The sequence below is a fragment of the Danio aesculapii genome, chromosome 5, assembly GCF_903798145.1.
Source record: "Danio aesculapii chromosome 5, fDanAes4.1, whole genome shotgun sequence".
NCBI classification, from domain to species: Eukaryota; Metazoa; Chordata; class Actinopteri; order Cypriniformes; family Danionidae; genus Danio; species Danio aesculapii.
The window spans coordinates 42,882,506-43,005,396 of record NC_079439.1 but is presented as its reverse complement, the minus strand read 5'-3'; the positions used below and the strand labels follow the sequence as shown (position 1 = coordinate 43,005,396).

The window sequence follows — 122,891 nt, the reverse complement described above, 5'->3', positions numbered from 1 at the left end:
GTGCTTTTAGTTGTCTTCATGCTGGAGCAGAATCTTTGATTATAACCAGAGTATGTTGCTACCACCACCATCAAGTCTGGTGGAGTGGATGTTTACCAGAATCTTTGCTTTTCTGGTTTTTGCATACAGTACGCTTTGGTTTCAGATTCATCTTTATTCCTATTGATTAGACCACAATTTTTAATCAAAACCTTTTTCTGTTTTGTGTGTGTGCGTGTGTGTGTGTGGGTGGGATGTCATATGCTTTCTAACTCCACACTTAAATGGAAGGTTGTCAAGCATGTTTCAAAGAGTCATCAAAAAAGAAGCAAATTCTCTTATTTTTTTACTCATCCATAATTCAAATGAATGTGTTTCTTTCTTCTAATGAACAAAAACCAGTGACTGCCACTCTATTTGTTTTCATATAACTGTCTGGTTACCAGCATTCATCAAGTATCTTCTTCAATAGAAAAAAAGAGAAACTAATAGAACTATCCCTTTAACCAAAATGTTTTTTTAACAAAATATCAGTGACTTGTTTTATGTTTTTATTTATTGCATGCTTGTATTATTGTAAATATTAATGCTCTGTATTATAAAAGCTTCAGTTTCAGTCATACAAAAAAAATTTTAGTGTTATGGTCCCAAAATATTCATTTTAATCACATTTAGAGGAATTTTCTGAGTTATGAACCAAGTCAGTGATATTTATTGTGCAATCAAGCAGATGCAATGTCTCCAGAAGAGCTTTGCCAAAGTGGAAAGACATATTTATACGTTTCCCTTGTACTGCTAAGTTACAACAGATAAGGATTTATGGTGCATCCATTTCTCAAAACATGTTTCACAACATTGACTAGAGTCTTATTTGTGGATCCAGTACCACATTTGCGGCTGACTAGATTATGAGCAATTCGGGTCAATAAATTATATCAGCCAGACTCTGATGAAGTTTTAGAATTAATATTCATGTCAACTAACACTGTATTTTTGTTGTTGTTGTTGTTGCTGCTGCACTTTACAAAATGCTAGGTTCCACACAATTCCTTCATGTTGTCCCAACATAAATCGATTAAGTTAACTTAATTGTTTGTACAAATTTAAGTGGATTGAACATAAATCAAGTTGTTCCCAAAATACCTCAAGAATTGTGTTGATTCAGCTTATTTTAAATTAGTAATTTCATCAAGCAGCAAAAATTCTTTTTTTATTGAGTGTGGGCAACATAATCACACTCTGACAAACCTCAATGCATCAAGCACGTTCCCCTTTAAGGAAAAGACGGAATTTTACATAACTATGAGTCATCACTGACCATGCCAAAGCAACATGTTTCAACCATATTGAAGGATGAAGGTGTAATGCTCGCTTCTGACCCTTTTGGCTGAGCAATTTCTAACAGAGTTCAGAGATGAGCTCAGCTGAAATGTTAATGCAGTGAGGCTATTGCACAGACAGACACTTAGCTGCCCTCATCACCACTGGCCAGATGTAGAAACCAGACGGCGCACCAGGCCAGACACAACAATAGACCAGACTCAACATTATATAGTGTTTGTAAACAAACATCCACTGCTGTAGGAAAAAATGCACCACTAAAAAATGACAGAAAAAGTAGAGTGTGTAAATTCAAGGACCTTGAGGTAAAGGAAACCTTGTTCATTATTTAATGTGGAATAAATCGATGTTTACTCTCAACAGGGTAAACGCACATTTGTTGTAAATGAGCATTTCAGGTCTGGGTTTTTCCTCTAGGATTATGCCAATGCTTTTTATACAAATGATATGGAGGAAAACATTGTTAACAATCTATTCTAAACTATTTAAATGAACAGATCTTGATTTGAATAGCTGAAAGGCTCATTAGTGGTCGTATAGACTGTAAAAATTCCTTCATGTTGTCCCAACACAAATCGATTAAGTTAACTTAATCCTTTTTACAAATTTAAGTGGATTGAACATAAAACAATTAAGTTGTCCCCAAAAAAGAATTGTGTTGTTTCAACTTATTTTAAATAAGTAGTCTGAACAAGCAGACTAACAAAAGTCATTTTTTGAGTGTACAGTTGTTCTTTTGGGATTTTATTGTTAGCTGACCATCACCAAATGCTCTGACCTTATGGATGAAGCTGAGCTCCATCTTTCAATATGATTTCTTTATTTATTTGTTTATATTTAGTGAAATTAATGATTTTATTATGGAAGGATGCATAAACTTTTCCACACAATAAATTTGTGTTGGGAGACATGAAGGAATTAAGTTAACCTATTTGTTTTTACATATTTCAGTGATTGAACATAAAACAATTAAGTTGTCCCAAAAAACCCTCAAGAATTGTGTAGTTTCTGCTTATTGTCTATAGGTCGTTTGAACAAACAGCAAACATCATTTTTTTAAGAGAAAAAGCCCAAATTGCATCACATTTTTTCACACAAATATTATCAGCACAACGTTTTTCAGCATTGGTAATGATGCTTCTCGAGGACCAAATATATGAAGTACTGATACTAAACAGTTTTGTCATCACAGAAATAAATTACATTAAAAAACATTAAAATAGGCAATAATGAATCTGGGCCCATATAGATTTATTATTATTATTATTATTTTTAAAATCATATTATTAAATGAACAAAACTTTCAAATACATCAGACCCTCAATGCTCATTTTTTGTACAGATATTTTTGAGGAGACATCATTCCTTTTAAAGAGACACAACTTAAAAATTATATATATATATATATATATATATATATATATATATATATATATATATATATATATATATATATATATATATAACTTTAAAGAAAAGTGAAAGAAGTGAAAGGTTTGCAGTTAAAATGAATTTCTTTAGTTTGACTTCTTAAGAGCAACATTTATGTTGATTTAGTGAAAAATAGATTTATAGTTTCATAAATTATGACCATTACTAAGCTATCATGAGTTGTAAATTCAAAGATCTCAACTCAAATATAAATTATATTAACTCCAGTAAGGTTAAAAATTGTATTTTTCATGTAAAATTACATCAGTAATTTTTTTTACATAATTCCATTTAGTTTAATGCTCTTTTATAATAACCTTTTTCATTCATTTTTCTTTTTTTATTTATATTTTTGTTTATTTTCTTTTTTTCCCATTTTCTTATTCATAATACCTGGTCTGTTTTAATCATGTGATCTGGCTAATTATCATTTGACTTCTTAAATTAAGATAGCTCTCAGGTCCAACATCTTTAGTTTAGCAATGACAACGGTCAACATGCTACCGAAATGTTTGACTTGGTTTTTTTTCAGTAAACAGAGTTCCTTTACAATTACTTTGTACTGCATTAAAACATTAACAAACACCCCCAAACCTTTGACCTGTAGCATGTCATTAGGTCAGAATATACTAAATTAATTTACCTGAAACTGTAAAAAGACCAAATATTTTAGTACTAAAACAAAAACCTACAAATTCATTTATTTCAAGAGCTCACACTTAGCTGATGATCAGTTATAAAGCTTGTTTGGCATGCTGTCCCAGGAGAAAGGCCTGAGCTCATATCCTCGAGCCTGGGGGTCCCACTTGTTTGCAGGGCAAGAGGGGAGTTTGAGCTCAGGTAGATCTCGAGAACACCCCTGCTGTTTGTACCTCATGACCAATTAGGGATTGTTATGAAGAGATAACTACTTACTAGGAGCACGTCTATGGTGCCGATTTGGATTAGTCAATTACCTTAAGTCACATGGTTTTTAGACGGTGTTAGGAAACTGGGGGACTAGGGAGAAACCCACACGAGAACATCTAAACTCCACACAGAAACATCAACTGGCTTGGTAAGGACTAGAACCAGTGACGTTGTTGCTATGAGGCAACATTGCTAACCTCTGGGCCGCCCGGCCACCCATCTAGAAATGGAGGAGAAGTAGGGGTTGAAGGGGAGATTCTTCAAAACAAAGATGACTGTGATACTTAAGATTATTTATAATCATCTAATTGGTGAATTATGATGTGCTCGATCTGTGATCGATCATAAGCACGGAATCCTCTCAAAATTAGTTTACAAATAAACTTCACTTTTTGAATGGCAATGTGTAAAAACAGTGTACAGAATTTCTCCAATATGTGAGAAATCAAAGTTAGATGCATCAAAATCAACACGTTCTTCTTCACAAAATAAATAACAGATGATGTTTGAGGCACTTTCAAGACCATAGTTTATTTCATGGTAATAAGAAAGTATATACATTGGGGTCCCTTTATAGTGAGTGCTAAAGCTACACACATGATTTTCATTCTCTTTTACTGTTCTGACACTTAAAAAAAAAAAAAAAAAAAATCCCCCATGTCTCAAGTCGACTCTTCAAAACAATTGGTGGATTTCCCAGACCATCGCTACATACAATTAACTATTGTGAAGCCAGCATTTACCACCATGGCGAAGAACAAAGAGCAAAACAAAAAAGCATGTGGATTATTGCTATAAAACTCAATAATAAAAAATAAGAAAATCAACATAACGAACAAACATGATTGAACGAAGGCATTTTTCTCCAAAAGATCGTCGCTGTGTAAAAACAAAATTAAGACATGCTTGTGCTAACTGTAACATGCCAGGCAAAATGAAGAAGATTGATACAGCTTGTATGGTAAGCAGCATGAACACACAAGAAATCAAACTAGATTGTGACAATGCATCGTCAATCCATCTTACGTAACTATCGCCAAACTGCTAATGGTAATAAAATACTATCAAAAATATACTGACTCGATAAAATGGCGGAATCTGCTCTTACATATAAAAGTCACATTTCAAAGTCTCTATATATATACACATTTATTCTTTTTTAAATCCTAGTCTTGTTTAGAGGTGAGAGTAGATGAAATGAAAACCATTAGACATTCAGAACCCCACCGTAAAACATCTCTTAAAACCAAGAGGATTTGTGCAAACCTCTAGATAAGTCAATGGAGAAATATTGAAGGAAAACGAGTCTGTTTGCACTGCAGTTGTGTTTATTTTCAGGGAGGACACAGATTTTGTTAAAGTAAACTCTTGTGGTCCTGAAATTTATTTTGGGTAGGCATATACAAATGTAGACTGCGGAGCGAGTGACTAACAAATGTTTTCTGAATGGAGCTCCATTAATGCCACAAAGAGCTACAGTCCATACGGCACCTCATTCTGCAACCAATCTCAGGCACATGAAAGTATTGTAAATCAACCTTGAAGTAATGCGAGAGAGGAATCACGACAGTAAATGTGTGAAGAGGTAGAGTTTGAAGCATTTCTGGGATGTATATGGATTTGAGATTCGTAACTTTTTGATTTAGTGGCTAATTCGTATGAAGTTGTGTGATCTAATTCGTACAATTTAGTAGGATTTGCTCATCCCCCAATGATGGTTGGGTTTAGGGGTGGGGTTGGGTGCCACGCCTCCTTTTTAAAATCGTACAATTTCGTACGACTGAACTCGTATGAATTAGCCACCAAACTGACAAAACGTAAAATACTTACGTTTTCTCATGAGATCAGGCTGGATGGTGCTGTAGTCAAAAATAAAAACTAAATAAAAATAACTGCTCATAACCCAACCAATAAATAACAGACAGACAATCTCAGAACAACCGTTTGTTTTCCTTATCTACATTGTTTACCAACTAGTCAACAAAATGCTGCATTTTGGCCCTGTTCACACCTCGTATAGTCCACCTGAAAATGACCTCATTATTTACTCTCCCTCATGTGGTTTTAAACTTGAGTTTCTTTCTTCAGCTGAACACAAAAGAAGATACTTGCTGGTTGCTGCCACCCATTGACTTTCCTAAGTATTTTTTCCTCTACTATGGAAGCTGACTGGTGCCAGCAACCAGCATTTTTCAAATATCTTCTTTTGTCTTTAACAGAAGAAATCATACCTGTCAACATTCCCGCTTTTCCTGGATTCACCCGTATTTTACCATTCTATCCCTCTATCATCCCTTTTAAGTATTTTCCTGTATTTCTCCCTATCTTCCTTCCTCCCCATTTTTAATCTTTCTATGAAGTAAAAGTAGCCTTAAAGAGCCGATCTCAAATGTGATATAATTGCAAGAGCTTTTCAAGAGAATTATGCTTTCACTTTATATTGGCTTGTAAGCAATTAAAACGGCAGCATTCACTTCATTCCCATTAAAGCCATGCGTTGCTCGTTGTCCGTACACTATGTGACAAAAGTCTTGTCATCGATTCCAGTTGTAAGAGCAACAAATAATAACTTGACTTCTAGTTGATCATTTGGAAAAGTGACAGAAGGTAGATTTTTCCAATGAATCATCTGTTGAACATTTGTTGAGCATTTCTGGGGTAAAATGGAGGCGGCATCGAAGATGAATCTAAAGAATCTTAATTTCTTTGCTATTCCAGATTACTTTATTAATAAGTTATTTGAGTCATTGCAGAGATGTATAGATGCAGTTCTCCAAGCTGATGGGAGTCACACACAATATTAATTCTTTTCTCACTGCACCATGACTTTATATTCTATACTGTACATTATTTCTGTGACAAGTGACAGGACTTTTGTCTAAGCAAAGTCAGACCTTACTGTCCTAATGAAATAATTAAAAATAAAGACATGATCATATTTTATTTTGGTAAAATAAGCGTAATTTAGAGGCCTTTGCCTTTCATATGAGCCACTTCTGATACCAAATAATCAACTAGAAGTCAAATTATTATTTGTTGTTCCGCAAACTTGGATAGGCGACAAGACTTTTGTCAGGTAGTATATGCAGCCTCTGAATCAATCAAGTAAATGAGCCTTAACGATGCTGACTGATGGACGTGCTCCATATAAAGACACTATTCCCAGATCAGCTTCGGTACACTCGAATTAAAGAGAAGTGAAACTTATGGATTTGGGTGTATTATTGAACAGAAAAATACACTTAATAATATGTAAACAAATCCATCCTGGCGTTATTTTTTTTTTAAAAACAAATAATTATATCTTAAATGAGCATAAACAGTTACGAAAGTAATCGAATGCTTTCATTATCTGTGGATTCTTAAATTCTTCTAACCTCTGTTATAAAAAAACAAACAAACTAAAAAGTGGATCAAAATGAGAGATTCGTTGATCTTCAGTAAATAAGTCTAGTAACTTTAATCAATATTTACAGTGAATAAAAAGTGAAGGAGATTTTACGACGATTTAATTTCTGGGGGTATGCCCTATTTTTACATCTCAATGTTGACAAGTATGAGAAACTCAAATAAGTTTTAAACAAGTGAATGGTGAGTAAACAACTTTTCATTTTTGCGTGATCCATCCATTTAAGAGACATTTTCATCAATCTGTGAACGTTTGTTTAACTTCAAATATAGGTGAAAACGCATTTGACTCTTAAAGTGTAAACGCTTATGTGGTGGAATGCGTTTCAACTATTCTCCTAAACCTCATGTAAAATAATTGAAGAAATGTTCTGCATAGTTTTGTGTCTATCAGAACAAAGTCGACAGCTCACAGCATCATTTTTCATCATTTCCCTTCACACTTGTCTGTAAACTGTGCAAAAAGCTCATACATCCTATTATACTTTCTATCCTAACATAATATTAGAGCCGTGGAAAAAAACTAATTCAAGACATTGATTTTGCATCAATTCTGAAATTTTCTAAATGCAGTGCTGTTCAATAGAGTCTGAACTTACAGCTGCTTTTAACAGCAGGTGGTGCTCTAGGCTCATTTTCAATCATACACTCAAATGCTCACAAGAAAGAGTGCCTATGCATTTTTTGTTTTTGCCTGTGAATTTTTCGCCCAGTGCCTGGGCAAGTTTATCTTTTGGTCAGTTTACGATGATCAATTTTGTAATTCTCTAAAACTATTCCTAACTTTAATTATTTTAAGTTCAAGCGGTTTTTGTAAGGAACTGAATGCAAGGAGAGTAAATCAAACAGCGCCATCTGCTGTTAAAATTAAGCACAGAATCTATTCCGGAGAAAACGATGCATTTTGAAAATCCGAGAATCGATTTCTCAAATAAATTTTTCACCACGGCTCTACTTCTTACAGACACAAAGTAGTCAAAAGTTTACAAAGGAGATGGATTTAAACACCCAAACTGATTGACCAAAACACTTCTTAACAACAGGTATAAACAGGGCTTTTTTTTCAGCAGCGCGAATGTTAGCTGTTAGCATTAGCACCCTTTCCACAAACTTATCTATCATTCCAACAGGACTAACCCTGATGACCTTTTTTTGGTTACTCTTCAGCCTTCCTTATTAGACAAACTGACAACAAATCGACTTAAAAAATAAACACTTTAGTGTATTTATTTTCAGATTAGCATCGGTTGCGCCGTACCACTGTGGAATATACACAGCTTCTGTAACAAATGGATCCCAATTAGATGACAAAACAGAAATCAAATTCTTGAATATTTTCTAGTCGGTCAAGCACCCGACAGATATCCCAAGCATGAAAACATTGAAAAACAAAAACAAGCCATCTTGTGCAACGATGCTAAAAACGTAACGTGAGAAGGTACTCATCGGCACTCAAAATAAACTGGTCCCCTTTTCCAACAAGAGAGAGAAACCCAATGATAGATCTTGCAGGGAGAAAAGTGAGGAAGGGAGATTTATCTACAAGGAAGGAAAAAAAAAAAAAAAACGAGACTCCACTTTCATCCACCACTTCTCAAACCTGATTTTACCAGTCCAAGCGTTGTATTTGTCAGAAGTGCTGCTTCATTTGGTGAAGGCGGCCACCACCGCCCACAGCAGCTCATTGGCGTTGTTCTTCATGCTCTCGCCCTCAGGCTCCAGGTCCAGCAGCTGTCGTACTCTCTTCATGGCCAGATCGTACTGGTCGTCCAGCAGCGGGGCGAACGCGTTCTCCAGGACGTCAGACGAATGGGCCAGGAATATTAGAGCCAAAAGGCGCTTGTCCATTCGGTGTGGGTCATTCACCCACTTTTCCAGCACGGACTCCTGCACTTTCTTTATAAGGCGCTGCTTTATATTATTATTGGTGAGGGGGTGTGTGGTCATGTCGAAAAGAAGAAAGTTTTGTTTCTCTGTGGTGAGGACACCTTTCTCCACTAGGTTTTTGGCCAGGCGCTCTCGGACATTACGCAGCTGATAATGAAGCTTTAATGGGTTCCATGTTTCACCTGTAAAAGACAAAACACTTTCAGTATCAAACAGTTACACAACAGATATTGTGTAACAGATATTTGGTTCATTTGACAGAGACGGAGATGAATCTAGCATGCTCTTTACACTACAAATATTTTATTTTTAACTTTATTTGTAGTCATCTTTCATAATGATGTTACGTATTTTTTCACAAATTGCTCTGCGGCTGTAACCTAAATGTTAAAGAGTATCAAATGGTATTTGCAGGAATCCTAAAAGTGATTTCAATACCTTTTTAAGACTTTTTAAAGACCTTCTCAGAATATTTTAAGACCTCATCGCCACTTCAAGTTCCAATCAGTAGCAAACCTTTAACTTAATAAACAGTTGTAGTTAAATAAATGAATGGAGCACAACCATACAACAAAACTCAGATAAGAAGAAACAGAAGAAACTAAGCTTGAAAGAATAAACTGTGGTTGTTTTCCGCGACAGGCTTCAGCTACTGTTTAAACTCGTCTTTCTCCAACCAGGAGTACGCAAACTTACATTTTCCCATTAATGCCGTCGGTTTCGCTCTATGGTTTCGCTATAAGTGAAGAACGTCACATCACCTTTCCTCATTTATCGCAAATTACGTGACATCACCCAGACAGAAAAGCTTGGCCGGATGCGCGCCAGCCCGAACCAATCGCATGGATAGCACAACCTTGTTAATATTAGGAGGAAAATAAATATATTTATGCTTTTTTGGAGTCAGACACTTTGGACAACGCTTGAACAAAATTTAAGACCTCGTAAAAACGCAACGAAGACTTTAATACCTTTTAAGGGCCTTCATTTTCTCATAATTGGTTTATCAACTTTTATTACTTTTTAAGACCCCGCGGACACCCTGTATCAGGAAAATCCTAAAAAAAATGACAGAATAAACACCAATACAGCTGTTGTAAAGTATGTTTAAGAGGCGCAGCTCCCATAAGGGCCATATATTTGTGAAGAACAGAGACTAAATTGGGGAAATCAGGTCTAATTGCAGATTCCAGATTGAGCAGTTGTTGCCAAATATATTAAATTAGAAACGGGCCACGCTATTCTCAAAATTGACATTCTCTGTTGCGTTTAACGGCTTCATATAAATCACTACTAGTCAATATAAATAAGCTTTGCAGTGAATTTTGTTCTGAAGGTCTATTTAAATCAGGGGTGCCCAAACGTTATCATTTGAAGGGCCAAAAACCAAATATCATTGAGAGCCATGGGCCGAAGATAAATAAACAAAACTATATTACATTTAGGTTGTCCTGAGTAATTTTCTATTTTTTCATAATATTTTAAAATAAACAGAAAACATCACTTTAAACGGTATTAAACAATGCAGTATAACTTTTTAAATGATCACATATTGCAATAAAAACATAAACAATCACCTTTATAACACAGTGGAGTTTAATGCTGAATACACTAGTCAAGCAAAATCTGCCTTTGACTTGACTTGCTCACCAAAGTCTCTGCATTGTCAGATGACAATATGTACATTTAAACAAAATTGGATTCATTTACAGCATTTAATTGAAACATTTAATTTCAGTGAGATTTTAACAATAAAACAAACAAAGAGTTGCATTAAATTTGAATTGACAATCTGGAAACCATCCCCATCATTCTACCTCTCTTCTCAGATGGGATGGTGAGCCAAATCAAAAGGTTACCATGGGCCAACTTTGGCCCGCGGGCCCTAGTTTGGGCATATCTGATTTAAATGAATCCTTCAATACTCAATACCTCAGTGACAGTTATCTGTAGCCTCTAACTAGTGTGTCTGATACATTTATTTGAAGCTAGTAGACATCAGGGTTGTAATTATATTTGTAAAACGCTTAACAGACTTATGCAAATGTATGTTTTTAATCAGGATTGAGATGAATAACTGCAAAAATGATCTGTCCCAGAAATATTAAGTAAAATGAGGGACAATATAAATGAATTGATACATTATAATTATAGTACTAATACATTTGTAGGATTTTGAAAATAACAATTAACACTCATTTTTCTATGGCTTAGTTCAATGGTCTCAAACTCATTTCCTGAAGGGCTGTAGCTCTGCATAGTTTAGCTCCAAACACCTTTAACTCACGGCTGCTTAATAGTCTCTAGGAGTCTTGAACACCTTGATTAGTTGGATCAGTTGTGTTTTATTAGGATTGGAGCAAAACTGTGCAGAGCTGCGGCCCTCCAGAAATCCAGTTTGAGACCTTTAGCTTAGTCCCTTATTTATCAGGGGTTGTCACTGCAGAATGAATCGGCAATTACTCTAGCATATGTTTAACTGGCGTATGCCCTTCCCAGCAATAGGAGTACAATCCCAGTGCTGGAAAACACCCACACTCTATCCCATTCACACAGTACAGCCAATTTAGTTTATCCAATTCGGGGAGAGCATGCAAACTTGGAAACCAGCGACTTCCATGCTCTTCTTGCAACCATGCTAACCACTTAGGTCCTGTGCACATGAACACAGGTATTTTCAAAACCGTAGTTTTTTTCTATGCAAAATCTATTGGGTGACTGAAACCAAAACTTTCTGAAAACTCCAGCCAGGGTTAAGATTTTCAGAAACTCGGGTGTAAACTCAGTGTGGTTGTGTGGACACTGCAACTGGAGTTTCTCCCTCATGGCATCACGGTTTTCTCCTTACTGATTGGCCAACACAGCTGAGTTCACACCAAACAAAAAAGACACGATTGAGGAAAATTCTGCATGTTTGCGGCAAATGAATCACTTATTCCAGGTCGCTTGTATCGCGGAATGGTACCACCCATTCTTACATTTGTATTAATTTGTACGAAATTGCAAAAATACTAAATTCTGCGTTTAGTGTGAACACAGAATAAAATGCTTTTATCACCACCTGGGTTTTATGTGGACAGGTTTTTTTTTTAAAAAGGAGGGGAATACTTTTATAAAATACCCATGTACATGTGGAAATGGTCTTAGCCAGTGTCATTAAATTATAATCGTTTTGATTAAGTTAGATGATGGCTCAGATTGTCTAAACATAAAAATGAGAATGTACTATTAAATATGTGAAAATCAACCACCCGCTAAAAAAATCTAATATTAAAAAAAAGAGGTAAAAATATAAATGTAGTGCATCTTTGCGCAAGCTTCCAAGCAAACAGTTTTTCCAAGTCTAGACACTGATAGAGGTCATTACATCATTCATAGTTTTGAAAGGTTTCGAGATTGCAGCAGCTGTACATCTTTCATAAGTTGCTGGCATTCATTTTGAATGCTTCAGTCTCTTGAGTGAGAGCAGCAGCTCAGCCGGTCAGCTCCTGTGCTGAAGCTGAGGAGCACAGACATCTCAGGATCAAAAAGCAGGCGGTGCTGGAGCATTTGCTAGTCATCGGCCTGCCTAATTTATGGCTCTGATATAATTCTGAGCACATTTTATCCACTCTCTGAACGAGGACGGCAGCTTTTTTTCTCAGGCGCTTTGATCTCACCCTTTGGCTCTCCAAACGGAGACATTTCCAGCTGAGCTCAGAGCCGCAGCAGGTACCAGAAATCACACTTACCCAATTTAGAGGAAATTGACCCTGGATCCAGCTTTTTGATCTGCACCGGCCACTGTATATTTAGATGGTAGCAATGACTAAATTAAATAGAACTTTGTGTGATCTAATCATATTGTTCAGACGTTATAGATGTTACAGTTTTTTCAGACTGTTATTAAGTTCATCCAAACATGAAAATTCTGTTATCAATAACCTTTATGTCATTCCAACTAGGGATGCTTAATATAATTGATTTATGCCTACTTAGAATTGTTGTCTTGTTTCTAGTGCAAATATCTACATTTCATTAGCAAAGATTATTTCACTTACCCCACAGGCAGATAAAACAAGCAAAATCTCTTAATTTTCACTTATTTCTTCTGGCGGTGAAAACTACTCGGTCTAAGATTTTTTTTGTTGATATTTGGACTAGAAACAAGACAAAAAATTAAGAAAAGCATTTTTTTTTTGCATAATAATTATTCAACTTGTGTACCTGAATACTGTTAGACTCCCCAGAAAACCATCAAATAGTGTTATTCAAACCATCCTTCAATTCATATCGCAATTTTTTTAAATCGCAGAAAAAGAAAATATCACAATATCAGATGTTTTCCAATATCGTGCAGCCTTAATTCCAAAGCACTGAAACCTTTGTTCATCTTTTCAGAAATGAAGATATTTAGATTTAAATCAGAGCGCTCTTTCTGAACTTCGTAATATAAGTCACATGGAATGTTTTGACTGTTTCTGGTTCCTTTTTTGGCTTTTGAATGTCTCTGGACCTTCAAAATCAAATATGAATGAAGGTCTCAGGGGCTTTTTTTATTTATAAATTTTTTTTTACATTTTTGGTGCAATAACCCTTTAATGCATTCACATAAGGAATAAATGGACACACTTTTCAATTAGGTTTCATCAGATAATGTTAGTTAATGTTTTTACTAACATGAACTAAGTATGAACAATCCTAGTTCAACATTTACTAATGACATATTAAATCCAAATCCAAATTCATGCTTGTTAACATTAGTTAATGCACAGTTAACATGAACCAACAACGGACAAAAGTATTTTCTGTATGTACAGTTCCTTGTTTGTTCATGTTAGTAAATGCATAAACAAATTACAATCTTATTGTAAAGTGCTACCGAATAAATTATACAGATCAAAGACAAAAGAATATATAATACATTACAATGATTTTTAGAAAGAATCCTGAAAATGTATCCATAAAAACAAATCCAAAACGATTTTAGATGTTTCTTGAGCACTAAATCAGCATCTTATAATAGTTTCTAAAGGGTCACGTCACACTAGTTTCTATCCAAAGATGTGAATTACATTTATGCGCATAACTGAAATATCGCATATAGGACATGCGAATAAAAGCAGCGTTTCCATTGAAGTAGTCAAAGAGAACAAAATCGTCACGTCCTGATTAACTGGCGACAAACATCAAGAGTAAAAATGGAATTTGCTGCTGTAGGAGAAGCTGTGTGAATCTTTTCTTTATTTAATAAATGACTTGTGGCTCAGAAGACCGTATGTCAACACGTATGGTGGCGTTTGAAGACGTCAGATGCGGAGCACAGATGCTCTTGACAGTGCTGGAGGTAATTAATTATATAATAACACTAATACCGAAATGGTTAAGGCGCTTTAGAATGACCAAAGCAACATTTCAGATGTTTTACAATGTGCTCAGCCAGCTGGTTTGTCCATTCACTCACATTTTTATCATCACATGATCTCTTACAACAAAATCACATGACCTTTTTAAGGTATAAAGGTTATCAAAGACTTAACTAGGCAGGTTAGGGTAATTAGGCAAGTTATTGTATAATGATGGTTTGTTCTGTAGACTATCAAAAAATATATAGCTTAAAGGGGCTAATAATTTTGACCTTAAAATGTTTTTTTTAAATGAAAAACTGCTTTTATTCTAGCCGAAATAAAAAAATAAGACTTTTTCCAGAAGAAAAACATATTTTTAGACATACTGTGAAAATTTCCTTGCTCTGTTAAACATCATTTGGGAAATATAAAAAAATGCAAAGGGGGCTAATAATTCTGACTTCAGTTGTACGTATTATAAAACTTTTTAATGTTGATAAAAGACTGAATTTATTACATCAAAGTTACAGTAAAAATGCAATCAAGTTAAAAATAACTCCAAAGATCTGCTCGAAACTCACCACTGAGTAACTCTATCCAGCTCTGCACGGTTTCAGGCGGTTGGGTGTCTTTTATATGTTTCAGAGCCTCGTCCAGCAGCACATCCCCTGTTGGAGCATCAGACTTGCATATAACCTAAGATAAAAAGAAAAGAACTGAGAGTCACTGAACACATTAAAACTGCCTATTGCATGAAAGTGCAGCTGAAATCAAAGCAATGAACTCATGAGGGTAAAATTAAGTGAAGGAGATGATTTACTTCAACTGAAGACCAAAGCATTTTAGCCCCTACATTAAATGTAATGCATTTTCCAGGCATACATCAGAGCCCGGTTTAATAATAAAAGTTCTCACTTACAGCAGCCAACACCAACCGCAAAAAAGACTGGCCTTCTGACACACAATTCATATCAAAGAGCTCCCTCTTGTGGTACAAAGTGTCCTGCACAACTGTAAATTTATTGACATCAGAGCGCTAAATTCTACACGCACACACAAAAAAATGGTTTATTAAATCTGTGGCTGTATAGCATCAGTAGAGGTTGTAGTCATGAGTAGTTTGAAATATATTCCATGTTTTATATATTCTACATATTCTGAAGGACACTACAAAACCTTGACTGAAATACATTAAGTATTTGAAGTGAAGTGATAAAGTGATTAGCAATTGCTTGCAGTTCATTAAAAGATTTTAATTATTGATCTAATTCTGCAATGTGTCAGTAAGCTCTTTTTTGTTTTAGAATTTGGTCTCTGGGGTGGCACAGTGGGTTGCACAATCGCCTCACAGCAAGGTTGCGGGTTTGAGCCCCGGCTGGGTGAGCTGGCATTTCTGTGTGGAGCTTGGGTTTGCTCCGGGTGCTCTAGTTTCCCTCAAAGCTAAAGACATGCGGTAAAAGTGAATTGGGTTGGCTAAATTGTCCGTAGTGTGTGTTTGTGAATAAGTGTGTACGGATGTTTCCTAGTGATGGGTTGCAGCTGTAAGGGCATCCGATGCGTAAAACATAAGATGGATAAGTTGGTGGTTCATTCCACTGTGGCTACCCCAGATTAATAAAGGGACTACGCCAAAAAAAAAAAATGAATGAATGAATGAATGAGGTCTCTGGGAAAATGACTAGGAATAATAAATGGAAGCAAATGGTCAAACTACTTGCTATACAAAGATAAAATAAATAAAAAAAAAAAATACAAGTTTGCAAAAATCAAGCAGCATAATGAGCTGTTTTTAGTGAATGAGACCAGAAGACTCAAGCCAATAAGGCTCCAATATTTTTGAGTATACTTTTTGATCCCAATCAGCTCTGTAGTGAAACACACATCAGTGTCCCTGAGATTACACAAGAGTAAGGTTTATCTCTGATGCAGAAAGAAGGCTCCAGCTACTGTCACCAATTTAGCCTAAAACCAAAATCTCGATCAATTGAACATTTTAACTCGATTACTATTTATAAACGATTATTTTATTTGTTTTTTTATTTTGCCCTCTTAATTCACTGACAGATTTTGTACTGTAAATATTCTCACATAATACAAGTGAGGGATTTTTGAATGAAGTGTGCATTACTTGATTTTAAAATAATTAAAGGAAACACACTATCTACTATTAACGTAGAACAACTGAAATTATAACACATTGCCTAAAACCAACAGTGACTTAAAAAAAAAAAAAAAAAAAAAAAAAAAAAAAAGTTAAAATAAATAACTTGAAGTTTTGGAAACAATAATTATTTTCAATGTTTTTCAAAATAAAAGTCAAAAATAAGCAGCATCTCTTCTAAATGTAGTGCAAAGTAAGGTTCAAGAACCGGTTGACCGTCCTACTTGACCAGAGATCAGATGTGGCTGCAAAGTGGCCACAGAAGTAGAAATCAGCCCTAAAGCAACTTCACGTGACTCCTCACACGGTAGGGAAAGTAATTGAAAAGATTGTCCAGGAAAAATTAGATCGATTATAGGTTCTGAATGTCAATTTCGATTACTTTTTGATTAATTGCCCAGCCCCACACCAAGTGACTGTGTTCAGCTCTGAACAGGGCAAAAATCTGTCTCTCTGAATCAAGCATTTCAAAGTTTTAGAGAATTCGAACTGAAAGCCACTCAGAGCAACTAAACTAATCTAAAACTATAAAACTAGTCTAACCTTTGATGAGGAGCAAGTTGAGTGAACAGAGAACTGGTTTAAAGTTCACTGTAGTAATGAAAGTGAGTTTATTTTTTTAGGTTCAATAGAAAACAATGTATATCATCAAACTAGGCAAAGACTGAATCAAAAATGTGTATTGAAGTAAGTGAATGATAAAGGAGAAAGTGTTGTGGTGTTGTTTTCTGCAGCAGGTGTTGAGCCTCCATTCACTGGGGAGATTCTAGGTCTGATTTTGAGCCGAACTGAGACTCTTGAGAGTCTTATTTGAATCGGGATGAATTTCAGTCACGCATTGTTTGACGTTTTGTGTTCGTGCATTGTATACAGAGAACCGCGCCCGGTCGACAATCAGATGATTTTCTGACAGGTCCAAAATTGATCACCCTCGTGAGAAAAAAAAAAAATCATAAAAATAAAATAAATAAAAATAAATAAATAAATCACACACTTGTACTTAGGCTACTCTAAACGTAAAACGTTTAATGGCCCATCTGATTTATAGTGAGAACACAGAACAAAAAGCAGCTCAGTTTGTCTAAAAATCTGGTCAACAAATGAAAAAGAATTAAAGAATTTGCATGTTCTCCCTGTGTCCGTGTGGGTTTCCTCCGGGTGCTCCGGTTTCCCCCACAGTCCAAAGGCATGCAGTATATGTGAACTGAATAGGTTTAATTGGCCGTAGTGTATGTGAGTGTGTGCAATAGTGTATGGGTGCTTCCCAGTGTTGGGTTGCAGCTGCAAGGGCATCCGCTGCGTAAAACATATGCTGGATAAGTTGGCGGTTCATTCCGCTGTAGCAACCCCAGATTAATAAAGGGACTAAGCCGAAAAGAAAATGAATGAATGAATGAATGAATAATAGCCTATAAGACGAGTATAGCCTACAATGCACAAAAAAATTATTTATTGCTCTAAATCTCCAAATAATCTCTGCTTAGAGAAATTCATTACAAATGCTGCAGCAAGTTGAGAAAATACAGCATAAAATAAGTCACTTGAGATAGCAAAAAAAAAAGGGTTTGAGGTAGCAAAAAGAACCTCATAGAAGTTTGTATCGACATGAGGGTGAGTAAATGACAACATACTGTTTATTTTTGGATGAATTATGCCTTGAATGGCTTGTAGTACATAAACACTGCCAAGGGAGGGATGCAAAACAGGAAACCTCTCCCAATCATGTGATCATTTCCAGAGCTCTGAACAGTCTGTCTTACCTTCCGGGCAAGCAGGCTTTTCCTCCTCATGCCACAGGCCTCCAGCTGCAGTCTCCCTCGTAATGCCAGCTCAATGAGCATGCAGCCTCTCAGGCCTGACGAAATGCAGTCGTTCCAGAAAGAGGTGTAACCCTTACAAAAAAACAATACCAATGGATTAAGTATACATGCAGTTGAGGGCTATGCACTTTAGAGCTTCAGTGTAGCTGAAATGAAGACTGTTCCAGTTACAATGTTACACAAGTATCTAGTGACTGTGTGAGAAGCTGCATTTCTTAGAAAGTGTGTCCTAACTACACTGTTAAAATATATATGTTAATGAACAGTGTTTTCTGTTTATTTATGGTTGTCAAATGCTTTGAGACCTTGATCTCTGCTCTGTCAACTTTTGATGTTGAAAATTCATCTCTATAGTTTAACAAAGTAACTTTTATTGACATTTTAGAAGTAATAATATAATGTATAAGAAATAATATAGAGAAATAAGTGTGTAAAATAACAGAAAACGTACTGGCAGTTGATTACTGGCAGTTGAAGGTTTTTGTAGCGTTATTTAGAACACCAACACAGACAATAAATCACATTAAACTATTAAAAATTTCAATAAAAATCCCTTTTTCTAGCTTTTCAATGTTAGAAGCTGTTGGAAGAAAGATCAAGGTTCCATAATGTAATCTAAAACCATAAATACACAGGCGAAAAAAAAAAAAAAAGAATGATAAAATAAAAAAAACTGCTTATATACAGATATTGTTTTATAGCTTACATGTGGCATGATGCCACGACACACGTTAAATGGTCTCTTTTCCATGTTAAAATTAGTTTTTGTCCTAATCATCCATGAAGCAGACACAAGTAATTTCTATTTTAGAAATAGTTTCTATTTCTGCAATGTCAAAACAACAGCATAAACTACTATGACAATGAACACCTCAGGTACTGATTATGTGCTTTATTTAGTGTTAAATGCTACCAATCTGAGTCTGGATACAATTTTGTGTGACATTTATTGCCATACTAGCCTATCAAGAAAGCCTACAGGAGCAGCAGATAGTTCACCTCAGCTCTTTAAATTACAGTCAAAACTGTGACTCAGTGCAAACCAATATCAGACACTCAGCCTTTAATAAGGTTTAATATGTACTAATTAAATGATAAACCTTACCATACCACACCAAATAGGCGGGTACTTAAATATTTCTCTCCTGTTGCGTTTGGTGCAGACAATCAAACTGCTTGCCTCTGGAATCTTGTCGGGTCACGTTAAGTTAGGACACGATGACATTCATTACATTTCTCTCTGGCCATTCCAGTTTAGCTTCATGTAATCTGCTATTTGAATTTCAGTCAGAGCCTAATTTGAATTCATGAATTGAAAAAGTGAATTTTGCCCAACACCACGGGATAGAAATGCCTTCAGTCTGCGGTGTCGTACTTTGCAGTGGATGAAGTGAGCGATGGATTTCTTCAGCATTAACAAGGCCTGCTTTGTGCATATAAAGTCTCCGTCCCAGTGGCCACTGCTAAGAAACAACAGGCCTCTTTCAAGGTACTGGCAACACAGGCAATGCTCTGCACGAGGTGGAGCACATGCGCAAACAGCCATTGATAGTAGCACTAGGTTATATCATTCAGTGTTTTTTAAAGAACTGTTTACATTGCACTGCTTTCAAATAGATCTCATTCAATGAAGATAGGTCTAGAGGTCTGTGTGCTCTTGATGGAGACACAACCGAAATGCTAAATAATCAAATAAGTCAAGCATTTGAATAAGTCATCTTCGCTGAAATGCAAAGGGCTCAAATTTAGCATGAATTTTCAATGCAACTTCATACAAAATGCCCCCAAAATAACTATCTTTTACTACTTTATTCAAATTAGTGAATAATATAGTTATTAATTTAGATTTTTTTAAAAGAAAAGCTATGTAACTTTGGCACACTTTCACCAAATACTCTTTAACATTAACATGCATCATCTACCCCCCACCCCCACCCCCAAAAATTAACACCACAAATACATTTTCATTGATAATTATACTAATTATTATAATATATTATTATATAAATGACAATTATAGAGACCCCCTCACATGATTGTAAAGCGCTTATGGTCATACACAATAGTTCTGCTACAGTATATAAATGCACATTACATGACATTGAATATACAGATTAATCAAGTGGAAATTCTATCAAATGTCCAAGCTGCATTTTCGTAAAACAAATGTGCATGATGAAGTGATGTTTTGAAAGATCTGTATTTATTTTAAAAAGTAAAATGTGGTTTACTAAAAAAATATATTCACTTCAAAATGTATTTTATTTTTTAAAGGTCTACGTCACCTATGGAAGTCTTTTTCTACCACAGAATAACAAAAAAGTAATCATATTGCTCACAATTCTGAATCCATTTGACTTTTTCCTTTACATTTTAAGAACTGATAGACATTTTTTGTTTAGATTGTAACTATTAATTGTATATTCTAGTTTGTATATTTTGGCAATTCAGAGTTTACAGCTGACAAAAAAAAAAAGTTTGAGGTTAGTAAGAATTCTAAGGGAAAAAAAGATCAGGGAAAAAAGACTCCATGAACACATTAAAGAGATTGTTCACTCAAAAATGAAAATTTTACTCAATATTTACCCTCCATCAAGTGGTTACAAAACTTTATGAGTTTCTTTATTTTGTTGAACACACAAAAAAATATTTGAAGAAAGTTGGAAACCTGTAACCATTGACTCCCATAGTAAAAATAATCAAGTCAGTGGTTCCAGGTTTCTAACATTCTTCGAAATATTGAATGCATGTTCAACAGAAAGAAAAAAAAAATAAAACTGGCTTGGGCAAGGTTAAGGAAAATGATTGCAGAATGTTCTTTTTTGGGTGGACTATTCCTTTAAACCAAAAATAAACATTTAAATTTTTTAAAATCTTCTTCACAATGTTACTGTTTATACTGATTCTGTTTTTCACTGTAGCCTTTCACAGAGCAAAAAGTCTCCATCAAAATAATCTCACTACAATAGTAGTACAGAAGTTTTATGATGACTGTTTAATATTCTTGGTTTATTCCCTTGCCTAAAATGACAAGATATGAAGTTATTGTACTACTACACTGAAGTGATATGACAATACTGCTCCATTAAACAACAGTGTTCAAGCTCACAAATGTTTCGTCATGGTTTTTCTTGTATACACTGTGCTGTCATGGGAGTGAACCAGACACTTAAGCTCTGACAGCAACATAAGAGAGCTCTCACTAAAAGCTGACATAAGCAGACACTAACTAGGCAAAGACAGCTGTGATTAAAGACAGAACTATTGGAGAAGACCAACCACATGCAAAAACAGTGGCCTTTATTGTACTTTATTTAATGTGTACTTGATAGAGTGAGGTCACAATCAAATATTCATCAAATAAAATAGACGAGTTCACTATGATCTACAACGACGCTTAAAATTTGATACACTGAACAAATTGTACAACATACAACTTTCAGGATCAGCCCAAGATGCTGAATGAATTGTAAACACTTAAACATACCTGTGAAAGAAACTAAACCAATCTAATCCAAGTCAAACTATTGTGTCAAAAAAAAAGCAATTCGATGGTTTGAGAGGCCAAGCGTAAGCAGTAATGTTTTAAATGCATTTTAGAAATTCATCGAAAAGCAGTGCTTAAAACCAACCATGCAAAGATACTTCGACCTATCAAACTTCAACCCTTGATATTTGCATGTAAAACATGACCAGGAACACTGCTTGACTTGAAAGGACAAGGCAAAAAAAAAAAAACAAGACATTGGCTCTTTAAAACACAATTTTTCTGAAAGGTATTAATCATTTTGTACCCAAAAGCCAATGTTGCTGAGAGGACAAATGCAGCAGACAGTAATTCAACATGAATGGGCTGCAAAGAGATGCGTCTTCAGTAACAGTGCCCAGTCTAATGCCTGCCTGCTCAACCAAAATGCCAGACAATGAGGTAGGTGCAATATACTGCCTATTATAGCTCTAAATTAGGGTTGGTCAAAACACCAAACTGGCTCATTTTAAGTAGTTAACACACTACTAAATATTTTTGTGTTGCACCACTGAACCCCTCGCCACCCCCCATGTATAACACGGTAGAAAATAGATGTCGGCGAGATAAGTTTACATTGAAGAGCTTGCAATAATGAAAAATAATCTCTTTCTACCCACAGCCTTTTCCCTCCCAAATCTAGCATTTATTTTTTGGTTTGTGAAAGAGGAGTTTGTTTATCTTTCAATGAGTCTTTTAGTTTGTTGTGTTAATTGTACTTATCAACTAAATTAAGAATAAGAAAATGTGTATTTTGCATGCATTCATGGCTCGTTGTCTGTTATTAGTGACTATGTAATATGTAAATGTAATTTGTCATTTGATTTTCATAGGACAGTTATATCCTATAAATGCAAATATAAATATAAATATATATATATATATATATATATATATATATATATATATATATATATATATATATATATATATATACACACACACACAGTTTGTTTAATGATGCAGTTTATTGATTTGAATGCTTCGTATTTACAACCTACTAACTACGTTTTGCCTTAAGAACATGTGGTGCAACCGAAGTAAGAACAAATTTTGTCACAAACTAGCTAGTAGTTACGAAGCCTCTAGTGTGGAGTTTACATTCTAGTTTAAGAATAATGTACATGGCTCCAATAGTTAGCTAACATTAATTAATTTAACTAAACGATTAAAACTACAAAAGCTTTCATTAATCTTAGGTAATGTTAATGTCTTAGTTAATGCCTAATAATACACTAAAATCATTCATAGTCTCTAAGTCGTAATCGTTTTATTCAATTACGTTGACAACTAATAAAAATTCGGTTGTACTTTTTACCAATAATTTCATGGGAGAAAAACATTTCATAGTTGCACATAATTTAATTTATATATTACACACAATTACATATTACGATTACATATAGATGTATTGCTGCAACAGCAAGAGTTCTGTGTTATACTAAATGCAGCCAATGAACTGATGGAGCTTAAAGCAGTGGTCCTTAGTCCTGGTTATCATAATATTCTGGATGTCTTCCTTATTTTAATAAATTGATGCATGTTATCAGCTCATTATTTGAAGTTTTAAAGTGTGTACTTCAGAGAAGGCTTTCAAAAAACTGTGCAGTGCTGAACTCCTCAAGGACTCCTTTAGAAAAAAAATGCAAGTGATTTGATCCGAAACTGTGCTTCTTCATGTTTCATAAAATGCAAATCAACTGTTCCCAGAATAGTTTGAGTCCTAAACCCTTCATCACAGTCTGGAGCTTAAGTTTCCTTTCGAATAACGAATGTGTGTGGCTGCAAACTCAGAAGAGACCCGACTGGGATAGTGTGCTCTGTATTGCTAATTAAATTAGTACTTCAGCTTTTCCTGAAGTTTGTGTCCATTAAATACATCAGCCAGTGTCAGGACACTTAAACTTCAGACATTAACAAGGTCAGAACCATTTGCAAATGTTGTGGATTAAAAATAATAAATAAATATTTAGTGTCTTGCAAAACTTTATTCATCTTCTGAAAACAAGCTTCTTCATCTTCCATAGACAGCAATGGTGCGGAGATGTTCCAAGTCCAGAAAAGGAACGAAAAACATTGTCAAACCTTCCACCTGTCCTTTATCTGTAATCATACTAAGCTCCAATAACACTTTTGTCTGAAAAAACACAACAACAACTATAAATGTGACTGCTTGCCTATGTCTTCTCTTTCACATCAGGTCAAGGTAAGTTTACTATGTACAGTGTGATGTATTGCCATAAGTCTGTAGCACAACACGCAGGGGCTGTCTAACCCATAGTAAAAGCACACCCTTATTAGATGCAGAAGAGATTGGAGAACAAAGTTGTTCCAGGGACCTGTACCATGAAGCCTGATTAATAGGGCTGTACGATACCAAAGAGCATAGAATCACCAAGAGGCGACACTCTGTTGCCATTTGGGAAACAGCCACTAGATGCCGCTAGTGTCACGTGGTGGCCATTTTGAAATTAAAATTAAAATAGGAAAACAGCACGGATAACTAATATTAGACAAAATGAATTCAAATATTGAATTAAATAGGAGTTAAAATGAGTACAACCCCTTCGAAAAGTAACATTTTAAAACAATATCCCAATGAAAACAGACAATTTCCAAAATGTTGACAAGACTAAGTTTAATACATCTGATATCTAAAATATCTGTTTCACATATAACATAAAAATAAGGCTTACAAAACAACATAATTACTATTTTTTTTCTTACTCAATTTGGGTGAAGCAAAAATGAGTATAAACAACAAAAACTACATTATCTGGTAGTTTGTATGGCCTCCATGATTTTTAATTACAGCATTAAAAATCATGAATAAAAATATATATAAAAATAAATAAAAATTAATTTGGAGAAAGTAGCTTTTTAAATAAACTTAATTAGTCTTTTTTTAACAGACAACACTGGAAAAATACTATGTACTATTATAATATAATAATCCAACAAAAAGTACTGTTAATCTGTTATTAACATTCCATTTTGAAAGTGATGTTAATTTAATTTAACATATTAGTATGAATATGTTTTATGCCAGTGCGTAAACTATTAAAGTAATTTCACCTAAAAGTGACAGTTTCAAGAAAACAAGTATAGTCAATATATTAAACATTAAATCTGTAAAATAAACTATTAAAAGTGCTGATAATCACCAGTCTATGATAGTAAGTGTTGTATTGATATCTTTCAGGTTTTATTTCAGCTTTGATGCTCTTTTTAAATGAATAAATAAAAAACAAAGCAGCTGCTTGCTATCGCAACCGCAATAAGATCCAATGGACGGCTGATCGCTTTCACTCCAATATGGCGGAATCGCTGGGCGCTGCTGTTGCAATGGAACGTTCTATTGAGTGTCACCTCTTGGTGATTCTAAGCTCTTTGACGATACCAAAGAGCATAGAATCACCAAGAGGCGACACTGAAGTGTGCTTTGGGAAACAGCCACTAGATGATGCGGTGGCTATTTTGGAATGAAAATTCCAATAGAACAACAGCATATTAGAAGTCTGTAAAATAAACTGTTAAAAGTGCTGATGATTGTGATATTAAGTGTTGTATTGTCGTCTTTCAGGTTGTATCTCAGCTTTAATGTGCTTTTTAAATAAATAAATAAAAAACAAAGCAGCTGCTTGCCATCGTGACAGCAATAAGATCCAATGGACAGCCAACCGGTTTTACTCCAAAATGGCGGAATCCGGGGTTGTTGCTGGGCGCTGCTGTTGCAATGGAACGTTCTATTGAGTGTCGCCTCTTGGTGATTCTAAGCTCTTTGACGATACCAGAGACTATAGAATACACAAGACCTGTAAATTGTACACTTTTGAATGGGGAAAAGTGTAACTGTCAATATGGTGATTGAAACCCTTCTAGTACAGGAGCCAATCATTGATCGCTATATGGCGGATAAAGCCCGCCTTCTAGTACAGGAGCCAATCAGCGATTGCTATAGAATGATGGGGGAGGGGCTCAGACCAGACGTGAGTTTCTGCAGATTTTGTGTGATATGAAAATTTAGAAATGAAACTAAATGGAAAGATTTTATTTTTATTGGTTATTCATAATTAGAAATGTAATTGTAAGCTTGGCACGTAGTTTTGGAGAATTTGAAGTTTCCGGATTCAAACAGAATGCCCGAACATACTGCCCGAGAGGCATTTCAAATATGGCCGCCGAGTGAAAAGACTTGCCTTAAAGGGACTTTGACGATACTGGAAAAATCTGACATTGCAATATTTAGTTATTCTGCGATACATATTGAGAGATATAAATATAATCTCACCAGATGACTTGAACAGCTCAATTTGGAAAGATTTCATTCACTTATATTAGATTGGAATGATCAAGTCGTTTTCTATACAGTACCTCAGCTTTAATTTGAATAAATTTCAAGCAAAAATAAATGAATAAACAGTGCTTTATGGTGTTCTGCGGAGTCTAATGGTATTCAAGTCCAGACACTGAACGATCAAATTTTAAATAACACCATCATCCTTGTATAAATAATTTTAAAAAAATTAAAATATCTTTATCCTTAATCAATAATCTATTCCGGCGCTGTGACTATTGCAGATACACACATTGTGTTATCGATTCTCAAACGATATATTGTTCAGCCCTACTAGCCGGTTAAGTTCAGTTCAGTTTGCATCAATACAGGCTTTTAGGTACCATGAAGGCAGCTCAGTTCAACTCCTGCATCATACCATGGCAAACAAAGAGTGATTAAAGCTGCCTGCGCATTACCTAAAACCCATGATTGGTGCAAAATAAACAAACTTAACTGGCTAGCCAGCTAATACAGCTCTATGGTACAGGCCCCCAGGAGCTTTGTACGATTACAGTTGAACCACTGAAGTCACCTGCAATGTTTTCACAATGTTTTGTTTCCTTTTCTGGACTTTGACCATCTCTTGTCCATTGCTGTCTATGCAGGCTCAGTGAATACCTCCTAATCTGTGTTCAGAAGATGTACAAATGTCTCAGGGAAATGAAATGGACACAAGGGCGTGTAATTAATAACAGAACTTTCATTTCTGGGTGACCTAATCTTTTAAAATCTCAATGTGTCACCAGAAGCCTCTGGTATTAATTTTGTTTACATGCATTTTACAAATCCCTAATGCCAATGGTTTTCAGTAAAATTCTATTTTATGATATACAGAAGAAACAAAGTCACCTACGTCTTGGATGGCTTGAGGTTTTACTTTTACATTAGTTCTGGATGACCTGTCCCTTAATACTGCACATTATAATAAAGATCAACCTTGGATTTGTTCCAAAACAAATATTGCTTTGACTATACAGGCTGTATCTGGATCTACATGCTTCATACGAATGTGAACGTGGGTGTAAGAATAATGGCCTACACCATGCATCCTGAAACAATATTATATCTACCAAAATGCAATACACAAACGGCTTCAAACCCATTGTACAGACAGACGAAAATTAGCTTCATGTAACTCAGATATGCCAATATAAGTGTATGTCAATCTGGTTACCATATGCTACATGAAACAGACAATAGATGTAATATTAACCAATTTAAAGGCATTATTCTGTTTTTAAAAACTCTTCACTGAACTACGTTTTGTTTTGAGAGTCTTGAGGTTCAAAGCGAGAACTTGGAGCTGCAGTGCAAGTCAAGCTAAATGCTATCGCATCACTGCAATCATGTCGCTTGATTTAATCTCAAAACGTCACCAATTTATAAACAAAATACAATAACAATCAGAGTTTGAGAATTCAGCTTCTTCTATTTTTGAAAGAGCTAATTTATCAGCATCGAGCGACCATTGTGGGTGATGGTGAGAGATAATATGCTAACGTTAAGCATCGACTACAGGAACAACAACTGAGAAAACAAAGCAAAACCACAATAACCTCTCGGTCTTTTAAGCCCAACAGCAGCACTTCCTCCATCAGTGTGAGTCTGGTTTCTTTGGAGTCGCCGCTGTCATCGTCTTCCGGCTCTTCTCCGCGGCGGGGCTCGTAGTCCTCGTCGCCGGATCCGCGCTCTCTGTCGGCGGCAGCAGCGCTGCGCGAAGCCTCGGTGCGTCTTTGCACCAGGCCGGAGCTCCGCTGGGTCAAAGTACTCATCTCTCCCTCTCAAACACACTAAAACAAAACCTCCGTCCCAGACAACACCTGTCTGAGAACACACTGCCTTATTCAGTCCGATGCATAAATGATTTCCGGGGCGAAAAAGGGAAATGAAGGTGTATATCGGGATTTGTTTTGGAAAGGGCCCCCTCGCGATCCCTACCGCGGACCGTCGCCGATTCCGTCAGGTTTAATATGGCGACCAGTCCAGACGTGACGGGAACAGCAGTGGATGTGGCATCCCAGTACTCAGGTTGTGTCCCAAAACCTGCCGAACTGCATACCGAGACCACATTTTTCATCATCTTTTGGTAGCACCGATTTAATTTGATTAACTAGCCCATTTTGTTAATTAACTAACAACAACAGTAAGCATTTTACTAACTTGAAGTGAAATATGAAACGTTAATATTCATATATATATATATATATATATATATATATATATATATATATATATATATATATATATATATATATATATATATATATAATAAAAAATGGTATGTTATTTAAATGTCTTATACGATGAATACACACACACACACCAAACATGCAATGTTTTGAAATTAGCAGATGTCAGTACATTTATTTACATTTAATTTACTCAAATAGTCTTTTCATTCAAGCCTATTAATATTTTTGCAGGTGAATGTCTGTAACCTGTACAGAAGCCTGTAAGGGAATGTTTTATTTGTTAATATGAACATTAAAGAAGTAGAATACCAATAAAATAAACAAAATAACAAAAATTTAACTATTGTTACTTTTTTCAATAACTGATCATGATTGCAAAGTACTGATCTATTTTTTTATTTCAATCATATTTTGTGGACAAAGTGAAAGTTACATATTTCTCAAGTGCGTATAAAAGGTATTTGCTACTTTTACATAAAAACAATCATCTCAAAAGTAATGTGCCAAAATAAAGCAATATGACATATTTCATATACTTCCAAGGTCAAACTCTGATAATGTGAACTTTAAAGTTAGTTATAGAAAAATATTTTTAAAAAATGATACAGTAATATGTTTCTTATCTAGTTCACCTTGTCAAACACAAGAGCAGTGATGAACTGAAGTGAACAGAACCAGACTCACATCTGACCGTTCAAGTAACAGTGACTGACTGGCAAAGAGCAGCAGTGCAAAACGAATAAGAAAAATGCAAACAAAAACACAAAAATGGTCAGGAAACTCCACACTTCTGCCAGCTCGGCTTTCAGGAGCTTACATCAGTTTCAGTACATTACAAATGCAGAAAAACACAAAAAGTGATGGACAACAGACACTGAACACAATCTGTGACGGAAGTGCCTGTTGATTTGGGGCAGTAGTTTTGTAGGCACCGCAGAAAAACAAATAAGAAACAAACGCAGATACAGTATGACAATAGCTTATGTTTCAATAGTTACAAAGATTTGCCGTTTATGATAATTTTTTATCTTATTTTATAAAATTATTTTTAATTTATTTTGTTTTATACACATACATTTGTTGTTGTTAGATATAGATATATATATATATATATATATATATATATATATATATATATATATATATATATATATATATATATATATATATATATATATACACACATACACATATATGCATATACATATATAGATATAAATATATATACACACACACACACACACCAATGTTGTATCTTGCAGTGTAAGCACTGACTAAAAATACCCGCAGTGATGCTGATGCTTGGTTGATCCATATCATTACAAAAAAAATAATGGTTTTCATCACCAATATCCTGTTCTTATGATTACAATTTCATTATTAGTAATTTCAAAATAGTAATAATATTTGTGTGTGCTCCTTTGTTTTAAAAGTGTGAAATGATCACATAATGTTCTAGAAATTATAGCAGCTAAGGCTGAAAGAAATAACAGGCAGCCTATTTATGGACAGATAAGACTCACACAAAACAATGTGTGTTTTACAATAGAGCACTGAAACTGATGTGTGTCGTTCTATACATCCCGTTTCCTTATATTGGTCTTAAAAAAAATAAAGTTCTCCTTCACACATTCAACTTTTATATACCTGAAAGTTGATAACATTTCAGAGTTCTCACTGCCAGAAAAAGCTGAAAACAGGCTGGATTGAGCTTTTCTACTATTCAAAATAAGCTCATTCTGATCACTTTACTGCAATACTGTATGGAATGTTACTTGGTATAGATTTTTAATTTAAATGACCCTCAAGCCATCCAAAATGTACAACAGGTGACTTTTTTTTCTTCAGTAAAACAATGAAGATTTTTAGCTGATCCTATGGTACTTACTGATTCATAAAATGCAAGTCAACAGCTACTGGCACTTTAAGTCTAAATATATATATATATATATATATATATATATATATATATATATATATATATATATATATATATATATATATATATATATATATATATATATATATATATATATATATATATATATATATATATATATATATATATATATATATATATATATAATATATATACATATACATACAGGCAAAACATTTAATACCTGTGGCTCCTTATGTTGTGAAACAAAACTGGATGAAAAACAAACCGAACATTATTTCCACATCCTTGAAAAACCAACCTGAGTGCCTCTGGAGCAGAAATTCCTGTTCTTAACAAATGATCAATAATAAATTTATAAATTTACATTTTCCCGTATGTTTTTTTTAACATCTCAAAGTACAGGAAGCTGTTGACTTGCACTTTAGGAGTCACCAAGGACCACATTATTACCAGGTAAAAATGCTCTTATTTAGCTCTATCAAAGAAGAAAGAAAAAGCGTCCATCTTGAATGATCTGAGGGAGAGTAAACTGACAACAGCTATTCCGATATCCCTTTTAAGTAACACTTTGCACAATGGAAAGCCTGGAAGTTCAAGCCTGTATCCTGTTCCTGTTTTGTGATGAGCAAGAGGAAAATACTAGGTACTGTTCTTAAAAAAACTTCCACAAAAAAAGAAAAGTTTACATCCTGTGTGAATTCTCATAATATGTTTTCAATACAGTAGGGCACATTTAGTTCAACAAAAGCCTGTTTTACTTCCAAAAAAGACCCGCTTTAGCACTGAAGGCACTTTATGCGCCATCAAGGCCACTTTAATCCTCTATCTACCTATTAATATATTTATTAAATAATATAATCATTAAATGCTTAACATATGGTGTGGATGGAAACAGATTCCCTATTAAACCAAACTCTCAGCCTAACTGGCCTCGTCCTCCTGATTGGCCAGATTATCGGCCACCATAAGGCTTTGCATCAGACCTGTGGGAATGATTGGTTTGAAGGATCGGTTGTTGCTGTAAGTGAAGGGGAAAGAGGATGAAAGTCTTCCAGAGGAGCCGAATGAGGGCAGCCGTTGCTGAAGGGGTGGAGGGTGATCGGGTTGAGTGGCCAGCGATGGGTCTCTCTGCTGCAGCACATGCTTCAGATCCTCCACTTGACTCAGCAGCTCCATCAGCTTGGTCATGATGGCCACCGAGCCTCCGCCCATGATGTGCACTTCAGGGATCCAGCGCAGGTAGCGCTGCATCCAGATGCGGACAGACGGTCCGTCCAGAGAGGGCAGCAGGAGCCCATGATAGTCCAGGGGACGCTGCTGCCAGGACTCGTAAAACTCTCTGCTGGCGACAACGGGAGAGTCTGGAGAACCCATCCAGCGACTGATACGCTTTACTCTGAGCATCTTCTTAAGGCTGTCGGTCTCATCCTTGAAGAAGCCTTTCTTGGGTGGGGTTTTGAAAGCTGTGCTGGGCAAGGATAACTGCCTTTGGTGCTATAGGTTTAAAAAAAAAAATTATGAAATATGAATCTGCAAAAACACAGAGCATGAATTATACAAACAGAAAAGCACAGTCAAATTCAAACAAATTAAAAGGAAACAAGATGGTGTAAGATGTCACTTGTAATTTCCTTCTTGACTGTAGATGTCACCAAATCACTGAAAAACACTTGCAGCGCAATTATTACGCCTGACCTTTTATCTGAACATACAGATATTAGAGATTTATAAGACATACTAAAAAAATGTGGTAAAAATGTATTTGTTTTCATTTTGAACCAAAAGATTAAAGTGAAATGAGACCTTTGTGTTTTTTTCAAGTCAGCATGAAATAGATGTTTTTTCCTTGCCTATTGTGACATTTATTCAAGTGCAATTGGTTACTGAACAATGTGTTTTGTGGTTTATTAAAGTAATGATGTGCATAAATGCTAATACATCCTGCAGTACTTCACAGTGACTTTACTAATTATAACAATTCAATATTATTCATGATAAACTGTAGGCTTGACTATATTAAATGTTATTCGCAGCAGAGTTATTTTAGTATCATTGAGAATCCATTATAGTTAGTTTCCACTTTTATGTTTTCGTTATAATTCTTGTTCATTTTAGCAATTGTTTTTGTGCGTTTCATTTTGATTAGTTTGTTTCTTAGTTTATTTTTTAACATCAAATAAAATGAAACTGAAATGCAAAAATACTTGTCAACTAGCTGACCTAAACTGTAATTAGCTTTACGTTTTTTTTTGAAATTGAACTAAACTTGATTCACATTTTTTTTGCTATTGTGTTGATTTTAACAATTATAAATGTGGGTCTCTGAATAGTTTTGCTATAAAACTTGTGAAAACATTTGCACTTATATCATTTAAAAAAATAATACACACTCATATATTGTATGATGTGAACACAGACCTTAAGGAGGCCATTTGCCCATATTCATCTACATTATTAAACTGTAAAATGTAAGAGATGGTTTAGTAGCTTTCATCCTCTCACCTTGGGTTTGTGAAGTCTACGTACAGTTCTCTCATGTTTCACCTTCTCTGAATACAGAGGGTTAAAGAAGAAATTCTGGGCCTTGCTGTCAAACTGCACCGACCAGTCCCACACTGTAGGGCAGCTCAATGGCCTGCTTTGTGCAATCGGTGACTCTGCCTGCCAAGACAATCAAGTACAGGCAGTTACAGAGAGGCGTACAACTGTACATGTAGACTAATGACTGCTTTACAGAAGGCTGACTGTTTTCTTTTTAGCCACAGTACTTCTAAAGAGACATCTAGCAGTACTCAACATCCAAAAACTGGATAGTAAACTAACTTTAACAGGATAGTTCACCCAAATTGTTATCCCCATTTAAGCATCCATCCATTCTCCTTTAGCTTAGTCCCTTTATTTATCAGGCGTCTCCACAGTGGAATGAACTGCCAACTTATCCAGCATATGTTTTACACAGCAGATGCCCTTCCAGCTGAAACCCAGAACTGGGAAACACCCATACACACTCATTCACACACATGCACTACGGCCAATTTTTAACTTATTCAATTCACCATTGTCGCATGTCTTTGGATTTGAGGGGGAAACCTGAGCATCCCGGAGGAAACCCACAGGGAGAACATGCAAACTCCACACAGAAATGCCAACTGACCCAGCCGGGACTTGAACCAGTGAACTTCTTGCGGTGAGGCGACAGTGCTAACCACTGAGCCAGTTACCCATTTACACACCCTAAAATGATTTCATACTTTAAGGAGCTTATTTTTTCTGTTGAGCACAGATTTGAAGCACATATTTTGAAAAATGCTGAAAACCAGTAACCACTAAATACGTTGCTCACAAAGGACGTTAATGACTACCGGTCTTCAACATTCTTCAAAATATCTTCTTTTGACTTTAACAGAAGAAAGAAACTCTAACAGCCTTGGAACTAGTGGAGAGGAAGTAAATGATGACAGGATTTTTGTCTTGGGTGAACTGTTCCTTTAAGCAGTAATCAGATTATCAGAAATCTCAACCTAATACATAAAATCAAGTACAGAAGTTCTACCTTCATTACACTTTCTCTGTGATGAGCAGAGTTGAAGAGAAAGGTGCTGAAGATTGGCACATGAACACTGTCAGATAGCACAGTCAGGTAGGTTTCGGAAAACTGGAAAGCCGGGCTGTGCTGCTGAACAAGCTGCCACACGCACTCCAGGAACAGGAGGAAGACTGGAGAATGACACTACATGATGACAAACTACAATTAAACAAGTCATTGTGAACTCATAACAGACAACCCTGTTTTAATATAGAATACTGAAGTATCTCAAATAAATTAGTTATCAGTGCAAATCATTCATTCATTCGTTGATTTTCTTTTCGGTTTAGTCCCTTTATTAATCCGGGGTCGCCACAGCGGAATGAACCGCCAACTTATCCAGCACCTTTTTATGCAGCGGACGCCCTTCCAGCCGCAACCCATCTCTGGGAAATGCAAATCATATCTCCTTTTAAATTCATTCTCTCTCACAATCTTAGTCAAGATAACTTCTGTTTCCTCTTGCCAAGACATGTCTTGTCTTTTATACTGGCACATGGGAGAACAACCAGCTACTCGAATGAGATCAACCAATAAGAAACCACAGCCATCCAATCAATTTCTGTCATAATAATGTGCTAATAATGTTCATTATAATGGGCTAATAATGTACATCAACAGTAAATGCACAAGTTCAGATCTAAAAGTGCCATATGATTTTTTTTCAGGCTATTATATTCAGTTATTTAACATTAAAGGCAATAAAATGAACATATTCCTCATCTTTAAAGTGAAGTAACTGAACCCACACACATGTGGAGCCTGAGAACAATCCTAATTAAAAATAAAAGATCTCAGATGGCTATTGTATCTGAACTCTTCTTCATATTTAGGTATTTTGCGATCATAGAATTACGAGAACGGGTTATGGTTATGGGTCACAGTGCTTCATAGTAGTGGGTGGGGCTGAACATCTATTTTGGGCACGTTGCTGAACATGACTCTGTAATTGTTGCTAATTTTCTCCACAACATTATAAGAAATGTTATGTTATGTTATGCATAGATTATGTTATCAAACAATGGGTTTAAAAACAAGTTTAATTCACACTTAAGAGTTCAACAAAGAAATAACAAAAGGTTAGTCTATGACTTAAGATAATAATTTTAATTATTAAAAATTCAAATAATTTTTCCTGTGGTTCAAAAAAAGAAAAAAGTGACTGCTGCAACCTAGCTAATGCCTTTGAGGCAATTTATGCTTCATTATTCCAGACAAACACGTCATGATTACACATGACATAATTTTCTAACCTGATTAAAGATTGTATTTCTGGCTGCAGAACAGCTTGCAGATCTCAAAGGTTAACAACAACAACAAAAAAAGAAGGTATAAAACAGTAACCTTTCCTCTAAGCCTCTGAAGAAACAACAGGCTATAACAAGCATGCAATAATTACCTCCTTGTCTTTCTGATGGAGGTGATTGCATCGATCCAGGAAGGCATGGCAACCAGCCACCCACTCCTTCTGCACCAGACTCTGGAAACCCATCAGTGTTCTGTAATACGGGTCCAGCATTATCTGAGCCAGACTGGAGATCACACAGCACAGATCTGTCCCCTCTTCCTCTGTGAACAATCAATAACACCACAAAACATTAGCTGATACAATCTCAAAGTCACAGGGACAGATCTTGCCAGATTTAAAAGTAGTTCTTTTTAAAGTGGAAAAAGGGACCTGATTTATTTGCCGCATTTTTTTTTTGTCGATAAGATTATATACTGTTAAAAAAATCCAGACATTGCACAATGTGATAAGAGATGTAAAATGTTTAGGTTTGCAAAATATGTGACAGACTTTCTTTTCAATATCAAATTAAAAACAACAAAAAAAAATGACAATGATGTGATAATAGTAGTTATTTCAATTCAATTCAATTAAATTCACCTTTATTTGTATAGCGCTTTTACAATGTAGATTGTGTCAAAGCAGCTTCACATAAAAGGTCATAGTAAATTGGAACAGTGTAGTTCAGTTTTCAGTATTTCAGTTCAGTTTAGCTCAGTTCAGTGTGGTTTAATAATCACTACTGACAGTCCAAACACTGAAGAGCAAATCCAACGATGTGCAGCTCTACAGATCCCGAACCATGCAAGCCAGAGGCGACAGCGAAGAGGGAATTAAAAAAAAAAACTTCACTAATCGGCGAAAGTGAAGAAAAAAAAACCTTGAGAGAAACCAGACTCAGCTGGCCACGACCGTTTTAATTTCTCCGCTGGCCAAACGTCTTGTGCAGTGCTGCAGTCTCAGCGGATATTTATTTAAATTAAAAATCAATTTACCTAGTATAAAAAGATTTATTTAGGGTCTTTTTGCCTTAATTCTGACGGGGCAGTAGCTAAATATGAAGAAAAGTTGGAGATGCAGATGGAGGTAGAGAGGGGTGGTCAGGAAAGGTCTGCCGCACTGCCGCACATTAGCTCTACTAATAGGTACTTTAATTAAGCCATGCCATGTTTATTTATATAACAAATTGCTTTCTGCATATTTTAATCTATAAAACATCGTTTTTAAAAGTAAGTTTAATTCATTTAAATGGTTCAACAAACAAATGACAACAGGTCAGTCTTTAAAAGGCCATGAAACCCCCCCTTTTTCGGTTCAAGTCTACCTCAGAATTTTTTCAAAAAATGCTCCGAGATGGGCGTGGAGCTCTGTGAGCAGAGGCAGGAGTGGCCGGCAGAACAGGGGAAATAGAGGGAAACGAACAACTGTTGTCAGTTGGCTCACAAAATGCGACACACCATGAGGAGACGCATAATTTTACAATTTACAAAGTTAAAATGCAAAGAAATAAACAGTAAGTAATTTAATGTCCTGCTACATTTTAAACATAGGAGAACACAGCAGCACGGATATAGGCGATGTGTCTGAATGGTAACGAACTCAACTGATAAAAGACAAAGTCCGCCACTCTCCATTTCTAGTACAGCTCTCCCGACAAAAATGCTTACTGCAAACCAATAGCTTTGCTGTATCGGCCTTGACAGCATCGCGATCATGGAAACAAACCCATACGACCTGTGCCGTGCACGGACGCGGTCTTACCCAATCATTGGATCTCACAGCTTGGCAGGTCTGCCTTGCCTTCGGAAAGCACGTGCTCTCATGAATAATTAAGAAGTAGCTATAAATAATAATGAAAAACTGACGCTTCATCACTTCACTAGAAGGTTCGCAATACGTCGCCGTTTTTTTAAAATAATTTTACGCCTGCCCAAAAATTCTTTTAAACCAGGAAGATGAAATTAGCCGACAAAAGCTCAAAATTATCCAGTTTTCCCAACAATTAAAGCTAACAGGTGCTAACGTTATCTTAACTAATGCTCAACACAAACAAATCTGTTAAAATCCTTGAACCTTTAAAGGTTTAACTGTAATTGTCAAAAATCTATTTCACTGTGGATAACCCAAACTGACATGACTGGCTAACCCAGAAGATGACACGTAGGACCAATAAAGTCAATTTACTTTAAGCACGCTTGTCCTACCTGTTATAAGAACATTTGTGTTGTCTTTTTCAAGACATTCCACCACCTCTACTGCTTTTTGGAGACATTGTCTGTTGAGGACATTAAACACAGGTTGTGAATAGTTTCATGGAGTAAATCACACAAGTTAAGGCTTTCTTCAAGTAAACTGACCTAATAATGTCCAGCCATCCTGAGCTCTCAAGTGAAGAGAACCATTTAACATCTGATAGCCAAAAATCTGTTGCATTATCTAAGAAACAAATAGAAAAGTCTTTACACAGTGATAAAAAAACCAATATATCTGTTCATTATGGAAATACGTCAGATTATGTCTGCCTTTTTTCCAGTGGCTCACCGATGAGAAAGAATTGTTTGAACTTGTTATATGACTGCTGGATGTCTTGGAGAGTAGGAAGTGATTCAGAGAGGTCTTCTGTTTTTACTGAATAAAGGTAGTTACGTGCGACTGCAGTAATCATTCTGCAACAAAAAACAGTAGACATAATACTATTTAGTTTTGGTCCTTGAGTTCATCAGAGAGTAGCACAACACAGAAATGCTCTACTGGTTCATGATGGAGTCTAGAGCACTATTAGATAAAGTTACAACATGTTTTTCTTTGATGCCCTGGAGTGTCAACACTTTAAAGCACAACCCCTCATGGCACCATGATGAAATCGCAGCTGTCCTTCTGAATTCAGACATAAATGGCAGACAAAAACTGTATTTTCTCACGTGTCCAAGTGGCTTTGAAAATCCCCATCTTCCTGTGTCATTGATGGAAAAGATGCTTTGAAGAGAGCACAACCGCTGTGATGAGACCAGCACCAGATCTAAAGAAGACAATAACATTTGGCTTCAGTTATCTTTATAACTGAACTATACAAATGACAATTTACATACAGATACTAACATAACAACAAATATTTTAATAAAGTTTATAAAAATAGCTTCAAGGCTTATATTTTGTTAAATGAATATCCTTAACTCACTGGCAATCCCTTCCCTTGATAGCTGAATAAATCACCCAGTGCTGATGGGATGACAAAGTACTGTGGCAACCTAAAGACAATGTCAAAGCAATGCTATTTTTAAATGCAATTAACATTTGCAATGTGTAACATCACAGATCACATAAAATTATTATTTACAAAAAGTTTTTTTTTATTTGTCATTTAAAAAATTTACATTTCAATGAATTTTGGATGAACTTCACAAAAGTGAACTTTGTCAACTTGATCTAGGTCAGTAGTACACAAAGCCTACAATAGATCACTACTTTAACCTTGTAATTTAAACAGTAGCAACAGCTTATCAGATACTTTACACCCAACAAAAACAGCATGAATTACCTTTGAGAGAGTTCAAAGTTCTCATTTTCAGTGACTAATCTACATTGTGCTTTGGTCCGTTTCATTTCCTGGGTCCAATCCTCTGGTGAGTCGAACATAATTGCCTCTCGTTTTCTCAGCATTTCTGCAAATACAAATGGCATCTGATGTACTTTCAAAAAGTTGACTAAATTACATTATTTGAATAGTATATAAAATGATTGTTTTAAAAATAATAATAAAAGGATGCTAAAATGAGTTTAGGGGAGCTGATGGGACACTCCAACACTATGTTGTCACAAAATCATATAGCTACTAAATTACAAAAATAAGGTTTTTCAACAAAATTCCTTACCAGATTTGCTATCTAGCCGTGTAAGGAACTTTCTGGAAGATTTGCCATGGTCTAGGAAGCATCAGTTAAAAAATGTAATTATGATTTATATAATATGTCATTATTTTCCATCAAAACTACACATCAGATAATTCTAACATAACCAGATCATTTTAACAGTACATTTCATATATTATATTATTATAATATATATTATTATATAGTGTTATATAGTGTTTACCCAAAATATAAACCCAAGTGATCGACTAAATAAGCTGTACTGAAAACTGGACAAACACAAATATGATCCGTACAGTATTTAATGTTGAAAATATCAAGAAATCATGAAAAAAATGAAAAGAACAAAGCTTAAGGTTTTCTGTGTAGTGCTGCTGTCAGCTATACTTGAGTGTAAAAGCAAGTAAGGATCATCATGTCTTCGGATCTGATCTCTGTCAAATAAACTGACTTTGTACAGTAGTATAAAGTTCTTAATGTTTTACTACAGTTTTTATACAAATTTGGATCAGCCATACTGAAACCAAAGAAATGAACAAAAATCATCCAAATATGTTTTTATTATCAGTCAATCGGTGCCTCCCTATTTATTTGTATAGTGCTTTTCACAATGATTATTGTTACAAAATAAAGGAGCATGCTATTACATTGCAATCAAAATCAGAAAATGTTAAGCTGCAAGTAGGGTGGACAGTACAGCTGTCAAGTGTATACATAACTATTCTGCAGTTATAAAAAGTGATATTTATACTATTTATTTATTTACATTTGATATCTTATAGAGTCAATTTAACATGAAGTATTAATAGGAAAGTATCTGGTGCATATGGAAAGGAAAGAGTATGTTTCCTACAGGTAATATATAAGTGATACTACAGAAAAAAAGAAATAGAATAAAAGCAGGATGCAGCACTAATCTATTAAATATATACATAAAGACAACCCAGAAAGAAGATCTGGAATTTACCCGCAAAGAGAGACTGACTTGTTCTTTCAACTATTCATTGAGCTCCAGTTGTAGAGACAATAATCAGAATATAGCAGTTGGTGAAACAAGACTGACTTTTAGACTTGATCAAAATTCATGTACTACATAAGTGTGACTTAATACAATTTTCAATATCGATGTTTTCCCTTGCGTCGCATTGCAGTTTACATGTGTTTGCTGGATTATCAGAATAGCTGTACTCAGGCCTGGTATTACACCTGAAATGAAGATGGTTTTTTTTCTTAATTCGATCACAAGTCAACTGTGGTAAGTGCAGACATCTAATGCTCATGTGGTTGAACGCCACAAAGTGTGGTTGAACAGCCCAAAAAACTTGGTTAGAGATATATCTGAATGCATCTAGGTCAACCGCTGTAAAATAGTAATAATAATGCTGTTGAAATAAAAGCATATACAAGTGCTAAAATATATACCTGGGTTCAGTGCCCTTGAATAAGAAAAGGCAAAAACACACTTCAGAGATTTTTCCTCCAAACAATGGTGAGTAATTCCCTGAAAGATCTGACAAAACAACACGCAAACAGATGCAAAAGGAGATTTATAACTCTACTTAAAATAACATACATGTAAAAACACATTCAGCCCTCACTTCATCCCTTGTGTTTACATTACCCTTTTGGCATCTTCCTCCTTGGTGAATGTTAAACAGAACTGAAAGACTCGAAGATCTTTACAGTGAATGATCATTTTGGATGGATATTTGTTCTTCACAAGGCCTCCTGTTATCAGTTTCCTCTTTTCATCATAAACTTTAAAAGAAAAGAAACATTGTTCAAAAGTCAAACATTGAAACCAATAAGCGTTCCAAATTTTTGAGCAGATCTGAAATATGAAGGGATCAGTGGCCATTAATAAAGATGACAAGTAAAAAAACAATTATTACCACCATAGATGTGATCCACACACATTAATGGAATGTCATTTTCACCATAGAGTTTGTTCTTGAAGGTCTTGGACTGAAAACAAATGTGAGCAATACAGCTGTCACAATCTAGACAATGCCAGGTAAACAATGATTATGCAAGACGAGAGAGATGTGTCTTTATACAGTGAGTGTACAGTAACAGGAAAGGCAGGCACGATAGCCTTGTTCAATGTGCTATATCAATCTCTCTCTTGTTTTTTTTTGTGTGTGAAATCAACTGTGAAACACACTTTAGTTCCTGTTTATCCAGCCTCAAACATAAGCCTGAAAGTGTCTGATGAAACCTCTTGATACCAACTAACACTCTCTGACCAAATTTAACTTTTCAGCATTTTTTACATTTCTGATCAGTGATTAGCAACATCTACATTCACATTTCAGTCAACATGCAAAATAATAAACTAAAATAAAAACAAAAATCCAACCTGAAATCAAAGTACCAGGCACTTGATGTATACCTGATCATTTAATTCTGCTCTAAGTGACTGCTTTCCCACCAGAATTTCACTGCCAGTGTGTCAGACACTCAAGTTCCTGAAACGGCAGCTAAAGTGAGAGCACTCGCGGCCCAGTTCCTCATACATGGTCACAGAGCATGCATTTTGCAAACTCAAGTCTATTAAACCATGGCTGTATTCACACTTATTTCTATTTACACATTTAGCAGAAGCTTTTATTGACGCCTGACTTATATGAAAAAAAAACTATGTTAGCAGATCTTGCTTTGTCTATAAATCTTTTGAAGCCAGAAAATCTTCTCATTAGGGCTGCAAACTATATATCATTTCAGCATCTATATCGCAATGTGTTCATCCGCAATAGTCACAAAGATATGCAATGTTGAGTTGACTTTGCAGAGTAATTTTTACATTTACATATACAAAACCACAATGCATGCACTGTTTATTTCACTTATATCTTTGCTTTGTTGCAATTATCTATGCTTGTAGTTTGTTTATTACATGTAATGCATGATTCACACCCCTACAGAATCATCCCAGTCAATCTAAATAAACACATTCGGTAACACATAAGGGACCAATTCTTATTATTAACTAGTTGCTTATTAGCATGCATGTTATTAAGACATTCTCTGCTTATTAGTACTTATTAAGCACATGTTCTGTATGATCTTATTCTACATGCCTAATCCTACCCAACACCAAAACTACCTTAGTAACTATTAAATGGGAGCAAATTAGGAGTTAATTGAAGCAAAAGTCAAAATGGTTAACTAAGAATGAGAACTGAACCTTAAAATAAAGTGGGACCAAAAATTCTCTCCAAGCATAACAAAGGAAATCGCAATATATAAATCGCAAAAAAAACAATATCGCAATGTCAGATTTTTCCAATATCGTGTAGCCCTACTTCTCATAAACTGTCTTTGACCAAAATAACACAGTGGTCCGATCTTTAGCATGTGCATGTTTGTTTGTTTGCGTTTAATGCCATGCCAGTTTTTAGAGCTATTATAGGCTAATAAAGGCTATATTAAGGTTTTACAATTACATTTTTGGTAAAAACTACATTCGGATTCCTTTTACTAACATTGGGGGTAATTTCATGGAGTTTGTTTCTTGTATGCAGACTGTATGTGTGTGAAATGCAACACTGTGGTGTTTAGCACAATAAAATCCTACAAACTCATATTGCATTAGTAGTTGGCAGGTCAATGTAATTCACACTTGTTAATAAAATATTAACACATCTAGCCATGCACTCTGACCCATCTGAAACAAGAGGAAATGCACCTTGCCAGACTTCACTTGCACAGAATGAGTAATGAGATGATCAAAGCAGTCCCATTTTGGTTTCTGTATCAAATTAAATGAAAATTTTATTTACATAAATAGAAATCAAGTAAAGAGTCCACTTTAATGTTTTTAGTCACATTTTCAATAAATGATTCTGTTATTCACTCATAAAACTTCATGTTTCATTGCTAGATGTTTCATTTTTAAGGAATTATTCAGTGGCATTTTTTGAAGGCTAGTTGTCGCCACCTATTGGGTAAATAATGTAATCGCTGCCTACAACTTTCATTTTTGAGCATGAAGTTAAATGCATATAAAAGGTGATTTTAATATTTACCATAAGCACCAGTGGTTTTATCTAAACTATAAACTGTTATCCCAGTACTTATGTGTTATTTGACTGTTTGTAACTTTATAACTAACTCAAAAGACTGAATCTCTTTCTTGATCTTTTCATTTTGACTTGAATTCAGCAATTCGAAGGATTTATAAACATATGCAAATCACCATCATTTATAATTTATGTTGCAAGGGTGTTGAGACTCTGATCATGCGATTTGTAATTTGATACATGTGATTTGAATGACATGAGAGGCAATCTCTCCGCGATCCTTACAAATTTAGGATTAATCTACAAGTTAAAAAACGAATTGGTTATAAAAAAATTAGTTATTCTAAAATCTTCTTAGACTTTACACACCTGAAACTTGCCTATAGCACTTGTTCACTGTTGCTCTTATAGTTGTGTAAATTGCTTCCTTGTCCTTATTTGTAAGTTGCTTTGGATAAAAGCGTCTCCTAAATGACTAAATGTAACTGTAAGTTATATGCGCTTTTTACAGAAGACACTGTAGTGGGAGTCTTCTGTAAGTAAGAATATAGGATAATCATTATCTTTTTAATTTATTTTTTAAAACTAATAAAAGGCTAGTGGCATTATATTTTAAAAATAAGATGCTTGAAATCCCCTTTTCATCTTTGACCTGTAAGGATCTAGATCACAAGTTATTTTCAAACCACACGTACAAAAACACTACAGTGTATGTAGAGGAAGCTCATACATGTAAAAAAAAACCCCAAAAAAAACAATGTGGTTCTTTGATCGGTTAGTATGAATCATAAATTGTCGACTGTGCCTTAGGTGACAGTTATTCTGCCATTCACTCAGTACATGTCAATTAGCTTTTTTCTTTTACAATGTTCATAAGTTGATAATATTGCTCTGAACAGAAAGCTGTTAAAGGCAATTTGTAACTATTTTACATTTTTGTCAACTGGTGTCAAAATTTCAGCACAAAGGTTGGGTTTAGTAAGGTTTGTTATACCCTGTGAACTGTCCTTACCATCTCCTCCTGTGGTGCGTCATCACTGATGAATGTAACACGAAAATTGGTGCAGAGCAAGGTGCCAAAGACACCACGCTGGGAGAGGTCATCTTGAGTGTATTTGAGAATGGGATTGGCACCACAGAACACCACTTCGCCTAAAAAGCAGCACATTAGCAATGTCATCTTACAATAACAATAGCAAAGTCTGTTGGGACTTGTTTTGTTTTGTGGTGTGCATCGCTTTAATGAAAACACTATCAGTGTTTCGGGACATCACCAACTTTTCTGGATCTGTAAAATAACCCTGACTACATGAAATGAGATATATGGGAACTACAGTCTGAAATGAAAATAACACCCTAAGGTACCACAAGTGTACTGACAATAATACAAAAGAAAAGCCAGAGATCAGAACACTGCGTGAGGGATTTACCTGGTAGCAAATCAGGATGTTTTTCTTTCTTCTGCGGGTCTTTCTCCAATTTTATTTCCTTAAGACAGAGGAATAACATTATAATAAATATCTTACTAAAAGATATTTGAACAAGAACTACAGTTGAAGTCAAAATTATTAGCCCCCCTTCAATTTTTTTTCTTTTTTAAATATTTCCCAAATGATGTTTAACAGAGCAAGGAAATTTTCACAGTATGTCTGATAATATTTTTTCTTCTGGAGAAAGTCTTATTTGTTTTATTTCAGCCAGAATAAAAGGAGTTTTAAATTTTTTAAAAGCCATTTTGAGGTCAAAATTATTAGACTATTTTCGATAGTCTACAGAACAAACCATCGTTACACAGTAACTTGCCTAATTACCCTAACCTGCCTAGTTAACCTAATTAACCTAGTTAAGCCTTTAAATGCCACTTTAAGCTGTATAGAAGTGTCTTGAAAAATATCTAGTAAAATATTATTTACTGTCATCATGGCAAAGAGAAAATAAATCAGTTATTAGAAATAAATTATTAAAACGATTATGATTAGAAAAGTGTTGAAAAAATATTCTCTCCATTAAACAGAAACCGGGGAAAAATAAACAGGGGGGCTAATAATTCTGACTTCAACTGTATATTGCAATGTAATGTTACACAGATCATATCACATTTTTCCACACACTGAGTGGTAGCTACAGCTCTGAATGAGCAAATGTTTGACGTCATACATTAGGACACCTGCTGTGCAATGAAATCTTTTCTATTACATTATTATTACTAAAATGTGTAGATATGAGAACCCTATAATGTCATATATTACATTTATGCCATATATGAAAAAAGCGACCGGTGTCATGATTTTTCCTAATCTTATTTTAAATGTTCTACTGAAGAAAAAAAACTTGGATGACCTGAGGGTGAATAAATGAACAGCAAAATGTGAAATATGTCATGAGAACTGAGCCATTTGCCTTGTGGAACAACATAATCCTTTAGCCTTAATAGTTTTGTCTATTTAGCAGCAGTCCTATGATATCTTCCACAATCAGGCTTCTTCACTCATTACTGATTTAAACAGATAAAAAGTGGCCAAAATCAATAAACTCACATGGCATTATGTTAAAATTCCTAAAATGAAATTAAACACAGAAACAAGTCAGGACAAACAAAAAGGAAAGGAAGTCATCAAATATCCTGGCTAACTCAGCTCAAAAACACAATGACCAAAACAAACAGTTCCTATATCTTGAACACTCCTTTTTCAAATAACTTCCTCGGGGGGGAAACATTCTCTTCAAATTTGCTTTTGAAACTTGAGAATCTTCCTACATTTACTTAAAAGAACAGTACTTTTGGTCCCAGGTCAGATTCGTTTCATACCAGAGTTTGGTTCCCTTGCATAACAGGAACACTGTTTTCTTAACTGTGCTCTTCTGTGAAGGGTAACTAAGTCCACCTAAAAAGGGTGGTCGGGGTATACGGATCATGCACACTCCTGTGTTTCTGATGTGAACGCAATCATGCTAAAGAAAAAACACAATTATTTATAATTAATTCTGCTCTACTATTTTAGCTGAATAGACTTAATGTAAGAAGTGAAGAGTTCAGATGCAATTCTCCAAAAATGAGCATTTTCTCAGCCTCCTATGTTTATGTTCAGTGATTTCACTTTAAAGGCAATGAAAAGAACTTATTCATCGCTATAAAAGCAAAATTTCTGAGCCTACACACAAGAGTCAGTGAAACATGCTAATTTTAGAAGAAAATATAACAGCATTCAGAGGTTTTTTGTAAGTAAACTCTTCAAGTGTCACAAGCGACTTGATCTACAGTTTGTTGCTTTTACTGATTTGAGATAGTTAGACCAGACAACCAGATAGTTGAGTCTGTTAGACAAGACACTGAGGCTCGCTCACTCACTTTTGATTAGTGTTTTTTAATGCAATCAAATAGAATCGTGTGAATCTAATTGACAACAACAATAGCTTCTCTTTTAGACTTCAGGTGATTTTTTTACTCCATTTACATCGAATCGGTTCAGACATTTCCTAGAAATCAAAACCATGAGCATTGATAGTGTCTTAATGTAGACTATACTGTCTAATCGGAACAAAAGCTTTGTTTTACACTATTAACCCAAAGTTAACCAGCTTGTACTTGATTTCATTCTGGGTATGGAAAGGTTTCACATTTGTAGTTTAGAAGCGGGCTAGCACAGAATCTTACCCAGTATTATGAAACCCAGCTCCGGCAACTTCTCATTTTGTGTGCCTCATAAGGAAAGTCATGCAGGTTTCGGACCGATATGATAAATACATAATGTCAGTTTATTTTTATTATTTTATTATTATTTTTGAATTCTCAGTAAACTTTCATTTAAACATTCAATCCTGATTTATTATATTACACGGGTTATTTAAATAAAGCAAAAAAGAAGCAGACGGCACAGTGGCTCAGTGGTTAGCCCTGTCGTCTCAAAGCAAGAAGGTGGCTGGTTCGAGACCTGGCTGGGCCAGTTGGCATTTCTGTGTGGTCTTTGCATGTTCTCCCTGTATTTGAGTGGTTTTCCTCTGGGTGCCCTGGTTTTACCCACAGTCCAAACTCCAAAGACATGCGCTATAGGTGAATTGGGTAAGTTGTCTGTAGTGTACGAGTGTGTTTGTGTAAATGTGAGAGTGTGTTTTCCAATATTGGGTTGCTGGTATCCACTGCGTAAAAGATATGCCGGAATAGTTTGCGGTTCATTCCACTGTGGCAACCTCTGAAACAGAGATTAAACCGAAAGAAAATGAATAAATGAGCACTAAAAATAAAAATGATTGCGTTTTGCTTTTTATTTGAGCACAACTGTTCTTTATCCTCATGCTTTCATTAATAACAAATAAGGATCTGTAGGTTATTGTACTGTCCGTCAAGGGGTCATGACACGTCCCATGACATCTATTCTAATGGGACGATGCTCTCTCTCGCGCGCGCGCGCGCACACACACGCACACACACACATACATCAGCTGCATAACTTTCTGTAGGCATAACCAACAACTTCAAATACATCACATGTCAGAGCAAGTGAAGCCACTCGTGACTCAATAAATATAAAAATTATTCAGTAACCTGAATTACAACCTCGAATCATAGTTGAACGCAAAATAAAGGACGTTGAGTTGTGAGAGATGAGTTTTAGTCGACGGGGGGGAAGGATGTCATATCATGGCGCAATTGAATGGAAAATAAACAACAAATGTTGGTCGTTTGAGTGCCTTTTACCACGTAAACAAAACTCATATAAAAGTGCGATTTGACTAAACTCGAGCAAGTCAACAATGTGAACTTCAGCACGGGACAAAATAATGCTAACCCCGCCCAGTGCAATACAATCCGCGCTTTCAACTCTTGTTTTACTTTAAACCAGGGTCTGCCGGTTGTTTTGAACACAACTAAAAATTGCACGAGATCTTTCGCTTACCTCGGGAGTCACATAAGACACAAATGACGGTTTAGAGGACTTCGCTCCTCCGCTCCCCAAACTCAACATTCTGCCCGTCCCAGAATCCCGCTTCCCGAGCAGTCAGGTGGAAATCCGGGAGAGCTCGAGAGCACTACTGTCCTGCCTCCTTCTCGCTTCCTCCACCTCTCTCTTTCAGAAGAACGGTTTCCTTTGGTTGGTTGGAAAACAAACCTGCTCTGAAAGCAAACCGCGCCCATTGAACATCATTGGTTCTCTATAGACAAACTGTCCATTTTCAGAGCAGGTCAAACACGAGCCGCTTATTTCTAATTGGGCGATGCAGCTGTTAATCTCTCGCGCTTCCTTGTTTCTGAACCAATGAGGGTTCGTATTCAAAACAGCCTACGCCCACACTTGAAGGGCATGTTTTTGTTTTCTTTTGCCTTAGGGCTCCTGTGTCTTTCCGCCTTTGAATTCAGACTAAAGTAGTTCCTTATTTACCTTAGCAAAGAAAATAAAGCATTCGGTGCTGTGACACCACTGTGAATACATAACATCTACTTTGATAATATGAAATGTACTGGCTAAAGACGGATTGGTTCTCAGCTGACTGCTGTATCTAATAAAAAGGAAAGAGGAGCAGAAACCATCGTTCCAGAAATGTTTTTATTATACGCATTGTAATGCAGTAGTACCTTGACAGTGAATGACAAGCATCAAAGGGTAAGTCTACATACATCTGCAGTTACAACACAGATATTTTTCACTTTTATCCTTCTCTTCTTTAACAGATATTCAACAAACTTTGAATCTGAAAGCAAAATTAAGAGCAAGCAACTACGCATCTACTCATCAGTAAAACAAAACCCATAAAAACAGAACACAAGAGAAAAGAAAAAACATTCCTGCGCTTTAAAACCATACAAGCATTTGTTTTTGTTGAAGATTTACTGGAAGATTAGATACAGGTTTATTAAATGATCATATATTAGAGATCATATAGTTATATGATCACATTTAAAGATACATTTAGGGTTTACAATATTATGAACAGAAAAATAACAGGCAGACCTGGGTCAATTACGGTTTAACGAAAAGCAAACCAATTTTTTTTATTTAAAAATACTTCCAATGCTCACTTTTTCTAGAAACCCCTGTGAACAACTGCTCCAAAATGTGAATGTAACAACTTCATTTCAAATTAAACTTACTGAGACCATCGATTAATAGTTCTGGTATTTGGCCCAGGTCTGATTTGAATGTTCAGTGTCTTGAGAAACGCAACACAGCTACACAACAGAGGCCTGTGGATATCAGAGCACACTTACAGCCTAACTTGCAGATTTACATCACTCGCATTAAGCAAACAGAAGGAACAAAGTTCTAGAGACACTTTGAGGATATGAATTTGCCAATGACAAACTTACAAATGGTTTAAAAGCCAACCCGGCCTTAAGAATGCATGAGCAATGGGAAGTACATGCTTGGAAAAGATCCACGTCCAGTCAATGGCATTACATTCATTACAAAAGGACTAACTCCTTGCATAAATCGATGCATTTACTCTTGGATCTTGCGGTTTTAAGAGGAATGTCTCCAAACAAAAATGAAAACAACTAAAATTACTGCAAAACCAGGGAAGCAATTGTCAAAGTTTCTTTACACGCATGACAGGAAGATTAAGATATACTTTAAAGAAAGAACCGGTTTCACACTGATGCAAGTACACAGCTCTAAAACTGCCTAGCCTTGGATTCATAAGAGATCTGCAGGTGGTGAAAATTTACATCCGATGTGTTGAATGGAGCATGAACATTAGGCTTAACTTCTCTGGTTTGTGCGCATTTCAAATCTTTAAGCCAAGACACCAGACTAAACAATTGAGATGGACTACAGTCTGGGTGTTAAGGAAATGAAGCCTGACATCTCCAAAAGTGGCCATCATTAGGTCTTTACCAGCTTTAAAAAAAAAAAAACATTTCTAAAGACTAGTAATCGGCATGCACAGAGGTCAACAGAAATAGCGTTATGTATTCCTGGAATGAATAGGATTGGAAACGGGTGCAGGGAAAAGGGACTAGTTGTACTGTAGTGTACTTTAGAACCCCTCGTAGTCCTTTTTGTCCTTCTTCCCTTCAGCTTCAAATCCATCAGCACCGTCGCTGTTGTCGCGACGCCTCTTGCGGTTATTCCGTACGTTGAAGCGGGAGTTCATCTGGGGCAACGGGTCCATACCCAATACCTTGTGAATCTGCCGGAACGCCAGCAGCCTCAAGGCAAACTGTGGAGAAAGTAGATGATCAGTACACATTTCATAATTATCATCAAAACACAATTCAGTTAAGGTGTATTCACACTTTAGGTTTAGTTCTATTTACAGGGTAAATACAGGGTTATTTTTCACATTTAAATACATTGTGCCATTTAAAAAAAAAAGAAAAACACTATGACATTAACTTAAATTGTTGAATAATTTGAATGAACAGATTTATTGGGATAGTTCCCCCAAAAATGGTAAAAAAAATAAATAAAATAAATAAATAAAATCAGTTATTGGATGAAGTATCTTTTAAATTTGGTCTCTTTCTACCTAAAGTTAATCTCAAAAATGAGCTTACAGTTAGATTTTGTTTGGGCTGTAGTAGCAGCAAGTTGATGTCTGTTTTACACTTCCTAAGCAATCCGTTTGGCATTTTTAGATGCAAAAATGCATTCTGCGTGAATATTTCATAAATAAGTGTATGTGGTGAACATTTTACAGTGAAAACTGGTCGCATAGCATAGCTCGCAACACTCTCACAAATGCTCCTAAATATATTTTGAGCTCACAGATACAATTTCGGGTGCATATGCAACCAAAATGGCCGCAATTTCGAGCCCTACAATTTCGAATTAAAACAGGTTCGAGCACTTTGTCCAAAATCCAAGCCCTTTCCTACTCTTGAAAGCACATGTTACAAATCAAGCATTTTCTAGGATAACCAGCACCCGTACAAACCTTGTATTTAAAAGGAACTAGTTTACCCAAAAATTAAACTTTTTATTATTTATTTTTTTTTAATTCCTCAACCTCATTTTTCCCCACTATATACACAAATAGGGTGGGGAAAGGGTTGGTCGATTAGCTTTAAGAATGTAACTCTCCCTTAAACTGAAGGAGAAAGGTGTGGCAATCTACTTTTTGGCTTTTGCTTTCCATTGTTAATTGTGGTTTTAGAAATCTGTTAAGAAGGTCAATTGCGTTCATGGTTAACATACTTGGGTATGTTGACTGAACTTACTGCCATAAGTGGTTTTGGAGCAAACATACCTCAAGTTAGCAGGCTTATGTTTACTCAATCCAGAATACATGGCAAATCATGTTTACTAAACCGAACAATACCATTCACTGGAAATGAGCCATAAGTGAACCGAAGTTGAAGTATAAATGCACCCTTAAATGAAGTGTCATTTAATTGACTGACATGAAGTACTTTACCTGAGCGCTTGATGTAATGTCCTCTCTCTGTTGCTCTTCCATGAATGCCAGTGTATCTGTTGGATTCTTCTCACAGGGGTCAATCAATCCTGGTGCACCTGCATTACAAGGAAAAGTTTTGTACTAAAATAAGCATTCAAAAAAAAAATACTTGTGGAATACGACCAACTCTCCTATTAATCCATGTCATTAAAAACACTTGCATTTTCAATACCTCAGAGCCATGTTTTTTGGGGAATTGCATTAAGATATCAGATCTTACCAGACAGCAGGATGCCTGAGGAAATACATTCAAAGACTCTTCGCAGAGCATCTCCAGGGCTCATTGGTCCAGAGGCGCTGCTGATGGCCTTCTCCACCAGTAGCTCCATAGCCTTGAATTTAAACACCATTTAATTTAGTTGCTTATAATAAAAAAAAAAAAAAAAAACATTGCTAGAACTACACCAAGGTCATAAACGCAGGTCATTTAAAAAAAAAAAGAAAAACCCTAGACGTTCCCTAGTCTTTTGGTTCCTAATTCTGCATAAATTGTGCCATTCATGTGTAACTAGATACAAACATTTACTCGCTTCATTCGCAAGTCAATTTCCCTTCACAATAGATGCAGATTCAGGTCATGGGTCGGGCTTCTGTCTGGTGACTCTAGCTTCGTTGCTAAATGGCTAACATGGATTTTATTAAGATAGTAGCTGTGCTTTAGGAATGCTGAAAAATAGAATATATTTATTTGGCTTAGTGTCCGAGTCCACTAGATCCTTTCGGAGCTCATCAACTCCTCCAGAAACTATACCTGAATGGAGGGTTTCAGCTGTGCTTCAGACTGAGCAGAGCCCAGTTTGATGAACTGTTGTCGGCCAACAACAGACACTACGTCATAACTTCCCTACAAGAGCGAGCTCCTGATTGGTTAATGCGGCGCGAATGTCCACTGAAGTTTAGATTTTTTTTTAAACTTTATCGATTTGCACGAAACGCTCAACTTGCACCGCACAGCTTCATTTGCACCAATCACGCCACAGGATGTCTATTCACATCTTTGCACTGACTTAACATGTAAATCGCTCTTGCTTGATGCTCCATCCGCATCTGGTGTGAACGCAACAACAGGCTCAAGGAAAAAAAAAAAAAAAAAAAAATCCATCAGAAAGTTAGTTGGCCACTAACGTGCTCCATCAAAAAAAATAACTTGACAATCTTGAAAGCTTTGAATTATATTGGATCATAAAAATTCAAAACATGTTATCCAGAATTCCATTGACACAACAATACCATCTTTTTTGAATACAGCCTACTTGACAACAACAGCTTTATGCAATTTGTTAATGTCAGCTAATTTGAACAATCAGCATTTTGATATGCTGGATAATCTAAACCACTTGAAGGGGCCAGGCTGTAGTTGAGGTCCCAAAATTACAATTCTCATTGTTCAGGAATTTAGTTGCAAAATGCAGTGAATGCAAAACTCAATTTCAAAAGAAACTAACTCTAATTCAAAAATCTGAACTTCAACAGACAGTCACACCACGTTAACCAGTCAGGAGCTTGCTCTTGTGGGGGTGTGACTATGACGTAGTGCCTGTTGTTGGTGTCCCAGGGGAAAATCCTCCTGCAGACACGGACAACAGGTCAGCAAACTGGGCTCAGCTCAGACAGAAGCACTGCTGAAAACTTCCATTATTCAGGTTAAGTTTCTGGAGGAGTTTGAGCTCACAGAGCTGGGTGCACCTCTGAAAGGATCTAGTGGACTCAAGACAAGGCTCCAAACGAATCAATGCCGTTTAACAGCCTTCCTAAAGCACATAAAACACAGCTATTCTCTTAAAATCCATGTTAGCCATTTAGCAACGAAGCTAGACTTAGCGGCAGACAGAAGCCCATCACACGAATCGGTGTCTGTTGTGAAGTGAACTTGACGTGTGAATGAAGGGATTTGACGCACCAACTAAGAGAGTAAACTCAAAATGTTCACGAGTCTATTTACGCGCGGGTAGCGTGCTTTATCCATGCATGCCGCATTTGGTGTGAACAGCATAAGACAAAGAAAGGTTCAGACCACCCAATATTTTTGTCTGTTACAATAGACATGGTGACAGAAAAAACGACAGATTACATGTTGCTCCTTGACATGTGAATGAAAGCCACCAACAATCAAAATAAGAAAACCAACCAATAGCGACCAAAAGTGACATACTTCTGAATTTAGATACCTTGTTTGAAGGCCTACCAAAAGAAACAGCATATCAAGTCATTTAAACATAAAAATGTTTTTTTTTTTTTAAATAACCTTTACTCACCCAGCTAGGAAATGCAGACCAGGTAGGTACTCGCTGACAGAGGTCACGCAGTATTCGAATGACAATCACACATGACTGGAGTCCATTAGCCCTAGCCTTCAGTGCAGTGAAGTCAAGATTAGTTAATGCACAAGAGCAAAGATGTACAAAGAGTCATACAATATGGCGGAGTTCAGAGAGAGGTGCAACACTACTGTTCACAATGGAAGCTTTCAATGGGTTTTAAATCAGATGGGCCAATTGGTTTCTGTAAGCTGCCATTTCCAGCAGTATTTTACCTCACCATTAGTACAAGAGTTCAAAGTTTGCAAGATTCACTCGGAATGGCTCCTATGTAACCTTGTAAACCCTGACCTCAGTCATCAAGATACTTCACAAACATCTATTTTCATTTTACAAAAAGATCAGTTTGCAAGAGTAGTTGCATAGGAACTGAAGCAGTCAAGGAAATCTGCTTTACTTTGCCTGTGTGTCTGCAGAGAAAGCAACACCACAGTAAACTAATCAGATATTCCTTTCCTCTCAATCCCCATTCCCAGAAGAAAAAAGAAAAAATTAAATTAAAGAAATCACAAAAAGAAAACAAACGCTCAACATGAAAGCTTTTAAATCGATGACACTTTATGCAAAGGTATTTCTGCAGCCTTATGGAATCATTTTACATGCTAACATCAATCTAAAACTTATGAATAAAATAACGTATCCAAGGATGCTCTTTTTGGGGGAGGGGGATCAGATTAGCTTATAAAACAACAGAAATACAGTACCGTTATCACCAGATTTTTTATACTGCATCCTTGTATCACTTTTTAATCCCAAAAATCAACTTTGAGGTTAGAAAATTTAAAAACAAATAACTGAACAAATGAACAAATAAAAAAGGAATACATCTCATAAGGCTACAAGAAGAAAAGTAAAATGATGTTCCGAACCTGGAACCACTTAGCGTGGCGTAGGGCAGCCAGAGCGTCAAGGCATTTTTGCCTGTCCAAGACGTCCGCTGGGTCTTTCACCATACTCGAGGTTACATCTAAAAATGGATCGAATTGTCAAATGGTGGTAAGGAATGGGTGTTTGACCAGGTCAGAGAGACTGCCAAGAACACATTGCCACACATACCAGTCTGTTCCTGATCACTGCTTTCAAAAATATAAAAACCTGTTTAATGTACTAACAAGTTTTCATTTTAATTACATTCTACAACACCCCATATGCAGAATCTTTCATATCTTTTCAGCAACATTATGGATCTTGCCATTTGGTGGATGTCTGTGGTGTGGTACGGAGACAACAGGATACAAATGAGTCCTGAATCATAGGCCTTTGTCAGAGATACAAGACAAACACTGAAAATGTGACATTGATGTAGGATTTCACTGGAGTTGGAAATTAACTTTTTTTTTTTTTTTTAACTCAAGTACTCTGCATATAGTGAGCATGACACTTAGAATTATTGGATGTATAACTCTAAAGACCATTTAAGCCTCAAATGTTCTGTAATCCACCCTTTGAAATTGCTAAAAATGACAATGCAAAGTTTCAACTACAAAAAGTCAGTGGATTACTTCGAATAACGAGTAATGTCTGTTATTACCATTTAAAGTCACATGCCTTGAGTTTTGAAACCCATTAGTTTGGGGAAACTTAAAAGGATGGCCTGCAATTGGCAAAAATGGCACAACTGTTTGTATTAAAGGCCCTTTCACACAAAATGTTGAGCTCAATTACAGGTCATCCAATTCCCTCTCAGCTTAACACCTGCTCAAAGCCAATGTTGTTACAAAAGGTCAAGATTGGTAATGATATGGAACAAAAACACAGGGAGGATATTAAATCCTTGCCCAAGAACTGCAGAGAAAATCAGAATCAGAAAGAGCTTTAATGCCAGGTATGTTCACACATACGAGGAATTTGTTTTCATGACAAATGGAAATCAACTGAAAGTTATTGAATTCATTAGCATGCTAGCTTTTCTGGATCTGCTGCTGCTAGAAGAGAACATCAGTTTGCATAATTGTGGTGCTGTGAAGCAACGTTAAAGTGCTACTTCTCAGCAGTTAAAGATAATAGGAAGATCAGATGAATTGTGGGTTATACCACCTAGTGTGCAGGGATGAAAGGCCGGGACACACAAAGTCAACATTTTGCCATTGAGCAGCAGCAGGCAAGTCAGCTGTCAATTGTTTGGCGTTTTCATGTACAGATTTTTGGTTCAGACATGGCCGTTGCGAGGCAACACCACTGTTGGTTTTCGTCAGCGCTAGTTCTTTGGCGTTAGCTAGGTGTGTCCAGGGCTTAATGCAATCATATTGAGTTCAGTCAAAGAGCCTTTATATAATTTAGTTTAAAAAAATAATAAAAAATATATAGTCTTTAGAGCTCAATTAGCATTTCTCAATGCAAACACCATTCAAAATGGTTGCTGTTGTTCTAGTATCAGTTTATTAATTTCACTAGAAAATTGTGATATTTTATGCCACAAACTTAACACATTTGGCAAGTGTACCACTCCTGCAGTTCTTGTTTAACCTGTGGACTAAGAATTTGGCTGCATTTCTTTTGCTCTAGGCAACAACAAATTGTGGATTCCAGAGTCTAGATAAGTTTAAAACAAAAATGTTAAACTAAAGATTTTTTTGAAAAACAAAAAAGGTCACTGTACGGATACAATAAAAAAAATGAAAACAAATGGGCTGCAAATGGTACCAGATGTGCAAATGATTATGAAAAACGGGGATAGAGGGAGATATGTAATGTTCACTGCTTATGAATATTTGTAGTGACTCACTACAGTAACATGGCAATGGTAGGTGTGGCAAAGTGTTTGAAGGTATTCAGGAGGGGGGACCTTGGTCAAAAATCCTTCCGGTGCTGGTAGACGTAGCCTCAGATGGGAGACAATTTGCTGAAAATGCAAGGAGGCTTTGGGCTGGACTTGAAAAGCTTTGTATACATGAAGGCAGCAATGCGTGCTGGCAAGAAAATCTGAAGCTCCCAGCTAAAGGATTAGGACATCACTGCATGCATACCTGTCAACAAAACTGGGTTTGGAGAACCCGCATATCTCAATGTATACCGAAGGCTGTAAACCCCAGGTCCAACCAAAGATTCCTCTATCAAAGCCTTCCTACCAAAAGCTGACTGATACTCCCCCAAGGAGCCATACAGAAATGGTGGCATGGCTTCAAGGCCGGTGTTTAAAACTTCACCATTTCTATGGCTTCATACCAACTATGACTCTTCATTGCAAACCTATGAAAGGCAAAACAGAAAATTGATGCACTTACAGATGCAGGTTACAGTACTGTTTGAACGCCAATTTTTGCCATTTATGAAACTATTTAACTCACTCTCTCTCTCAGGGGAGCACTTTCATTTTGGAACAGGGGACCTCAAAATGGTGAACCTTTTCACCACCAGACAAAAATGAGATTTGTTTCCTGTGGGGACATGGTAGACATTCCAACTACTCCTCAGACCCATCTCAATTATGTCTTCAGGAACTAAATCATGAATATATAGTTGTTTGCACAGGATTACCCTCCCTCACCCATTGGGAAATATGCACTGGAACATTGGTAACAAAAAAAGCATTTGGATTTTGCATAGGACACAATCCCCTTGAACACAGGAAACAAAAATGAATCTTACCCGGGACTAACTAGACTTACACAATGCAAACACTTATCATGCTTGTTTTGGGGAGAGCTTCAAGAGCACTGGAAAAGTGTTACAAAGAGAAAAAACCAGAGCACCACTGCTGACATTGGAGATGGTTGGGTAAAACCTGGTAGTGTTGAAATCGGCTCAAAAAAACAACTAGAAGCCACTTGAACAAGCTTCAATCCAGTTACAGTATGAACATTAAAGACTTCATATAAAATCAAAGCATAAACATAGGAGGCACTTTACCTCAGCAGCGTAACAGTCAAAGGAAAAAAATATATATATACACATGTATATTTTTGTTTAAATATAGGTCATACATACAGCCAAGCTCAAGCACACACCAGGTTTCATTTTGACCATTTTCAATATTATGGTCTTAATCTGTAAAAATGCTCCCAAGCCCAAAAGGTGCAAACATGATTCTGGCAACATTTACATAGGAGTACCATCTCCACAGTGCCAACAGATGGGCTCCTCAGGTTGTCAAAATCAGCATGAAATATTAATCTGAGAGGTAGCCGGTTAATGTGTGCAACGTCTTTTCAAACCTCCATCCCGGCTGCTCTCCTCTCGAATGATAGGTGAAGTCAGGGTGATGGTCACCTGCATCTTGGGATCACCACAGGATGTGAGGATAATGGCAGACTCTTGGATTGAGCCCTTTACCTCGTATTTCTCTGGCGTTACCATCTGACAAACACAAGAACAATGTCAAAGTCTTAGTCTATTTGAGCTTCTGCAGACCTCGACCCAGAATAACTGTTGCTCTACATCCCGTAAAGCAGCGGTGTTCAACCTTGCTCATGGAGAACCAATAAGCTCAGCTACAAGACCTGCCTAGACCTTTCAATTTAAGCTGAAGACCCTTCACTTTGCATACACCTGCTCTAAATCCTTTAAAAAAAGGGGGTCGAAATCCTACTCCTGGAGAGTTTAGCTCTAACATAACCAAACATCAATGTTTTACGTCATCCTGAGTACATTAATGCGTTATAAGCTCATATTGAAACTCTGAAGAACAGTTCAATTTCAAGACTAAAAAGTCTTACTGTATGGCATTTGAAGTTCTTGCATTTGTCAAAAGGAATATCTGTGGGATGTATAAACCAATACCGTGAGTTGTTTAGGGAGATGTTCCACAATGCGTGTGAGCAGATTCTTGGTTGGCTTCTCAGAACAGAGGAGGACCAGATTAACCTCTTTATCCCCTCGCAGAAGGAGCCCCTTAGCAAGAACACCTACCCGCATCACTCCTTTCAGCAACCTGCAATGCAGAAGAGGTCATGTGTAGCAGCAGCCTTTGGCTTTCTCTGCTTTGAAAACCATTAGAGCGCTCTCTTCCCACCTGTCTTTGGGAGGCTCTTTCTTTTCCTTGTCCTCTTCTTTGCCCTTTGCACTTGCACCAGCATCTTGGTCAGTGATGATGTCAGAGACAAGCTTAAGTGCTCGCTCAGTGATTGATACGATCTTCTGGATGGCCTGGAGCTCATCCTCAGAGGGGTAAATAGCTGCATGTTTGGTCATCACATAGCGATCATCTGAGGAATCAGGGCGACGTGGAGGCTGCATGAAAAACAAGATGTTAAAAGTACAGTTGACGAATCTAGTGTAATGCATGAAGACATTTAATTGAAAAACTTTGGAGAAAGCAGTCTTCAAATGACTGAGGAAAACCATACTGGACTTGAGTTCTCAAGTCTTACCACTGGTCCTTGTGGTTGTGGAATGGGCATCCCAGGTCTCACACCAAGTAGACCAGGAGGTCCAGGGGGACCTTGTGGATAACCTCCATCAGGCATTCTTCGCCTATCATCCCAGTGGTGCTGCTCTTCCTCCATGCGCCGCCAATACATATCTTCTTCATAGCGCCTGAGCAAAAAGAAATGCTTAGGAACCCTCGCTCAAAACGCCCTTTATAGAATATAATGAAATGAGTGTCACACCTCATCTCCATCCTCCAGCGCTCCTCTTCTTCACGCCTTCTCCAGTACTCTTCCTTTTGCATCTGCTTCCTCATTTTTTCCTCTTGGATTTTCCTGGCTCGGATGCTTGGTTTCACTTCCACCTGGAGATCCGGGTTCACCTTTTTCTACAACAGTGGAATATACACAATCAGCTACACTGAAGTTAAAATAAAAATAAAAAAAACCACAGGAGCCGAACTGTTGACTCACTAACCTTGTACTGCAGTCGGTGTCTCCTTCCTTTCAAATGCATTTCCTTGGCATTGGGATCATTGAAACTGCATTCACACAGTTTGCAGTGAAACCGAATAACTTTGCCTTCATCATTCCTAACCTGAAAAACAAAAACATTTGATCGTTTCCACTTGACCACTCAAAATGATATCCCCTACATGAATGATTTTTGCTTATAGTGGCTTCTGTTACCTCTTCAACATAGTCATGTCCAACAGGCTGAACGTCACTCTGCAGGGCTGCAAGTGCTGACTGAGGTGACATGGGGTCAGGCATGTCATTCTTTGCATCTGCTGCAGACGCAGCAGACTGTGCAGTTTTAGCTGCATCAGCTTTGGATTCGTCACTTTTAGAAGCAGTGGTCTGTAACTTGTTTCCACCTATATTGGTTATGAAAAAAAAAAAAAAAAAAAAAAAAAAAAAGTCTTTATATGATCGATTTTCAACAGCAAATAACATTAGTTCAGCAATACCCACCAACGAAGTTGATCTTGGGTGTGTTGACCTTCTTGATAGATGAGCTGTTGACTGAGACACTGTTGGCCCCTGAGCTCTTGCCCTGTGCAGAAGCAGCCATACTGCCAGATTTTAAGTAAGAGGCAGAAACAGAGGAAGAAGCATTTGATGATGTGCTTGTGGAACTATTGATGCTGGAGCTGGAAGTCTTATTGGGAGCTGCAGTACTGGAGGTGGAGGATTGGGAAACCACACTGGGCTCAGTGGATGGGATCGGCTTTCCAAGCTTGGTATGCAATTTCACAACCTATTGAAAAGATTATTAAAGTGCATAAGTTATATATTAAAAAAACCTCACTCCAATAACTAATGAATTCAATGCTACAAACACGCTTTGACTTGCATTACACAACTAACATAATAGGCTTGTCATAAACAGGCATGTGATCAGCAGAGGACAAAAAATAAATAAATAAAAGAGAATGATGACATACTAATATTATTTTTTATATATAATATAGTTTGTAAATAATGATAAAAATAATAATTCAAAAAATAAAATTATATTCTTTATATAAATATTTGATATTGGCCAAACAATTTGAGTTTCAGGTTTTGTTTCATCAATGATTAGCAGTTTAATAGACACCCAAGTAATATTTAATAGGTTTATAGTTTGTACTTCAGTGTCAGGACAGATCCATAACACCACCGCTAGATAGCACCACTAACTCAGTTAGTTCTTTTGTCCACAGAATATAATTTTTCCTGTAATTTGGTAGACTCTGTATTCCACATGATCCATAAACTACTAGTCAGTCCACAATTTGAACTGTAAATATATTAGGTCCAGATAAATGGAGTAGTCTAATATACTTTAATATTACACCCTGACGTGTTTCCCAGTGATGGGTTGCAGCTGGAAGGGCATCTGCTGCGCAAAACATATGCTGGATAAGTTGGAGGTTCATTCCGCTGTGGCGACCCCAGATTAATAAAGAGACTAAGCCGAAAATAAAAATGAATGAATAGATTACACTTTGGAAAAAAAAAAAAAAAATTGTATCGCTTTCCTATGGCTCAGTCCCTGCTTTAATAGTTAATTACAAATATTTTTATAAATTTCAGACTGAAACCTGACATTGACATTTCAAGTGCTATAGGCTGTAGCACTGAATAAATGAAGACATAACAGATGACTTGCAGAGGATTACAAATGTGCATCCTGGTTTTATTTATAATGTACATAGAGCGCACATGGTCAATGTGAGAGCTGAAACGCGTGTACACAGCCACGCACTTATTTGAAGTGATTTCATAATTTAGCATATTGTCAGCGGCTTTGTCGTGCACATTATAGTACTACACAATGTCGTTATGTTATATACACAGTAGCCTAGGTAGGTCTACAATTACATTCCTGGCCCTGAAAGACATCAAATTTATGCAAATTACATGCGTTTCCCCATTGAACTCAGAAAATACGGAAATCCGTATTTATACGGAAGAATCACATCCCTGAATTAAGTACCATCACTCCCCTTAAAAAAAAATTTGATTCATATTGCAATAGTTTGAGTCTCTAAGAATTTGTTCACCGAAATGTCATTTCAGAGCTGAACATATATACTTTTTCCAGTTATTTTCAAATGGAAAAAGCCACATTTCTTAACACCAGCAGTGTTGCAAGGAACTAAGTGTTTTTTTAATGGTCTGACAGTTAGAGAAGCACTCACAGCTGAGCATTTTTAGAAGAGCACTGGAGTTTCTCCCACAAAAATGCCTTGGTAGACAAATCCTAGGATGCCCCCCTCCACAACAGTGATCCTAAATTATACGCATTCAAAAATAGTGCTGCCAAAACAAGCTTAAAGCAGGTTATTATGTGCGGAGATCAGAGAATGAGTCATGTACCTTCTGGTGTTTGGCTCCTCTGATGTGTGCAGCGTAGGCATCAGCCCCAGTACAGGAGACATCACAGAGCTCGCAGCGCAACTGATTTTGTGTCCCACGGGCGGAGCTCCCGCCTCCACTGCTGCTACTGCTGCTCTGTGACACCTTCAGTGCAGCTTCCTTCTTTTTGTGCTTCTGACCCTCCAGATGCTCTTTATAGGTCTGAAATAAACATGCCGGTATTACAGTTGATGTTCACCTGACTCGCATTACTGAGCCAGAAAGCATATACTGCATAATGGGTACTACATGTACAAGGTAGTTGTCCTATTATGTTCTACATAGTATGAAAGTGAATATTATGAATAGCATTTTGGTATAGTACATCTGCTATTGACAAATATTCTCCTGTGGTCTTATGGATACACAATCTATTTGCATTTTATTTTTGCCTTCTACACTGTACAAAGCATATTCTGACAAGATAAATAAAATACCTGGGGTCCAGCACAACTGATCTTGCAAACATCACAGTAGTGTATCTGCGGTGGTTTAGGGGGCTGTTTAGGTTTCAGAGTCTTGTTCTGGAAGGGAGTTTTCTTGGTAAATGTGCTGCCAGTCCATGCGGCAGTGGCTGCTGCTGCAACGGCTGCCTGTTTTTGCTGCTGTTGCTGCTGCTGATAGTAAGAGGAGGCAGCCGAATACACTGCCGCTTCATAGCCAGAGTATGATGTTCCTGAGCATACAGAGAAGAGCAATTATTGGCTTTAGGACAGATGGAGACTGACAGGATTGCACTGTAAATCTATAAGCCTAGATTCACTGGCTCAATTGGAGCAGTATTAAACTTGTAATCCCAATCTCATGGATTTGATTCTGTATTAAACTCAAACAAACCAATGAAAAGAAAAAAAATTCTACATTCAATGACAAAACATTATATATCTGAAAGACGTTTCACTAAATCAAGCATTACATCAGATAAATGCTGTTGATGGCTTATGGGAACTGAAACCGTCATTTTAGAATACAACTTTGATGTTCTTACCAGAGTATGTGACTGCATTGGTGCTGTAGGTGGGACTCTGAGAGTAAGACGGCACTACGGAGGCTGCTGCTGCAGCTGCGACCGGCTGTACAGCAGAGGACACTGGATAAATGGAGAAGGTTGAGGTGGCAGGGCTGGGGGTGGCTGGCTTTACGACTGTAACCTGACGCGTTTGCTGGGTCTGGGTGTACGGAGTGGCGCCTTGGCTGTATCCGGTTTTAGGTGCTACAGGGAGGAGCAAAACAGTTGCAGAGGACATTTTACAATACAGATCACTTAACAGGTGACCTGAAGCTTATTATGGATTTCACCCTGTGTCCACAGACAACATTCCTACCATGTAATGGAATATGACTAAAAGGGAATCAATGGTACAATAGATTTAACCCTCATTTAATTAATTAAAAGTTCACACAATTTAGATTCTTGTTAAATTAAAATATATACATTATATGTTCTCATGGCTTTCATATTTAAGAATAAACAGTCAGAAGATGATTTAATAAAAATGTCACTACAAAAAGCCCCCCGCACCAGTCCATTTTATAATGCTAAAGGAGAGTCCAACGTACCAGTCTGATAGTAGGATTCAGCAACAGTGGGTTGTGGTTGGGCTGCTGCAGCAGCCACAGTCGGAGTTGCTGCAGGTTGCTGGTAATATTGTTTACTGTCATACGCTACAGCAGGAGCTGTAGACCGCACATACGAATAAGAGTCCTGCAACAGTAAGCAGAGTGCTCATCTCATTTCATACCCATTGAAAATTTATTTGACTTCATTTAGAATGCACTTCAGAAGCACAGGGAAGAAATGCAAATCAGTGATCCAGATTTGGATTCATGCAAAAATAAATAAATAATAGAATAAATATCCTGCTCAACCCAAACTACAGTACATCAAGCATGCTCCTTCCTCTTACCTGGTAGTTTTGTGAGGTGACAGGTGGTGGTGGTGGGGGTACTTCTGGCTGTCTCTGTGCATACCCATAATCTGTGGCAGCGTGGGCTGGCTGATATCCCCCAAAAGCGGCAGCATTAGCCGCAGCTGCTACAGCGACTGGTGCAGGCCTCGCTACAGCAACCGTGGCGGCTGTAGGGGCATAGGCTGCTGCCACTGTATGCGCTGCCACAGGTGCTTGATGCACAGTATAGCTGGCCACTGTAGTGGGGTGGGTATATGCAACCCCAGCGGCCGGCTGTTGACTGCAGGAGACAAAATCCCTGGATTACAACATTGACAGCTTAAATGGTTACAAATGCCAATGCAGAACAGCGACATTTGAAATGGAGCAAAATTACTATTATTAAATAATTACATTAAAAAAAAGGTGGTTCACAAAACTTGTCAAGTTCAGGAAAAAAAATATATATAATTTTTAAAATAAATAAATAAATAAATAAATATTCCATCTAAAAATGAATGGCATCAGGACTCGGCTAAACAAATGATAATTATAATTCTCACACTTGGAGTAAAAATAACTTGTCAATTTCAATTTGGTCAAATTCCACAAGAAGATTATACTTATGACCTTCAATGCAATTTTGTGTTCATGTTAATGTCAAACTCAAGCTAGAAGAGATTATCTTTCAGTTAGATTCATAATAGATTTCTGGATATAATGCACTAAATCCATTGGCTTGAAAGGGAAGGTACATGTCGAGGGAGGAAACCCAATCAGTAATGGATTAAAAGATTTAGTGTGGCTTTTTCTTGAAAAAACAGACACAAATGTCATGCAAATAGTCTCTCGTTATCCATTAGATTAAAGCTGAAAATCATGACAACAATCTTGAGCCCAAACACACCACACATACCCAAAAAAATAATAATAATAATAATAAATAATTCAAAAATCCATCTTAAAGATGTACTTTCAGAAACCTGTTAAACATCCATCTAGCAGTTTAGTTAACAAATAGAGTAGTTAGACTAAGTACTTTACTCACAATAAAATCTAAATACTTTAAAAACAAGCCAATCAATTTTAGTGGAAAGCTGATATCGTGAAAATCAAATCAATTGATGGAGAGTCAGAATTATGAAATGAGAAAATTCTCACATCACTCATCCTCACTGCTTTTTTGCTATAAATGGGGCATTAAATTGCACACACACTGCCTAAACAACTCGAAAAGGAGTGTTAATTTTACACCTCATGTATTAACTACATTACTGGGTAAACATTCATTAAAGAGATTTTGGGGGGAGATGGTTGGGACAGACTCTCTAGGCCATAACTGTACCATAACGGTCACTCTCTAGACCAGCGGTTCCCAAGGGGGGGGGGGGTCGCGTCATATTAAAAAAAAAAAATTATTAGCAGTGGCCAATTACAATGATCATGTTGCATTAGTTCATTTTATCCCCTAGCTCAGTGGTCCTCAACCACCTGTCCATGGATCAATTAGTACCAAGCTGCACAAAAAATTATTAATTATTTCCATTTTATTTATTATCAGAGTCTGAACAATCTTTTATTTTGAAAAGTCATTTATTTTGAAAAAGGAGTGTATTTTCTTGCCTACGTTTGTCACTTGAGCACCAAAATTTAACCCACAAGCAGCAAAATGAGTAGAAACAGGCGTCTTTAGAAAGTTTCTTTGCTAAGGGAAAAAGGCCAAGTGAAGGACCCGCGAACTGCCAAGGAATAGATCCGCAACCCACTTGTCAACAAATCAGGTGAATCCACCATGGCTGTGCATATCGCGTATTTCTAGACTTTGCACAAGTATGTTGTACCACAAGCTGCGTGAAGTGCTCGCTCCAATGAATCCAGGGCCGCGACGAGAGCTCACCACGAGTCACGTGACAAGAATTGAGCGATCAGCTTCAGCTTGTATGGAATATTCACATTTCGGTAAGACTAATTTTAAATTTTCTCAGAAAAACACAGAACGCCCAAACACTGCAGTGCTCTGACTTTTCTCCATAAATAAAACTTGTATCAGGGCGACAGCAATGTTTTGTCAGTTTGTTGTCCTCTGAGAAAACGGGTTGATGGTCGCATATGAAAGCTATGAAACACCCCCCGCAGTAAAACTGTCAAGCGACCAAAAATGGACAAATTTGTAATCAGTCCTCCACAAAAAAAGGCAGTCTCACTAATTTGCCTTGCAGCAATCCTCACACCTATTGATAGAGCATAACAAATAACATGCAAGTATTAAATTGTAATAGCCTATATTATTTTTTCCCTTATACATCATTGTGAATACAGATATTTCGGGTATTGAATTTCAAATAGGGCCAATTTAATAGCCAAAGCCTTACATTTTTCAGTTACAATTGGCCTACTGATGTTTTGCTTTTATATTTTACATTAGGCTATTATTTATTCATTCATTTTCTTTTCGGCTTGGTCCCTTTATTAATCCGGGGTCGCAGTGAGTTTTATGCAGCGAATGCTCTTTCAGCTGCAACATACCTAGGAATCATTAGGCTATTATTTGTGTATAAACAGATCTAGATATAGTTATAAACATTTCGTTTGTTTGAAAACAACTTTTGTCAATAATATTTTGTTAATATCATTAAATGTGGAGGGGTGGCCTTACAATATTTTCTGGGGAAAAAGGGGGTCTCAAGCTCAATGCTCTAGACCATAACTGCTTTGAATAGTCACTCTCTGGACCATAACTGCCTTGTATAGTCGACTTCCAACACATTTACTGAATCTTTACATTTTACTTCAAGGTTACATTCAGTATTTTGCACTTAATTAAACATTGTTCAGCCATAAAATAAATTTAGCATTTAACTAACTTGCCCTCAACCATTAAAGACATGTTTTACTTGATTTTTAGCTATAGAACCTTGGTGCTAGTTGATTTGCAGCTACTGCCACTTTGAAAGTCAAAGTATATTCAAAAAATTAAGTTAACACCATGGCTTCTGGTGAAGTGTAGTTTGGCCTAAGTTTTAAACAGGTTAATGTCCATCAGAAGCACAAGTGAACGGGCACAATGTGAGCTGAAGTGCTTTGTTTACTACAGTGAGAGGACACATGCAGGGTATTGTTAATAAAACTGTACTTGTGCTTCTGCTGGACACCCCAACCCAATTATAAATTATGATTTTTTTTGCATTCACGATCCCATTTAGCAATTCAAAGTTTTTTAGTATGCAGCAGTGATCTTTATATTACCTAAATGTATAGTCAGGCATTTATATTTATTTTGGCTGTATAGGGAGTCACCATTGATTTGCATTTTAAGCATTACAGAGGACCACGATTAGGGCTGAAGTCATGCAACAGCAACTTAACTTTTGAATGATTTATCCACTTCAGAGGCAAGTTAGTTAATTTTATTGTTCTAGCTTTCTGCATCCTTAAAACACCAACCAGGGTGCGTGATGGACTTTATGTAGAGTGCACATTTGTTAAAACTGCTTAAAGATCTGTGACCCAAATTTGCTCGATTAAAAATTCTTCCAACAGCTGATTTATAATGAAAAACAAATTGAGGCATTATAGAAATCTAAATCCTACACCGAATGCAATGACACACTGAGCCAATGGCAAATTGCTCAGAAATATGATCCCAGTTTAGGAAAAACATCACACCATTGCTAGCTTGACAACCTGTGACAAGTTCTTAAAGTGCACAGTACACAAATACGAGCATTAAAATAAACTTTTAAAAACTGAAAAACGTCAACATTTTGACAATCTGATCATTTAAAAAGACGAATCAAGAGGGACACTGAAGGAGTCCTTGAGGCGTCCGTGAAGACATCGCCCTTCACCACACTAACGCGCATATACATTTTACAAACGCAAAATACGTCAGCCATTCCCCTAGAATCGACATTTTGGATTAAAAAGACGATAAAATGGCACGGCGACGTTTTTAACAGTGTGGAACTACAACATTTTTTCATCACTTCCGTCTTAAAAACAGTGGAGCTTAAAGAGGAGCGGAGAGACGCTCATGCGCAGATCCGCTCTGGTGCAGAACTAGAGATGACAGCTGCAGTGTGCTCGCTCGCGCGGTTCACTTATCACGTCAGCTAGGGATAAATTCACCGTTTAAGCACACGTGAATACCAAAAATGAGTTTCAGAATAGTGTTTATATGATTAAATGCTTTGGATTAAATAAACAGAAGCCAACTGAGAGAAGAGTCCGCTGATCAAGTAAACCGCCCTGTTAATGTAAAATGTATTAAAAGTTACTAACGTTAAATCTTGACCATTACTTTTAATCTATCACTTTTATTTCATTTTTAAACGTACTGAGATTTTAATCTTTATTTTAACATATAATTTAAAAGTGCACCTGCTTGTCGGCATCACATCGGATGTTTACATAACGTAACGTTAAGCACACTGCTTCAAACGATATAACAACAACAACAACAACAACATCTCATGTAGCTTACCAACGAATTAAAATCATTCCCCTAAAAACACCCAAAGTAATATAAAATGACATCTCGTGTGTCAATATATCTGCCTAGCAACTAAATAACAAATGTCATATATGCATAAAAACAACACATTAGTCGCCATATTTAAACTAAAACGTCGTTTAATGCATCGTTTCCTTTCCAAAGGTTCATCTCAAGGTTTAAAGCGTTGCCAATCGCCTCCCTCCCCCTGCCCCCACCCGGACCCAGCAACAAAGGCATCAGGGCCAAATCCCACCATTACTGTACCACCACCAGCACTGCAGTCCCCACTAAACATCACGGCCTTACCTGTACTGGGCCCCAGCACCATGGGTAAATCCAAAGTAGTTGCCGGTGGCCATTTTGGCATCTTCACCTAGCCGGCTGGGCACTGCGAAAAGACAGATTGGCGGAGGGTTAGCGGCTGTGCGTGGTGGCAACCATGATGAAGAGCCGTATCATGCAGTGGAAGAAAACACGCAGGACACAACCACGGATTAAACCGTGACGACCCCCGCACCATGATCCTAATCACATCCTCTCTCGTTTAAAACACCTACAATGTTTCGACGCGCTTTTAAAATTTAGATTCTACTCACCATAGGTGAAGGAGACTACTGGACATATGGGAATCATTGGTTTCCTATTCTCTAACGAACTCTGACTCGTATGCCTGCCTTTTTATATGAGAAGGTCGTACCAGGATATGGCGTTTGCTGCGCATGGGCAGTGGCTGCTGCCAGGGATGGGAAATGTAGTTTTTTCTAAAGTCATTATGAAAGGTCAGTAAAACAAACTAAAATAGTTTTTGGATGTTTTTTTTTTTACATAAAGGATATATAGAACTGCCGATGTGATCATGTTAGACACATATACTCACACCTAAAACTATATGTGAAACAATTAAAACTCAATTAAGGAACTCAAATCATATTAGTGTTGATTATTTATAAATTTACCATGCTACAAACAACGATAGTTTGTTCAATAAAACTGCTAGGCTACAATTTTACTATAACAAAAACACGTGGTTGATTTTTTGTAGGAACTGAATAGGCCCTGGATGGACTGAGGGTAAGAAAATTAAATGCAGTTTTAAAGTTTAGTGTGATCTGTCCCTTTGACACTGGTGTTTTGTTGATATTTTTCATTTATTAAAAAAAAAACCTTTTCTATTGTTCCTATTGCGTGTTATTATTTAACTTCATGTTGCAAAACTTTACAACCCAACCGATCAAAATACTTAAATAAATACTTAGAAATATGTTAAATAAATATAATAAACACAAGCGTGAAAACGAGTCCGAGGATCAAACAAGATCTGTTTAAATTAGATTAGAAGATTACTGTGGAGGTTCACAATTTTTATAGACCGTAAAAATCCGACGCAATGCCGTCATTAATCTAAAACAACATTTCCCACAATGCACTCTGAGCTGTTATTAGCCATATGGTTGGTCCTCGATTCCTCGACTTCCCGCCGCTAAGCGTGACTGACTGTTATAGACCACTGCTCAACCTTACATGTAAGTCGTGTTCAATTCATGTTAAATCCGTTTAAGAAAGGCTCTCGTTAAATGAGTGCACAGCCACGAAGAATTGTATAAAACGGCAGCCATACTGTTAACGTGTTTCATAGTGAGCAAGTAAGGTGTAATTCAGGGCCTATCTTTCCATCTTAGTGTTGGAGGATGCAGAGGCCCCGGTCAGCCCGGTGTTAACCTATTGGAGTTAACGTTTGTCTTGTTAATCTAAACAATTAAGCATTTACATGTCGACCAGTCTCGTTTGTGGAGGTAGATCGGGGAAGCCTCAATTATGTCTCATGTTGCATCTCTTCTACCAACATGACACTCATCTAGTATTTCTCTGTTGGCGGATTGGATGCGCATCTGTTGGCTTTTAAAAATAAATGCAGGACTCCAAAAATAAATATCTATATATCTGCTGTATGTTACAGCTGGGAAACGAGTCTAGAAAGTTATCACAGGCTTTAATTAACCAGTGTTCCCACAGTATTAATGAAAATCCTGCAACATAAATTGATAAAATCTTTGATTTCTTATTAACGTAATATATTTATTAGTGTCCTTGCCAAACCGTTTTTAACCTCCTACAGGGAGCTGTTAGTAAGTATGCTATTGTTGTTAGTAACTAAAAGTAATGGTCACAGCAGCCTTTTGTGACACCTGTTCTGCGATTATTTGTAGGTAACTTCATATACAGTGAATACAGACTGAAGTTATTTTAAATTAAATGATTTTGAGATGATGAGGACAAAAACCTTTTTATTATTTAGTTTAGGAGGATGCTTCACCTTCAGGCTGTACAAAATATGTATGTGCCTTTTTGTAGTACAATATTTAAGAATATTAGCTGGAAATAAGTGATCCTTTGTGATTCATAAAATGCAAATCGATCATTATCAAACCTTTGCAAGTAAAAAAGAAATATGGGCTAAACTAAATTTAAAGAGATGGTTCACCCAAAAGTGAACATTTCCTTACCATTTACTCCCACTCAAGTGGAACTAAACTAGTGTGATTTTTCTTTTCTTTTTCTTTTTTTTTTATTAAAAGCAAAACGAGATATTCTGAAGAATGTTATAAACCAGCCATTGACATCTATAGTAGAAACAAAAATGCTATGAATTTTTCTCAGCCCCAGACATCACGACAAGCACCTTCCACAGACCAATGGCTAAAATTTTGATGCATATTTAATCTGTCCTCAGGATTTTCCTGGCTCAAACTGAGGTGGAGGTGATATCCTGAACATGAATTTTTTGCTACTTTAAACAAACATATATTGCATTATTCTTGTAACCTTATCAAGTAAAACATTTTTCATGTTTTAAAATGCTAACATTAAATGCAGTTACATACGTGACCAGTGCTTGTGCATCCTTTGGGGTCTTTGTCAGAAGGCGTAGTTGGTACAAAATTTTAATAGAGGTAGCCACCACCTAAATCTCTATGCAGGAAATAATATAAGTTTATATAATAAAGTTGGGTTTTTCAGTTGTTTGTGTCTGCTGGATGAAGCAGCAGATAAATGTAAAATAGAAATACAAGCAATATATACATGTTGCATCCCGAATAATACACGATGCAGTTGAACACATCAGTTTAGTCGCAAAAATAATGTTTAAAAGTGTACTACTACTAAAGTATAAATAATAAAAAATTGCATTATAGTAGTGCATAAGTATTAGGCATGGGCCGGTATAAGTTTCTGACGGTATGATAACCTTGGATAAAAATATCACGGTTTCACATTATTCTGATTACTGCTCTAAAATAAGTTCTTTTTAAATGTCTGGGTAAAAAACAACAACCTTTTCCCAGATTTAACACAATATATTTCATCATAGAAGACATTTATAATATTTTGGAACAGTAAACAGGATTGGGGGGGTTCAGGTGGTTGGAAAGACCCACCCCTCACTGACAAAGGTCCAGAATTTGTGCCATACACAAGCTCATTTGTCCTATTTTGACTGCTATGCCATAATGAATTGTGAAAATAGCCATCGAAGAAGGCTTTAAGAGCAAGCAGAATCCTCTTTTGGCTGTTGCTTAAGCGTGACTGAGGAAAGTTGAATGTGCTGGCCAGTTTGTGTTGATATGATGTAATACATTTGTATTTGAAAAGTAAGTATTATTATTTTATTTTTTCTTCTAAATCTTTTGGAAATATTCTGGTACATCAAAAAGTGTGGCTGATGACCATCGGACAAGCTAATCCAGCAACAACTACAAAAATAGTGCTTAAAAAGTATTTAAGCCTCATAATTAAACAGAAAAGGAGGCTAATAACTGGAAAAAAGGTCCATATTTTAAGAAAAAAAAGAACCACCCCTTTCACCAGGCTGGCTACAGGCTTGGTAAACATGTCAAACTAATTTATTACAATAAACCATTGACTTCTGCTCTCCTTATTAGCTTCAAAAACACAGATTTTGTTACAGCACATAAAAAATCCTTACAAATACCTTTGGAACGGTATAACAGAAAATTTTAGCCGATTTAAAACCTTGACTTTTTTCAAACTGTGGTAACCCTTTAAACCGTTTATCGTCCCATGCCTAATAAGTATACAGTACTATAATTTTGTTGTCATTTCAAATAGAGTTGTGTCTTCCCAGAAAGCATGTCTATGTTATCAATGCTTCTCAAGTGTAAGTCTATGTGTCTGGGCTGTTACATCTTCAAGCTCTGTTAAAGGACCTCTCAATTTGAAGGATCCTTAGCAGACAATCTTTGCTCCATGTCCTTCATTCACCACACCTTACAGTTCACACACACAAATCTGTGCAGAGCTCATCTAATTATATTAGTTAAAATCAGACAAAAAGGATTTCAGAGATCCAGGCATTTTGTTTTCTTTTGTTTTTGTTGAATAACATGATTATAAACCGAGCATAATGTAGACTTCTGGGAAACAGTCAGGTGTCACTAATTATACTACATTGAAAGGAAGTCGGTTTATGTAGAACACAGGTGTCAAACTCTGTTTTTGAAGGGGCCGAAGCTCTGCACATTTTAGTTCTAACCCAAATTAAACACCAGGTCTAAATTAGTTAGATAAATTAGTAAGTGTGCTGGTGCAGGGTTGGAACTAAACTGTTTAGGGTTGTTTGATAACCCTAGTGTAAAGGATCATGTCAGTGAAATTATGGTTAGGTTTTGCAAGTGGCCTTGTGGGGGCAGTGTTGAATCATAGCAAGAGATTGTGCTCCTTTGTGTTCAACAGAATGCCCAAGTCTAAGGAGGTGCTCTCTTCCACGTCTGGCAGTGAATCAGACGGTGATGCAGAAACTAAGGTGTGAAACATATTTGTAACTTGTGTAACAATATTTTGACTATAAAACACAATTTAATAGAAAGTATATTTAAAGTGATATTAGAGAACGTGTTTATTCAGGAAATATATTTATGGGAAATGTTTAACAAGGTGTCTTTTTGTGGAGTTTTAGAATATTTATCAAATTGAAATATCTTGCATGACTTTACGTTGTTGTTGTTTTTTGTATAATGTGTGATTATTAAACTGTTTTGATTGTAAATTATATATTGAACACATATTACCAATGTTGCCATAAATATAGCCGATGCTGGTGATACACTATTAAAACAGACAAATAAATAAATAAATAAACAAACAAATAAATAAGAAACTAAGGTATGAGCTGCTAATTTATGTCAATGCATCAAAATTTACAAAAAAGTGTTAACTAATTGTATTTATAGTGCTTGTGTGTTCCTGAAATGTTCTGCTGGTCTGAACAGATTGTTTTTATTTCTTCCTCTTCCTTGTTTTAAGGTTAAAAGAAAGAAGCCAAGTACCCCTGAAAAGCCTGCTAAAAAACAGAAAAGCGGAGAGTCCTCCAAACCGAGCGGCTCTGCTAAGAGCGACAAGAATAGTGACAACATGTTTCAGGTTGAATTTTTCATCTCTATTGTAAACAGCATACTGAACGTTATTCTGTCCATTAGATGGTTACTCATCATATAAATGCATAGCCATGTAATATTAATTTGGTGATATCTTGCTTGCAGATTAGCGTTAAGCTTCTACTTAAAGGCTATAGTACATTAAAAGATGGAAAACAATCATGTTCACAACAAGATAAACAACAGTTAATACTTTTTTTTACTTTCATCTTTAGTGCAATTTGATGCTTTTCTGTGAACTGGATAAGGCCAATTAACACCAAGAAACTATAAGAAGTAATATTAATGAAGACTATAAGACTAAAAACTGTAAGAAGTGATATTAATAAAGACTAAAAACTATAAGAAGTCATATTAATGCTACAGATATACATTTAAGACTATTTTTGAGTTGCATGGAAAAGTCCACATCATAACTATAATGACAGTGACACAGAGGAACAATGTTGAACCTGAATATTGAAGAAAAAGTGCAAAACAGCCAGTTTGACTTTAAATGGCACAGGTTTTTAATGTAGCACACACAAAAAAACTATTTAAACCCGTGGGAGTTATATCGTAATCCTTAATAGTTATTATTCTTGGTGTGAATGTGCATTTAGGAAATGTGTTTAGATGGTGTCATCTAGTGTTTGTATTTCAAAAAATCTAGAAAAGGAGTAAATACAATGGTTCTGAAGGGATTTGGTACTAAACCTGTCAGTAATAAATAAGTATGGTCAGATTTACTGACGTTAAGATGCTTTTGTCATTTACGTAGATACTAGATAGTGCTTTTTTTAGTCACAAGTACAGTGCATTCAAAAAGTATTCGTAGCACTTCACTTCCAAAACTCCAATTCCAAAATGGATTAAATTTATTTATTTCCTCAAAATTACAGTCTGAAGTCTTTTTTAATTATGATGCCACAAGCTTGGCACACCTGTCTTTGGGAATTTTTGCCCTCTTTGCAGTACCTCTCAACCTCTATCAGGTTGGATAGGAAGCGACGGTATACAGCCATTTTCAGATCTCTCCAGAGATGTTCAATAGGATTTAGGTCTGGGCTCTGGCTGGGCCACTCAAGGACATTCACCGAGTTGTTGTGAAGCCACTCCATTGATATTTTGGCGGTGTGCTTTGGGTCATTGTCCTGCTGAAAGATTGTACGCCCCAGTCTGAGGTCAAGAGCGCTCTGAAGCAGGTTTTCATTTAGGATGTCTCTGTATATTGCTGCATTCATCTTTCCCTCTATCCTGGCTAGTTTTCCTGTTTTTGCTGCTGAAAAACATCCCCACAGCATGATGCTGCCACCACCATGCTTCACTGGAGCAATGGTATTAGCCTGGTGATGAACGGTACCTTGTTTTCTCCAAACGTAACACCTTCAGATGGCTTTTGGCAAATTCCAGGTGGGAAGTGGCTTCCGTATGGCCACTCTACCATACAGGCCTGATTGGTGGATTGCTGCACAGATGGTTGTCCTTCTGTAAGGTTGTCCTCACTCCACTGAAGAACGCTGGAGCTCAGACAGAGGCCCTTCTCCCCCGATAGCTCAGCTTAGCTATCAGGGCAGCAGAATTTTTTTCTGTAACCTTCCCTATCCTTGTGCCTCGAGACAATCCTGTCTCGGAGGTCTACAGACAATTCCTTTGTCTTCATGCTTGGTTTGTGGTTTGACATGCACTGTCTTCCCTGGGACCCTATATAGACAGCTGTATGCCTTTTCAAATCATGTCCAATTGACTGAATTTACCACTGGTAAACTCTGATTAAGCTGCTGAAACATCTCAAGAATGATCAGTGGAAACAGAATGTACCTGAGCTCAATTTAGAGCTTCAGGCAAAGGCGGTGAATACTTCTGTACATGTGATTCTTCAGCTTTTTTATTCTTAATAAATTTGCGGCAATTTCAAAAAAATCTTTCTTCACATTGTCATTATGGGGTATTGTGTGTAGAAATTTGAGAATTTTTTTGGAATAAGGCTGTAACAAAAAACTGGAAAACTTTCTGGATGCACTGTATATTGTAGATGAGAGAGATTCATGTTTCAAGCTGTTGTTTTAATTCATCATTTCCATTCACTTTCAACCATTTTTTTTAATTTAAGGAAAGGGATTGACATTTATTTTTCTGTTCTTTTGATCTAATATTGCAAAATAAGTTGGCTTGCACATGTGACGTATGAACACAAATGGAAAAAAATCTATGAGATGGAGTCAGATCTGATTGGCTAAAATGTATTTTAAAGTGTTTATTCATCCAAAAATCATTGTTATTAATTACTCTCCTCCATGTGGTTCCCTGAGACCTTCGTTGATTTTCAGAAGACATATTAAGATATCTTAGATTAAATTTGTGTGCTCGCTCACACCATAGACCTCAAGGGTCCAGTTCAGAAAGTCCAGAAAATTACCAAAAATCAAATCCTCAAAACAGACCACATGCCTTTAGTGGTTCAATCGGAATATTATGAAGCTACGAGAATACATTTGTGCGCACATAAAAAATAAAAAAGGACTATTCAACAGTTTTTTTTCTCCTCAGTGTCAGTATATTGCGCACATTCAGTATCACTGAGCACATAAACCTATCATGCACAGAGGAGAAGAGGATGTTTCTTGGTATTTTTGTGGAGCTGAGAACTATGATCCATGTAGGATAAGAGAACTGTCAGATTTAATCTACAATATTTTAATTTGTGTTCCGAAGACAAACAAAAAGCCTTGGGCTTCTGAACAGCGTCAGGATGAATAAAATAAAACTTAAGTGAACTAGCACTTTAGATCCAGATGGTCAGCACCAATAGCTTAGTGGTTAGCGCATCGATACAGTATATAGCACCAAAGTATTCACGACAACTCCAGTTCGAGCTCAAGGTCCTTTACCGATCCTTACCCTATCTTTGCTCCCCACACTTTCCTATCTGTAAAATCTCCACTGTCCCATCCCAATAAAGGTGAAAACCCCTAAAAAATAATTATATTAAAAAACTGGTGTAAACTGGGCCAGTGCTTTAGTGTTTGACTTTAACCAAAAGTCAAGCAGGACTGATTGTAGAGCTGTTATTTACTGGTGCTCATATGAATTGTCATTTGTTCATTCCATGTTGTGATATGTGACAGATTGGGAAACTGAGATACGTCAGTGTAAGGGATTTCAAAGGCAAGGTCTTGATCGACATCCGAGAGTATTGGATGGATCAGGCTGGTGAGATGAAGCCTGGAAAAAAAGGTAATTGGAGCCTATTGTTTACTTTTGTCATTTTGTCTAGCACATATCTATAAGTGCCAGTGAAATGCTTCTTTTGATTTCTGTGCGTTGGTTGATTTTGTTTGATCCGTTGTATTGAATTCCTCCTCAGGCATTTCATTGAACCCTGAGCAGTGGAGTCAGCTGAAGGAACAAATGTCGGACATCGATGATGCAATTAAAAGATATTAAGTGAATATTTTGTGAAGTGAATGATTGGCTGGTTCTTTTTAGAGTTTCACACTTTGTTCCACAGGGACTTTAACAAACGTTTCCTGTGACTAGGTCTAATGTATGTGTGAAAAGTTTAAAGACACCTCTTTGGTTTTGGTCTTTGTTTATATACAACTGTCTGTTGTTAAATGTTGATGTGCGTTTATAAAAAAAACTCGACTGGATGATTATTTTAATAGTCTGATAGCTAGTGTTCTCATACTCTGCCTATGTAATAAAGGCTTTTCTTGGTTTAGAGTTTTCAGCGTGTCATTCCGAGTATGATTTCATTGAACTGTACCTACTCGCTGTAAAAATATTTATCATGTTGTGATGTTCCCTTTAGTAAAATACTGAATTTTTCCAACTCAACGTTGTTGTATGATCCTGACAATAAACAGAGCAGTAATGGATGACCTAAAATGAAGGCGTTTGGCACTTCATGATGCTTGTTGTGTCCAGTCCCGAGTGCTTGTGTGTAATTTGCTTGCCTTCGCGTGGGAGCAGGAATTATAATGGTCCGTACACCCACTCAAACATAGACCAGACTCCAGAATAAAAACAGCCCTTTCACTTGACTGTCCAGAAGAGCCATCTTGCATCAATTGCATTTGCTGTCTAAATTAAATCAGTCTTAAATCATGGTAGCCACTGTATTGCCAGCACATCTTTGAGACAATATGGTTTATGGTGTTGCGTGCAAAGCAAGCATTATTCAGGCGGTTTCTGTAGGAGGTGACCACAGTGTGAACAACTTTTTTTTTAAATGATGCAGAGCTCCATGTATTTTAGTAAAAAATCCAATTGTATAATAGTGCATAAATCCTACAATTCTAATGTTGTGAATGAAAAGCAGGATTATTCATCCAAATAATTTAATAATGTTCTGAAGTGAATACACTTGTCATTTGTGTTGTTAAACAGTAACCTAAACATTGAATTTAAAGGTAGCATGTTATTTGAAATGTTGTAATGAGTATCTTTTAATATAAAATAATTTCTTAGATTTTTGTTTGATAATTTCTAAAGTAGTTTAAAGAATAAATCAAACATCATTTAGAGCATAGGAAAGAACAAAAAGCCACCATGTTTTCAGACATGTTTATATTAAGTTTGTTCTTGAATTATATATACACTCACCGGCTACTTCATTAGGTACACCTTACTAGTACCGGGTTGGACCCCTTTTGCCTTCAGAACTGCCTTAATTCTTCGTGGCATAGATTCAACAAGATACTGGAAATATTCCTCAGAGATTTTGCTCCATATTGACATGATGGCATGTTATTGGCGCCAAATTCTGACCCTACCATCCAAATGTCACAGCAGAAATCAAGACTCATCAGACCAGGCAACGTTTTTCCAATCTTCTGTTGTCCAATTTTGGTTAGCCTGTGTGAACTTTAGCCTCAGTTTCCTGTTCTTAGCTGACAGAAGTGGAACCCAGTGTGGTCTTCTGCTGCTGTAGCCCATCCGCCTCAAGGTTGGACGTGTTGTGTTGTGCGTTCAGAGATGCTCTTCTGCATACCTCAATTGTAACGAGTGGTTATTTGAGTTACTGTTGACTGTGTATCCGCTCAAACCTGTCTGGCCATTCTCCTCTGACCACTGGCATCAGCAAGGCATTTCCATGCACAGAACTGCCGCTCACTAGATATTTTCTCTTTTTCAGACCATTCTCTGTAAACCCTAGAGATGGTTGTGTGTGAAAATCCCAGCAGATTAGCAGTTTCTGAAATACTCAGACCAGCCCGTCTGGCACCAGCAACCATGCCACGTTCAAAGTCAATTAAATCACCTTTCTTAGCCATTCTGATGCTCGGGTTGAACTGCAGCAGTTTGTCTTGACCATGTCTACATGCCTAAATGCATTGAATTGCTGCCATGTGATTTATTGGAGTTACAATTTAATAATTTTAGAATTAACCATATTTTCATTATTTCACCTTCATTTCTGTGACTAAATGCCAAGCTAATCTGGTAAAACTCTTGATCAAAATAAAACTAGACATTATTTATGGTCACACTAATTAGACTTGAGTTGATGAAGTGTCCATAATTAGATGAATCAGTTATTTGTCACCGTAAACTGGCTCAGCATAAAACCTATAATACTTGTGAAATCTGAAAAATACAAAAGTCCACGGACATTCAAAACTAAAGCACATCACTAGGTGGCACCAATGCTCTATTGAAATAGAATTTCTTTCAGTTTTTTGGACGCAGATTAGAGTACAACCTTGTGCAACTTTATATGGACATTTTTGTTATTTTTATTTTATTTTTATTTTTTTTTAAATAATTTTGGTTGTGTGAATGCAAACAGCATATATATTTTTTTTAATACATATTGACCCCATTCTCTTTTCGTAAATCTCCATAACACACAAAAATGATTTCACTCAGGATTGTCAAGACAAATATTTCCTCCATGAAACAAATTGAAAAGTCCTACATTTATGTTAACACGCTTCAATGTTGTTTTAAATATAAAACAATACAATTTCATAAAATAATTTAAAATAATAAAACGTTACATTTTTAATAATTCTATTCGGGGGGAAAAACATTTTTTAAAAAGTTTGGCTTGTGGCACAAGTTTTTTTTTTTTTTCCCTCCTGCTTTTTGTTTCGAGGAGAGCACTGCAGGCAAAATTAAGTATAGTTAACGAGGGGCCAATGAACTGTCACGAAATGAATGCATATGGCTGCTTTACCTTGAGTCATAATAAAGGTTCTCAAAATGATATGAAGCTGTCATGCTGTCAAGACCTGCTTCATCTACTTTAGCTATGCGTTTATCTGAAAGTAACTGAATGTTCAGAATTTTGAAATCTTCATCAGCCAATCAAAATCAAGCATTCAGAAACCTTGTAGTATAAAAGGATTATAATTATGTGCCTGTAATGTAATGGCTGTTTTGTACTGGTAGTTTTGTCTGTGACACTGCACAAAAATGCTTCAAAATGAATGTAGTTTAAAATGATTGATTTTTAATCCAAAAAATGTTCTAAATGCTAAAATGTTTAAATGTTAAATTATTCAAATGAATGCATTTGGTAGTTATCAGGACCAGAGTCTGTAAATATCAGTGTAAAAAAAAATTATATATATATATATATAATATTTTATGATGATTTTGTGCAGCTTATTAAAATCAAAGCACAAGGATTAAATGGCTGAGGTCCCATTGCAGAGGACATTTTAGTTTCATTCATTTAAATTCTTTCTTCTTCTTTTGACTTCACAACACATCTAGCACTATTCTGATACCAGCCAGTGTGTTTGTGCCTCACTGATATGAATTTCTATCCATCACATGCTAGTTGTTGATAGGAGAGGAATCTGTTTCACAATCCTGGCAGTACATCAAACACAGTTTATGCACGAAAGTTTCCTATTCCATCATGCAGCGTGTGATGGATATTTCATATGAACACACTGAACTGTGCATGTCACGAGAACCAAGCCACAATCAGTGGCTCGATTAGCACGTGTTACAAGTCTGCAATCCTTTTAACCAAAGCCCAAACCTAGTGCGAAATCTTCACCATCTGTCCACTGAAGAGGAATTGGTGGAATGTCCCCCGATAGCTGGAACCCATTTGGATCACCCATGCAACCTGAATGGCCTGGAGATTTCTCGTGCAGCACTTTGATGCTTTTATGATGGATGATGGAAGGATATGAAGAACATCCTGGAAAAGCGGGTGTGTTGCACTAGTTTACCAGCGGAGCACTTTAGGTCACCGTTGCGATGCCTCAGAAGTTCAACATCTGCTTCCATTTGAAGGGTCTGCTGTGTGCCTGGCGACTGAACATCGGTGTCTGTGGTTCTTGGACCGGTTCTCATGTCATCGAGCATTGCGTTGCATATTTCAGCGCTTGAGTTTCAGGTTATGTTTACATCTGGACATGGGAATATGGCGGGGCGTGTAGCTCATCTTTGAGCGAGTATCAAACCGGCGTGGGTTTTACAGGAGAGAATAACGCATGAGGAAACCCTTTCAGCCCAGTTTTGATGGATGTCTCTGCCTCTGTTGTTTTACTCCATGGTGGCTAATATAACGGATACTGTTTCATGGAAGGAATTTGTTCTTCCATTGAGATGTGAAATGCATATTGATTATGGGGCGCCTTGAGTTTCCTGTCCGTGACAGGGATGGTATTGGCTGGAACCTGCTTTGGCTGTGAACAGCGGCGAGATCTTGCCAATTTGTCTACAGTTGAATTATCTTTACAATGGACAAATGATATTAAGGAGTTTATAGGCCAGAATCCCTCCTCTTGACCCTCCGGCAAGGAGAAAATCATTCATCTCAAAGACGTCAGAAGAAAAACAAGTCCACTTAGACTTCGCCCTGGCTAAAGTTTTCTCGATATGGAGCACGTCTGCCAAAGTGTACTGTCGTTCTGTGTATGGCGCTAAGCATATGATTAAAAGGCCGTGTTGGTATCCTGGCTGGCTTCGTGGAATGTCCAGTGAGTGTCAGTTTAATAATGGCTGCAGTTGTCTTTGGCATGGATGTGCACTGCTTATATGTGAGGTCAGTTTGGCGAAGCTGCCACAGAAGTAAAGATAGATCAAAACAGGCCCTCGTTCGTGATTAATGAGCGCAAGCCCAAAGGTGCTCAAGGAAGCAAGCACGAGGAAAGGATGGAGAGTGTAATGATAAAACAGGCATTCCAGCTTCTTGAAGATTCCGTTTGATCACATTTTCTTTCATGAATTCATGAATTCAAATCAAAGAGTTGTTGCAGAAAGAGCTCTAAGGAGGAAGATCTTCAAATGAACATCTGTAACTCTGCATTTTTTTGTAAATATGTTATTTTAATGTATTTTAATGGTTCCCTATTGAGAAAATTGTGTAGACTTTTGGGTTAAGGTTAAAAGAAGCTGACATGTAAAGCTATTTGTATTAGTAAAGGAATGATGGTACTGATGTTTCTGATGCCTGAGTAATCTGAGTATTTTGTGTGTGTAAATTAGGTGCTTACAGTTTGAATTTATCATTCATTTGTGTCTTCCATTTGTATTTACTCTTTTATTTACTCTAGCCACAGCCATATCACCCTGCAGCCCAAGACCAGTTACTCACTGAAGCTAAGCAGGGCTGAGCCTGATACCTGGATGGGAGACTACTTGGGAAAACTAAGTTGCTGTTGGAAGTGGTGTTAGTGAGGCCAGCAAGAAGTGCTCAACCTGCGGTCTGCGTGAGTCCTTATGCCCCAGCAAAGTGAAGGGGACACTATACTGTCAGTGAGTGCTGTCTTTCGGATGACATGTTAAACTGAGGTCTTAACTCCCATGAAATCCCATGGCACTTCTTGTAAAAAAATTAGGGGTGTGACCACGGTGTCCTGGCCAAATACCCTCCATCGGCCCTTACGTATCATAGCCTCTCAATCATCCCAATTGGCTGTCTTTCCACGTTGTCCTGTGGCTGCTGTCGCATCATTCAAGTGGATGCAGCACACTGGTGGTGGTGTGGAGAGACCCTCCTCATAATTGTGAAGCGCTTTGGGTTTATGGCCATACACTTTTCTCTGACAACATTTACTGACATTCTTATTGGTTCAAATCTTGGTTTCTCAGTTGGTCATGTAAATTATGTTAAAGAAAAGATATGTCAGTACTTCTTGGGTTGTTTTATGGAGTTATTTGAATAAATGATTTGTTATAGGCCTACATTGTTTAACTTTGTTGATAACGTTTCTAAATTTTCCGCACTGAAAGTGGGGAAGGGTGAAGGGCGAAGACAGTGCAGAGGTCAAGTACCCATTATAAAAATCAAAATTACATAAAAAATGTTTTAAAAATTATTGGTCATTCATTCATTTTCTTTTCGGCTTAGTCCCTTTATTAATCTGGGGTTACCACAGCGGAATGAACTGCCAACTTATCCAGCATATGTTTCACGCAGCGGATGCCCTTCCAGAAACAACCCATCACTTGGAAACATCCATACACACTCATTCACATACATACAATACAGACAATTTTAGCTTACCCAATTCACCTATACCTCATGTCGTTGGACTTGTGGGGGAAAGCGGAGCACCCGGAGGAAACCCACGCCAACACGGGGAGAACATGCAAACTCCATACAGAAATTCCAACTGACCCAGCCGAGGCTCGAATCAGAGACCTTTTTGCTGTGAGGCGACAGCACTATCCACTGCACCGCCGTGTCATGATTGATCATACTTTACAATGATGTTAGTTGTTGATAGTTAATGTATTTACTAACGTAATGAACAAGACTAGTACAACTTTTATTAATCATCCTTGATTAATAAACTAATACAAAGATAAATAAATACTGTAATAAATGTACTTTTCATTTGTTTGTTCATGTTGTTATCAACTAATCTTTTTTCACAGCATTTCGGCACAGAATCTAAACATTGATGGGCACCAAACAAGCAGATCACAACTTATGAAAATGTGGATCTCTGGCTGCTTGTTCAGTCAAATGAACTACAAACAAAGCATTCAAAACAAAATTCAGTTTGAGTCAAACCAAATCCAAACGCCCCTATAGTCAGTGGAAAGTCTACAAAGGACCCTCAAAAAAGTCTTACTGATATTTATGTGAACTGCTCATCTGAAAATACTTAAAGATCTGTTACTACTCACAGTTTGGAGTAGCAAATCCTTCAGCGAAATAAAATAAAACCTCTGTAAAGTTCAAGAAAAATAAGGTTTTACTGTGTTGTTGTAAACTGTAAATTCAAAAACCTGACTGAAGCCTGTTTTGTGTCCTCATCAAATAGGCAGTATTTTGCTCGGACTCTGTCTGGAGTACAGCTTATGCATATATTTCATATCAGTTGTTTTATTGATAGCACTGAGATGCAGACATGGCTGTTCATGTTGGCTGGAGACCAGAGAGGAATGTAGTGGGCTTGTTGATAACTTCTCTCCTCTCAGCTGGGGTTTATACAGCTCCTCGCGCTGGCTTCGAGACCCCGCTGAGCAGAACGTCCCCGAGGTTAGCTGGAGGTGCCCTCGACCCCACTGTCCACACCGCCTCGTAAATCTGCCTGCCCTGGGCCAACACTTATTGTTCACAAGGAGAGCCGTTTGCCAGGATTTAGTTTCAGCCTCAGATGAGTTGTTTGTGTAGTCAGTAGTGTTTAAATGTGCCTAAGGGTACTGGAATGTGTCAGCCATTATTACAAGGCTTTCTGGAATACTTGATTCTGATTGGTTGGTTTCATCATTCAGTGAACAAATATTTTGTTGTATTTTCCATGGCCCATGGGAACATTATGGTACAAGTCCAATGCTGCGAATAAATAAAAAACCTGTAGAGGACATACTTTGTGATGTCTCTGTAGTGTAGTCTATAGTTGTTTTCAGTCAGGGGCATTGCTAGACCCCATTTACTGGGCCACACACCCCAATAAAAATCAGCTGCCTGTGACCCAGTAAAAGCTTTTAAATTACAGGATTGACTTCTGTTATTTATTTAGAAATCATTCTCATGCTCACTATGCAGATGTGTTCAATGAATAGAAGTAGATCATTAGGAAAAAGTCAGTTAGAAATACCTTACTGAAAACAAAGAGAAAAGAAATAAAAGTGATAATGGTAATGGGGGGTCTTTGCCCAACTGAGCCTGGTTTCTCTCAAGTTTTTTTGGTCAAATGGTGAAGTTTGTGCCTCGCCACTGTCGCCACTGGCTTGCTTGGTTTGGGACTTGTGCATCAGTGGATTTGCTCTTCAGTGTTAGCACTTGAGGCAGTGAAATTGCAGTGAAATTTAAACCACATTGAACTGAACTAAACTGAACTTCAACTCTGAAAACTGGACTGACAGTTTCAATCTACTAGAACTTCCATGTTAAGCTGCTTTGACTCAATCTACATTGTAAAAGCACTATAGAAATAAACATTAATTGAACTGAATTGAATTTGCCACAATTGAGCTTTAAGCCTGGCAGCATCTCAATTTTTAGCTTTAATCAACAAATGGTATAAATAAACATTTACTCTCAGATTGATGCACAATATATGTCAGGAAAAAAATAAAATACACACTACAATCAGTGTACAGTAATATGAAAACAACATGGTTTGCATTCTAAATGCTAAAGATGTTTTTGTAACTGGTTACTGCTCAGCATTTTAGGCCTAAAACATTTCTTAAATTGAATTAGTTGTTTACACTGTGGAGTGGGCATGTCAATTCATACTTATGTTTATCTTGGTACTCAAATCTTTCTAAAGATTTGCTCTTCAGGGTGAATCTGGCACCAAACAAGCTGTTTCTTGAATTGCACTTCTGTGATTTCTGAGTCACAAAGTAAATACGGACAAAGAATAACAGGAGTAAAATGGGCCAATCACTTGGTGCCTTTTGGCTCTTTTAAACAGCCGATTGGAATGTTATCACTCAACTGAATGGGCATTATCAGTGGTTATCAGTTGATTGATATGGACCAGTAGGGGCCTTCTGCCCCTACTGGTAGGCTCAGGAGGCTGTTATTATCCATCCACATGGTTAATCAGCTATAGATCATGTACGACTGCGGCCAGAAGATAACAAGAATTATTTAGATTATTCATCAAATTTCCCATTAATTGTATTTTATAAACATCTACCCCTACCCCAACTTTAAACCCAACCGTCATATTAATGTAAAATTAATGTAGTCTTCTTTATTAGTATAGCTGATTAACCATGTGGATGGATGATAACAGCCTTCTGAGCCTACCAGTAGGTGCAGAAGCCCCCTAGTGGCCCATATCTATCAACTAATAACCACAGCGGATCACGCCCATTCAATCGAGTGATAACATTTGAAGAGGGTGCTTTTGAGGCAAAATCATACTACTCGGAAATGTTTAGCGCAGATAAAGCACACTCCTGTTACACATTTTGTGTACTTACTATAGTTACAGCTAATCCTAAACATCACCTACATTCTAACCCTAAACATAAAGTAAGTTCATTCATATAATTAAATAATATTATTCATTATGTGTTGTTACACTGTAACAATAACAATGCTACAGTATTCTACTTAAAGTCTACATTGACAGCATCGCCCTAAAATATACAATATCCTTATGAAAATATGGCTAAAGATGGCTTGAAGAGCACAGATAAGCCATGTGCTGTAGCATTCAAGTGTTGATTCTCTAAGGTTTCTGTCTGTGTTTTACTCATAAACGGCAATACCTGGATGCATTTCCTGAAAGGTTATGCGCTTTATTGCACCTGGTTTACAGACAGAAGCTCTGGACTCTCTTGCAGCTTTTATTGGCCAAGAACTGCCTAAAGGCGTCTGACTAACATGTAAAGTAACCAGGCATAGTTTGTTTTGCTTAGGTGCATGAAAAAGAAGTGCCATCATGCTTACAATGTTTAAAGAATATATACTGTAATCTACACCAGAATTTAGTTGACCATGATGATTATTCACTGTTTTGAAGACAGCCGCTTCTTCTTCCACATCATAACAGCTTTCTTTCAATGCTGAAGGGGGTAGTTAAAGTGATAGTTTACCCAGAAAAAAAATTATTTACTCCCTTTCCAATAAATTTAAATCTGCTCGAGTTTCCTTCTTCTATTGAAGACACATAAAGGTATAATGAAGAATGTTGGAACGCAGCAGTCACTGCTTCTATTGTATTTTTTGTTCCTATTAATGGCTGCACTTTCGCCTCACAACAAGGAGGTTGCTGGTCCAAGACCCAGCTGGGTCAGTTGATGTTTCTGAGTGGAGTTTGCATGTTCTCTCCGTGTTGGTGTGGGTTTCCTCTGGGTGCTCCGGTTTTCCTCACAGTCAAAAGGCATGCGGTATAGGTGAATAGAATAAGCTAAATTGGCCATAGTGTGTGTGTGTGTGTGTGTGTGTGTGTGCGTGTGTGTGTGTGTGTGTGTGTGTGTGTGAATGAGTATGCATGGGTGTTTCCCAGTACTAGGCTGTGGTTGGAAGGACATCCATAAAACACATGAATAGTTGGTGGAATAGTTGGTGGTTCATTTCACTGTGGCGACCTCTGATTAGAGATTAAGCTGGAGGAAAATGAATAAAATGAACCACTTAAATGTGAGTAAATGGAAATTTTTTTCATTCACCTCTTCCTTTAAGGAATGCAAGACACATACACATCTTATGGATATCCTGTAGAAAATCTGAAACTTTTGAAATGTTTGTAGTTTGTGTGCAATATGCATTAGATATTGAACCAGTGATTAGGCATGACATCTGGGACTATATTCTTTCACTGAATATATAGATCTCTTGATTTTTTAATTACCACTTACCATCAATACCATTATATTACATCACATTCCAAAGTGGGGGCATTGTGGTAATTCAAGTAGCATTAAGTGGAGCCACTGCAGTGTACATGCACTGTCAATCATACAATCCCACAGTGAGTGCTGTTCTGCTTCCATAAAGCCTGGGATCAAGCTGACACCAAAGAACTAATGGCGATGAAAATCGACTGTGTTGTCACCTCGCATCGACTGTGTCTGGTCCCTTCTGGAACAAAAAGTTGAGCAGGAACACACCAAACAGTTGACTGAAATGGAAATGTACGTTCTGTGCCTGCTTGGGATGATATACATTTCCATACCCACAAGTGGCAGTAGTCTGTTTTGTCATTACATGAAAGGGAAACTAGTGCTGCATACAAACAAACTGTAAACAAAGCAGCGTTTACATAGCATTGTCACAGTACTTTTTCCTCACTACAGAGGGATTTGCTTGTGCAAATATATCTGACAATCTGATCAATCATGTTGTTTGCAAACTATTTAATAAATGGGATAAAATGACAGCCGACTTTGTCTTCCTTCTTGACTTGCTTGGTTTTGTCATTTCAGTTTTGGTTCTAGTGCTCTGATTTGTCACTGAACAGCCAATCAGTGTGCTCTCTTTTACAGGGCAAACCCCTCTGAAATGAGCCCGACGAGAGGCGACCTGTGAAACACACCAAACAAACTAGCCTAAAAATCGCTCACCTTCAGTCCAACTCACCCATCTACCAACCATTGGCTTGGTCTGTCCAAAGTCCCTTTAAGGCAAGTCATTTCACTCGGTGGCCATCTTTGAAACTCCTCTTGGGCATGCTGTTTGAATGGGGACACTTCAAATTCTCCAAAATTGTTTGTCAAGCTTAAAATAATAAAATAATACCAATAAAATAAACAACAACTGTCTATTTAGTTTCATTTCTAAATATTCAAATCAAACTAAATTTGCAGAAACTCACGTCTGGTCTGAGCCTCTCCTGGAGAATCTTCAGTCTATAGCGATCAGTGATTGGCTCCTGTACAAGAAGACGGGGCTTCATTTGCCATATTGACCATTACACATTTCCCCTATTTGAAACTATATTGTAGCTTAGGACGCTGGAAGACAAAGTAGAGGATCCACATGCAGTTTATTACAAGAAGGGTCAGGCAGGCAACAGTCAACACAGGGGCGAACAGATGTATACAGGAAATCCAGAATCATAGTCGAGGTCACGGGCAAAGTGTTCGATACAGGTGGCAAACAGGATAAACAAGAAACAATGCATGGGTCAAAAGGCATGGCAAGACAAAACAAGGAAAACACTTCATGGTGTTACAGATTAACAAGACTCAGCAAAGTATGTTGCTGCGTCCCAATTCGCATACCATCCGTCCTAAATAGTATTTGAAAATAGAATTAGTATGTCCCAAATCATAGTATGTTGAAAAGAGAATGCCAAATAGTAAACCGGATGGTTTAATTTTCCAGTAAAAATTTGTGTAGAATAAAATAAGTGTAGAAGCGTCCATACTCTAACCGCTGATATTGCCCACAATACATTGTGCGTTGGACATGAATTCGATTAGAACTACAAGTGCAGGTGAAATGTGTGAATAAACTACAAACATGATGGACCCGCAAGACCAATCGTAAAGTAGAGAGGCTTCAGTACAGATGTTTGTAGGACTGTTAATTAATATCTAGTCCACTGGAAAATATTTGAACAGCGTTTTCTGTGTTATATTTCATCTGCAACAACAATACTGAACTTATATAGAGACGTGTTTGTACATTAATGCATAATTATCCAAGGACCTGAGGAGATTTCTCTGCATGAAAGACTCACCAATGGGAGATTAACCTGCTGCTGCTTCTCCAATAAGGTCGGAAATTAAATACGAAAAAATGTGGATGATGTGAGGATGATTGACAGAGCTCATAACTAAGCAACACAACGATCTGATAACGAAGAAGTAGTATGTCCCAAAGCTTGCATACTCTTCTGTTACTCACTCAAAAGTATATGTTTTTCCTTCACAAAAAAGTACATACTTTTTGGGCGTAGTACAGGCATTCGAATTGGGACACAGCATGTGTTTTTGTGTGCTGTACATATGGGCCATGTATTCAGCCTTTGAGCAGCTCCCAGCTGTGTGTATGCAATCAAAGTAGAACCAGAACAGGTGTGAGTGTGTGGTGCATGACAGGATTTGTAGTTACTTTGGTGGCAGATTTGAAGTTCTCCAGCAATCTGTATGGACTAGATCGCTGGTGATTGTGATATAAATGATTGTCATATCTTGTGTATTCTATAGTTTTAGTTATTTTTTCAGTTAGTAGACACGTCGTAAAGAAACCTTCTGCATCAAACCATAGACTTATTTTCACATACTTCAAAGACAGCTGTATAATCTTGCAACTAAATTATCCGCTGTCAAGAAAATTACCTTACAAGACAAGTTGTATAATCGCTGTAATTTTGTTGCACAGTATGTCCTGCTGCTAGGCTCTTTTACATTGCAATGGACTATTATTCTTGTGGTGAATGATGCAGTTTTAAGAAATTATATTTAAAATATCACTTAAGAGTTCCACTCCCACATATGCTGAGTGGTCACATAATAAGCACTACATTATCCCTTATATAAGCCAGATTCCTCTCACCTGAATGCTACACAGCAGGATTGAAAACTGCATCCCGGCAGCCTGTGAGGATTGAATCTGCCTGGGCGCCGACATGCTTCTTCAGTGCAATGTAGCAAACGGCTGTGTGGCAAAGCATTATGCAATGCCATAACTTGAGCCATGCTTTAATTCCTTTGATTCCCCACGGACACAATTAAGATAGTCATGGTTGCAGTTTTGACACAGCACTCCAAATGTGCTATCTCGCTCACAGGCGGAGAAATGTCTTGCCAAAGAGGGGGAACTATAAGGAGTCATGTCTCATTTATCTAGTGTGTACAACATGGTCTCTGTAGCAAATGTCTGCTTGGGTGTATCCACGATGGGTTTTCTTATCAAGGACCAATCCAGATTGCATTAGTAATGAGCAAACTGCACAGATATTAGGTAGTGATTTCTCTCACTTCATTTTGCATTAATAGTGGAAAATACAATCAACTAAAAGACTCCAGGTAGCACTGGAGAAAAATTCTGTGTGATTAATGAGGGAAAAAAAGTTTTTGGAATAGCTCAGTCATTAAATATTCATGGTCGTGCTTCCCGTGTTTGCGCTGGGTTATGTTAAATCGCTTCTGGGATGAGGGTTTTCCACTTGACCTGTTCATATCCTGTTTTTACCCCATTTTTCCAGCTTAAAGACCCTGAGGACACTAAAAATTCCTTATTACATTAGGTGCTCCCTGCTGTATTGTTTCATTATGCAGCAGACTATGTAAAAAAAATTATATATATATATATATATATATATATATATATATATATATATATATATATCTGTGCCATGCCTAGTCTTATTTTCTTTTAGCAATATCACACAAACAATCATGCTTTAATATTGAACCAGCATGGTTGTGATTTGACCAGGCCTGAGACTGCAGGTTTTCTGATATTCAGACCAACAGACCTATATTGCTTTTGTACACAGGAGGTTCATATTGAGTCAAAATGTGACTTGGACTACGTTAATGCTGTTAGCCTTTGAAACTGACAGCATTCGTTCTGTTCAAACAGCACTGCAAGTTATATATATCATTTAAAAACAATGGGGGCAGCCGTAGCCTAATGGTCAGAGACTTGCATACTTTTTTTGTGAAGTAAACATATACTTTTGAGTGTGTAACAGAAGAGTATGCAAGCTTTGGGAAATACAACTTCCTTGTTAACAGGTGTTGCTTAGTTATGAGCTCTGTCAATCATCCTCACATCATCCACATTTCTGTCGTATTTAATTTCCTACCTTATTAGAGAACCAGCAGCAGGTTAATCTCCCATTCGTGAGTCTTTCATGCAGAGAAATCTTCTCAGGTTCTTGGATAATTAGGTATTCAGACGTTAATGTGCAAACACGTCTTGATATAGGTTCAGTATTGTTGTTGCAGATGAAATATAACACAGATAATGCGATTTAAATATTTTCCAGTTGGCTAGATATTAATTAACAGTCCTACAAACATCTTTACTGAAGCCTCTCTACTTGACGGTTGGTTTCGCGTGTCCATCATGTTTGTAGTTTATTTACACTTTTCACCCGCGTTTGTAGTTCTAATCAAATTTACGTCCAACGCGCAATGTAATGTGGGCAATATCAGCGGTTAGAGTATAGACGCTTCTACACTTTAAATTATTACTGGAAAATTAAACCATCCGGGAACCTTTGATATACTCTTTTTAACATAGTACAATTTGGGACATACTAATTTTATTTTCAAATAATATTTAGGATGAATAGTATGCGAATAGGGATGCAGCATTGGATTTGTGATTGGAAAGTTGCAGGTTTGGAGTGGGGGGAGATAAAGATCTACTTTGGCACACTTTGCTCGCAGCAATAGGGGAATTACCAACCTACCTCACGCATGACGTCCCACAGGTTTAACCGCAAAACAAACCGCATGTCGTGTACTGTGGTAGGATGCCAAAATCGAAAGTACAAAAATAGAAAACTTAACTTTTACCGTACACCACACTGCTTTTAATGCCAGCCGCAGACGTCTTAACAGCCATCATAAGAGCTGAATGGAGTGAAGGCCTAATTAAAAATGCTCGACTCTGTAGTTCTCATTTTATATCAGGTAAGTTCACGCTACGCTGAATCATACACATTACTCAATTTTATTTGCAGCAATGATTTCAGCAAAAAACAGTTAAACATGGTTAACTAAACTGTGGACACTGAATGCTTAGAATGAAATGTAAAAATCTAAGTTCACATACCCTGCCGTACAGGTACAATTTGCTGTCAGAATGCTGTTGTTTTGCTTGTTGAAGATTACCTAGGCCTTGATCAGTTCTGTCTTCTTTCTTTGTCTTGGAACATTATTTCTTGCACATGACCACACAGAACAAAAATGTTGGCATTCAAAGACTTGTAGGCGTTATCGCAAATGGACCTGTCGACGAACGCTGCTCACTTTACATTAATTTTGTCGAATAACTGCGCTTATCACTGGGTGACAAGCTGTTATAATACGCTGAAAGCATTAGGTAAATAATATATATAATATGTAATCACTATAACTTATCTCTAATACAACAACAAACTCTGTACCGCATTGGATGTCATTTCCTCGCTGTAAATGCTTGTGCTCCCGTTTTTTTCTGAAACCTTGTTGCACGCGCATCCTGAATATTTACAAACCAGTAATTTGCCTATTCTATGATTGGTGAAATTTTCCATACAGCATCATTGATGTTGTGGTTTTCATTTTTCCTTTAAAATAGGTTGAATTAATGTCGACAGATCAGTTCAGTAAAAGCATAAACAAAATGTCTAACATTGCTCTGAATTTTATTTTCCATTTTTATGCAAAAAGTGTGCATATTGTGCCTTTACCCTATCTGTATCAGATGGGCCTGCCATTCCCTTCACAGATCATTTGACATTTGGCAGTTGATTTCTTAGGGAGAATACTTATTCATGATGTAAATACCCAAGGAGTAATCCACTTCAGACTGTGCGATCAAAAAGAACTTTCTTTTATCAGTTCTCTCAGATTTATTTTTATTTATTTATTAATTTTTTTTATCAGACCTCACACCAATCTGTCTGCCCACTGTTTCCCTAGCAAGGGCAGAATGTAGACAGGACCAGACAATGGGAAGCAGTAATACACCATTCAAATAAACAAAGATTTGCAGAAGAGGCTAAAAAAAAGAAGAAGAGAATCTCTGACGTAAAAGCATCTACCGCACACGCAGTGTCAACATGTAGTGTTTCTCTTCGACCGTGGGACGTCAGAGCATGCCATTTGGAGGATGTTTAAACAGAGATCTGCTCGTCTCTTTGCTCTAGCCTATCTGCTGCTCAGACCACAAGAATTCCAGGACAAGCCTGCTTGGACCGGTCTCCTCATTATATTGGGTAACTGTAACTCTCAATCCTTTCTTTTGGATGGGTTTATTCTCAGAGGCATCATCAGAACAACTGAGCACAGCTAATACATGCACGTATCGTTGTATTACTGCTCCAAAATATAGTTGTACTACCAATCTGATGAAATGAAGCTGTGTGATAGCGATCAAAACAATACCCCAGCTAACATTTTTGTTCTAAGAATGTAGGTTATGAAAAAGTGGACATTTTGATCATTCACAATAACTAAAAAAGAAATACCAAATGTAATATATCTTTAATAAAAACATATAAAAGCAACATAGGCTCATTCTAAAGAGCTACAACTATATACATTTCTGGAGATCGCGGATTATGTAGTCAGAAGTACGTACAGCTGCTTTTTGCCTTAAAAACGAACGCTATAGGGTGGTATGACACCATTCCTTTTCGTGCTCACCAGCTGCCCGCTTACTGCCGTATGGAGGGCTTTCCCAGTGTTACCAGTTTGTCCAGTGGTTTGTCGCGTACATCAGCAGACTTGAGACAAAGAGAGGAATTTATCGCAACGATAGAGTTTAAGTCCAGCAAAGAACAGTTCTAAAAAGCAGGTAAGACAAAAACAAATAATACAAATATTCAAGTAAACAACAGGGTGAGAATGTGTTAAAATCTGAAAACGTGGTAAAAATCAAGGGGCTTTTCTTTTTCTGGATTGCTTTTGAAAAAGCTGTCGGTTGGGTTTAGGGATGTGGGTGGGTGGGTGGTTCAGTCGGTGCTTTGAAAATACTATTGGTTGGGTTTAGGAGGGTGGAGGGTGGTTCAGTCAATCGTTCAGTCAGTTGGCAACAACCTCCGGTGAATTTACGTGAGAAAAGCAGGCCCAAACAACACTCATTAGAGAAATTTGAGATCTCAAAATGCGTACACAGCAGTGTCTGGTGAATTCGCGAAAACAAAAACTGCAAAAAACATACCTCCTAGGACGTATTTCGCGATGTCCAGAAATGTATAAGGGGTGCATTTTCAGAATGAGCCTGGTTTGTATAGAATGCTGTTGCGTCATCCTTCCAAATCCAATTAAAGGAAGCAGCGGTTTGCACAAAATGTAAAAAAAAATAAAATAGCAAAATCATCAAAACACACAGTATGCAATAAGTCGATAAATCGAAATAGTGATTTAATCATTTTCAAAATCTCAAAACAATGCTGAACATAAATCATTTTAATTAATTGATTCTTAATTGGATTGTTCTAAAAATAATTTCCAAGCTCAAATAATTGAAGCAGCAGTTTGCATTTAACATGCAATGAGAAACTATACACTGGCTAACAATTATCGGTTCATACTCAACGGGTTCGTAAAAAAACGTAAAAATATTCCACAAATATATACTCATCTGCCACTCTTTATGGCAAACTGGTTTAGCTATTGTTAATTAAATTATTAAATTTAGTCAATAGCATATCAACAATTATTTGGATTTAGGCATATAGACATGATTACGACAACGGGTGTCCAATCCTTCTTTTAAGGGCTTTTTGCATATTTTACCTACCATGCTAAATGAATACACCTGAACCAAGTCTTACTGGGTATAACGGAAACCTCAGAATGGTTTGTTGAGGAAAGTTGGAACTACACTCTTTAAGATCAGAACAGTGACTTTTCTGATCCAGCATTGTAATGTTGTGAAAGAGTCCTTAAAAATCCATATCTTTATTCCCAGAGTGTATCTCCATCTTGTGATGCCTACTTCCAACAGAATACCACGCAATATATCACAAAATCTCAAATCATCTCCAGCTTGTTTCTTCTTAAATATAATCAAATGGCCTCAAGAGTCTCCAGATCAAAAGCCAAAAGAGCTGCTTGTGGTTGAGAATTTCTGAGAATCTCTGAGAATTTTTTCAAACACCTTGTTGAATTTTTGCTATGACTCATTTTGGCAGACCTGAAGTGAAACAGAATCCAATCCCGTATACTGTATGTATCTTAATTTGGCCTGTAAGTACATAATGTGTACCTATAACTGGCCAGCAAGTGTCGAAGGGCCTCATTTTGCCATAATTTATTGTTGATCATTATTTACAACCAGAAAAGTCAAAGTGGATCCTAATCCTTTTTGTTTAAATATGACAGTGTAATGAACAACGTTTCGAGATGGTTTCATATGGATTCTATTAGCTTTAATTCAAAAGCGTAACTTTGAAAGAACATTCTGGGAATGTTCCTTGTTAGCGCTGACGTCCTAATCCACTAATTCTAATTGCTGACTAATTCAGTTAGCAGTGAGAAGAAATGCAGGCAGTCAGTCACACTCTCATGCCGGGCCATTAAGTCATTCACTGCCCCGAGGCAAGCCACGCTACACTTAATTAATTAAGTCACAAGCCCGACTTATAACATTATTCTACACTTCACATTTCCATCTCTTTTAAAAAGTTTAATAAATGGAATATTTTGGATTTCAACAAACCCCTAACGACTTGGAGGGATTTTTAATGTGTCCTCCAGGGGAAAGGAGGCTGCGTCTGCTCTTCGAAGGTGAAAGGAAGTTTAGTGGAATGTCTGCAGCACAATTTGAAGTAATGGACTTGGGTCGTGTTATTATTTTGTTCCGAAAATCATTACTTTTACGATGTCACATTCTTCATTTTATTTGGACTCAAGTGGACTTGTATTTCTCTTTACTCCTGGTTAGGGCCTATTGGGTTACTGATTTGCACGTAGGTGAAATATACAAATGCTGAGGGGAAACAATCTTCTTAGCTTTGTATAAAAATCACCATGAGTTTTACACATCTATTATGATTGAATTTTATAGCGTCTCATTCAGCTGCTTTAAAAACATCTCTTACGCTTACTAGGTGTCTGTATCTTGAGTTTAGTTACTAAAATCAAATGCCTGTCGGTATGGGCCGTTATTGAATGTTGGCCCGTGGACAACATGACTTCCAGACTTTAGGGCACAGTGCCTCTTCTAATCCCTATGAGGACTGTGGGTCCTATTAACCTGTCCCTGAGAGTTTGTTTTTACATGCATATGAGTTCGCTGCCATGGCCCCTTTTAAAAGGAAACAGGAATGTTGCCAAATGTGTTACCCCATACTGTAGATTGCTCTGAGAGGAAGAGGAACGAAACAACAGGGGGTGTCTGCTGTACAACAAGGCCAAACATCCAGCGCTGTCAGGGGGCGAATTGAAGAATGCACTCTGTATGCGTTAAATATTTTCAAAACATGAAACTCAACTCTTTAAAACAGCTCACGCCGTCTCCCCTGTACCTGTCTTTGCATATTTGCATTCCAGTCACATCAGGGAAAGAGTGCGCAAGTGAAAAGTCAAATATGTGTACACATATTTTGATGACACTGAATTGCACCTCTGATATGCTGGGCACAAAATACATTTCTCCATTTATTTCTCCATTCATCAATCTATCTATACATCAATTCATCCTCCAATCCAACTTTCCATTTATTAACCATCTGACAACACTAACAACATCTGTTCATATATCTATTTACTGATCTATCCATCTATTAAACCATGTATCCACCACTCACTCATTCATCGATATATTCACCCCTTTATTTATCCATCCATCTGTCCATACATACATTTATGAAAACGTACCATTATATACATTTCTGGAGAGCACCAAATACATCCCAGGAATTGTCCCAAGGCGAATCCACCAGAGGCCGCTGTGTATGCTTTTTGAGATCTCAAATTTCTCTCGCAGGTGCTGTTTGCGCCTGCTGTGCTCGTGTAAATCCACCAGAGGTCGCTGTTGACTGACTGAATGACTGACTGTCTGATTGACTAACTGATCAACTGACCCGCCCTCCTCCTCCCTTAAACCCAACGGTTTTAAAAAGCAGTCCACAAAAAGAAAAGCCCTCACCTGATTTTTACCACGTTTTCATATTTCATCACATTTTCACCCTGTTATTTACTTGTTTATTTTTTGGCTTCTGTTTTTGTTTTACCTGCTTTCTGGAACTGTTCTTCCACAGATTTGAACCCCATCGTCATGGTCAACTACTCTCTGTGTCTCATGTCTGCGACATTCGCGGCGGGCCACTGGACAAACAGGTAACAGCGGGAAAGTTGTTTATAAGGGATCAGCTGGTAAGCGTGAAAAGGAACAGCGTCATACTGCCCTGTAGCATTCGTTTTAAAAATTAAATGCAGCTATACGTACTTCTGGCTACATAGTTTGCGTTCTCCAGAAATGTATATAGTGCTACGTTTTCAGAATGAGCCTATGTTGTTATTCACCCAGACACCTAAACTGCCTGTTGATCTGATCATTTATCTTTATATATCCTTACATTCAACAAATCAATCCATCAAATTGCATATCCTTTTACCCAACTTTTCCATCAATCTACCCACCTACACTTCATCTATTCCAACTATGTATCTTTTCACTCTGCCACCCATCCATCCATCCACCCATCTATCCTTCACAACGTCCATCTATTGATCTAATGAATTATCTTTTCATCTGCCCTTTCATCAATCCATTCAAACTATAGATCTAGCATTTATCTGTGTATTCATCCATCCATCCATCTATTAACCCATCCATCAATTGCTTCCACACTCCATCCATCAACCATCCTTTCATTCCATCCATAAAATGATCTGTTGATCCACTTATCTTTTCATCAACTCACTGACACACAGACCCACCCATCCATCCATCCACCTTTCCACCCACCACAGTCACATTCTATTGCTTCTTCAAACACAATGGTACATAGTAAAGTGGAATTAAATGCTTTTATACACTTTCTGACAAAATATCTAAGATCCAAAGAACACCAGAAAGAATCAACATCATGTTCAAATGGTTTAATGTCTCCACTACCTGATAAAAGTCTTATCGTCGATCCCAGTTGTAGGAGCAACAAATTATAACTTGACTTCTACAATGTGGCTGTTAATCTCTTGGAAAATTGGCAGAAGGTAGATTATTCCAATGAATCATCTATTGAACTGCATCCCAATCATCACAAATACTGCAGAAGACTTACTGGAACCTGCATGGACCCAAGATTCTCACAGAAATTGGTCAAGTCTGTTGAAGGAAAAGTTATGGTTTGGAGTTTTGGAAACACTCAGTATGCAAGAGATCTACAGAGTGGATGGTAACATCAACAGTCTGAGGTATCAAGACATTTGTGCTGCCCATTACATTGAAAACCACAGGAGAGGGCAAATTCTTCAGCAGGATAGCGCTCCTTCTCATACTTCAGCCTCCACATCAAAGTTCCTGAAAGCAAAGAAGGTCAAGGTGCTCCAGGATTGGCCAGCCCAGTCACCAGACATGAACGTAATTGACCATGTCTTCGGTAAGATGAAGTAGGAGGCATTTAAGAAGATTCCAAAGAATCTTGATAAACTCTGGGAGTCCAAAGTTATTTGAGTCATTGAAGAGATGTATGGATGCAGTCCTCCAAGCTCATGGGAGTCATACACAATGTTAATTCTTTTTCCACTGCACCATGACTTTATATTCTATACTGTACATTATTTCTGTTAAGTGACAAGACTTTTGTCTAAGCAAAGTCAGACCTTACTGTCCTAATGAAATAATTAAAAATCAAGGCATGATCATATTTTTTTGGCCACTTATGAAACCAACCGATCAACTAGAAGTCAAGTTATCATTTGCTATTCCTAAAACTTGGATGGGTGACAAAACTTTTGTCATGTAGTGTATTTAATTATAGTGCTGTAACAATGTTCTATAATAAATGAATGAATTGTCTGTTTAATGTGTCATGAGACATTGGATGAATTTAGAGAAACAAGCTAAAAGGAGCAGCAGATCCAATCAGAACAGGTGTATCTCCCTTTCTTCATCTGCATTACACGCTCAGCTAGAAACCCTCTATAGAGACTTCTGTCACATTCATTTTTTTCTCTAGAAAATGTGTTGTTTTTAATCTTTAACAAAAGATCAATACTAAAACAACATGACAGAATGCAGATACAGCATGAAAAAGAGGACATCTCTGTTCTCTGGGCAAACATTTTATTGAAGGTTGGGGTTTTTGCTGTGGTCTTAAAGTGCCAAGCAGTCTCATGAAATTTGAGGGATTTAAGTTTTCATGTGTGTGCATTCATAACCTATGAATTAGTCATGCAGTGGGACTGAAGCAATTTGAAAACTTACAAAATTACATGCGTTTGTTGTTTTAATCTTTGAATATGGACTAATTATGTGCTATGGGTGAATTTGTAAACACAACATTATAGTAATAAGTATAAGGACATTTAGTCTCATATACATTTTATTTCATGTATACATTTTAGCAGTTTTATGACATTTAGTGCTATTAAATAATTTAAGTACTGAATTTTCCTGACTATAAGTTGCTTATTATAATCTGAATTGTGATGTGACATAGTTCAAAGACTATTCAAAAGATAATTCATCTACTTGTTCTTGTTCTAAACTTTTTTTTCCTTATTTTTTTTAAATATTGCATCTATTAACATAAATATAAATAGTAAACAATATAATAAAAAAAAAAGAAAATTTGAAAATTCTATTGTTAATGTATTGTAATGTGTATTTATATAGCTCATTTATTATATATGGCCATACACCCAAAGCACTTCACAATCATGAGGGGGGTCTCTCCATGCCACCATCAGTGTGCAGCATTCACTTGGATAATGTGACAGCAGCCACAGGACAATGGCGTCAGTGTGCTCACCACACACCAGCCATAGGGGGAGTGGAGAAACAGTGATACAGCCAATTCAGTGGATGGGGATGATTGGTAAGGGCCAATGGAGGGAATTTGCCAAGACGCTGGGGTTACACCTACTCTTTATGAGAATGGGATTTTTAATGACCACAAAGAGTCAGGAGCTCAGTTTAACACCTCATCTGAAAGATGGTGTTCACTGACAGTATAGTGTCCCGTTCACTTTACTTGGGCATTAGGACTCACACAGACCGCAGATTGAGCGCCCCTGATGGCCTCATTAACACCACTTCCAACAGCAACCTTTGTTCCCATGTGGTCTCCTATGCAGGTACTGACCAGGTTCAGCCCTGCACAGCTTCAGTGAGTAAACGATCTTGGCCTGCAGGGTGATATGGCTGTGGCATTAACATCAACTGTTAAGTTCCTGTGTTCAGCAGTATGAAGGTAGAAGATTTGATTGGTGCTAATGGCTGTTTCGACTTGGCATAAATTAGTGATGTATGACTTCTTTTCCACAAACTTTGAATGAGATTTAGATGACAACTGTAAATTATATGTAAAAACAGTGCAAATGATCCTGCATAACATTTGCACTGATAACATCAAATTCCAAACAACAAAAACAATAATTTAAGAACAAAAGTATTAATTTTGCCATTTTAAAATTACTGGGTTCTATCCAATTCTGAGTGGTTTCGAGGAAGTAATAAATACAAGTAAATATCTTTCCATGGATTTGTCTGAGCGTAGAACAAAAGGAGCGACACATGTGTCTTTTCTGATTCGTGATGCTTCATGAGAAGCGTAAATGAACCAGAGAAAGCAGCTCCAGTCAACTCGGTCCAGCTCAAATAAAGTCTAATGATGAGGGCAATCCGGCTGTGAGGAGACAAGCTTGTCCAGACACATAAAACACTCTTATTAAGATATTTCACAGTAACATTGACACATATTTCGACTAACAATCCCTGTTACTTTCCGTCTAGTTAAAGCAAGAGCAATCACAAGCATGACTTTAAATGCTGTTTAATGGTAATTTAAGTTAATTTAGGCACGTACAGGGGGAAAATGAAATTTCTTTAAATGATGTGAAAATGAGTTCGAAAACAAATGATTTTATGCGTATTGCTGTCCTCTTATGTTTTCCAGTTTCTTCGGCAAATGTTTCATTGTGCTCATTCGTGACACAATGACTGGGTGTGAAAATACATGATGCAGCCAAATGATGTTAAATGTCATCATGAGCACTTGGCTTCAAGTGAAGATGTCAAGATATCATGGCAACCCATTGTTTGTTTGACCCATATGTGAAAATGATCCTACCAGCTTTGGCTGAAACATTTTTTTAAGCTGATCCTGGTTGCAGTTAACCAAGCAAATACAAATCAAATTCTTGTTTCACATGCAATGTCATTCGATCTTAGGTTGCCAAAGTATTCAAGCTATTAAATGTGAGAGAGCAGCACTGTTTGCTGTCATGACCTTCTGAGTTCCCATAGTTCTGTTTGAACGCACATCTGCAATTTCACATCGCCGTTATTCTCAATGCACTCTTCATTATGAATAAAACAAAACATAATCTGCTAGAAAATCTTAAGAAATGTCACAGCTGGCTTTTGCCAGGTCAGGACTGTAACCAGAACAAGTTTTGTAATGGTATTTATGACTTTTAGAAAACTGGTTGTCTGCTGTTGTGCAAAGGACCAGTATTTCAAACAAATGGCATTGAACGCGTGACACTGGCGCCTTCAATGAAAGGCTTGGAAACATCTCTGTAGCTGTGGCCTTTCCAGTAACTATTGAGAAGTCTAGTGTTTGTTGACATTTCCCAGACCTTCGCTTTTTGTTGAATGTGTGTACATGTGCTCACCAGTGTGTGTCCAACAAAGTTCCTGAAAACAAGAAAGGGCTAAATTAGGTCTGAAGGGGTTACGGCTCTTAACCTTCACTACATCTCATCTCGTTATAGGGTTACATGCCTTTGCTGATTGACTCTTAAAAGGCAGAAAACAAATGTGTCTTTTACATGGTGAACTTGAATGGGAGTTTTTCCTCGTTCATTTGTTATTAACAGTTTACACCTCAGGAAAACAATTTTGAATTTTTGAATTAGGGCTGGGCAATAAAATCAGTTTCGGTATTTATTGACCGAACACCATTGTCATTAATGATAATAAAAAAGTTTGGTATGTAGTTTTGTTATGAAGCGTTATAGTTTTATTAAACTGTGGCTGCTGAGCATGCTCCTTGGAAGCAATGCCAATAAGCTTAGGGTGCAAGTTTGTCATTTCCAATGGAGGCGTGCGACCTGCACAACGTGGATATGGGAGTGACGACCACATGTTGTGCAAGCAACGCACACGTGACGCGCGTGCATTTTCCAGCTGCACCTAGTTGAAAGCATCTAAACTTTTCTGAATGCTGCGAGCTGACCACGATTCATGTAAGTAGAACTAACCAATCTGCTTGACACTTTGTATTGAATACAGTATACACATTTCAGTAATAACGGCAGACTAATTACCTCAGACGAACACAGCACACCCGAACATTGCAGTGCACTTTTCTCCATAAACTTGTATCTGAGCTGCAGCAATGATTTGTCCTTTTGTCATTCTCATAAAAAACCATTACCAAGCAGAATCTATAACTGGAAAGCCCCTCAGTCAACAAGATATCTGCTATAAGATTGGATCATTACTTCTCCAAGCTGGTACTTGTCACGTCAAGAATGGATCTCTTTACTACTGAAAGTCTGGAGAAGTTCTGAGGTGTGCCTGCTGCTTTCCACAATGCTTTTCAGTCCCCTCAACCATCCACCTATCTTTCCTGAATTGCTCTTCTGTGCTATCTTGGTTGAAAGCCCTCTAGAGAAACAGACTGTGAACATCTCTTCTGATACACCCTCTTCACAGTGACATCTTCTGTTCAAAGGGACTGTGTAATTGACTCAATTCTGGGTGAATCAGTGCCCCAGGGCAAAATCTACCCATTCTCCATGCAAGAACAAAAGGTCATAAATGGATATCGTAAGTAAGCACTCCATCAGGTATACACCCATCTATCTAGGACCCCTGCTGCATCAAGCTGCTTCTTCTGGCCAAGCAGGATGGAGGTTGCAACCATGTATTGTTTACAGCATGGTTAAGTTTCAGTATCCACTTATTTCAGAGGTTTTGGAACAGCTTTAAGGAGCCTCCATATGCTCCAAATTGTACCTTCACCATGTTTACAATCTCATTCAAATATGCAAGGGGGAAGATTGGGTATTGCCTCGGTCATGGCCATTGACCATTATGAATATTTAGTCATGGCCTATGAATTGGTTAACTTTCTCTTTGTAGTCAAGGACTTCATGCCTGAGGTGCACTGGGAGAACATTGGCAACATGTTGCAAAGGTCCTTCAACATTAGAGAGATTTTAACCTGTTCCTAAAACCAAGAAATATTCTATCCACTAGTCAGATGTACCCTTCCACCAGTCAGATGTACTCTTCATTATCTATGCCAGCAGTATCCAAATGGACAAGGGCAATGACTGAGTAGCCCAAACCCACTACCATTAAGGCACTTTAATTGCCATTTATTGGAATTTATTTATTGACAAGTTTCTAACGATGGTTCATCAATTGTCTCATCAGTTCTCTCAACCACAGCCTGTTTTTGGAAAATGAAATTGCCAATTTTATTGCTTGATAAATATAAGTGGCACAACACAAAGCTTCATGTGCTTGTTCATTGTCTCCTAATTAGGAGCCTAAATAAATGAATTTTAGATTTGTTTTTTTAAAACAAAGTACATTAGGCATGTGCAAACAGAAAGTTATGCAATAGGCTCATGTCAAAAGATCAAATCCTATAGAATTTAAAGCTTGTGACATACAAGAGTGAAATCCATTCTGTAAACATGCTGTAAACATTGTATTTGGATTAATCAGTCAGATTTTTTTAAATCAAAATAAAACATGTTATTGTAGCCACTGTGAACTTGAACTTGGTGCCGGATCCAACTGGTAGCCTGTGCAGAGACATTCCAGACCAGTTGGCTGAATTGACCCCACGTGATGTCAGATGTAGAGATTAGAGATGTAGTAATAATGACAATAATTCCTTACATTTATATAGTGTTTTTCTGTACACTTAAAGCACTTTACACATTAGGGGGAATCTTCTCATCCACCACTAGTGTGCAGCATCCACCTGGATGATGCAACGGCAGCCATATTGCACCAGACCGCAAACCACACACCAGCTTATTGGTGGAGAGGGGACAGGGTGATGACGCCAATTATGATATGGATATGGTTAGGAGGCCATGATGGAAAGAGGCCAGTGGGCAAATTTGGCCAGGATGCTCGGCTTACACGTCCTTTTTGAAGGACACCCTGGGATTTTAACGACCACAGAGAGTCAGGACCTTGATTTAACGTCTCATCCGAAAGACGAGTGATGAGCTGCAGCCAATGAGAAAGCAAGCCATGGGCTGAACGGCCATTGTGTTCACAAGCTCAAAAGAAATATCTGTGATTGGCAGGAATGGTCATCTATGCAATCACTTCACAAGTCATGTAGTCTGAAAGGCACAGCAATCTGTCAATGTTTAAAGTCATGTAGTGTGCACTAGGATGTACTGAATACAAATAAATTATAGTCAATTGATTAAAGTGGTGCTAAAATTTATGAATAATACTAAATTTGACTTCAATTTGAAATCAGTGGGTTTTTTTAAATTAAAGACTAAGGCTGTGTCCGAAATCTTCTATACTATAAAGTATGCTAAAAACAGTATGCGCGCAGAGTGGTATGTCTGAATTCATAGAATTTGAAAAACAGTATGCGAGAAGTACCCGTCGAGATTCTGAAGTGCGCATCCGATGTTATTGTATCCCATGATACACTGCAAAAGAATTCATGAATGGGACACTAGTAGGTCATGTGATCATGACAAAATGGCAGATATAGTAAGTCCAAGTTCTATTCATACTGCTCACAACCATACTGTATTAAGCAGTAGTAAGTTGAGTAGTAAATTCAAATTCAAATGCAATTTGAATTAGGACACAGCCTAAATGAAACAACAACTAAATGATTTGAACAAATCAGTGAGATAAAAGGCCCTATTTACACCTGATATTAAGACTGAATCACAATTAGATGCGTGAGTCACATTCCCATTTGCAACCTTTCACAATTGAACTTTTGAAAATTTTCTAAAGGAACCTTTTTCCTGATCTTTATGTGATATTGAAATATTGTGAAATAAACTGCAAATAACAAATGAAATGAATACAGAATACAGCTGTGACTTTTGTTTCTGCTCCAGCAGCAGACATCAAACATAAATGCTGTGGGTTTGAGTTAGAATCAGAACATCACGTCCCGCAATGTTTAAAAATGAGGTTATAACCACATGAACGTTTCACTTTAAAAGCAATCTGATTAATTGTGAGTTCAATACTGGATAAATTTAACGAAATAGTTATAATACTGTTCAGTTAATGTGAGTATTCATCATCATCATTATTATTTTTACTACAACTACTATTATTGCTGTTGCTGTTGTTGTTATTATTCCAACCCATCTTATAGCATTCTTGCCAACGATGACACTATCAACCCATCTAGAACAACTAAACAAATGAAATGATTTTGTTCTAGAGAGATCAGATTTCCAAAAATCTGACAAACAAACAGAAACTGCTATTACAGGCTTCCGTGATTTGCTATATTTCCAAACTTTCAAAAGCAAAACAAACATAGTGAACCCATGGACAGTGTCTGCTACAGAGTGACGATGGGAATGTGTCTGATAAGCGCACTCTCTCTCTCTCTCTCTCTCTCTCTCTCTCTCTCTCTCACTCTATGCCCTCAGCCCCTGTGGAGTACCAGCATCCCCCACACAGTAGAGTCTGAACATGTCGAGTGATTGAAAGCATGTACCTCTATTTAAACAGGCCAGAGAGTGGAGCGGGTTTGGCTTTAAACCCTTAATATCACAAACAAATAAGTAGTATGAGTTCGAGAGTGCAGAAAAAGGCATCAAACCAATAAAACTGTACTACAAATATTTCTGTTTATTGAAGACATTTTGAGACAAAAAATATTGTATTTTTTTTTATTTATTAATCATTAATATTATTATATAAAAATTAAAATGCTTACCATTTTTACAGAACACAAATTAAAATGTAAAATTCGCTTAAAAGTTCAGTATAATACTGTAATGACAAAAGTTTATATATCAAATATGTCAGGTATATTTAAAACAAGAATAATTTGCTGACAAGTTTTACTAATTGAATGAAATACTCATTAATTGTCACTTTAAATCTGTATGCTTTGCCACTATTTTTCAAACCACTAGGTTTTACTTATTTGCCTGCAATAAGTTTTTAAACATGACATTTTATGTATCTTAATAAGTACAGGGTAAAATTAGTAAATTAGCAGAATAAATTAGTAGTAATTAGTAATTAGTACATGTAGTACAAGTAGTAGCCATTATATATATACAGTTGAAGTCAAAATTATTAGCCCCCCCTGTTTATTTTTTTCCCTAATTTCTGTTTAACGAAGAAAAGTTTTTCCAACACACTTCTGAACATAATAGTTCATTCATTCATTCATTTTCTTTTCGGCTTAGTCCCTATATTAATCTGGGGTCACCACAGCGGAATGAACCACCAACTTATCCAGCACGTTTTTACACAGCGGATGCCCTTCCAGCCACAACCCATCTCTGGGAAACATCCATTCACACTCATTCACACACATACATACACTACGGACAATTTTAGCTAATCCCAATTCACCTATAGTGCATGTCTTTGGACTTGTGGGGGAAATCAGAGCACCCGGAGGAAACCCACGCGAACGCGGGGAGAACATGCAAACTTCACACAGAAATGCCAACTGGCTTGAACCAGCGACCTTCTTGCTGTGAGGCAAAAGCACTACCTACTGCGCCACTGTGTCGCCCATACATATTAGTCTTAGTCTCCCACCAGTGACGATATACAGCCATGTTCATACAACAGTTTGATGCCATAATCTTGTACATAAAAAAGAAAATCCAACACATGTCTAAAAACCCTTTTGTATGAGGAACTACTTTCTTCTGCCATTCATTCACATCTGCAGCTGACGTCAGAATAGCAGAAACCATAAATCCACAAATGTAATTTTAGGTCTAGTATTTGAATGATTCTGTAGTGTAATGTCTAAAATTAAGATAAAACAGGTGATTTTGCTTACATTTTAAGATTATAAGGCTGAAAGGCATAAAATACTGTTTTGTTTGTAATAAGGAAAAACGCTAAAAACATGCGGCCATCTCTTTTTTCTTTCTTTTTACAGGACTAGTCTGCAGTAACAAAACCAGGAGACTCATTAGAATCAAACAAATGGCAAACCAAAAAGTAATTCAGGGTTATACAAAGTGTGGCCAACACAAAATACATACATTCCTGATACCTGAGTGCCATCTTACAATCAATATACTACAACTTTATGGTATAAATACAGCACTACAAGATACAAAAGAGAGAATGTCAACTCAAAATGACACTTGCCAGTTTAATAATGATTTGATCAGCTGTAGTTATAAATTACACCGCCGACGTGCTGTCTCTCAGAAATTATAAGTATAAAATTATAGTTTAAAATATGCAGTGTCCTTATAAATAAACTGTATAGTTGCATTCTAAACAACTACATTCTGGTCTAAAAAAGCCTCAAAAGTACATTATGTTGTCCAACAGAAGCAATATTTGTCAAACTGTAGAGTGTCCTCTGCTTGTTGCTGTATGTGGGCGGAGTAAGACACAGGGGTGAAGAGTAAAGAAGCTGGACGAGTGCTGTTATTTGCAGAATATCACATGGCTATCAGCCAATCAGATTCAAGAACCAGACAGAACTGTTGTGATAATATATATATATATTACCCCCCCCCCCAATCCAGAACTTGACAAATTATTTATCATATGAACTTTAATGTGGAACAGTTACTAAAAAGGGACATCACATTTGTCCGTATTTGTCAAATCAAAATACAGAAAAAACTAAATATGCCTGCATATTCACTTCCAGTAGACTGGAAAAACCTAGCCAAACAAAATCAATATGAATGTGCTTTTAGTCCTAGTAGCAGTATTTCAATTTAATAGGGCTCCTTCTGAAAAGGATGTTGCCTCTAATAAAGCTTCCCTTGTGATCATTTGTGCAAAGGAGCTCATGCCAAGACTCGGATACACCCGCTTCATTGCCTGTATTAAATAGTTCCTTGTTAACAAAGCCACAGAACAATGTTGATGAGGACCCTTAACATTTGTGTTTTTATATAATTTAATTTTGGGATTAAAAAAGGGGGAACTAAAGAACAGGAAGAAGTTGCCTGTTTTTTTTTATACCTCTACAAAAGACTGTGGGAAACTCACTTTTTTGGTGGGAAAAAGACAGTGAAGTACTTATTGCTCTGCTTAATGTAGACATGCACAGCATCACTATAGGTGTATTAGAGATATGACAATTTTTTGTGTAAGTTTTGAATATTAATTTGATTGCAAAGACATGCTGCGAATAGCCTCAGTCTCAAGAGTTTTGCACACAGAGCAGATTGTCTCACTTAGCTTTTAGTGTGAGTGACGCAACATAGGGCAGTGAACATCTTGCCCTGATTATGATTATTGTTATTATTTCCTCTCAAAGTGCTTTTAATAAAAGTCAGATGTGCCCCTAAGAACAGGTACTGCCATCATAGGCTCTTTCATTGTATTTGTTTTATTTCCCCTGATGATCTCACAAACTGCTGGCATTCAGTGGACGTGTGCGCTCTGATCGGCCGAAGCATTCGGCACCTGTGTCGATGCTTGATCTCATTCGAATAATATTCTGGCCAAGTGACTACTCAGTTTTCTATATGTTGTTAAATGCATTAAGTGCTTTATACCGTCATTTTAGGGTGAGACAGTTTGATCATGGTGCTGGACTGTGTGTCCTTGTATGACCAGCTTTGAATTCAGTAATTCAGTCTTTTCTGTGGTCAAAAATTAAGCTGTTAATTTAAAAAGTTAAAAAGTATGAATGCCACTGGTTTTGAATGATTTTGATGGATGTATTAAGCCCATGTATGAAGTTCCAGTTGAATTTTTCAAAGTGTCCCCTTGCAGATTAATCAGAAGTGTACTTGATTAAATTAATTAGGAAGATGATCAGCAAACATTAAGAACCAGCCTGTTTGAGCTGTTTAATATTTTGTTCTTGACTGTATACAATGTAATGCAATGATGTTCCAAACTCTAAGGCCCAATCCCAATTTTCTTTGTGTACCCCTTCCCCTTGGCCCTTGAAACAGAGTGTGAAGAGGAAGGGCTTCAAAACTGACCCCTAAGAGATGGGACACTACTACAACACCTGCACACGTCATCATATGTCATCGCGATCTCTTCGAGAGGTAGGGATATAGGGGCAAGGGCTAAGGGGTAGAATTGAGATTGGGCCTAAGTTTAAATTTATGGTTGTCATATTGAAATGAAAACATTCACAATTTTGTTTTGTAATATGTAGTGTCTATCAAGGGCAATAAGTGCACAAATGTGGAACTATTTTTCTTTGAAATTTTGAAGAAGTTTCATGTACAGGTGATGAAAAAGAACTATGAATTACTGTATTAGGCATGCCAGGCCATGTGGAAACCCTATATTTAGTACACTGCTGCCTGGTTTACAGTCCTAAATACAGAGTTTCTACATGGCCTGGCATGCCTTATTGCCCTTGTTAGACAATGATTTTGTAATTTTTAGACATTCTAGACAACTTTTGGTAGCCTGATTGAAAGCCCCAAGATGTTGGGATAGCGATTTTTACAAAAATTGGCATAGTATTATTTTGTGTCCCAGATACTTACTGCACTTAGGTGCATTTTATATACCAATGTTACAAACACAGACACACACACACATCCCCCTACAACATGTACATTTTCTAGCCTGATTTCATGGGACAATGTAACCGCATCTTAAAATTTGAATTTCATTGGCTTCCATTGGGTTTTGTGACATTAAATGTTAAATGAAATATACAGCTAAATATTTACATTTAAAATGATTACTATGTACAACACCTATGTACCATTGATGTAGCATTTTTTTCCAATTTAGAAAATGTGGATACACATTTAATCTGAACCTTTTTGTATCATAACTTTCAAAAAAGGAATCTCTTTTGACATTTGTTTGAAATAAATCTGGAAGAATGGGCAGTGATTTGCAATACTTTCAGAGCTTCGTACAACACCCCGAGGAACATTCAGAATAAAGCAAGCGAGAATGATGTGATTTCACATCAGGCAGTGTCAACTGGTTTATAGAGTAGAAATACTTGGAGCTCTGGATCGCATTCAAACACATGTGGGGCTATGCAGTAACTACAGAGCTCACTGCTGGATCATGACTAAACCAGAGCAATCGTCCCTCAAATGGAGTGTATTGTCAACAGAAACATTAGCCTGCTCTACCACTACCCATGTTGCTGTAAACATAGATCGTTTCTAGCTAATCATTGTGGAAACAAATTTATCCCACGTGGAGGTAATCGGTTTAATAAAGAGCATTCGTCTGGAGGCCATAAATAAATGCAAACCGTGCACATCTGGAACTGATCCTGAGCTGAGATAATCGGAGTCTGATGCTTCTTTGGTCCACCTGTAGTCCGGCAAGGCACAGGTTGTGTATGAACGGTGTGTTTGTGAGCAAGGTCGTACACCCACAAGCATTATGTCCTGAGTCCTCTCCAAACTATTTGCCTTTTTCATGACAATGGAGCTCTTTATGACTCTCTATAGATGTTTCGTAGCCCAGCACTGAGTCCCCCTGTGGTTTTATGGAAACAAAGTTTACGAAACAGGGGCATATGTTTCAGCTCTAAAGCTGCATTACACATGGGCGAAAGCAATCCTGATGATAGACACGGGGTATAGAAACACTCCCTTTAGTATTAGTTAAATATTGACTAGATACTCAGCAATAAGAACTGCCTAACGAGAGCTTCTTTTGTCTAACCGGCCAATAAAACACATTTAAAAGGACTTCCTGAAGGTTTCAAAGTTTTACAAACCTGACAAGTATTGTAATGGCTTTTCACTGAGAGGAAATGTAGCATATCTCTTACCGAGAAGCTGCTGTTCAGGAACACAATTCAGCTCTTAGTTTTATATGGGAGGGCATATTATATGTCAGGATTATAATGAAATGCTGCCTGGAAACAAGGTTATTGCAGGTTTCAGACAAGACAAACTAATTAAACAAGGACGGGAAGGGAGCTGTTTGATTTGTGATGGCAACATCACGCCGAACATTCTTGCAGTTGAACATTACTGGAACTAAGCAGTGCAAACCTGAGGTCTTCATGTTAGTTCACAGCTAATTGCCAGTCTTGTTGTCTAAGTAACCGGTCAACAATGTAGCGCTCAGTGTTTTAACATACTCCAAAGTATCCTTGGAAGCAGATTGGGATGAAATCTGAGGAGAGTCTGTAAAAAGCACCAGTGATCAAATGCAAAAATGGTTTAAAATCCAACAAATTAACAGCAACTTTATGGAGTGCTTCTTCTGGTTTTGTTTTTCCAGTAGGACATGGAACAGTCATAGCTTTCATTCGAGTCTTGATTCTACACCTGACACTTTAGTTTTTAAAGAATAGTTCTATATGCCAATGTGAATATACAATAGGCTTTGGTAAAATCCTGGTTTGTATGCAGCATCGTGTGCGCACAAGCACACATGAGTAGCCTACCGCTCAAAACACCAAGCGTGCCATTTTGATAAATCAAAAATAATTAAACATAAATCTATATGCAAATCCCCTCTAAAATATGATTTTTCTTCACTGAGTAGAAAATCTCTGGATGCAACCCAGTTGACAGTGACAGCTGAATGCATTAGCTAACTCTTTGCTTTTGCAATGAACACATTATATTTGCATTTTTCTGACAAAGTTAGATGTTCAAGGTCAGGATTTATATGAACGAATATTTTCCATTTTCCATATCACCATGCCTTTGCTTAAAAATGTATAAAAACCGTTTTAATTTAATTTGTTTTATTTATATATATATATATATATATAATTAAAAAATGCTTTTTTTTTAGGGATGTATTGCGCGGGAGAATGCATATTTGCGACATTTGTCTGTACGTCACGTCATTACTGTAAAGAGTAGCGTTAGCTCCGGCGTCTATCTCACGTCTGTGGTGTTGTAGTTGTGTTTGTTGTCTGGAAAAAGTCAACCAAAGTTCGTTCAAAACGGCAACACGACGGCGAATCATCGTATTTAACTGGTAAGAAACCGTTAACTTATTTATCAGTCTCTGCTCTGAAGAGATGCTATATAGTTACATGCTAGCCGCATTTACTAGAGTAAACAAGCAAACCCGAAGCACACCCAAACAAATTAACGTTACTCACGCGATATTTTAACAAACCTCTTGAGCCAATACATACTGTAGATTTTACTGACTCTAATGAGTTTTTATTCATATGTAAAAGTACTAGCATACAAACAGTACATGTTTTATTTTGAATTCTGTACCATTACCAGCAGACTGAAATGAAGCCAAATACATTCAACAAGTCATTTTACTTACCTTTACGAGTTTATTTCAATACAGCACAAAACATAACTTAAGGTAGCTAACTTAGTTATTTTAATACGTTATTGTTTAGGGGTAATTCCCTCAAAAATTAAGATGTCTGTTAATTGATGCATCCTCAGGTCAGTCAAGGTCACTTTTCACATTTTTCACTTTCTTCAGCTGAACAACTTTTTATGTTTAATTAGACCAACTGGTTATTCAACATGCACAATTCTCACACACCCAAAATTGCGTGAGCTGTATAGTTGTGTCGCCACCCCCCCAAAGTAAAGACAATTTTACCATCAGGACAGAGAATGAAGAGAAGGCACTTGACAGGCTGTCCATGCCGCTTTAAAGAGCCGTTTGGCATCTGAATCACAGAGGCCACAGGCTTTCAGGCAGATGGACCTGGTTATTGCACGGTCAAATAGTTTCAACAGTGATGATGTGTGACCACATCACATTCTACATCTGCCTCGATTTGTTTATATCAAAGATGTCACATTTCTTTGTTGCCGAGTGCTAAAACCATAATTCTGCTCCTCAGAAGAAAAGCATCAAATACTTCCATTGTTTTCAGCTACACAATCTGTCAGCTTTTCAAGTGGGTGACACAGTCTCATTAAATTACATGCTTTTCTACTCGATGTGTCAGATATTTATTCACGCAGCTAACAAACCACTTAGAGCTAAGAGACTGTATGATTTATCTGCCTCTTATGGATATTAAGGGGATCTGGCATCATTCGGTAACGCACATGGTCTCCCTCTTGATGCTTTTCTACAACATCATTTTGGGACTCAAGCTAAAAGCTTCCTAATTATGATTAAGATGTAAATCAATGTGGCAGCAAAGGAGATGAAGACTGTTTATGTTTTATAGTCATACCTGTATGTGGGCTGAATATGAAGCATGACAGCTGTGGATAACTGCTTTCTGCCTACAAGAATCTTTGTAAAAGGTAAGATGTATTTATATTGATTTATTTCATTAAAAAACATGCATAAATACAGACAAGTTTTACTTATTAAATGAAACACTAATTTGAAAAGTCCAAAGAAGCTACACCCATATACTTCAATCGAAATCAATAATTAATGGCTTAACTCTGGAGATACTGCAGGGTTGAGCACCTTGTTAAAAGCACAATAGCTTTGATTTCAGCTGTTCTCCAGTATCCAGCTCACATTTACATGTGGTTGAACCTTTTATATTTAACACATTTTGTAATATTTTATAATGTGCTGGTCAACATTTAATCTTTAAGTAAAGAATATTCTTAGATGAAAAAGATTTTTTTGTTAGTTTTTTTTGTAGAAAATCAGAAGATCTACTAATTACTGTTATTTATACATTCATAATGTGTATTAGTATCAGAAATCTTTTTTATAATATAGTCTTACTTTAAATATTTATTTAAAAAAAAGGGGTAAATCCAGTAATCACACATAAAAACACATTGTAAAACACATTATTCATAAGAATTTGAAAATGATTAAGATATGGCTGGTTTATAAAATAACAATTCTTTAGATTCAAAAAACTTCAAATGCAAAATCATGAGTTGATTCAGCTACAAAGGTGCTAAATTAAAGTAAACAATACAAATAATAAACACACGCATACACATGAAAATGTTTTGTTAAAAAATGTTACTATGAATGATGATGCAACATTAGTTCTCCAATATATTGACATTTCACAATAGTTAATTGAAACATTAAAGTCATTTTACTTGCATTTATATAGTTTTTATGTATATAAAATAACTTTTTGTCTGGGATCGTGTGCATGACTGGAGTGCACCCAAGACCGCAAACACATTACAAAGACAAAAGACAGGAGAAATGAGTGCACGGCCTAAGAGAACTTGAACCGAGCACGCCATTTATGAAAAGACAGAACTACTGTTCTGCCACCAAAACAAAAACAAACAAAACTGAACTGGCAGACCCGTGACACTTTGTAAAATGTCTTCGAAACTTTGACCCATATGATTCTAAGGAAACACACACCATCTACTATCTATGATTATTTTATTGAACATCAACATTACACAACTGAAAATAAATCACAAATTGCCTAAAATGAACTTTTCTTATAAAAAAGTGAAACAAATTAACTTGCACTTTTAGAAAAAAAATTTTTTTTCTATGTTTTTCAGATTAAAAAGTAGAAAATAAGCAGCATCTCTTCTGAATAAAATAACTCTTGTATATCCTGTAAATAATATTTTAAACGGTGCATTTCTTGCATCTACTGTAAACAAATATTTTCATGTAAATAACAATTTTAATGTAATGGAAAGTATGCCGTCTCAAAGCATCTCAGCGCAGCTTCCAATCATCGTCACTGCAGTGCAAAGTCAGGCTCAAGAATAGGTCTATCGTCCCACTTGACCAGCGATCAGATGTAGCTGCAAACTCTTGACTCCAGACATGGTAGGGAAATCAATTGAAAAAATTCACCTGAAAAAATTTGATCAATTATAGGTTCTGAATGTCGATTTTGATTACTTTTCAATTAATACCCCAGCTATGTTAAATTATGAAAATAATATGATTCTCCCTCTAGTTTAATGCATCAATCCCTATTTACTCTAAACACTTTTTGTAAAATCAAAATCTCTCAACATTTACACATCTATGTATATTTTCTATTTTTCCCCCCAGCCACAGCAGAATATAAGCATGTGCATTTATGGTGTGGGTACATATACAGTATGTGGGAGTACACCAACAGTAGAGACAGAAAGATCCCAAAAATTACTGTTAGCACATCTGTCAGCAATATTTCACACCTGTACCCCTTTTTATAAATCTGTCACCATTGGATTTTCTTTTTTTGCTTAACAGAATGTTAATGGGAAGATTTAGAGGGCTGTGACACTTTCTGTAAGCAAGTGAGAGAGGTGAAAGCGGATTTCAGCACCTTCTGCAATTACCACCTTTTCCTGGAAGTGCTTATAGCTCTAAAGGTTGGAGAGCTCTCAGAGATGCATTAATTCTGGAGGTGAGTTCAGGTGCTCGAGTCTGGATGTCTGTGTTAAAAGCTGCTTGAGGTTGTAAATTAAACATGAGCACTGCTAGTCTGGCCTTGGTCCAGAAATCTGCAGGACACAAGAACCCTGCTGATGAACCATGCAGTGTCCTGTGGCTAAATGAAACTCAGCTAACTGATGACATTTTCAAAACAAATGATATTGTACAATCTTTTTTACATGAGGCAGGCACATTCTTTCACAAACTGAATTAAATGTCAGAAATAGTGATTGTTAATCAGAATTTTCGAAGAGGAGAGACGATTATCCTTTCTATTGTGCTATAGATTCACAAAACTAACTGTGGCTGAAATGCAGTCAAAGTAGGGTTGCACAATATATCATCAGTTTCAGCATCAATATCGCAATGTGTGAGTCTGCAATGTAGTTAGAATTATAGTTGACCAGACATTACAGTTACCAACATAGTGGAGTCATTTCAAATTTCAACCTTCGACTGAAAGTTTATTATTTGCATGTGTTTTTAAGACCTGATTTTGAGAATTTCGGGCAAACTTGAACATTTGTGCACAATGAATTAAACGTTTCTAGCTTAGAGGTTAATTGTACATTTGTACTGAAAATGATTATTATATAGTGAATATTTAATTTCTGCTTCTGAATACTATTTGACTCCCCGGGAAATCATAAATCTTTGTTTATTTGCATCTTTAGTCTGTTGTATTTAGCTATGCTTTTCATTTTTTAAATCTTATTTTATGCAGATATGCTCAATACATAATACACAATCAATACACAATAATCCTTATCGACCTAAAATTCGCAGTAAATGAAAATATTGCAATGTCATTTTTGCATTGTGCAGCCATAAGTCAAAGACAAAAAAGCAAGGATTTAGCAAAGGGCATAATAAGGTAGGTGCTGTGAAGTCCCCTTTCGCTGGGTTTTATGACAAAAATCTGATATAATACAATTAATCTCATGTCATGAAAACAATATATTTCAAGATATGGTAACATTTATTTAAATTCAACTAAAAGTTTGTTTATATATATATATATATATATATATATATATATATATATATATATATATATATATATATATATATATATATATATATATGTGTATATATATATATGTATACCACATGCAAAAGATTATTTATATTTTTACATTTTAAAGTACTCATTCATAGGGTTGGGTACCGAAACTCGGTAGTTTATTGGTTAACGGTTCTGCTATCGGGACTGGAAAATTATTGCTGAATAAACATTACTTACAGTAGCATAATTTAACTGACCAATCTTTTCTTATTTGTGATATTTGATATTCGTTTGCACAGTTGCCAATCTCACTAGAGAAATGCTCATCTTTCCGGCGAGCACGTCAAAAAGCGAGAGGAGTCTGGATGCAGACCTGGTGCAGTGCAATCTGAGCTGCATCCAATACATTTTAATGTCCTCACCTAACCCCACCCCTAACCCTACCCGTCACAGTGACGTCACTCACTCCATTAAGTGCATTGTGTCCTACATTGCATCGCTGAGTGATGCAATCTCAGCTTGCATCATAAAGGCTGCATCCAGATACTGTTGCAAAAAGCCTTCACAGTTCTCGGCTGTGCGTGCGCACTCAGCGGAGACTTGTGCTAAGCGCACAAACATAGCTCCCGACACAGACACGCGCACACGCAGCTTGTAAGCTTGCAGAGTTAACCAAACGGGTTGTATTTCCCAAGTGGACAGCGACAATGCCCATTGCAACAAACACAACCAGTTGTTTTCTTGTGTAAACGGAAATGTAAGCAGTCTGGCTAAGTGAAAGTATCTTTCAAAAGTGCATTAATTGAAGATAGACAAATGAAAAGTTTTTGACTAGCTAACGTTACATCATTCTTCATTATGCCAGCAGTCAATCACCTATCAAGTTAATATTAATAGTTCAAGAGTTAACACTTAGCTGATGATTGATTATAATGCTTGATTGGCATGCTGTCCCAGGTGAGAGCCCTGAGCTCATAAGATCCTCGAGCTCAAGGCTCCCTCCCTTTTACAAGGCAAGAGGAGAGTTTGAGCTCAGGTAGAACTCCTTTTCTGTAGTTGCTAATGAACAGATAATGATTGCTCTTAAGAGATTACTACTTACTAGGAGCATGTCTATGGTGCCGATTTTGATTAGTCAATTAACTGAAGTTGCATGTTTTTGGATGTTGGGAAGAAACCGGGGAACCTGGGGAAAACCCACATGAGCACGAGGAGAACTTGTAAACTCCGCACAGAAACGTTGGCTGGCCTGGTAAGGACTAGAACCAGTGACGTTCTTGCTGTGTTTGAAAGGAGGAGTAGGGGTGGAAGAGGGGATTTTTCAAAATGAAGATGGCTGTTATATGGAACTTAGGGTATTTATAGTGGCTTAGGAATAGTCTGATTGATGAATCATAAATTGAATAATGCGGGGCCGGGTGCAAGCAATTTTAAGCACGTGATTTCTCGAAATTATAAATAAACTTCACTTCAAAAGTTCACATTTATCGGATGATTGATTATAAATCTTATTTGACATGCTGTCCCGGGACAGAGCCCTGAGCTCATAAGATCCTCAAGCCCGGGGCTCTCTAATCTTACTAAAAGAAGCAAAATGAAAGAAGGTCTACATACTTTTCGGAGCACATTTTAAAATATATATCACAAAAATACTTTAAAAATTATTCGAAGTAATTTTTTATGCATCACTCTGCAGTCTTCATAAACAAGATAATAAATAACTTAAACTCCTTGTTATAAAATAAATATAATCTTCCTTGTTAATTTATTTGACAAGTAACTTTGTACTGGTGTAGGATAACACATTTCTAACATTCAAGTACATCAAGGCACATTGTTGCACCTGTAAACTTTAACAGATAGGCCTACAGTTAAAGTCAATTTATTTTGCCCTCCCATTCATTTAAGATAATGTTTCTGAAAATTTTCACAGTGTTTCCTAAAAAAATATTATTCTGGAGTCATAATAAGTACTATATCTTATTGTTTATTTCGTGAATAAAAGCAGTTTTAATTGTAATAAAAAAAGGTCAGTATTATTAGCCTCCTTTATATTTACTTTATATTTTTAATATATACAACAATTCATTTACAAAATGATTTGACTAATTATTTAAACTTTCGTAGTTAACTGATTAAGTTTTTAAATTACACTTTAGACTGAATAAAAGACTATAAAATACTTAAAGGGACTTTGTCTGAATACAGCTGTCTTGCTAAATAACTAGTAAAATGTTATGCACTAACTGTCACTATGGGGTAGATAAAAAAGTAGATATTAGAAATTAGTTAGTTAAACTATTATGTTTAAAAATGTGTTGTAAATAAATAATGTGTTGAAGACGGAAATAAAAAAATGAATTAAGGCAAAACTAAACGAGTTAAATATGACTTACATGAGCGTGACTGAAAACTACATTTGATCAATGTTTTAAATCTGTTCTTTGGTACTTGCCGACTGTTTGTAAATTCAATACTGCATTTCCTAACGTAAAACTATGTACACTAGATTTCTAATTAATAATGGTCTCTGCATAGCCGAGCACTTCCTATAATAAAATTGTTAAAATCGCTATTGAAAACAGAAGTCTAATATTATCAACAGTGGACATTTTGATAGTGTTAAAGTATTCCCCTTTGAAGAATAAACTCAGTCTGAAGGACGGGAGAACAAACTCATTGTGAGAATAATCTTATGGAGCGGCGCATGTCGCCTCTGTGCTTGCAGCCGGCACATGAATAAAAGCGCTTGATTCATCTTAGACAATGCGCAGCCCTCCGGTATCTGCAGACATTTGCAAAACAGCAGCTCAAATGGAAGAAATAAGTGCTTTGAGGATCTGTCCAATTATTGAGGCTTTTCTAATTAAACATTTCAGGTAGGCCTACTTTGTGTGTGAAGAGCAGCTAATAACCCTCTCTACTCCAGTATTGCGAATGCGATCTGATCTAACAGACACAGCGCAACATGATGTAGAAACAGCATTAAAATGAACTACTGCTGCAGGTCAAAATGAACCCATTTAATGCAAATCTAAATGCATTTCTCCACTAATTATTTAAACTAACAGGAACAAATAGTCTTGGAGAAAGTTTTTCCTGTTGTCATAAATGCGACAAGCAATTTGAATTGTGAATGAATGGAGAATGATTGACAGACACAGCGACGGGAAGCGCTGAAGTGAATGTTTATTTGTACTACACAACTGTAGAATGACTTCAGAACATTTGGGATATAGGAGACCTACATGACAATGTTCTAGTGCCTTATAATAGGTTACCTTCATGGCTTAGTTGCCTTTTAAACACAAAATATAGCGCACACGCAAGATCGGATTTGGATCTGTACCAGCTGGCCGATGCTCGATCCAGCAAAAATATGCGGTATCGAAACGATATCCCATCCAAGTATCGGGATCGGTGCATCCCTAGCAAAACTGGAACTGGTGCAGAGTGTGAAAGGTTTAGGTTAGAGTGATCACTACAACTGAAGTGGTGTATTGGCTGCCGATGTTGCAAATGCTATGTGTGCTCCCGTAGCAGTGTTTAACTGCCGTGACCGGATGGGAGAGTGACACAGATGTAATAATTTGAATGCAGGATGTATGAGCTCTGCTAGAGAGACTCTAGCAGACTTAAAATGACAGTGATGAAATGTCAGGATAAGCTCAGTGAGGGTGCTCAGAGGTGCATTGGAAGTCAGTGGTGCAGGGAAGTCAGTGGTGCAGAGGAGAATTTAAGCTAAGCAGAGCATCTCTACGGTTGCAGAGGTGCAATGGAAGTCAGTGGTGCAGAGGAGAATTTAAGCTAAGCGAAGCATCTCTGCAGTTGCAGAGGTGCAATGGAAGTCAGTGGAGCAGAGGAGAATTTAAGCTTACCGGGGCATCTCTACAGTTGCAGAGGTGAAATGGAAGTCAGTGGAGCAAAGGAGAATTTAAGCTAAATGGAGCATCTCTACGGTTGCAGAGGTGCAATGAAAATCAATGGTGCTGAGGAGAATTTAAGCTAAGTGGTGTATCTCAACAGTTACAGAGGTGAATTAGAAGTCAGTGGTGCAGGGAAGTCAGTGGTGCAAAGGAGAATTTAAGCTAAGCGGAGCATCTCTACAGTTGCAGAGGTGCAATCGAAGTCAGTGGTGCAGAAGAGAATTTAAGCTAAGCAGACCATCTCTACCTTTGCAGAGGTGGAATGGAAGTCAGTGGTGCAGAGGAGAATTTAAGCTAAGCGGAGCATTTCTACAGTTGCAGAGGTGTAATGGAAGTCAGTGGTGCAGTGGAGAATTTAAGCTTAGCGGGGCATCTCTGCAGTTGCAGAGGTGCAATGGAATTCAATAATAACAGGTAGATACGCTTCCGCAGAGGCGTTTAAATGGCTGTGGCAGTGCTGGGGAGTGTGTCAGTAGTGGTATGGTAAATGGAAGTGTATGTAAGCTCAGGCAGAGCGTCATTGCTGCGGCAGTGGTGCAGAGGGAGACTAAGGCTCTGCGGAGCATCTCTGCTGTTGCAGAGGTTTAGTGGTAGTCTGTACTGGAGCGTTATGAGTGCTCCTGCTGGAATGTTAAATTTTGTCTGTAGTGATATGTAGAGATGAAGGTGAATAAGGGCTAAGCTAATGCCTAATAAAGAAAGATTTTCTTTAAAGTTTCTTCATCCTGCAAAGTTAGGTCAGCTATGGTGGGATGGATTGTGGGATTGAAATTTGATGTTAGTTCAGAACATCTCAAAAACTAAAAAGGCTAGTGTGAATATGGCATCGAGGGTGTGGGCTGTGTGAGTGGACATGTATCCTTTGTGTAGAGTGTGAATGTATTTGGAATGGATGTGGAGTGTAATAGGATGATGGTCAGCTTCTGGAGCCGGCTGTCATGATCTCTGAAATGAGAAATGAGAGAGAATCAGAAATGAAATCTTTTACAACATGGTACATGGAAGGCAGACATAAAAAATAGTTTTAGCTGATATCCATGCGAGGCGTCTTAATTAGGGCATGGGCAACTGTGAATGGAAGCGTCTTTTGTTAATGCATAGTACAATGGCTTCGTTGTCACAATGTGCAAGGATGGTAGAGGTGGGCATTCATCACCCCACAGGATGGCAAATGGATGGAGAGCTGAGGATATGGGGTGTGGCTTGTCTGGTGGTCCTGGAAGTACCTCTTGAAGACTGAGTTGGTGAAGTGATAGTGAAGTGGACTTTAGACCCCTTAGTGATGTAGAATTTTGTTTAAAATGCAAATGTATCTAATGCAGAGTCAATGGATGAAGCATTACTCCATTTGTCAGAAATGTCCTCCTATTCATGGCAGTCAATCGGGAAGTTTGTTTTTTTGCCGTTTTCACATCCAAATGACTTGCCATTATAAACTTACATATGACACTTTGTGTATGGACATACGAGTCACTGGCATATAATGATTGAACTTCTGTGCTTGATGTGTTGAATGTTTCTCACTGGTTGGGTAATAATCTTTTCAGAAGTCAAATGACTATCAAATGTGGCAGAGTTTTTTTTATTTATTTTAATTTATTTTGATTATTTTATTTATTTATTTAATTTTATTTATTTATTTATTTTTTAATAAATCAACTACCAGCATCAAACTCTGAACTTTAAAAAGTCACTACTTAGTAGAAACTGTGTGAATGAAATGTTTTTTATGGGCTTTACTGTAATCCATGATTAAATAACAGTAAGTTTGTCAATCAAAGATTGGTGGCCATTTTGTTGACAAAAAATTACTAGAGTTTATGTTTGAAAAGACGCTACTGCACTCCATCGACTTTGGATGATAACATCGCATTCCATGGAGTTTTATCAACGTATGAATATGTTGTGGACCAATGTTTTACGGATTATATTGCCTTGATCCTTTCAGTCAAATTACTTTATAATGTTATGGATCTGTGGACGAGCGGGAGGCTTGAAAGGTGAGTTCTTTGGTTGAAATCTTTCTAGTCATGTGAGACTTGTCTTTCAAAAGATTTATAAAATGTTTAG

General features: G+C 36.9%; 4 protein-coding genes across 6 annotated transcripts; 1 reads left to right on the top strand and 3 right to left on the bottom strand.

Moving 5' to 3' along the window:
• Nucleotides 1-4,165: 4,165 nt before the first annotated feature.
• On the bottom strand, nt 4,166-28,116 carry golph3a (golgi phosphoprotein 3a). Its single transcript, XM_056458269.1, has 4 exons — nt 27,685-28,116; nt 18,204-18,335; nt 14,864-14,978; nt 4,166-9,137 (listed from the first exon to the last, which is right to left on the bottom strand). The coding sequence occupies exons 1-4, from the start codon at nt 27,898-27,900 to the stop codon at nt 8,713-8,715; spliced, it is 888 nt and encodes a 295-aa protein (XP_056314244.1). The 5' UTR covers nt 27,901-28,116; the 3' UTR covers nt 4,166-8,712.
• Nucleotides 28,117-30,432: 2,316 nt separating this feature from the next.
• Nucleotides 30,433-48,080, bottom strand: mtmr12 (myotubularin related protein 12). Of its 2 annotated transcripts, XM_056458267.1 has the most exons (17): nt 47,884-48,080; nt 44,419-44,476; nt 44,001-44,140; nt 40,859-40,931; nt 40,588-40,724; nt 40,389-40,476; nt 38,970-39,020; nt 38,636-38,759; nt 38,276-38,345; nt 38,019-38,116; nt 37,639-37,763; nt 37,455-37,533; nt 37,302-37,372; nt 35,209-35,378; nt 33,777-33,953; nt 32,726-32,884; nt 30,433-31,717 (listed from the first exon to the last, which is right to left on the bottom strand). In XM_056458267.1, exons 1-17 carry the CDS (start codon nt 47,950-47,952, stop codon nt 31,145-31,147), a joined length of 2,262 nt encoding a protein of 753 aa, XP_056314242.1. In that variant the 5' UTR covers nt 47,953-48,080; the 3' UTR covers nt 30,433-31,144. The 2 variants fall into 2 exon arrangements, with proteins under 2 accessions (XP_056314242.1, XP_056314243.1); XM_056458268.1 differs by lacking the exon at nt 38,970-39,020.
• A 437-nt stretch (nt 48,081-48,517) lies between these two features.
• Nucleotides 48,518-68,999, bottom strand: zfr (zinc finger RNA binding protein). Of its 2 annotated transcripts, XM_056458265.1 has the most exons (20): nt 68,897-68,999; nt 68,607-68,688; nt 63,824-64,106; nt 63,477-63,621; nt 62,905-63,129; nt 62,354-62,592; nt 61,878-62,078; nt 59,985-60,270; nt 59,700-59,887; nt 59,488-59,607; nt 59,253-59,398; nt 59,013-59,178; nt 58,655-58,872; nt 58,423-58,573; nt 57,858-57,999; nt 54,573-54,670; nt 53,641-53,736; nt 51,606-51,717; nt 51,344-51,441; nt 48,518-50,146 (listed from the first exon to the last, which is right to left on the bottom strand). In XM_056458265.1, the coding sequence occupies exons 1-20, from the start codon at nt 68,931-68,933 to the stop codon at nt 49,964-49,966; spliced, it is 3,216 nt and encodes a 1,071-aa protein (XP_056314240.1). In that variant the 5' UTR covers nt 68,934-68,999; the 3' UTR covers nt 48,518-49,963. The 2 variants fall into 2 exon arrangements, with proteins under 2 accessions (XP_056314240.1, XP_056314241.1); XM_056458266.1 differs by lacking the exons at nt 48,518-50,146; nt 51,344-51,441; nt 51,606-51,717; nt 54,573-54,670 and having other exon boundaries at nt 53,646-53,736.
• A 728-nt stretch (nt 69,000-69,727) lies between these two features.
• On the top strand, nt 69,728-77,458 carry sub1b (SUB1 regulator of transcription b). The gene is made up of 5 exons (XM_056458264.1): nt 69,728-69,823; nt 73,053-73,122; nt 73,623-73,739; nt 76,861-76,969; nt 77,100-77,458. The coding sequence occupies exons 2-5, from the start codon at nt 73,054-73,056 to the stop codon at nt 77,177-77,179; spliced, it is 375 nt and encodes a 124-aa protein (XP_056314239.1). The 5' UTR covers nt 69,728-69,823; nt 73,053; the 3' UTR covers nt 77,180-77,458.
• The last annotated feature ends 45,433 nt before the right edge of the window (nt 77,459-122,891 follow it).

Excerpts from the sequence above, each read along its gene's own strand:
- sub1b (XM_056458264.1), top strand. The coding sequence starts at position 73,054 with ATGCCCAAGTCTAAGGAGGTGCTCTCTTCCACGTCTGGCAGTGAATCA. Across the intron at positions 73,123-73,622 it reads ACGGTGATGCAGAAACTAAG|GTTAAAAGAAAGAAGCCAAG; the intron begins GTGTGAAACATA and ends CCTTGTTTTAAG. Across the intron at positions 73,740-76,860 it reads ATAGTGACAACATGTTTCAG|ATTGGGAAACTGAGATACGT; the intron begins GTTGAATTTTTC and ends GATATGTGACAG.
- zfr (XM_056458265.1), bottom strand. The coding sequence starts at position 68,933 with ATGATTCCCATATGTCCAGTAGTCTCCTTCACCTATG. Across the intron at positions 59,179-59,252 it reads CGCTGGAGGATGGAGATGAG|GCGCTATGAAGAAGATATGT; the intron begins GTGTGACACTCA and ends CTTTTTGCTCAG. Across the intron at positions 53,737-54,572 it reads GCCACGCTAAGTGGTTCCAG|GCTAGGGCTAATGGACTCCA; the intron begins GTTCGGAACATC and ends ACTGCACTGAAG.
- golph3a (XM_056458269.1), bottom strand. The coding sequence starts at position 27,900 with ATGAGTACTTTGACCCAGCGGAGCTCCGGCCTGGTGCAAAGACGCACC. Across the intron at positions 18,336-27,684 it reads TGGGCTTAAAAGACCGAGAG|GGTTACACCTCTTTCTGGAA; the intron begins GTTATTGTGGTT and ends TTTTTTTGTAAG. Across the intron at positions 14,979-18,203 it reads AAAGCCTGCTTGCCCGGAAG|GTTATATGCAAGTCTGATGC; the intron begins GTAAGACAGACT and ends TTTTTATCTTAG.
- mtmr12 (XM_056458267.1), bottom strand. The coding sequence starts at position 47,952 with ATGTTGAGTTTGGGGAGCGGAGGAGCGAAGTCCTCTAAACCGTCATTT. Across the intron at positions 40,932-44,000 it reads ACGCACCACAGGAGGAGATG|TCCAAGACCTTCAAGAACAA; the intron begins GTAAGGACAGTT and ends ATTTGTTTTCAG. Across the intron at positions 31,718-32,725 it reads GTAGACTTCACAAACCCAAG|CACCAAAGGCAGTTATCCTT; the intron begins GTGAGAGGATGA and ends TTAAACCTATAG.